A 144,179-nucleotide genomic window follows, 5' to 3' on the forward strand; every position below is an offset into this window, starting at 1 on the left:
CATGCAGAAGGTGGTCGTCAAGTGGTTAAATTAGCTGCTAAAAGTGCTTAAAAAACTGAAGGTTTAATACCACTTTAAGAAGAAGAGCTGTATTTCCTTATCAAATATGAAATGCATGTTTTAAATGATTCATATTAGAATGCAAAAAGATTAAGCTGATAAAATGGTTATTTGGTCACAAAACAAGTATGTGATCCTGCACATGATTCCATGATAAGAATGGAAACATTAATAAGTGATACATTGATTTCCATGTAATGAATTGTCGCCTGTTACATGGCAATGTATAAGTATACATATATTAAAGTGTTCTCTATAAACAAGGAGAGCTCGTCGAAAGAGAGAAAACAGCGCCACCTAGTGGAAACTCGTAAGCTTGTCACAATTCTTGACTTTCACTTCTCAGAGTTTCATGTACAGCAATGTCTCAAGGACAGAGGTCGTTTAATGGTTTTGCTATGTGAAAACATGTGGTATAATTACTAAGATCAGATGGTAGCAGCGGGTTAACCATGCTGAGCCTAAACAAGATGGCAAGCAGTGACTGTATAGGGCACAATGAATGGGCCAGAGTAACAAAAGTGATTGATTTTGCTCTGTCCGCACTTCAGAGCGTAATTTCAAGTTGTATCTGTAAAATCCACAAGTCAGTGACTGGCCCAAATCTTAATTCCTGCTTCAAGTAAGGATTTTTTCGAACAGTAATAAACACACCACATAAGGGAAAAAAAAATTTCTCCTCTGGAATCCTTTACTCCGGGGAGAAAAACACAGTTTAAAAAATGCGCCTGAAGCAGCGTTTTGCATGCACGTTAACGTGCGTTCATGCATGTTTTTCTACGTTTGGCTTTAATGCATTCTATTGGCCAGAATATTAGAATACATTAACACGCAATCGCACTTAAACGTTTGTGTCCGTTTTTTTACGCCCAAAGGTTTAGTAAAAATGAAGATAGCAGATTCAGGTGTCAGTAATGGGGAAACAGTCCTGCTCCCACGTGTAATGTCTCTTTCACCACTTCAGCCTGTAGCGCATTTGGACAGGCCTCTCTCACCGGCCTGGCAGCCAGAATGTCACTCGAACCTTAGGAAAAAGTCTCTGCCATAGACCCTCCTGATAATTGAAACAGCGGAGATAATCCTCCTTAGTAGACTTGACACCTGGATCTCCTTCAGGTAGTTTTAGCAGGTTACCGACTGATAGGTGACCGACGTCCAGCCTCTCAGTACCTGGTTACCTTGATCCCCGGTGGATGGTTGAAACCCTTTTGGATCGCCAGCCTCTCTTGGCACTCCTCAGGCAGACTTCCACCGAACAGCTTCCTCAAACAGGACTAACACTTGGGATCTTGTTGGATTTAGGGTCCCAGTCGATCACCGGGGCCCAAGCACAGCTCAGAAGCTCCGGACCAACGTGGTCCCGGAACCAGGAACACCGCGTGGCACTCGCACCGCGGCCTGGAAGGCCATTTTGCCGGGGCGCCGTGGTATGGTCACTCTGAAGGTAGGTGCCACACATAAAGAAGGACCCAGCCCAGCATGCACAACGAGGCCAAACCCCCCTGATAGGCTGCTGGGTGAGAGCACCCAATCCTTGACGCCACTGCTACCACCTGTTGACCTGGGGCGTGATCAACACCCCAGGAATGACAGAATGAGCCCACAGCACAGCCAAAGCTAAGACAGAGACCCAAATTTGGACAAATCAACACGGTCAGAGTAAACTAGCTCTCTGACCCCCTGTAAATTTAACCTAGCACCGGTTCTGGAAAGTAACCAGACACATATATTGCTAGAACTGCTAATAACCTTAATACAATTCATATGCTCATATGTGAGAGATAAAAGCAGACCTTTTTACTGTGACTTTATATATGGATGTCATGTAACAGTTGTATATTGTGTTCACAGAAGCAAAAAGAAAGAATATGCCTTTTAAGATTTGTTGTGTGACTGTAAGGTAAGCTCAAGACACAGTAGAATTTAAACCAGAAAGCATAGAGTTAAGCTTTTGTTATTCAGCAGGAGTCTTGGCCAATCACAGCCAATCTCACATTGAGCAGGAGTCTTGGCCAATCACAGCCAGCCTTACACTTATTCTGTCTGGAAAATTCCCAGCACACTGCTAGAATTTATTACACCAGAGAGAGAAGATCTGAACAGACACACACCAGTCCGAGTTCTGTTTTATGGAAGCAAGTGGCCAAAATAGGTATTTAATACAGTTATATATTGCTAATAGTGTGACTAGAACTGTATACTAACTAGTTATGTGTTTTCTTGTAGTTCCACCAAACGTGCTATCAAACATCAAACTGCAATAGCAAACGTTCCAGCAAACAGCAGTACATACCTCCCAACTTTCTGAGATGGGAATGAGGGACACCTATCAGCAAAAGTATGTAGGCATAGGACACACCCCTTGCCACACCCCCTTAAAGGAGAATTGTACAAAAAAATAAGATTGGTTAAACCCACAAGTGCTTTTTTTACCACTACTATTTCTTTATATTGGCTTTTGGAATTTACAAATGCAGCAATTATGAAATCAGATGAAAGGTTTAGGACTGGGAAACACTTTTTGATAGATAAAAAGTGCATTTTATATACATCTGTATAAATCAGACCAAAATGAGGGACAAATGAGGAGAATGAGGGACAGAGGGACATTGCTCCAAATCAGGTACAGTCCCTCGAAATCAGGGACAGTTGGGAGGTATGGCAATAGAGAGCGAGTAAAACTATTGATAAGGCCTCAGAGAGATCATAAAGTGTTTAGTATCTGTACTCTCACTACAAGTTATTTAAAGAAATAATTTTTTATACTTTATTCAACACATGTTTGTACATGGACTGCCTGCTGCGAAATTGTCAGTAATATATGAAGAAAAGCTGAAGTTAACCACTTCCCGACGGCCGTACGAATATGTGCGGCCGCAGGGTGGTTCTAAATCTCTGACAGGACGCATATATGCGTCCTCCGCTCTTCCAGGCCACTAGAGGGTGCGCGAGCGCGGCTGGCGGCACGCGCGTGCCCGCCGCATTCCTGAGATAACGATGCGCGCGCCTGGCAGCCGCGATGTCCGCCAGGCACTCGCGATCGGCGGCTACAGGGACAAGACATGGAGCTCTGTGTGTAAACACAGAGATCCATGTCCTGTCAGGGAGAGAGGAGACCGATCTGTGTCCCTTGTACATAGGGACACAGCATCGGTCACCTCCCCCAGTCACCCCCCTTCCCCCACAGTTAGAACACACCCAGGGAATACATTTAACCCCTTCCATGCCCCCCTAGTGTTAACCCCTTCACTGCCAGTCACATTTATACAGTAATCGGTGCATTTTTATAGCACTGATCGCAGTATAAATGTGAATGGCGCCAAAAATGTGTCCGATGTGTCCGCCATAATGTCGCAGTCCCAATAAAAATCGCAGATCGCCGCCATTACTAGTAAAAAAAAATAATAATAAAAATTAATAATAATTCTGTCCCCTATTTTGTAAGCGCTATAACTTTTGCGCAAACCAGTCGCTTATTGCGATTTTTTTTTTTTTACCAAAAATATGTAGAAGAATACGTATCGGCCTAAACTGAGAAAAAAAATGTTTTTTTTTTTTTTTTTTTTTTTTTTAAATGGGCTATTTATTATAGTAACAAGTAAAAAATATTGACTTTTTTTCAAAATTGTCGCTCTTTTTTTGTTTATGGAGCAAAAAATAAAAACCGCAGAGGTGATCAAATACCAGCAAAAGAAAGCTCTATTTGTGGGGAAAAAAGGACGCCAATTTTGTTTGGGAGCCACGTGGCACGACCGTGCAATTGTCAGTTAAAGCGACGCAGTGCCAGAAGCTGAAATTTCACCTGGTCAGGAAGGGGTATACGTGCCCAGTAAGGAAGTGGTTAATAAAGAAGTTAACTCAAGAGTTTGGTGTGCTCCTTAACTACTTGCCGACCTGCTGCCATCATTCTACGGCGGCAGGTTGGCTCTCCTGCGCGAGAGCCCGTAGCTCTACGTTGGCTCTTTCGCAGGCCACTCTCTCGCAGGCCTCCGACTCCCGTGAGCGTGCCCGGCGGGCACGATCGCCGCCGAGCACACGCGATCGCTCGTTACAGAGCAGGGACTGGGAGCTGTGTGTGTAAACACACAGCTCTCGGTCCTGTCAGGGGGGGAAATGCTGATCCTCTGTTCATACAATGTATGAACAGAAGATCAGTGTTTCCCCTAGTGAGGCCACCCCCCCCTACAGTTATAACACACCCAGGGACAAACTTAACCCCTTCCCCGCCCCCTAGTGTTAACCCCTTCACTGCCAGTGGCATTTTTATAGTAATCCAATGAATTTTTATAGCACTGATCGCTATAAAATGCCAATGGTCCCAAAAATGTGTCAATAGTGTCCGAAGTGTCCGCCATAATGTCGCAGTACTGAAAAAAAATCGCTGATCGCCGCCATTACTAGTAAAAAAAAAAATATTAATAAAAATGCCATAAAAATACCCCCTATTTTGTAAACGCTATAACTTTTGCGCAAACCAATCAATAAACGCTTATTACGATTTTTTTTTAATGAAAAATATGTAGAATACGTATCGTCCTAAACTGAGGGAAAAAAAAGTTTTTTATATATATTTTTGGGGGATATTACAGCAAAAAGTTAAAAATATTTTTTTTTTTCAAAATTGTCACTCTATTTTTGTTTATAGCGCAAAAACTAAAAACCGCAGAGGTGATCAAATACCACCAAAAGAAATCTCTATTTGTGGGCAAAAAAGGACGCCAATTTTGTTTGGGAGCCACGTCGCACGAATGCGCAATTGTCAGTTAAAGCGATGCAGTGCCGAATCGCAAAAAGTACTCTGATCTTCGACCAGCAATATGGTCCGGGGGTTAAGTGGTTAAACCTACTGCTTCCATAGAACGGCACTAGAGGAATTATAGAGTAACAGATTGTCTTGTTTGGACTAAAATCAGAGAAATAAAAATTCTTCTAATTCTTCTAAAGGCACTTAATAGTGCTGTGCCTGCCATGGGGGGGGGGGGGGGTTATGCCTACCCTGCCTACTCTGCCTAACACTACTCTGTCTAACTACCGTCGGATCTTAACTGCATTTTTTTTTTGACCGCTAGATGGCGCTTCCGTCGAATACCGCGTCGAGTATGCAAATTAGCTAGATACGCGAATTCCCGAACGTACGCGCGGCTGACGCAGTAAAGTTACGACGTTTACGTTAGGCTTTTCCCGGGCATATAGTTGCCCCTGCTATATGAGGCATAAGTGCGGCTTACCAATGTTAAGTATGCCCGTCGTTCCCGCGTCGAAATTTGAAAAAGTTATGTCGTTTGCGTAAGTCGTCCGTGAATGGGGCTGGACGTCATTTACGTTCACGTCGAAACCAATAACGTCCTTGCGACGTACTTTGGAGCAATGCACACTGGGAAATTCCACGGACGGCGCATGCGCCGTTCCGCAAAAACGTCAATCACGTCGGGTCACAGTAGTTTTACATAAAACACGCCCCCCTGATCCAAATTTGAATTAGGCGGGCTTACGCCGGCCGATTTACACTACGCCGCCGCAACTTACGGAGCAAGTGCTTTGAGAATACAGCACTTGCCCGTCTAAGTTGCGGAGGCGTAACGTAAATCGGATACGTTACGCCGCCGCAGAAATACGCCGCTGACTGAGAATCTGGCCCATAGTATTTATTTTTCATTCCCCACTCTATCCAGAACAAAAATAGAAAACCATTTTGAATTGAGTTGGGCTTTGACCTTCCTGATATTAAAGTGTTATTAAACCCACAACAGTAAAATATGTCTGTATATGCAGTAGGGTTGTCCCGATACTAGTATCGGTATCGGGACCGATACTGAGAATTTGCGCGAGTACTTATACTCGCGGAAATGCTCCCGATGCTTCACCGATACTTTTTTTTTTCAGAGAGCGGGTGAAGAGGGGGCGGAGAGCGGGTGGAGAGCTGCTGCCGCTGCTGCCGTCTAGTCCCCAAAGAGAAAGCCAAGCACTCACCCCCCCCCCCCGCCGGCGCCTAGTTGATCAGCGCAGGGAACATTACAGCTTTCATTTGAATAGCTGTGTGTTCCCTGCCGCACCTCGTCATATATAGCCCCTCCCCCTTGTCCGGGCACTTTGATAGACAGATCACCCATCCCAGGATTGGATGGGTGATCTGTCTATCAAAGTGCCCGGACAAGGGGGAGGGGCTATATATGACGAGGCGCGGCAGGGAACACACAGCTATTCAAATGAAAGCTGTAATGTTCCCCGCGCTGATTAACTAGACGGCGGCGGCGGGGGGTGGGGTGCTTGGCTTTCTCTTTGGGGACATGGCTGCATTTGGGGACATGGCTGCATTTGTGGATAAGGCTGCATTTGGGGACACATGGCTGCATTTGGGGACACATGGACACATTTTATAAAAAGTATCGGTAATCGGTATCGGCGAGTACATGAAAAAAAGTATCGGTACTTGTACTCGGTCCTAAAAAAGTGGTATCGGGACAACCCTAATATGCAGCATAGCATGCTTGTTATACTCACTGTGGAATTTAAGGGGTTAATCCTCTGCATCGTGTAAAACGGCTGTTTTTTCCTGTATGCGCACATCCTCCTCTCCTGTACTGTCTATCTGGGAAAGACCAGCTTACACAGGCAGGGTAGGCGACCTGCACATGCTCAGTTGTGTCTTTCATGCTGGAGAGGACATTAACTTGTTCTCAGAGCTACCTAGGTCACATGATATTGACATCACACATGTGGGCGTGTATACATGCTGTTGTGGAAATCTCCTACTACCTGAACTCTCAGCACTGGAGAAACTGTACAGTTTATTATATAACTGTGGTATACAGATCATCCAAAAAGGTGGCAGTATTTTAATGTAAAAAGTAACACTTTAACCCACTATAAATATGGGTGTAACATGTTTTAAAAGGTGGATGTCATTGCTGGAAATATTATTATTATTATTACTACAGGTTCTTATATAGCACCGTCAAGTTATGCAGAGCTTTGCACATCTATATTGTATGTAGCCATGGTCCCGACCCCTAGAGGCCTAATGGAGCTTACATCCTTCTTTGTAGAGTGGGTTACTAGGCATGGTGGATGTAATGTGAGATGGAAGGATTGGGCACCAGTCACATTTGAATGCGGAAAAAAGAGATTTATAGTGTCTTAACAAGAACTGGAGGAGAGAGGGTAAGGGCCTGAACACCCTTAGGCAGATGCAATAGCAATTGGCAGACTCCGACACAAAATAGGCAGACAGCTATAAAGGTTGAGGGCCTTTAAGCTGGTTGCAGCACTGTATTTGTAGAACTGCTGTCTCCTATGGCAACTGAACTTGTAGGTTGACTCCAACACAGATCTGTACACATACCAGACTTGGGATCCCTGTTGTGTAGGACTCGGCCTCCATCTCACAGCCTCCTGCTGTAGCTTCCGATCTTCTCACCAGACCTTCAGATCCCAGCCGCCCGCTGGATCTCCTGAGCTCTTCCACAGCTAACCCACTGTACACTCCAAGCGTCACCCACGCTAACCCACTAAGTTCCTGGCTTGGCTCTCCGCTAACTCGGTGAATCCTCTTCAAGTGTCACCCATTCTCACCCGCTGGGTCCCTGACTTGAACGCTGAAGCTTTTCCAACTTGTTCACCGTCCAGGATAAAAAAAAGGCTGCTCTTCTCCAGACTTCAGAAACCTGGCCTCTGATAACAGGAGTAGTTGTCCCTTACTGGCGACGGGGACCTCTTTATTTCTGACCTCTGGTTCTCACTTGCCTCTGGTAACAGGAGTGGTCATCCCATGTGGCAACTGCTTCTCCTTCACCCTGGCAACACTTGGCTTACTGTCTGGCTATATCTCTGTAACGATCAAACTCCCCTCGGACTGAGCCTCTACACACATGGCTAGGCCTCTGGCTTAAGCCCAACCTTCAGCTGCTGCCTCACATACAGCCTCAGCCTGGGGCTAAAAGAACACTGATCACCGGAATCATTCCTCTTAAATAGACTATCCCAGCATGCCAAGAAGCTACTCTGATTGGCTGAGAAATTATGCCTATTCACAACCTGAACTCACTGTGGTCTAATGCCAAAGGCAGGAGTGCCACTTATTGACAGAAGAGAGAAATTAACCAGATTCAGGCTTAGGGCAGAAAGTCAGTGGATACAACTACCAATTAGCCAGGCTAGTTACCACCTAGCCTAACTAAATTTGTTAGCAACCCTGCCTAATACCAGGGTGCTACATCTACATTCACATCAGTCCCCATCCTCAAGGAGCTTACAATCTAAGGTCCCTAATTGTCATTAATACATACTGGCCATTATTTACTAAAGGCAAATCCACTTTGCACTACAAGTTTACACAGGCATCTCCCTGTTCTACAGCTCCCTGACACGATCGACACTGGCGGACATCGAGTGGGCACGGTCACTGAGCGTGCGCGCCCACACGGCGGCAAATTTAAAGGGCCATATATATAAGCCCATTTACCTGTCCGTGCCATTCTGGTGACGTAAAAGTGTGTGCGGTGGTCGGCAAGTGGTTAAGTATACAAAAATGAAAATACACATCAAATAAATATATTACAGATCAAAAGCTTGAAAAAGGTGGCTTGACCTGCAAGGCAAAAAGGAGCAGAACTCCGATATACATAAATAGTATGCATCATAACTGTATAGTCAATCTTATGACTAAAGAACTTAACGAATTTCTCTTTAATTTAGATGTTTCATGTAAAAGTACAACAAAATGTATTCTGAATTACAATATCTATATATTTCCCCTCCAATATTTATTTCCCGCTTACACCAGATGTGAATTCTCAGATATGAAAAATTTGGATTATGTGTGATTAACTCATGTTGCACAGGTGAAAGATTGTTCATTAAATCGCAGGATATTTTAGTCTGAATGTCTGTATTTCTAATAAATTTCCCCCGACAGCCCCACATAAGCCTATACTACTCTGCTGATGTGATATATCTTGTGCACAGGTTCTGTGAGGTTTGGTAATCTATTGTCTTGAAAGCAGCATAAAACACGGGTCACCAGTGGGACATTTTGCTTTAGATCACGGAGATACATGTCACTGAAAATACCACCTTCCGCTCTGTGCTGACAGGCAATGAAGATATTGTGCTTTGGTGACAATAAAATTACTTTGATGAACAAAAAGTGCTTAAAAAAAATAAAAAACTTGTAGAAGTTACCTGTAGGATTTTATGGTTCATTTCTCCCCCTGAAGGAAAACTCTGAGCAAAACCAAAGTGAAAGCTGAATTTTAGGTATGGATATTTTTACTTATCCAGCTTGGAACAATGTAATGTAGCACCCTCCACGATGGGTTGCTAGAAAGGTCAGGTACATTTATTTTTTGGGCTCCTCTGTAGTCCTCCTTTTTTGGGCTCCTCTGTGGTCCTCCTTTTTTGGGCTCCTCTCTGGTCCTCCTTTTTTGGGCTCCTCTCTGGTCTTCCTTTTCTGGGCTCCTCTCTGGTCCTCCTTTTCTGGGCTCCTCTCTGGTCCTCCTTGTTTGGGCTCCTCTGTGGTCCTCCTTGTTTGGGCTCCTCTGTGGTCCTCCTTGTTTGGGCTCCTCTGTGGTCCTCCTTGTTTGGGCTCCTCTGTGGTCCTCCTTTTTTGGGCTCCTCTGTGGTCCTCCTTTTTTGGGCTCCTCTGTGGTCCTCTTTGTTTGGGCTCCTCTGTGGTCCTCCTTTTTTGGGCTCCTCTGTGGTCCTCCTTTTTTGGGCTCCTATCTGGTTCTCCTTTTTTGGGCTCCTCTCTGGTCCTCCTTTTTTGGGCTCCTCTGTGGTCCTTTTTTGGGATCCTCTGTGGTCCTCCTTTTTTGGGCTCCTCTGTGGTCCTCCTTTGTTGGGCTCCTCTGTGGTCCTCCTTTTTTGGGCTCCTCTGTGGTCAGTGGAGCAGTGTGTGATTATTTTGGGCTGTTCTACGCTTTACTGACTGCAGGCTCAACTACTCGTTCCTGCCTTCTGGTGGATTCTAGAAGGTAGTGGGCTGGAAGAGGCAAATCCACAGCCTCAATATTTATGTGGTCTCAGACAATCTCAGGTGGAGGGTGCCCAGTAGGTGGCTGGGCAGTATAAACATAGTTTGAAGCTTGGGCAGTCAGAGTTCTTGCCCAAGAGAAGCTGTTGCCCTTCCAGGCAGCCCAGCTGAAATTCTGTATGTCCACATCAAGGTCCAAGAGATGCTAAACTGGGGGGGGCCGTTTGCTAAAAATTTCTGAAACTAAGCAAGGGATTTCACTGGGGTTCTGGTCTGGAGAGTTCACTAGGAAAATGGCTGTCTTATATTGGAAGGAAGCATCCAAGTATCCAGGCACATTGTGAGCATAGACCTGAGTGCAGGATCCTGAGAACTGTTGCCGATGCTATCATTTGTGTGTCAGTATTAGTCTTTCCCAGGCCTGAGATGTCCCTGACAGTGTCCCAGCACAGTCCAATATCTGAGTTATTACAAAAGGGGACTGTCCCAGGGAGTGGCGCCAATGTGAAGAGTGTCCTCTCATTGCTGTCCACAATTAATAGGGTATCCCACAGCTCCTTATGTCCTATCCATACACAGTTCATTGAGCAAGAAAGAGTGACTGTTGCTATGTGCCTGGTTGCTGCTGCACTAATTTGGGAGAGGAACCTGTTGCAAATCAGCCAGCCTTATAGGGGGTGAGCGCTATAGTAAGCGCATATACTCCATACCTGGAATATTCATACTTCTTTTGGTCCAAGCTAGGTATGCAAAAATATCCATACTTGGAATTCAGCTTTGACCACTTGCCGACTGTCTCATGTACTTATATTTCGACAGAATGGCACGGCTGCGCAAAGGGACATACCTGTATGTCCCTTTGAACTTGCTGCCCTGCGGGCGTGCGCGGGCCCCTGTCACCGACGGTGCGCACCCCTGCCGCAAACTCCTTAACCGTGCCCGCGGGACCCGCGGACTCTATGTCCACTGGTGTCCCACGATCGTGTCACGGAGCTGCAGAACAAGGAGGTGCCTATGTAAACAAGGCATTTCTCTGTTCTGCCTTGTGACAGGACACTGATCTACTGCTCCCTGTCATTGGGAGCAGTGATCAATGTCGTGTTACTGGTAGCCCAGCCCCCATACAGTTAGAATCACTCCCTAGGACAAACTTAACCCCGTCCTCGCCCCCTAGCGGCTAACCCCTTCCCTGCCAGTGTCATTTACACAGTAATGGTCCCAAAATAGCATCAAAAGTGTCCGATGTGTCTGCCATAATGTTGCAGTCATGATAAAAATTGCAGATTGCCGCCATTACTAGTAAAAAAAATATTAATAAAAATCCCATAAATATATCTATTTTGTAGACAGTATAACTTTGCGCAAACCAATCAATATACGCTTATTGCGTTTTTGTTTTTTTTTGTTGTTTTTTTTACCAGAAATATGTAGAAGAATACATATCGGCCTAAACTGAGAAAGAAATTAGTTTTTTATACATATTTTTTGGGGATGTTTATTATAACAAAAAGTAAAAAATATTGCTTTTTTTTTCAAAAATGTTGCTCTTTTTCTGTTTAAAGTCAAAAAAATTAAAACCACAGAGGTGATCAAATGTCACCAAAAGAAATCTCTATTTGTGGGGAAAAAAAGGACGTAAATTTTATTTGAGAGCCACGTTGCATGACTGCGCAATTGTCAGTTAAGCGACGCCGTGTCAAATCGCAAAAAATGGCACGGTCATTGGGAAGCCAAATCCTCCGGGACTGAAGTGGTTAAGATATATAGAAACAAGTAGATCTGGTCTGATCAAACCAGGATATAAACAGTATCTGGAAAATGTGCACAACCAGATAAAAACAGAGGATCTCTGATCCCGGGTGAACCTACTTTTTTTTTCTCCAGATGATCTGACAAAAGGGTTCCTTTAGGACTCCATATCGGCTTAATACCTTGCCATCGGAGGCCCCTCATTTATGTAATTGACAAACCACAGAGATCTGTGGCACTGTTCTCACATTACATAATGTGCCAAGTAAGTATAGTGCTTTACAGCTGTTTTTTTTTTATCAGAAAACATATACACATTAAAAAAAAAAAAAAATAGCCGGGTCTATGTATAAAATGTACACTGTATGAATCCGCACAGTCAGAACAAAAAGTTGCTGTATTGTCCCCAGTATGATTAGTTTCCTTATGATCAGCGCCCTCTAGGGACCATATTGCATTTTTTCTTTCAAAGAAATAACCTCAATCAGGAAAAAAATGCATCATGGTGACTAGATGGCAGTGACAATACAGGAACTAATCATATTAGAGAAAACATGGCAAATTTAGATTTTGATCATGCAGATGTTTATCACATTCATACAGCCTGTTCATGTAATACAGAATGGCTAGCACAGAGAAATAAATGCTAAGAAGTCCAATGTAACCCGTAAAGAGATAGTTTTTGAGTAGTTACATTGGATGTGGTTAAAATTTTAGCCATATCTAAAGAGATGCACGCTGGACCAGTTAAAAGCAAGTGAATTCAGTGGGAACAAATGAGATACTGACATTTTGAAAGGTTCTTGTTAGGGTTGTCCCGATACCGATACTAGTATCGGTATTGGGACCGATACCGCGCATTTGTGCGAGTACTTGTACTCGCACAAATGCTCCCGATGCCTGACCTGATACTTGGTCGGCAACGACCAGACTCAGTGGGCGGAGAGGGTGTGCGGCGTCAATTGGCGGAAAGGGCGGCCTCAGTGAGTGGAGCAGGCGATCCGATTTAGTGGGTGGAGAGGGCGGGCGGCTTCAGTATGCGAATCGGGCAGAGTGGGCGGAGCGGTCGCCGTCAGCTTGGACATCCCGACGCCCATCTTGACACACCCTGCACATGGCCACAGTAAGCCAGCAGCTGACATCTTGTTACACCCAGCCCATATAGTTCGGCTGGGTGTAACAAGATCCGAGTACCGAGTGCAGGATGTTCCAAGATGGGCGCTGCAGCACTGCATTTCAAAATACTTTCCTCATGTCATTTGCTGCATTTCAGTGCCTGCCCATAAGTTCCAGCCACCTGTCAGTGCCATCAGTGCCGCCTATCAGTGCCATCTAACAATGCCAGCCGTCAGTGCCATCAGTGCCCATAACTTCTGCTTATCAGTGCCGCCCATCAGTGCCAGCCACCTGTCAGTGCCAGCGCCCATAGGTGCCACCTATCAGTGCCCATCAGTCAGTGCCATCTATCAGAGATATCTATCAGTCCCCATCAGTCAGTGCCACCTATCAGTGCCCATCAGTCAAACTGTCACATGGCATTAAAAAAAAGGATCGGTAATCGGTATCGGCGAGTACATATCGGTACTTGTACTCGGTCCTAAAAAAGTGGTATCGGGACAACCCTAGTTCTTGTAAAACAAAAAATAGATTGGTCATCCAGTTCTATACAATGCCTTGAAAAAGTATTCATACCTCCACGGTGTGGTGTGAGAACGGGGGATTGGGGGGTGCTTTGTGTGTTTTACTGGTGGAAGGGGGGAATTGTGGACCTGCACTCTGAGCATAATGGACTCCATACTGGTCCCCCGCACTTTGTACTTTGCACCCCTGACCTCTGCAATCAGTGTGCCAAATTTTAAAGTATGACATGTTAGGTATTCATTTACTTGGCTTAACATCATCTTTTATAATTTACCAAATTATTGAGTATTATTTTTATAGCACTACCCCGGAAGGAGCTGCTGGATTGTTTTGGGTGGCATGTTACTGCTATTTATCTGCCGTCTAGGGCATAGGCGTGCGCACAGGGTGTGCCAGGTGTGCCTGGGCACACCCTAATCACTCTGCGCTGGGCAGATTACCCCAGATGCTTGGCTACAGAGAAAGGGACTGGGTAATCTCTGTCCCCAGTCTCTTTCTTTGTCTCAAAAGTGAGACATCAGGGACCTGTTTAGACCCCTAATATTTCACCAAAGCCCCCAATGGGGAACCTAAAAATAAAAATGACTGTATAAAAATATTATAAAAAAATAATGCAATTGTAAAAATGTAATAATAAAAAAATAAAAAATAAAATTAACTACTGACACCAACCTCTGCCCTACTGACCTAGTCCACTGCTCTACCGATGCTGTACATTGCCCTACTGCCCCAATATATTTTTACACACACACGCATGTGTGTTTGAGCTTTGGGGTGCACACCCTAATGCAATAGGCTGTGCACACCTATGGTCTAGGGTACTGTATGAGAGCTGTAAGAAAGTCAATGTCCACACTGCAGGAGTTTTTTTTCTGTGCTTTATTACCCAACGGGGTAAAAATGGTAAAAGTAGAAGAATGTGAAGAGATATAAGACATGGTAGGTAGTGGATTCAGGTGTATAACTGGGTTTGGAAACGGTCCTGCTTCCAGCAATAACTTTCTTCGCCACTCTAGCCAGAGTGGGTATAGTGCACCTGGATAGGCCTCTCTCACCAGTCTAGCAGCCAGAATGTCACTCAGAACTTTAGAAAAAGTCTCTGCCACAGACCTTCCCGAAGATTGAGATATTCTCGGTCCAAAATCCTTCTCAACACAGGATTAAGCACCCGGATCTCCCTTGAATAAGCTTTAGTCAATTTAAGACTGATAGGCGACCATCAGGGCTGGGACAAGGCCATTTGGTGCCCAGGGCGAAGATGGCAAACTGCGCCCCCCCCCCTAGTTTTTAAGAAAGAATCAATGTTGCCCGTCGTGATCGCGCCCCGTGATGGGCCTAAGCAATTGCGATCGGGCGCCCGGATTTTGTCGAGCCCTGTCTAAATACATACATTATATATCCAAAGAACGTTAACCACTTCCATACCAGGTACTTACGCAGCTTCCCGCCCAAGCCAATTTTCAGCTTTCAGCACTGTCGCACTTTGAATGGCAATTGCGCGGTCATGCTACACTGTACCCAAACAAAATTGGCGTCCTTTTTTTCCCACAAATAGAGCTTTCTTTTGGTGGTATTTGATCACCTCTGCGATTTTTTTTTTTTTTGCGCAACAACTAAAAAAAGGCTGAAAATTTGGAAAAAAAAATACGTTTTTATTTTTTTCTGTTAATTTTTTTGTAAATAAGTTTTCTCTTTCAATTACGGGCACTGATATGGCAGCACTAATGGGCACCGATGAGATGGCACTGATGGACATCGATGAGGTAGTACTGACGGGCACAGATGAGGTGGCACTGATTGGCGGCGCTGGTATGCGACACTGATGGGCACACATAGGCGGCACTGATGGGCACACATAGGCGGCACTGATGGGCACACAGGCGGCACTGATGGGCACACATAGGCGGCACTGATGGGCACACATAGGCAGCACTGATGGGCACACATAGGCGGCACTGATGGGCACACATAGGCGGCACAGATGGGCACTCATGGGCGGCACTGATGTATACTTATGGGTGGCACAGATGGGCACTGCTAGGTGGGCACTGGGCATGGATGGGCACTGTGGGGTGGCGCTGATGGACACTGGGGTGGCGCTGATGGACACTGGGGTGGCGCTGATGGACACTGGGGTGGCAGCACTGATTGTTGCCAGTCAGTGCCCATTTGTGGGCACTGACTGGCATCTTTTTTCTTTATGCTTTTTTTTTTTTTTTTTTTTTTAACTTTTTTTTTTTTCTTTTTTTTTTTTTTTTTTTTTTGCCCACCCTGGTGGTCCAGGGTGGGCATCCCTGGTGGTCCAGGGTGGCGATCCGAGGGGGGGCTGCGCTGATAACCAATCAGCGCGAACCCCCCCTGTCAGGAGAGCCGCCGATCGGCTATCCTCTACTCGCGTCTGTCAGACGCGAGGAGGAAGAGCCATCGGCGGCTCTTCCTGTTTACATCGTGATCAGCCGTGGTTGGACACGGCTGATCACGTGGTAAAGAGTCTCCGCCGGAGGCTCTTTACCGAGATCGGAGATGCAGGGTGTCAGACTGACACCCCGCATCACCGATCGCCGCGATGCGCGCCCCCACGGGCGCGCGCGGCATGAAATCCTGCAGGACGTTCTGGAACGTCCTGTCAGGATTTCATAACCACTTCCCGGACGTAAATCGGCCATAGGCCGGGCGGGAAGTGGTTAAAGTGGACCTTCACTCTCCCAATCAACACTTAATAGTTTTAATCCTTATGCTGCTAGCATTTGTAAACAGATAAGAAAGTATACCGTATTTACTTGGTTTATACTTTTTATTTACATTTACAAGTAAATGCTATATGAATCATTTGCCCTTACTCAAGATGGCCACGGCCAGAAATGCTAGGGGGTGTTGTTTGATGGCACAGTGGCTGCGTTTAATGGGCACAGCTGAGTGGCTGCGTTTGATGGGCACAGCTGAGTGGCTGCGTTTGATGGGCACAGCTGAGTGGCTGCGTTTGATGGGCACAGCTGAGTGGCTGCGTTTGATAGGCGGTGGCTGTGTTTGATAGGCGGTGGCTGCGTTTGATGGGCGGTGGCTGCGTGTGATGGGCACAGTGGCTGCGTTTGATGGGCAAACTGGTAAATAAAAAAAAAAGTGTTTGTGTTATTTTGAGCCATGCTTGCCTTCTCTGACTAGCAACAAAAAAAAGAGAACATCAATTGCAGCCTCACTATGCCACCAAACCCAGCCACTGTGCCATCACATGCAGCCACGGTGCCAACACACGCAGCCACTGTGCCATCAATTGTCGCCAATGTGCCCATCAAACACAGCCACTGTGCTCATTGGCGACAATTGATGGCACAGTGGCTGCGTGTGTTGGCACAGTGGCTGCATGTGATGGCACAGTGGTTGGGTTTGGTGGCATAGTGAGGCTGCAATTGATGTTCTCTTTTTTTTTTTGCTAGTCAGAGAAGGCAAGCATGGCTCAAAATAACACAAACACTTTTTTTTTTATTTGCCATTTTTTATTAACAAAGTGCTGGTCACCTCAGTCAGCCTCCTCCACCAGCACACTGGTGGCAATTGATCAGACAAACTGGCAGCACGCTTGCGGCAATTGATGGGCACAGTGGGGCAAACTGGCAACAATTGATGGTTACAGTGGCTGCGCTTGATGGTTACAGTGGCTGCGTGTGATTGGCACAGTGGCTGCGTTTGATGGGCACATTGGCGAAAATTGATGGCACAGTGGCTGCGTGTGTTGGCACAGTGGCTGCATGTGATGGCACAGTGGCTGGGTTTGGTGGCATAGTGAGGCTGCAATTGATGTTCTCTTTTTTTTTTTTTTGCTAGTCAGAGAAGGCAAGCATGGCTCAAAATAACACAAACACTTTTTTTTTATTTGCCATTTTTTATTAACAAAGTGCTGGTCACCTCAGTCAGCCTCCTCCACCAGCACACTGGTGGCAATTGATCGGGCAAACTGGCAGCACGCTGGCGACAATTGATGGGCACAGTGGGGAAAACTGGCAACAATTGATGGTTACAGTGGCTGCGTTTGATGGTTACAGTGGCTGCGTGTGATTGGCACAGTGGCTGCGTTTGGGCACAGTGGTGTCAATTGCAGGGCACAGTGGCTGCGTTTGATGGGCACAGTGGCGAAAATTGACGAGTGGCACAGTGGCTGCGTGTGTTGGCACAGTGGCTGCGTGTGTTGGCACAGTGGCGACAATTGATGGCACAGTGGCTGCGTTTGGTGGGCACAGAGTGGCTGCATGTGATGGCACAGTGGCTGCGTTTGGTGGGCACAGAGTGGCTGCATGTGATGGCACAGTGGGCACAGAGTAGCAGCATGTGATGGCACAGTGGCTGCGTTTGGTGGGCACAGAGTGGCTGCATGTGATGGCACAGTGGTTGCATTTGGTGGGCACAGAGTGGCTGCATGTGATGGCACAGTGGCTGCGTTTGGTGGCACAGTAAGGCTGCAATTAATGTTTTTTTTTTGACAGAGAAGGCAAGCTCAAAATAACACAAAAGCATTTTTTTAAACTGCTATTTTATATTAAAAAAAAATTATGGTCATCTCAGTCCAATCCCCTCCCCAATACAGTCATTTCATTATTTTCTTACTTTTTACACAGTCTGTGTGTGTCTGACTTCAGTAGTGTTCTTCTGTTAGGCCAGAGCAGTAGCACTAGGCTAGCAACTGTAGGCAGGCGCAGCACTGCAGCAGGCTCCTCGTGACTTGTTCTTCCTTCAGAACGCGCCGGCACAGCTCCCTGCGCGAGTCCTCCCTCTCTCACCTCGTCTCCGGCGTGCCGCGTGACGTCACACGGCGCACGCTGGTGGAATCAACCAAATGAATCCTCCATTGGGGGGGGGGGGCGAGGAAACGCACAGGAGGAAAGGGAGCCCGAGCCAGGAGCGCACTCGGCAGCCAGTCTGCACACAGTTTGTAAAGTGCCACTGCGCTGTCTATGAAACTCACTAACACACTTTTCCAACTGGTGTGGCGGCCGCGGCTGATTGCGCCCCCCCTCCTGTGCAAAATGGTAGCGCCCAGGGCACTCGACCCTCCCGCCCCTGCCTTGTACCGGCCCTGGCGACCATCATTTAGCCTCTCAGAAATGACGTGTCCCTCGATGAAGTAGTAGGCCTCTCCTGAGATACCAGCCTCGTGCTCGGTATTCCCCCAGACAGGTTCTTCATCGGGCGGCTTCCTCCCTTGGGACAGACAGCACAGGACAACTCTGCAGTTCCAGACTCAGTCTACCCATTGAGCCTACAAGGTAGACTATTGACCCGGACCAACATGGTCCCAGAGCCAGGAACACTTGAACACACACCCCCGGCCAGGAGGGTGGTGGGACAATTGCCCATGCAGATGGCGACGACGAACCCGAACCAATGGTGTCTGCCCCTTAAATACTCCTCCCCAGCATGCACAGCAAGGCAATCAACCCTCACCGATTGCCTACCGAGGAAAAATATCCAATCTGCATTGACCTGACTGCTGCCACCCTCGGTCTGGGGTGGGGACCTGCACCCCAAACAACGATAGTGGTCACTCACAGCACAGCCAAAGCTGGAAGAGAGGCACAAATGTAACCAAATAAACACGTCCAGAAGAAACTAAATTTCTGACCACCCTCTTAATTTAGAGCAGCACTAGCTTTGAAAGTAGCAAGGCGCTACATTTTGTATGTGTGTGCACTAAAATGCATTAAAGTGTATTCTTTCCTGAAAATTTGTATCAAAAGAAAATTGCTGCACAAATATTGTGTGACATAAAAAAATGAAACCACAACCATTTTATTTTTCATGGCATCTGCTTTAAAACAAAAAGATGTATATATGTTTGGGGGGTTCTCAGTTATTCTCTTAACCAGTGGTGACTGCTCATGCAGGGCGCAGGGGTGCCTCCCTCCTAATCCATGCGCCCTGCCCCTAATCTACATGCAGAGCGCTGGACACTTGATCCCAATGTTTTTTTTTTTCATTTGAAGCACATGGCTTCAAAAAAGGTGGGCTCTGCGCCCGGCCCTACCCAGTTGTGTGACATTAGCGAATTAATATTCACTAATGTTTTCCTGTTTCTCCTCCCGAGACCCGATTTTGGCCAGGAGTCCCAGGACCCGATTGGCCACAAGCCCTAACTCCTGATTGGCTAGGAGGAGAAGTGACTGCTGGGACTCGGGAGGAGATGCAGGGGTGGAAGCCTCTAAAGTCACGACCTGGATTGGGTAAGTGGCGGGCTAGAGATGGTGGGGAAGCAGCGATCAATCGAGCGAGCCCAGGGGGGGTGGGATATGTGGTTGGCCAGTTGTTTCTTTAACTAGTGGCAAGATTTATAGAACACTCATTATCAAACTTGGAAATAGCCCAACTGATGACACCATTTATTTATACTGAATGGTATATTAAAACAAATATAAATAATTCTCTAGGCAGACTAAGAATTCAACTGATTCCTAGTAACAACAATTTTTCTCCACCAAGTTCCTGCGAAAATTCTAAGGACCTCCAACATAATGAACCACAATACTATCGACAAATAACTGTTACTATTACTTTATAAAGGATTTTTTTTTAATTTTATTTCCGTCTTCTTTGTTCTTTTTTTTGTCTATATTTCATAGTTGATCTTCTATACAGATTAATTGGTTGTATTATCAGTTAAAAGCAAATTACTCATACATTCTTCCACTATAAAAAATTATTTGGTAATACTAGTAACCTATTGACATATATGTTAGGCCCCTTTCACATTGGGCAGTGGAGGTGCGGTGACGGTATAGCAGCGCTATTTTTAGCGCCGCTATATCTTCGTATTTACCGCGATATTCGGGAGCTAGCGGTGCGGGTTTAACCCCCACTAGCGGCCAAAAAAGGGTTAATACCAGAGGCGCATTGCGGGCGGTATTACCGCGGTTTCCCATTGATTTCAATGGGAAAGCGCGGTATAGGAGCGGTAAACACCCCGCTCCTATACCGCTCCAAAGATGCAGCTAGCAGGACTTTTGGAGCGGTCCTGCTAGCGCACCGCTTCAGTGTGAAAGCCTTCGGGCTTTCACATTGAAGCCTGCAGGGCATGATTTTTTCATGCGGTATAGCAGCGCTATTTTTAGCGCTGTACCGGATGAAAAACGCCTCAATGTGAAAGGGGCCTTAATGTGATTAATACAGCATGATATTATTAGGTACAAAGACATAATAACAATGCAGTAAACATAGTGGGTTAGATACAAGCTTTGCAAATCTACCCTGTTTCTCTTTGTGGCTTGCAAATTGCAAAGTTTCAATAAAAATATTAAAAGAAATGGCAAAACTATTGGCAACTATGCATTAGTCCCAATAAAAAATTGAATCGCCCTAAAACTATTGGTTACAATTCTTACCCCAGCACTTCTAGTTTACAATAAAAAAGATTTCTCAGCGCGGCTTCCTGAACTTCCAGGCCCAGATTCTTGTCCACTGGGCGTATCTCTGCGGCGGCTTAACGTATCCGATTTACGTTACGCCGCCGCAAGTTTTTCAGGCAAGTGCTTCATTCACAAAGCACTTGCCTGTAAAGTTGCAGCGGCGTAGCGTAAATCACCCGGCGGAATTTAAATTCGGCGGGTAGGGGGCGTGTATCATTTAAATGAAGCGCGTCCCCACGCTGAACGAACGGCGCACGCATATCCCAGTGTGCATTGCTCCAAATGACGTCGCAAGGACGTCATTGTTTTCGACGTGAACATAAATGACGTCCAGCCCCATTCACGGACGACTTACGCAAACGGCGTAACTTTTAAAAATTTTGACGTGGGAACGACGGCCATACTTAACATTGGCCTATAGCAGGGGCAACTTTACGCCGGGAAAAGCCTAACATAAACGTCGTAACTTTACTGCGTCGGCCGCGCGTACGTTCGGGAATTTGCGTATCTTGCTAATTTGCATACTCAACGTGGAAATCGACGGAAGCGCCACCTAGCGGGCAAAAAAAAAATTGCAGTTTAGATCCGACGGGGGAAGAGACTTGCGCCTGTCGGATCTAATGGATATCTATGCGTAACTGATTCTAAGAATCAGTCGCATAGATACGATAGGCCAGATTAGGACTTACGACGGCGTACATGTCGCTGCACCGTCGTAAGTCCTTTGAGAATCTGGGCCCCAGTCTTCAAAGGAAAGTGTTAGCAGTGGACAGTCTATGGTCTGTTAGCTTGGAGAAGGGAGGGGGAGAGGCAGGGGAGTGCCTTGCCATCCTAGACTATGGGGCTGTGTGTTTCTTTTGATGCACACGGTGCAGGGAGACTCAATCTAATCTCTGCATATAAGGATGCTGCATGAGAAAGGAATCACCCTGAAATAGGAAGCCTGGGGCAGTGGTAAATGCATTTATTCCATGGAATACATAATGGGTGTCATAGATATTCTTTAGAAATCTGTCTCATGGTAATGTGACAAATGGCGGAAATGTGATTTATGTACGTGTCAAGAAGTTGTATTTGAATATGCCAAGAATTGTTGCAGGCATGACTGGAGTTTTACAGAAAGAGAAGTTATTTGGAGAAGTTTGGAGGGTAATGGAAACATTCAATTGGTTTTTAAGAGGAACTTAAAGTGGCTGTAAAGTCAGCATATTCAATACCTGCCATCCCCTCCATTTTATCAGTGCCGTGTGTCCGTTTTTTTTTTTTTATTCTAATCCTAAATACCCTTTTCTCACAGCACCTCTGTGTGATTATGTGTCCTCCTCCTCTCTACCTCCCCAATCTAAGGAATGCAGAGGAAGGGGCTGAGATACCCCTCTGATGTCAGCCGGCCAGCAGAGGAAGGTCACATGACCTCACATCAGTGTTGTAAGAAAAGGTATTTAGGATCAGAATTTTAAAAAAATGGACACACAGCACTTTATATTTTGATATATATTTCTTTATGAAACAGAGCAGATGGCAGGTATTTATAAATGGTATTGTCAAGCCACAGGGAGAAGCAGCAGGCAGGGAGGAGAGGAGATTGGCTTTCACACACAGGCTTCGGAACTGACAAGGAGGGGGAGAGGGGGAAAGAGACCCATAGCAGAGGGCAGGATGATGGAGGCACAAACTGACCACAAAACCATGCATCAGCAGCCATGATTACCGTGGTCAGCACACACCTGGGGACACAGGAACAGGCAGGATCAACCAGGTTCTTTTCAACATAGAAAGGGACAAATTACATGGCACAAGCACTGTGCGATAGATTGTGCCTTAAATAAACAAAAGCTTTTTTATTATTATTATTTTAGGGTTACAACTGATTTAAAGACACATTGTGTTGCAGAATGTGGCACAACAATTACACGTGCAACCCAATCAACAATTTTCTCCAACATAGAAATGGTCCTATTTACCTTTACTTCCGTCATCACCGATATGGTAGTTTTGCTTTATGAATTTGTTGCAATATTAGCGATGAACATTAAAATTTTCCCAAACAAAAACAACTTGAATTTGTCGCATCGTCAGTCGCTCGGTTTTCTTAAAGTTGGTGTAAGGCTCCCAATTACATCCATATCCCCATAAACGTGTCGTAAATGCCTTACTGAATTGCCCCCATTGTCTTTGTACAAAGCTCATCATGCAGACTCAGGCAAAGTCTGGGGACCAGTGAAATCCTTGAAGAGGGAACTGTGGCTAAATCTTCCTAGCGGTAGTTTGATTTACTAAAACTGGAGTGCGCAAAATCTGGCACAGCTCTGCATAGAAACCAATCAGCTTCCAGTTTGTTTTTGTTTTTTTGGGTCAAAGCTTAATTGAACAAGATAGAAAATTGGAAGCCGATTGGCTACCATGCACAGGCGCACCAGATTTTGCGCCCATGGAATCATGTTAATGTCACCATTTTGGGCAATTAGCTTCCCCTCTATTAGCCCCATTTGCCTGTTAGTCGAGAAGGTAAGAGAAGACTTGCCTTAGAGGTTACCACAATACACTAGAACAGGGGTCTCCAAACTATGGCCCTCCAGTTGTTCAGGAACTACAATTCCTACCATCCCTAGTCATGTCTGTGAATGTCAGAGTTTTGCAATGCCTCTTGGGACATGTAGTTCTGCAACAGCTGGAGGGTCATAGTTTGAAGATCCCCGCACTAGAACTTTAGATTGGCTCAAGGCAGCTAAAGACTCCCAATTGGTGTCTGCTTATTATGTTGTATTCAGTGCAGATTTCGAATTTGTTTCATTTCTGATAATATTCATCAATTGTGAAATGGCACCAATGTTACACAAATCATAATACTAAAGTAGTACACTGCTCAATAACATTAAAGCAGTGCTTCTCAATTATTTTCTGTCATGCCCCCCCCTAGGAAGAAGAAAACATTTCACGCGACTGTAAATAGTATCATTTGTCTATAAAATTGTTATAAGTACACCTCTGCATAACACTGTATCCACATATCCCCCCACACAGTATTGCCCTTATTCACATATCCCCCCCACACACAGTATTGCCCTTCTTCACATATACCCCCCACACACAGTATTGCCCTTCTTCACATATCCCCCCACACACAGTATTGCCCTTCTTCACATATCCCCCCCACACACAGTAATTGCCCTTCTTCACATATCCCCCCACACACAGTATTGCCCTTCTTCACATATCCCCCCCACACAGTATTGCCCCATCACATATCCCCCCACACAGTATTGCCCCATCACATATCCCCCCACACAGTATTGCCCCCTTTACATGACCCCATCACATACCCCCTCCCACAAATTATTGCCCCCTTTACATGACCCCCATAACATATCCTGCACACAGTTTCCCCCATCACATAACCCCCCTTTTCCCCCCACAGCACAGCCCCCACTCCTCGTCCTTAACATTTCCATATATTTTTCCTCCCTTCCTCCCTCTCCACTCCTACCTGTAACTTTTCAGCACGGAGAGCAGGAGGCGGGTTATTCGTCAAGTGAAGCCGCAGCAGCACTGGGCGGGGCGGGGAGACTTTTGGGCGAACTGGTGATTGGCTGCTAGGACCGCCTCCTAGCAGCCAATCACCTGCCGTCCAACATGACAGGCTGCTACCTCTCTGGTCCCGTCCCCCAGTTCAAAAATGTCCTGCCTCCCGCCGTCCGCTCCTCTAACTAGCGGAGGAGGCTGGGGACAGAAGCGGATACTAAATGGCGCGATCGCCGCGGTCCGGAACGAGACCCCCTTTATGGAGCCTCGGGCCCCCCCTGGGGGGCGCGCCCCACTATTTGAGAAGCACTGCATTAAAGGAACACTTTTTAATCAGAGAATAGCATCAAGTCAATTAAACTCCTGGCATATTGATCTGGTCAGTTGAGTAGCAGAGGGATTATTAATCGGTTTTAGCTGCTTTGGTGTTAATGAAATTAAAACAACAGGTGTTCTAGATGGGCAACAATGAGACAACCTCCAAAACAGGAATAGTTTTACAGGTGGAGGTCACTGACTTTTTTCCCTACTCCTCTTTCCTGACTGTTTTTCACTAGTTTGCATTTGGCTAGGGTCAGTGTCACTACTGGTAGAATGAGGTGATCCTCTGGAGATTGCACAGGCAGTCCTAAACCTCCAGGATAGCACATCAATACGTGCCATGATCAGAACGTTTGCTGTGTCTCCCAGCAGTGGCGTACCTACGAGAGGGCGGGGGGGGAAGTCCGCCCCAGGTGCCACACACTGGGAGGGGTGTTGGGCCAGTGACCTTCCCGTAAGTAAATCAGTGACAGCGTGGCGGGTCTCAGGCAGTGCAGCTGCAATGGATGTGAGCAGCGAGCGCAGGCCAGGGAGAGGCGAGCTGTGATAGAATGTGGGGGTGCCAGGGTTGGGTGCGGACTGTACCGCTACCCGGGTGACACGCCACCAGATTGATACAGCGGAGCAGGAGATATAGAAAACACTGTCTCTCTCTCTCCTGTACAGCAGGAAGAGAGAGACAGTGGGGCCAGTGCCGAATAGAAGACGGAAATTGGCAAGTTGACTAGCAGGTGATAGATTGCTAGGTGGTCCTAGCAACCAATCATTAGCATTGTTAATATGAAAAATTAACTCTAGCAGTTCCCGCCCTATGTTTAGTGCTGGTGTGTCCCCCCCCCTCTGTGTGAGTAAGGTAGGAAGGACAGCTGTGAAACATGCAGGGATCCGCAGCTGGGAGGGGAAGGGGGTGACTGTGTAGCATGCAAAGGATCCAAAGCTGGGGGGGGGGGGGGGGTGGCTGTGGAACATGCAGGGGTCCAATGCTGAGGGGGTTGTGTAATGTGCAGAGGTCCAGAGCTGCGGAGTGAGGGGCTGGTTGTGTAATGTAAAGGGGTCCAGATGTGCAGGGTGCTGTGTAATGTAAAGGCGTCCAGAGGAGCAGTGTGCTGTGTAATATAAAGGGGTCTAGAGGGGCAGGGTGCTGTGTAATGTAAAGGGGTCCAGAGGTGCAGGGTGCTGTGTAATGTAAAGGGGTCCAGAGGGGCAGGGTGCTGTGTAATGTACAGAGGTCCAGAGGTGCAGGGTGCTGTGTAATGTAAAGGTATCCAGAAGTGCAGGGGGTTGTGCAATGTAAAGGGGTTCAGAGGTGCAGAGGGGGCTGTATAATGTAAAGGGGTCCAGTTGTGGAGAGGGGGTACAAAGTAGTGATAAAGAGATATTGGGGGGAATGCAGAGGGCACAGTGGGGTGTTTTATGTTTTAAAGTTGGTGGGGGTGCCAGATATAGTGTCCGCCCCGGGTGCCAAATGCTCTAGGTATGCCCCCGTCTCCCAGCACAGTCTCAGGGGCATGATAACCCATCAGCAGGACCGATATCTGCTCCTTTGTGCAAGGAGGAACAGGATGAGCACTGCCAGAGCCCTACAAAATTAAAAGAATGCAGACCCATTTCATGCAGTGTGCGGTGTATGGTCTGAGCACTGACAGGCTCACCCCCCCCCCCCCCCACCCCTTCAACCTCTGCCGCAATTCTGGCAGCACTCGTACATCTATTTCCCAAAGGCAACCTCTGGATACCTCTGGATAGGATGCTGAGCACGTGCACTCAACTTCTTTGGTTGACCACGGCGAGGCCTGTTCTGAGTGGAACCTGTCCTGTTAAACCGTTGTATGGTCTTGACCACCATGCTGAAGCTCAGTTTCAGGGTCTTGGCAATCTTCTTATAGCCTAGACCAGGGGTGTCAAACTGGCGGCCCTCCAGCTGTTCCGAAACTACAAGTCCCATCATGCCTCTGCCTGTGGGAGTCATGCTTGTAACTGTTAGCCTTGCAATGCCTCATGGGACTTGTAGTTTTGCAACAGCTGGAGGGCCGCCAGTTTGACACCCCTGGCCTAGACCATATTTTTGTAGAGCAACAATTCTTTTTTTTCAGATCCTCAGAGAGTTCTTTGCCATGAGGTGCCATGTTGAACTTCCAGTGACCAGTATGAGAGAGTGAGAGCGATAACACCAAATTTAACACACCTGCTCCCCATTCACACCCGAGACCTTGTAACACGAATGAGTCACATAACACTGGGGACAATAATAGGCTAATTGGGCTCAATTTGGACATTTTCACTTAGGGGTGTACTCACTTTTGTTGCCAGTGGTTTAGACATTATTGGCTGTGTGTTGAGTTATTTTGAGGGGAGAGCCGACGTATAGCTATGTGCTCTCGCGCAGGGGAGCCGACCTGCTGCCGTAAACCGACGGCGGCTGGTCGGCAAGTAGTTAATGGCTGTGTGTTGAGAGGACAGAAAATGTACACTGTTATACAAGCTGTACACTCACTACTTTACATTGTAGAAAAGTGTAATTTCTTCAGTGTTGTCACATGAAAAGGTATAATAAAATATTTACATAAATGTGAGGGGTGTACTCACTTTTGTGAGATACTGTTGGACTAAATTTTTCCAAATGTGACAATTCTTCAGACACAAAGAAAAAAAAATAGTCAGTAAACCTTTAGAAAGTAAACGCGATAATATTAAAATGTACATAAATAAATTTTAATAATTTGTATCTACAATAACAAAAAAATATATATACCATCAAAAATTTCTGTATTACAAAAATACATTTGGTTGGGGAACATATTTTGATTTAGCTATTCACATGCATAAATTCTATACATATTAACAAGTCTATTTTAGACGGCAGAACCAGATTTCTTTCACTGATCTTCCTTCATTATACTAAAACCTGATTGGTTGCTATGCAATAAAGCCAAACTCCAGGCAGATCAAAAAAAAAAAACAAACACAAATTAATGCAGGTAACTATTTAAAAATGATTTTAATGCATTGCATTGTAAATACATCTGAAGCCAACCACAGACATCAAATCTCAGCTGGTTCAGCAGGGACAGGCCGAGGTTCAAAACACGTATGAGTGGGTAGAATGTACTCAAGCTGATCGATCGATCAATGTGGGTACAACCAGCCTGTCAGATTTTACATGCAAATGTTGCTAGCGGCTACTATAGATGCTAGCAGTAATTACTGTTTTCACTACCCCTAGATACTTACTGTATGTTAACCACTTCAGAATTCAGAAGATTTGGCCCCTTAGCAACCAGGCCATTTTGTGCAATATGCCACTGCGTCGTTTTAACTGACAATTGCGCGGTCATGCAAAGTTGTACAAAAATGTACGTTTTTTTCCCACAAATAATTTATTTATTTTTTTTGTGGTTTTTGATTACCTCTTCGATTTAATTTTTTTGTGCTATAAACAAAAAAAAGAGCGAAAGTTTTGAAAGAAAAAAATAACAAACAATATTTTTAGCTTTTTGCAATAATAAACTATCCCCTAAATAAAAGATAAAAATAAAAAATAAACATTCTTCCTCAGTTTAGGCCGATATGTATTCTTCTACATATTTTTGGTAAAAAAAATAAAATAATAGGGAATAGATAAATTGCATTTTTGTTATTTTTTTTTTACTAGTAATGGCGGCGATCTGAGATTTTGATCAGGACTGTGACATTGCGGTGGACAGATCGGAACACTTTTGACACCATTTTGGGACCATTGACAATTATACAGTGATCAGAGCTAAAAATAGCCACTGATTACTGTATAAATGTCACTGACAGGGAAGGGGTTAACACTAGGGAGCAATCAAGGGATTAACTGTGTTCCCGAGACTTGTTCTAACTGTGGGGGGGGGGTGTAGCTGAGCCGTATCATTGTTCCTACTTAGTGGGAGCACACAATCTTTCTCCTCTCCCCTGACAGAACCGGGATTTGTGTGTTTACACAAACACACAGATTCCAGTTCTCGCTTTGTCACGAGCGTTCACGGGTGCCCCGCGGTCATTGCGCCCACCGTGCACGTGCAACGGCTCCGGCGACACGCTGCGGGCATGTGCACGTACCTGCTAGAGCATCTTAAAGAGCTGACGTACAGCTACGACGGCTCGCCTAGGGGAGTCACCCTGCCGCAGTATAACTGGTTAAGCCAGCCACAGACTGAGTGTTTTTCTTTCCTGCAATTAACGATTCCCCCATCAGTTCCCCTATCAGTTTTGATAGGGGGAATCCCTCCTGCGGAGCCATTGTGTTCTCCCTCACTCTGTCTCTGTCTGGCTTAACATACAGTGGCCCAGATTCTCATAGGACTTATGACGGCGCAGCGCCATGTACGACGTTGTAAGTCCTAATCTGAGCCGTCGTATCTATGCGACTGATTCTTAGAATCAGTTACGCATAGATATCCATTAGATCCGACAGGCGTAAGTCTCTTACGCCGTCGGATCTAAACTGCAATTTTTTTTTGTCCGCTAGGTGGCGCTTCCGTCCGATTCCCCGTTGAGTATGCAAATTAGCTAGATACGCGAATTCCCGAACGTACACGCGGCCGACGCAGTAAAGTTACAACGTTTACGTTAGGCTTTTCCCGGCGTATAGTTGCCCCTGCTATATGAGACGCAGCCAATGTTAAGTATGGCCGTCGTTCCCGCGTCAAAATTTTAAAAAGTTACGTCGTTTGCGTAAGTCGTCCGTGAATGGGGCTGGACGTCATTTATGTTCACATCGAAACTAGCGACGTCATTTGGAGCAATGCACACTGGGATTTTTTTTGGACGGCGCATGTGCAGTTCGTTCGGCGCAGGGACGCACTTCATTTAAATGATACACGCCCCCTACCCACCGAATTTGAATTCCGCCGCGTGATTTACGCTACGCCGCCGCAACTTTACAGGCAAGTGCTTTGTGAATAAAGCACTTGCCTGAAAAACTTGCGTCAGCGTAACGTAAATCGGATATGTTACGCCGCCGCATAGATACGCAATTCTACGAGAATCTGGCCCAGTATGTATCTAGGGGTAGGAAGGCGACCATGATGTATTGATTAATTGCAGTTGACAAAACTTCAAAAATCCATTTGCACATAAAACAGGTTCTGTATATGGATGCATTCCAGCCCTATATTTATTGTATTGCCTGGAGTTTTAGCTTTAAAGGACACAATCCTCTGCCCTCCTAAAGTACAAATGGCCATGCTGGCCGGACTTCAATAGTTTAAGTCACCGTCCGGGTACAAAACACAAAGAAAAATATTTATTTTCCCTCGAAAGAAAAAAAATTCTAATGCTGCATATACACGGTCGGAATTTCCGACAACAAATGTTCGATGTGAGCTTGTTGTCGGAAAATCCGACTGTGTGTAGGCTCCATCGGACATTTGCTGTTGGAATTTCCGACAACAAATGTTTGGTTCTCATTTTTTCCCAACAAAAAAAGTTCTTGTCGGAAATTCCGATCGTCCGTAACCACAAAAATCCTACGCATGCTTGGAATCAAGTCGACGCATGCTCGGAATCATTGAACTTCATTTTCTCGGCTCGTCGTAGTGTTGTATGCAAGACAAGTTTGTGCCAAGATTCCATCTGAAAAAAATCCACGGTTTTGTTGTCGGAATGTCCGATCGTGTGTATTAAACCCAAAACAAAAAATGTAGTATATTGCAGCTTGACAATCCTTAGAAGTGGTGGCTGCATTTGTTTTTCTTTTGGACAATTTGATGCTTCCAACTTTGTGGAACAGTTTGGGGGTGGCCCCGTATGTCCGTAAGCTCAGCGGGGATCGCTCTGTTGCTCCCCACTCAGTTGGCGGATGACAGGGCGGTCTCCGCACACTGTGCAGGACCGCCCTGTCTTTTCTCCGCTCTCAACCATGGGGGGAGCGGATGAACACGGACCGTATGTCAGTGTTCATCCGATCCGCTGCAGACGGAAGAAAAATAGGATCTTCTTCCGTCTGCAGAATCGGATGTTTGTGGAGGCGGACGATTACGGGTGTTAGCGGATGTTTATCCGCTGACACCCGCAAACACATAGGGACCAATGTATGTCCCTTTTTCATCCGCAAACGGATGGATGAAAAAGCGGACATACTGTCCGCACGTGTGAAAGGGGCCTTAGATATACAGTACATAACGATAATCACAGCTCATAGGAGGTAGAACATTTTACTTCTAAGGCCTCGTACACACAACCGTTTTCCTCGACAGAATCCATCAAGAAACTTGGTGGCAGAGCTTTTTTGCCGAGGAAAACGGTCGTGTGTATGCTTTTCATCGAGAAAACTGTTGTGGATCTCGACGAGCAAAAAAGAGAACAAGTTCTCTTTTTCCTCGTCGGAAGTCTCAATTTCCTCGTCGTGTTTCTCGTCGGGCTGGTTTACGACGAGAAACACGTTTGTGTGTATGCTTAGAAACCCGCACATGCACAGAATAAAGTATGAGACGGGAGCGCACCTTCGGTAAAAGTAGCGTTTGTAATTGAGATAGCACATTCGTCACGCTGTAACAGACTGAAAAGTGCAAATCGTCTCCTACCAAACTTTTACTTAACACGCAGTAACATGAGATTAGCAAAAGCGGCCCCAAGGGTGGCGCCAGTGGAATCAAACTTCCCCTTTATAGTGCCGTCGTATGTGTTGTACGTCACCGCGTTTGAGAACGACAAGATTTTGTCTTGACAGTGTGTACGCAAAGCAAGCTTGACAAGACTCTCGACAAGCCTAACAAGGAACTCGTCGAGGAAAACGATGTTTCATTTACGACGAGTTCCTCGGTCCTGTGTATGCGGCCTCAGGCTTCATCCACGCGGCCATAAAAAATGGATGGATATTACAACACGTGTTTTCTAGGAGAAAAGTTCCAATAATCAGTGAAATACACGCATTTATATGCATAAAGATGCGAATGTGTACATCATTTGTTTGAACTGTATAATATATAGTTTTTGTTGTTTAAACTTAATTTATGAGCATACAAACGTGTATACATGAGCGTAAAGCGCATGTTCTCAGACACAGATCTTTAGAGTCTGTGTTACGGATCTGAAAGCAGCTCCTGTTTATACACCTGTGTGAAGGGATCCATTGAAAGCAATGCAGCTTTGTTCATTTGTATATGCATTTTTTTTTTTTTTTTTACGGCCATGTAAACGAAGCCTAAAACAGACTCTGTATTGAAAGAAAGTACTTCAAGCCAAGTTCCATTCAAAAGTGGAACTTCTGCTTATCCGCACCCCCCTCCGATGCCACATTTGGCACTTTTCAGGGGGGGTGGGTACCTGTTTTTGACAAGTACCATTCCCCACTTCTGGGAAACCGGGCCTTGCCCCCCCCCGGAGGTTTGGCCCCCTCCTTCTTCCTCCACAGCCAGGCCAATTAGAAAGCGCAGTGCCCTTCACACATGCGCAGTAGGGAACCAGCTGTGAAGCTGAAAGGCTTCACTGCCGGGATCCTTTCCCAGGAATGGCGGCGGCTCCATCTGACATCCGATCCGAAAATTGTCCGGGCACCGACATCACAGGCTCCCTGGACAGGTAAGTGTCCCAATATTAAAAGTCAGCAGCTGCAGTATTTGTAGCTGCGAACTTAATTTTTAGTAGGGGGGGCTGAACCTCCTCTTTAAAGTGTAACTAAGGGCAAAACTTTTTTTTTTGTTAGCTTTGGATAGAGGAGAGAGATTAGAACCCCTGGATTTTATTGCTGTCTGTGTCCCGGTTAGGAAGATTCACCCTCTAGTTGTCATGGAAAATTATTGTTGCAATGTGGGATTTTTTAGGTGCCATACACAGAAAATATGAGAGAAGATATAAAATGTAACAATTTATTGATATACACAATTAAATATGTTAAAAAGATACAAAAATATTGGTACAGCTCGGTTACAGTGTCATAGTATAATATATATATATATATATATAGCGGTGTCATGTTCCCAACATGTTTCACCTGTCAAGGCTTCTTCAGGGAATGTTGATGACCACTGTTCATACACAAATATATATTATATACACACACTCTCTATCTATCTATCTATATCTATATCTATATCTATATCTATATATATATATATATTACATATACACACACACACACACACACACATATATATACACACACCTTGTAAACTAACTGTGGACTTCAACATCTCCTGAAGAATCATTGACAGGCGAAACATGTTGGGAACACGAACCATGATACTGCTAATATATATATATATTTTTTTTATATATTTGTTTGTGTGTGTGTATATATATATATATATATATATATATATTTTATGACACTCTAATCGCGATGTACCCATGTTTTCGTATCTTTGACTCATTTTAATTGTGTATATCAATACATTTTTAATATTTATATCTTCTGTGTATGGTACCTAAACAATTCCACATTGCTACAATATTTTTCCATTCAACTACCTAGGGATGTGGTGCATTTATAGTTCATCACTTACCCACATTTCTCTCTAGTTACCATTATCGTGCTCTGCCAGCCGGGAAGGCTCCACCGCCAGGAGAACACAATGATTATTGCTAGCGACTATACTGTAGCTGTCGGCAGTAATCACATGTAAAAAACCTGACAGGCTGGCTGTACCCAAGTTGATTGACAGATAGACTTGGGTACAATAAGCCTGCCCATAGATGGAGCAAATCTTGGCCGGTCTCTACTAAACGGGTTGAGGTTTGATCCATGTATGGCTGGCTTTAGCCCTTCAAAACAAGTGCGGTTCACAGTGAAACAAACCTATCCATTACGGTACAGTGCAAAGTGCGTCAGCCCACGGCAACCAATCAAAATTCATCTTTGAGGGATAGGACTCTGGCATTTGATGGTTTGCTATGGGTATCTCTTTTTATCTTCAGCTTGCTGGTTGAACATTCAGTTATGTGAATATAACGGCTGAGCTACCACCGAGCGTCTCTTCATCTTGAACATTGCTGTGAGTCTTCACTGCAACACGAGGAAAAGAAGTTGGAGTTTTCACAAGGAACTGGCAAAAAATCCACCTCCGTGTTTTCTTGTAAGATAAAGTCGTATCGGCAGAATGACGTTCTGAAAAACAGAACACACAAAAGATATTACTGGTTTTCTGTTGAAGAACATTTGAGCACTTACATTACCCAAACATCGCCGCAAGCATGAAATCCCTCATTTCATTCATAATCTCGCTTAGAGCCAAGGGGATCAAAGAAAACTTGTTGGTTTGCCTCGAATGAGAAAAGATCAGGTTTGCTGTAAAGAGGAACTAAAAACTGCATCTGAGCACCACAAACTGAAAACACTATTTAATCCATTTTTAATGTACAAAGCAGACTGCCCGATCCATCCATGTCTCCATGCTTTATTTTGTTGAGAAATCACATTGAACATTGAGTAAGGCATGGATCATGTAGCATTTACTTCCTGGAATCCACCTGCCCTTAGCTCAGGCATTCAGGCAGGAGAGTGTGCTTAGTGAAGAATGTCCCTCCTCCAGTTAAAAGAAAAAAAATGTTCATAAAGACTTATGAGATGTATGATGTAATTTTGGTCTGAGCCAGAAACAAGGAAGCAAATGAGGAAATAAAAAAAAAAAAAAAAAGAAATAAAAGAGCCCTTAAAACAGATCTATACTCCCTCAATCAATATGAACCATTTTAAATCCTTGTGCTGCTAGTATTAGTAACTAGATGGTAAATGTAATACATTACATTACTAATGCTAGCAGCACAAGGATTTAAAATAGTTCATGTTGGTTGAGAGAGTATAGATCTTCTTTATGGGCTCTTCTACACTTGTGGAAGATAGACATTTTTTTTTTTGGGGGGGGGCGTCAAACAACCCCCATGTTTGCCAGTTGGTCCGGTACTAGTGGTCCTCCCATCTACACACCCGGACTAACAGCCAGACTCCGGGAACTGCTGAGGGAGCTGAGACCAGCCAATATATGACACCCGCCAGTGGTGTATTTAGTTTTTTTGCTGCCCTAGGCCTGACTAAACTCGTGCACCCCTAATTTAAATATGGCCCACCCCTTCCTGTCAAGGCCACACCCCTTGCTGAAAATTCTGAGTGGGGACACTAGTTCTGAGGGCCTGGGGGGCCTTAATTTGCATAGATTTTCTCTCACTTCCTGTTTGGCTATGGGGTAGGAAGTGAAGGGAAATCTCTGCAATGGGACAGGGATGGTAAAAAATAAATTGACCGGGGCTATAAGTCAAAATTATTTAAAAAAAATAGCTTGACTTGCAAAACGCTCTCAGATCAAGTTACTCTCATTTCAAGGTATTACTGTACTGCTATTGGATAGGACACTCAGCAAATTCAAGTGTAGCACCCTGGTATTAGGTAGGGCTGCTAACAAATTTAGTTATGCTAGGTGGTAATTAGCCTGGCTAATAGTTGTATCCACTGATTTTTTTGCCCTAAACCTGAATCTAGTGCATTTCTCTCTTCTGTCAATAGGTGGCATTGCTGCCTTTGGCATTAGAATGACAAGACCACAGTGAGTTCAGGTTGTTAATAGACAATTTCTCAGCCAATCATATTAGTGGCTAAGCATGCTGGGGAGAGTCCATTTAAGGGGAATGAGTCAGAGATCAGTGTTTTTTTAGCCCTTGGCTGAGGCCTGGGTGCTGTATGTGAAGCAGCAGCTGAATGTTAGGCCTAGGCCTAAGTCTGAGTAGAGGCTCAGCACTAGGGAAGCCTGATCGCTGAAGTGGTTCAGCCGGACAGTGAACCAAGTGTTGCCAGAGGTAAAGGAGAAGCAGTTGCCACATGGGACGACCACTCCTTTTACCAGAGGCAAGTGAGAACCAAAAGGTCAGAGATAAAAGGGGACAGTAAGGGACAACTGCTCCTGTTATCAGAGGCTAGGTTTGTGAAGTCTGAAGAAGTACCAGAGAAGCATTTCGCACTAGCTGGGGACAGTGAACAAGTTAGGAAAGCTTCAGCGTTCAAGTCAGGGACCCAGCAGGTGAGCATGGGTGACACTTGAGGATTCAGTGGGTTAGCAGAGAGCCAAGCCAGGGACCCAGCAGGTAGTGTGGGTGACGCTTGGAGTATACAGCGGGTTAGCTGTGAAAGTGGTCAGGTGATCCAGCGGGAAGCTGGGATCTGAAAGTCTGGTGAGAAAACTAGGAGTTCAGTGAGAAAAGCTACAGCAGGAGACTGAGATGGAGGCCGGGTCCCACACAATGGGGATACCAAGTCTGGTATGTGTACAGATCTGTGTTGAAGTCAACCTACAAGTTCAGTTGCCCTAGGAGACAGCAGTTCTACAAATACAGTGCTGCAACCAGCTTAAAGGCCCTCAACCTGTATAGCTCTATCTGCCTATTTTTTCTCAGAGTCTGCCAATTGCTATTGCATGATCTGCCTAAGGGTGTTCAGGTCCTAACCTTCTCTCCTCCAGTTCTTGTTAAGAGACCATAAATCTCCTTTGTTCGCATTCAAAAAGTGGCTGGCGCCCAATCATTCTATCTTGCATTACACTCATAAGCCTAGTGACCAGTGTTGTAAGTAACAGCGTTAAAATAAACGCCGTTACCCAATGATGCCCCTTTTGAGGGTAACGAGTAATCTACCAGATTACTCTTCCCCTCGCGGTAACGCCGTTCCCATTACTTGGGCGGCGTTACCGCAATTACACCTACCTGTGTCAGCCGGACTCAGCTGTCGGCCATCCATTATTAAAAAAAGCGCGCCTCCTCCTCAGACTGTTCTGTGATAGGCGGAACACAAATTTTCCCAGCAGAGCCTCTGTTTAGTGTTCAGCCTATCACGGATGCCTTCTCATCCTCAGCCTCGGACGAGAGGACATCCGTGATAGGCGGAACACTGAACAGAGGCTCTGCTGGGAAAATTACTGTTCCGCCTATCACGGAACAGTCTGAGGAGGAGGCGCGGCTTTTGAATAATGGGGGAATCAGTCTGTGCTGAGGGAGTCTGTAATTTGGGGGTCAGTCTGTGCTGGGGATGTCGGTCTGCGTTGCTGAGATTGGTCTGTGCAGGGGGTACTGTACTCTGTACTGAGTGGTCTTTGTTGGGGAGTGCCTCCACACTGAGCGGTTTAGGCTGGGGGGTTGGTCTATGCTGAGGAGTCTCTGTTGGTGGGGTTAGTCTGTACTGGTCAAAGAGTCTGTACTGAGTGGGTAGACGAGGAGGGGGAATTTAGGGATACAAGGGGAGATTTATACTGTGGGAGATATGGACTATAGGGGGTGATTTGTACTGGGAAGAAGGTCATTTTGGTTGTACTCTGTGAAAGTGGCCTGTGCGTTACGCACTGCTGACCCCTAACTATCGATGCACAGGGTTTATTGAGACAGGCACTGAAACCTATCCCGTGCTTTGCCACTTTTTGCTGCATTTTTACTACCCCCTAACCGCTCCCCTTTGGCTGCAGAGTCAGCGGGCAGAAGTGTACACATACAGCAGCAGGAATTATGACCCTTGTTGCTTTCAGCCGCGGATGGCTGCCGTCTGACATCTCTGCAAACAGGAGAAGGTAGGGAGATCGTCGAGGCATGTTTACAGATGGCACAGTGAGGCATGGTTACAGATGGCACAGTGAGGCATGTTGTAGAATATAAAAAAAAAGTCACAGTTACTTTGCACTAATTACTAATTACTTTTTCAATGTAGTAACTGAGTCACTAACGCAATTACTGTGTTTATTGGCGTATAACACTCTCTTTTTTACCCTGAAAATAGAGGGTAAACTGTGCCTGCGTGTTATACGCAGGGGGCTGTGGAAAGTTTTTTTCCTGAAACTTTCCTCTTAGGCCCCATACACACGAGAGGATTTATCCGCGATGAAAAACTCTGGCGATGACGTGTCGCGCCGTCGCCGTGATTATGACGCGGCGACGTGCGCGACACTGTCATATAAGGAATTCCACACATGCGTCGAATCATTACGACGCATGCGGGGGATCCCTTCGGACGGATGGATCCGGTGAGTCTATACAGACCAGCGGATCCATCCGTTGGGATGGATTCCAGCGGATAGATTTGATAGCATGTCATCAAATATTTATCTGCTGGAAATCCATCCCAGGGGATAAATATCCGCGGAAACAGATCCGCTGGAGTGTACACACCATAGGATCTATCCGCTGAGACCCATTCGCTGGGATTTTTCAGCGGATGGATTCTATCGTGTGTATGGGGCCTTAAAGTTAGGGTGCGTGTTATACGCCGATAAATACGGTACTTTTTCGGAGAAGTAATTTGTAACTGTAACCAGAGCTTTTTTTCTCAGAAAATAGGTGCAGGAACTCAACCATGACCCCGTTCAGATTTCACAAACAGTAGAAGGGTCTTAAAGGGGCATTAAATACCAGGACTGCATTACATACAGAGTGTAGAGTTCAGAGGGTTACACACAGAGTGCAGAGCTGTCACTTGTAAACACAGAAACCAGACTTCTGTGTTTACAAGTGATTGTGGTGAGCAGGCACCAAAGGGTCTGAGCCAGAGGTGGTGGAACTGAGTTCCCCCAAGTTCCCCCTGAAAAAAAGCCCTGACTGTAACTAATTACTTTTTTAAAGTAAGATGAGCAACACTGCTAGTAACCCACTCTACAAAGAAGAATGTTGGCTCTCCCTGACTCTGGAGGTCACCATTAGGCCTCTAGGGGTCGGGGCCCTTGCTCCACAAGAACTGAAAAAGTACCACCAGTCTCTTGTGCCCATTTGTAATGAATTTATGACATAATGGTCCAACAAATGAATGTATTTGTACAAATGCTTCACCTGTATGGATCTGCTGTGGATCGGAGCCTCATTTTTAGAACTTGCAGCTTGTACTTTGGTCCTACCACAGATCCCGTGGTAAATGTCACAAAGATTCTTGAAATCTGATCGAAATCCTGATCAAATTTGGCTAGCAGGGTAACCTCCTGATTTTTCTCAAACACGGCAGCATCCCTGGAAAACAGCAATATGTGCAGATAGTAAACATATTAAATTGAACTGATCACAAAACCTTAACCTGGCGCTGGTCTGCATATTAGTTCCAGACCAATGGGGATGATCCTATTCAGCTTCACTGCCACTTTCACAGACATCTCCACAGAGCGAAATTCCTGCACAATTTATAAATCAAAGCAGCCAGGCGGAAACTTGTCAGCTTGTTGCCAGTATCCATACAGATGCAGGCACTTTTCAGGTATGTTGACAGCTGATGGCATCGGTTTTCAGACATAAAATTGCTGCAGTAGGAGATTCGTCCATCCATGCAGTTTCAGTGGGTGCAATAATATGTTAGTTTTTTCCCTACACTTGTACTTGGTTCCATGTTCCTGTGTGCTTAGTAAAGCCGGCCATAGACCGTTCGGTTCTCGGGCAGTTCAGCAAGGACTAAATAAGATTTGAACCATGTATGGACAGACTAAATGTACCAAAGTTGATCAATCCCCTTGTTCCCCTGCTGAGAGAACACAATGGCTCCGCGGGAGTGATTCCCCCCCCCCATCAACAATGACTGTTGATGGGGGAATCAAGTGATATACCGTATTTATCGGCGTATACCGCGCACTTTTTTGCCCTGAAAATCAGGGCAAAATCGTGGGTGCGCGGTATACGCCGATACCCGCTTTCCCGCGCCGAGTTTGAATACTGCGCCGACATATACCGAGCGCAGTACATTCGTATATTGTCAGGCAGTCTCGGCTCCTCCCGCGCTGACGTCCTGGACGTACAGGACGTCAGCGCGAGTGTAGCCGAGCATTGCCGACAATACACGAGTGTACTGCGCTCTGTATATGTCGGCGCAGTATTCAAACTCGGCGCGGGAAACGAGCGGGGAGGACGCGAGGACGCCGCAGAAGGACGCCGGACCCGACGAAGAGGACACCCGAAGCCGCAGACGGACGCCGGACCCGACGAGGCCGCCGCGCAAGACACCAAAACTGGAAGTACAAAAAAACTTTTTTCCACAGGATTCGGGGCAACTTTAGGGGTACGCGGTATATGCGGGAGCGCGCTATACCGCGATAAATACGGTACTTGTTCCAGCCTGTTGCTCCATCTATGGCCAGCTTTAGCCTATAGGTTCAGTAATGCTACCCCCCTCCTCCCCCTACTGTAGGGTGACCAGACATCCCCATTTTCCGGGAACAGTCCCCGGATTCAGGACACTGTCCCCAGACCAAGTCTGTCCCATGTTTTGTCCCTGGATTGGATTTGAACAGGGGCTGGTGCAAATTAAAAAGACAGACAGTGCAGAATAAAAAAAAAATCTGAATTACAACCCCCCGCTGTAGCTTAGGGGGGAGGGTGTGTATTTTTTTCATTATCTGTGCCCCTTTCTGATGATCATGTGCTGGTCGGAGCGGAGGGAAGATTTCTTCAGTTTCAGGTGCATGGCCATTCAGCTCCGCTCGCATGTTCGTCTGCCTTGGCTCAAGTCCCGACCAGCCGCCTGCCTATCTGGAGCCTTATCTGGCAGAGTGAGCTTCCTCTACTCCCCACCCAGTATTACCCGGGGACCGGAGAGTAATGCCGCGTACACACGATCGTTTTTCGGGTTGTAAAAAATTAAGTTTTTTTTTAATGTCATTAAAAACGATCGTGTGTGGGCTTCAGGGCATTTTTCGGGTTCTGAAAAACGGGCAAAAAAAAAATTGAACATGCTCTATTTTTTCACAAAGTTTTTAACCCTGACGTTTTTAGGGTTGTAAAAAATGGTCGTGTGTGGGCTTTAACGACGTGAAAAATCAGCGCATGCTCAGAAGAAAGTTATGAGACGGGAGCGCTCGTTCTGGTAAAACTAGCGTTCGTAATGGAGTAAGCACATTCATTACGCTGTAACAGACAGAAAAGCGCAAATCGTCTTTTACTAACACAAAATCAGCTAAAGCAGCCCAAAGGGTGGCTCCATCCAAATGGAACTTCCCCTTTAAAGTGCCGTCGTTTGTGTTGTACGTCACCGCGCTTTGCTAGAGCATTTTTTCCCCACAATCGTGTGTGGGCAAGGCCGTTTAATGATCAAGTTGAAAAAAAACGTAGTTTTTTACAACCCGAAAAATGATCGTGTGTACGCGGCATCAGAATTAACAGGCTGTGAGGCAGGCAGCAGCGGCGATGGGCAAGAGTCGCAGATTGCCGCCCTTACTAGTAAAAAAAAAGTATGTCCCCAGATTTAATTTTTTAAATCTGGTCAAGTTACCCTACAGCCTTCCAACAATGTAGCTAGCAATGAGAGGACTGCTTGATAACTGGTGCTTGTCCTGGCTCCAAGCACTTGCCCAAGACAAGAAGCAGCAAGTGGAATGCAGAGGGAGGATGAGCATGGCAGCTTGTCTCTTGCCACTGCTTGTCTCAGCCAAGTGATGGCAACAGAGACAGCCCATCTCCTGCTAGCTGTCTCTCGGGAGGGACATTACACTGAAAAAAAAATTGAAAGTTCTTAAAATGTGTCAAAAGTAACAAAGTATACACAATGAACTGAAAAACTTACTGGTCCAACTTTGATTCAGTTATGTTTCCGGATGTAGATTCGACTTTGATGGTAATATAACCCCTCCTTGTATTAGTGTTTGATGTAATAAAATCCAAGTAATAATGAAACACTAAAAAAGGGAAGACACCAAAAAGTGTTAATTACAATCAGATTAGTTTCCAGTTCTTGCCCTATCAGCAAGCATCAGGAGCCTACTGCTACAAAATGAAGGCACATCTTGTAACCAGGTTTAGGGAAACATTAAAGGATAAGTTCACCTTTGTAAAAAATAAATAAAAAAAATGCACACTTTTTTTAGTTCACAATCAGCAGATCACTGGCGCAATGCAGGGCTCTTGCAAACCATCTGTGTAAGCACAGTGTAACAGCACACTGGTAGTTCATTAGGAACTACAAGCCGACAGCTGCAAAGGCTATGTTGGCATACCTTCCAACTGTCCCGGATTTGGAGGGACTGTCCCTGATTTGGAACAAAGGGCCAGATTCACAAAAGAGATACGACGGCGTATCTCCTCATACGCCGTCGTATCTCTGTGTTAGGGCCGTCCTAACTATGCGACTGATTCATAGAATCAGGTACGCATAGCTAGCCCTAAAATCCGATTGAATTACACTGTCGGATCTTAAGGATGCAATTCTAGGCCGGCCGCTAGGTGGCGAGGCCATTGCGGTCGGCGTAGAATATGCAAATGAATAGTTACGGCGATTCCCGAACGTCCGCGCTGCCCGTCGATCTAACTTTACATCGTTTCCGTCGAGTAAAATTAGGGCTGAGCCCTAGTTGTCCTAAGCCATGTTAAGTATGACCGTCGTTCCCGCGTCTAAATTTAAAAAACAACGTTGTTTGCGTAAGTCGTCCGTGAATGGCGCTGGACGCCATTTACGTTAACGTCTAAACAAATGACGTCCGTGCGACGTCATTTAGCGCAATGCACGTCGGGTAATTTACCCGACGGAGCATGCGCAGTACGTTCGGTGCGGGAACGCGCCTAATTTAAATGGTGCCCGCCCCATTTGAATTGGGCGGGCTTGCGCTGAGCGCATTTACGTTATACCGCCGCAAGTTTACAGGTAAGAGTTCTGAGAATCAGGCACTTACGCTGTAAACCTGCGGCGGTGTAACGTAAATCACATACGTTACGCTGCCCAGGAGCAACGTAATTATATGTGAATCTGGGCCTATGTTGGCATACCTTCCAACTTTCCCGGATTTCGAGGGACTGTCCCTGATTTGTAACAAAGTCCCTCTGTCCCTCTTCCCTTCTCATTTGCCCCTCATCTTGATCTGATCTATATAGTTGTATATAAAATGCACTATGTATCTATCAAAAGTGTTTCCCAGTGCTAAACCTTTTATATAATTTCCAAAATGTTAGATTTTAAACTTCAAAAGCCAATATAAAAGGAGTAGTAGTGGTTAAAAAAAAAAAAAGCACTTGTGGGTTTAGCTAATCTTTTTTTTTTGTAGAATTCCCTGTTAAGAATTATAGGAGACATGGCAGTTGGTGTGTCCTATGCCTACATACAGTTGCCAATAGATGTCCCTGGTCCCCATCTCAAAAAGGTTGGAAGGTATGGTACTTTTAGCCCTCACATTCACAGAACTCCGAATGAATGACATGGCTGGGTGAGCGGAGCCCCGCACAGACGCATTTTTTTTTTTTATTGTGACAGCGGGTGCAGGGAGAAGATCCCCCACTGTCACAACGGGGGATCATGGGCTCCTGCCTCTGTAAAATGTTGTTACATCCTGAATATGGGTGTAACATGTTTCAAAAGGTGAACTTATCCTTTAACATCTGTAAAATGTTTGGCTCATTAGGGAGATTTCCCCTTACTTTCCTTCTCCAGACACAACAGGAAATTAGAGGAGAGTTCTCCAATGGAAGGTAAATGCTCTCGTAGAAAATCGCCACTTTCCTATTCCAGTGACAGCTCAAAATGTAGAGTTTTCTTTTAGTTTAATAATGAATAATTGGTACCAGCCCAAATACTGTGTGTGAATTTATGCAGTGGCGAGCAATAAAACCTGATGGCGGTTGTAAGGCTACATTCAAGCTGGCAATTAGGGCCTGTGCGAATAGAAGCGCCAGGAATCAGTAGTTAGGTGTGGCCGCCAGCTCAGTTATGATAAGTTGCCAGCACAGCAGCCACAGCTATTCACAGCTCTCTGCGCAGCCAGTGATTGTGTGTGCGTCCAGCAGCGATCACCGCAGGTAAAGTGCACTTATTTTTCCCAGAGCTTAGTGAAATCTACTGATCCGATTTCCGTCATTCATTCATTTGTAAGCAAAAATTCATTTTTTTTTCCTTGCACCTGATTGGGTATTTCTTACAAAGAGAAGCTTGACCACATTTACTGATCTTTGGGGAAAAGGAGTGCAACCAGTGCTGGGATAAGGTCATCTAGAGCATGCCAAACTGCACCCCCCCCCCCCTAAGATGTATGAGCATTATGTGTCAGCAAAATACCCCCCTCCCACACACACACACACACACACACACACACACACACAAAAACACTGAGCACTGATCTGCATGCTTACCCCTAAGCATAAATTCCTGCTCCCCCAGTACAAATCCACCCCCTGCTGAAATCCCCCCTCTCAGCATAAACATTTGCCTCCCCATTCCCCAAATCCCCCCAACTCAAATGCACCCCTTCCAAAAAAAGAAAAAATGCCCTTACTAGCACAAAGCGTCTACCCTCCTAGTCCCATCTTCTCCCCCCACTTCAAATCCTTCCCTCCCAGCATAAAATTACCCCCAAATCTCCCCTCCTAGCACAAATCCCCTCCCCAACGCAAACCCCCATAGAACACTTTTAGCTCCCCCCTCCTAGAACAATACTTACCCCCTGCCGCCCCCAAATTCCCTCTTCAAACACAAATCCCCTCCCCCTAATCTACTTGTGGTTCCCCCCCCCCCCACGTCACATAGTACCACAGTGCCCAGGGCAGCTGCCCACCTCTTGTCCCAGCCCTGAGTGCAACTACACTTTCAAAGTGCATAGTCTATTTGCCTAATAAATCAACCTCACTATATTAAATTTCATTTATTTTCTTATTTTTTTTATATATTCTGCTTATACATCTCCGATCAGTAGGAGGTGATTGTCTGGCATGGCTTGAAAGCAAATATTTTATTATCTATGCATGAGCTGATAAATCCCTGTATTTTTCTGTTTAACGTCTTCACCAGGATCCCGTCTTCTCTGCTGTAATTATATTTGTATGTTTACCGCATCTTTACTGCGTTTTCCACAAAATCAAGGTCAAGTTGTGCACTTGTTCTCTTTGTTGTAAGAGAGACGAGGGCTTAGTCAATCCCTCGAGTGGCGGGGATAATTCTGTTTTGTACGCCCCTGCAGCACAGAAAAGATTAAAGATCACTGCGCAGCCGAGAGAACAAAGCAGCTGCGGGCCGCGACCACACAACAATATTTAAATAGGTCCCAGTGTGAAAAGAAGCCTGGGTGGATCGGCCCTAATTTCGGCTACAACAAAGAAGTAGGCCAAAGGAAGACAACCCTCCCCCATCTCCCCCTACACTGTACAGTCCTCTCCTCATCCTTATAATTCACAGTTCACATTATTCCGTCTGAAGCAATTAGCGTTCCAAGCAAATGTCGCCAACTTCCCCAAGCTACTATTATCTCCCTCTGACAGCTTTTTATTTTATGCAAATTCAATTTCACTCACTGCAAAACGGTTTCACCGACGCCGTATCAAAATAAGCCTTCGTCACTGGAGGATTCTTCGCCACCAGATAATCTCTCCACTTGTCAGCGTAAAAACCTGTAACGCACACGCGGTGTCATTAGTGCCCAACCGCCACACAGGCTCATAATTTATAATCAGTGCATTTTAGGCCTCAGCAATTATATAAAGTAATTAGGAGGGTCCTGGAGTGGGTTACACAATGACAATGAATTTTAGCCATCGCCAGCACACAAAAAAAAATGAAGAGCAATCTAGCATGAAATGATATTTATTGTGTTATATATTTTAAATGGAAATGTTGCACTCTATTGGGTGGGTGCAGGTGGTTTTGGATATACGTGCGTTTCATTCGCTTTTGCAGTAATGAAGACATTTACTGAACACGGCAAATGGTAATACAGACCGATAATCAACATTTCAGCCTAGCGTGATGCGCGAGTGTTCACAACAAATCTATGAGATGTAGGGATGCATCAATACAATAATTAAGAATAAGTAGGAGTACTGTACCTATACTTTTACTCAAGTACTCGCCCATACCAAATATCAATACCTATTTTCATTTACAATTGTTCTTATTGGGAAGATCATGAACAAAAAGGTACAGAAAAAGCATAGATAGATAGATAGATAGATAGATAGATAGATAGATATAGATATAGATATATAGAGAGAGAGAGAATCATTTTGGTGAGAAGGTGTAACTTACCTGGTCCACGCCGAGGGAGATGTTATCTTTCCTCGGCGTGTCTTCCGGGTATCGCCGCTCCAGCGCTGTGATTGGCTGGAGCGGCGATGACGTCACATGCGCGCAGGAGACTTCTGTCCGGCAAGGTCCAGGGGCCGCCGGGCCTTTAGCCGAAGATCCCCGCTGTGCATGCGCCGCTGCAGTCAGCGGCACATTGCGAGGGGAATATCTCCTAAACCGTACAGGTTTAGGAGATATATTTTATACTTACAGGTAAGCCTTATTATAGGCCTACGTGTAAGTGAAAGTGGTAATACAGAGTATACTACCACTTTGTATTGCTATATAATATTAGGGGGGAATAAAGAGGGGGGGTAGAACCCGGTCTTCCAGAGTAAAAAAACGAAAGGTTGAACAGATAATGTATTCCAATACCAATTTTGCCCTTGGATGTTCACACTGATATGGTGGGGGACTCGCAGCAATTCCTGTGCGTTTCCCACACTGCATCAGAATCGCAAGCAGGTGTCAATGCCAAGTTAATGACACCCCAAAAACATTTCGCAGAGCACAGTGAGATTAGCTGAATTGGGTCACATTGGTGTTCACATCCGATTCCAGTGTGAAAAAAAAAGTGCCTGTACCTTTCCTGTGGCTTCAGTGCGATTTGAGCCTTAAAAATGAATGGTTCAAATTCCACCAGGGCGGCCCATCCTTTAAGGGCGCACGGGTGCCATCCCCCCTCCATGCATCTGGCCCCCATGCAGGACAACAGATGTACTGTATAGATTCCAGGGGGGGTTTGAAGCACGTGATTAGAGCCAGAGGTTCTAATAGGGCTCAAAAAAGGGTGGGCTTGGGGCACAGAGCACTACGGACCGAGCCCACGTAGCTGTGTGACAAAAGCAAATGAATATTCGCTAATCTCTGTCTAATACATAAGTGTATTCAAGGCAACGCCCCCCAATATCTATGCGAAAAAATAAAAGCCCATAACCCCAATCACATTCTGCGATCCACCAATCAAAACCTCCTCCAGATACCCAAGGCCAGATACAAGTCCAAAGGAGATCGAAGATTTGCAGTCCAGGGACCTCGCCTGTGGAATGCACTACCAACCACCATCCGACTGGAGTCGGACCACTTGGCCTTCAGGAGAAAGATTAAAACCCATCTCTTCTGAGGTCAAGGGGTTCCTTACCCATGAAATGGATACAACGCCCAGAGGCGATTCAGTTCGCATGTGTTGCGCTTTACAAGTCTCTCTCTCTCTCTCTCTCTCTAATCTGATACTGATTCTCCTCCTGGTCAATCAGGAAGCGGGTCTGAACGATTGTCCAAAAGGAGAAGCGTTCTGATTGGCCACTGAGGAGGAGGGAGGAGACGGAAGCCGCCATGATGCCCGCAGAAGAGAGAAGGGGAAGCCGCCCGTGATGCCCGCTGCCTGTCACCCGGGTGAATCGCTGCCCACCATAGATGGGGTGAGTGTTCCAGACCTAACCAACTGGGAGAGGGATGCTATGGGTGCACCGTTTTCCGCCTCCCCCCAAAAAAATTACCACCTGCCAACACTGAACCCCACAGCAAGGAATGGCATGTGTTGCCATTCCTGTTGAAATCACATGCATTTTCCTGCACTGCAATAGTGTGAACCGGGACTCAAGGTATCAGTTTTAGCATCGGCGCATTTGCAGGAGTACAAGTACTTGTGCAAATGCTTAGTATTGGAACCGGTATCCGTATCAGTGCACTGCTACTGAGATGTATGACATGTTTGGGACAATTACACTCTCCGCACAAAGTGTATTCTAATGATGCCATTTGGATTGCCATATGATATATACATATTGAATGTAGGGGATGGTAAAAACAGGCGGTTGATCTGCCCCGCCAGCTACAAGCCGGCATGAAGCCACTCGGATGAGTAGACATTGTCGCAGAAGCAGCACCACCTGTCAAACTCTCCCATGTAAGCAGCAGCGAGACCAACACTTGGCTCACAGTTGCAGCACAGTCCCGCAATTCAAAATTGATGGCATCTATAACAGAATTTTTGTTTAATGTAGCATTCTGGTCAACTTGGGTTTGTGTTTATTATGTATTTTTACTCTGTATGTATTTATTTTAACATGTGACCAGTAGCAGAGGACTAGAAGCTCCTCCTGCTTATGTTTCCCTGCAGACAGGCTGGGAAAGATCTGGGTCATGTGACAGCTGTATAATAATGAGGGCCCTTTCACATGGGTGGATCCGTTTTTAGACATCCGTTTGCTCAGCGGGGATCACTCAGTTGATCCCCGCTGAGCTGGTGAGGACTAGTCCGTCTTTGCACACTATGTAGAAACGGACCTGTCAGATCTCCGCTTTCCTCTATGGGGGACCGTCTGTCCGTTTTCATCCAATCCGACAGACGGGTGAAAAGTAGGATTTCCATCCGTCTGGATTTAGCGGAGCGAGATGGATCGGATAACAGCGGACATCTGTCGCTCCATAGAGATGTATGGAACGTCCGTTCAGGTCCGCCTGAAAAACTGAACCGTTCGCCCATGTGAAAGGACCCTTAGGAAAAATGTACTTAGATTTTTTTTTTAATAAAATAATAAGTGCCATTATCCACATACAGAAATAGAACAGAAATGGAACAATGTAAATTAAACAGTCTGGCCCAGATTCACATACATTGGCGTATCTTTTATACGCTACGCCGACGCAGCGCAGAGAGGCAAGCACTGGATTCACAAAGCCAGTGCTGCCAAATCTGCGCTGGGTTTCCAAGGCGTAAGCCGGCGTATGTGGAAGTAGGCGTGACCCCATGCAAATGATGGGCTGAGTCTCAGACAGATACGTATAATGAACGGCGCATGCACTGTCCCGTGGACGCATCCCAGTGCGCATGCTCAGAATCACGTCGGAACAACTGCCTAAGATACGACGGATCACTGCCTATGGCGTTAACGTAACCTACGCCCAGCCATATTCACGTCCAACGTAAACGACGTAAAATACGACGGCTTGCATTCCCTGGTCCATACCTTTGCATGGGTTGCGCCTCATATATGGGGAATAACTTTACGCCGGACGTACGACTTACGCAAACCGCGTATATTATGCGCCGGGCGCAAGTACGTTCGTGAATCGGCGTATCTCCCTCATTTGCATATGTGCCTAGAAAATCAATGGGAACGGCAAATGCGCCCAGCGTAAATATGCGCCCACGATACGCCGGCGTAGGCAAGTTACGTCGTTCGGATGAAGCTATTTTTAGGCTTATCTTAGTTTGTGGGTCGGCGCATAGATGCGCAAATGCTTTGTGAATCCGGGCCTCAGTGTTTAGTATCACTTGAAGATCTCCACGTGTTATAATCTTATTGTACAATCTCGTTACACATTATACAGTTTTGGTGAATCCAAAGTTGATTGTATGAAAGTTGTACAAATCAGACTAGCATGTGTATGGTAACCCTTATATAGAACAAAGTAATCTGCGAGTGTATGATAACTCCCTACTTTACCTAATTCCGGACAGCCGAGGGATCCATATACCCTGCAATCCACACATTTCCCAATACGGTAATCTTTGTAAGTTTCACAAGGAAATGTAACAACACTGCAAGACTCATTTAAAGATGCGATATACAGAAAAACTGAGCGCTGGTGATCACACTTGAAATATTCAGAGCCTGCAGGAAAAAACAAATGAAAAAATGACAAGCAAGTAATCAAAATATACATGGAACTTTTTCCTCATTTAATTGAAACCCAGTTTCTGATAGATACAATTAATGAACCCTCTGGAGGCAAACTTGAGAAAAGTTGCGCTTTTATGGCTTTTTCAAAACTGTCAAAACCCATCACCCCATGTTCCCAGCTTTACAGCAATAACCTTAAAACACCAGCCCACTTTAAAGGGGTTGTAAGTGTTTTTTCACCTTAATGCATCCTATTCATTAAGGTGAAAAAACACCTTGCAGTCACCGGCCCCCCCAAGCCCCCGTTTTACTTTCCCCGAGACCCGAATCTTCTTGTGCACGATCCCACATTGCTTTCGCCGGCTCTTCATTAGACAATTGATAGCAGCACAGCCATTGGCTCCCACTGCTGTCAATCAAATCAATAATGCACCAGGGGGGCGGGGCCGAGTGATAGAATCGGCAGGTATTGGTGCCGACTGTATCACACGGAACGCGCCACGCAAGCTAACCCCCTTGGGAGAGAGCTTCCCAGAGGAGGGTTAGCTCTCTCGGGGAGGAGCCGAGACAGCTGCCGAGGGACCACAGAAGACGTGGATCGGGCCAGTCTGTGCAAAACTAACTGCACAGTGGAGGCAAGTATAACATGTTTGTTATTAAAAAAAAACTACAACCACTTTAACTGATAGATTCAAGAGAGCTGGAAACCACCAACTGTTTTATTAGATCTACAGTGCTACCCCCACAGGGGACAAGCTGATTCTTCCCCAATAGTACAGAGGGGGCTTCCCACTACCACAAGCGCTGATTAATACACTCAAGCTTTAATAACCCAAGTCTAGTGGATGTCTTTTTGATTTTTATTGCTTGCAGAATTTGAAATAAAGAGGGGTTAGCAGGGATAAGCAATTAGCGGACCTCCAGCTGTTGCCAAACTACAAGTCCCATCATGCCTCTGCCTCTGGGTGTCATGCTTGATGCTGTCAGAGTCTCGCTATGCCTCATGGGACGTGTAGTTTGGCAACAGCTGGAGGTCCGCTAATTGCATATCCCTGGGTTAGGGCATACTCCAAAACACTGCACATTAAGAAGAGGGCACTCTTCTCTAGGCTCCCACTCCAGGATTCTACTGAGAACAGGGGAAAGTCCAGTATGCTGAGACCCCACAAAAGCTGTCTCAGCCCACGGCTACCTCTTGCACTTACATCCCATAAGAACACAATCACCAGGGATCACAAGTCAGGGTCAGTACACACAAGTCCCCAGGACAGCTACATACCTTCCTCCAGACACGGTCCAGTGAAGGAGCTAGTCCTTCTCGAGACCCAAACCCTTGTGGTGAAGTCCTACAGCCAGCACTTTAGAATGATCAATCCAGGCCCTCAGCTTTGCCACAGCCGAGACCTACAAGAACAGCTATACACTCCATTGGCTGCATCAGGGCAGGGCTTTAGAACATTCCCTGTCGAGGAAAGACTACTATCTCCAGAGCTTCAGACCATTTATCACCTCCCCAGCCATCGTTTGGACTCTCCCCTCGAAGGATTAGCCAGGCCATGATAAATGCAGGAGGAAGAAAATCAAACCCTGAACAGACCAGAATGAACAAACAATCACTGCTCGCTTGACCCCTATAGATGGAACTCTCAGGTCTGCACATCTGCTGCTCCAATTATAAGGGGGGGGGGTCATTCATTACCTTTTTTGGTGAATGCAACAGGACCCTCAAAATTCCAAGGCAAGGGGGCACAAAACATTTACAAAACTCCAAGTGGGCGGAAACAGGAAACTATTCTCTCCGTGACCACACAATTAGAATTCTTACACGTCCATTTAGTGTAAAGAGCAGTTCTGTGTCTCTGCTTAAACTGTAGTGTACAAAATGCTTTTAGACTATTCAGATCTACCGTTTCCTCAGAAAAAAATACACATGGCAAATTTACCTGATAATATCGTTTTTGGACATCCTGGTTGGTCTGTTCCTCCATTTGGGTAGAAATCGATATTTCCTAAGCTCTCCTTATAGCCAAGACCTATTGACAAATTCGTAAAACACACAAATGAGCTAAATATGTAATGTTTGGTTTCAGCAGACCACAAGATCACGAGCAATAAGGCCACAGGCATTTCCAGGCTATGCACAGGTAAATTTATATGTATGTCACCAGTGGGGTCACTAGGGTTGGTGTCACCCGGTGCGGTAAAACATGGTGTCACCCCCCCTCTGTCTAGGCTGCCCAGCACCAAGCAGGCAGCCCACAGGCACGGGGCGTAACCCAAACCAGCCCCTGTAAATGATAGTATAGGGCAGTTTAGTGGCAGGTTAGGGTAGTATAGAGTGGTATAGTGGCAGGTTGGTGTAGTGGGGTGGTATAGGACAGGTTAAGGTGGTAAAGGGCATGTTGGGGTGATATAGGGTAGTTTGGGGTGGTATAGGGCAAGTTAGGGTTGCATAGGGCAGGTTGGGGTGGTATAGGGCAAGTTAGGGTGGTACAGGGCAGGTTGGGGTGGTATAGTGCAAGTTAGGGTGGCATAGGGCAAGTTGGGATTGCATGAGAAAGGTTGGGGTGGTACAGGGAAAGTTAGGGTGGCATTGGGCAGGTTGGGGTGGTATAGGGCAAGTTATGGTGGCATAGGGCATATTGGGGTGGTACAGGGCAAGTTAGGGTGGCATGGGAAAGTTTGGGGTGGCATGGGAAAGTTTGGGGTGGTACAGGGCAGGCTGGGGTGGTACAGGGCAGGCTGGGATTGCACAGGGCAGGCTGGGATTGCACAGGGCAGGCTGGGCATGTCAGCTTAAAAAAAAAAAAAAACAGGATGGTGTCACCCCTCTAGTGGGTGTCACCCGGTGCGGACCGCACCCCCTAGCAACGCCTCTGTATGTCACACATGCACACAGACAATAATAATAATAATATATATATAGCCTATACATATTTTGCAACGCTTTACAGAGTGTAGACCAGTCAGATCAGTCCCTTCCCTAGCACAGCTTGGCATAATATCCCTGCCATAGTCATAATCAACATATTGTAGACACAGGCACTGGAGGACAAAGTAGGAATCCATAAAAACAGGTAGAACATACAAAAGCATAACAGAAAAAAAACATGTCCCTACTCAACTGACACTTAAGACCCGAGTGTTGTTTATTACGGAAACATCCTTCTAAAAAGGCCATTAAATTACTTAACCAATTTTGTAAATTCTACTGCTGAATGAATGCATGTCCTAAGGCAGTGTTCCAAAACTCTTGCACAAATTCCACCAATTGTCCATGTGCTGTAGATTCAAAAATATTCCAATTGCACACCTTCCAGAAAAATGGCCAATAAGTAAAAGGGTGCTGAAACGATTACCGGCTGGGAACCGGAAAGCAAATCATATACACATATTCGCCAGCACACCAAGGATCAATTTAAAAAACGTCCAAAAATGTAATGCATATTCAGCGATCCAAAAAGCAACGTTTCGAGGTCGTGCAGGACCTCTTCGTCAGGCAAAAGACGCCTGACGAAGAGGTCCTGCACGACCTCGAAACGTTGCTTTTTGGATCGCTGAATATGCATTAAATTTTTTGACGTTTTTTAAATTGATCCTTGGTGTGCTGGCGAATATGTGTACATCATGTGCTGTAGATGTCCACACAGCTAGTTTTATAGCATGGCTAAGCATGGCTAAGACAAACTATTCTACCTGATCTAAAATCTCTCAAAAAGTCAACATGACTTGATGATAGTTATCTGAATCAAAGCCTGTACTAAACCTAACTATTCCTACTAACTATATATAGTAGCAAGGTCCCAGGGGCCCAGAGGCCTAATGGCGACTTCAAGGTTAGGGAGAGCGGACATCCTTCCTTGCAGAGTGGGTTACCAGGCATGGTGGATGTGATGCAAGAAGGAATGATGGGCGCCAGTCGATTTGTGAATGCGAAGAGATTAATTGTCTCTTAACAGAACTGTAGGAGTGAGGGTTAGGGCCAGAACACCCTTGAGTAGATGCAATGGTAATTGGCATACCTCCAAGACTTCTATAGATAGACAGTTATACAGTAAAAGGCCTCCAGTCGGATAACACTTCTGTATAGGTAGGACCACTGTCTCCTATGGCAACTAATCTTGCAACCAGTGTTTGCTGGTGCTTAAAATGTTTGGGGGGCGCAAACAGACTGAAAAAAAAAAAAAAAACATCAATTGCCACCACTGTGCCCATCAAATGCAGCTACTGTGCCCATCAATTGCCGCCAGTGTGCCCATCAACTGTCGCTACTGTGACCATCAACTGCTGCCAGTGTGCCCATCAAATGCTGCCACTGTGCATCCCCCACTCTGGCACTTACCTGTCTAGTTGGGGCCCCGGTCCTCCACGCTGCTCGCTCCTCTAATCTTCCGTCCTCTCTTCCTGTCTCTGCTATGATTGGACGCCTCATCGGTGGCGTCCAATCACAGCGCCTGTCATTTCAGCCAATCAGGTTACCGGTAACACACCCGTCAACCTGATTGGCTAAGAGGTGGGTCAGTGTTAGTGAAGCTTCCCTAATACACCACTAAGTAAGCAGCGAACGCACAGCGTTGCGCCCACTGCTTACCCTTTTGGAAGCCTGTTAGAGCCCAAGTCTCTAATCAGGAATCCTATTAGAGCTGACAGCTCTAATCAGGCGCTTCCATACAAAAGCCGCCGCTGTAATTTATATGCCCGGCACCCGACAAGAGGCCAGGCACATGAATAGGGGGCGGCAGTGGCAACCACAGATAGATTCATGCATTGCATGAATCTATCTATGGTGAGTGACAGGAGAGGGGGGGCGAGCAGGAGAGGGGGCGGCACTCCTGCACCCTTTATGGACGCACCGCCACTGTTTGCAACAGTCACTAACGGTAGTTGTACATAACTCTTGGTAACGCAGAACAGTCCTTTACTTATCCCACAGTATCTCACTGAGCTCCCTTTCTCACTAGTCGTCACTGGATCCCCTGAGCTCTTCCACAGCTATCCCACTGTTTACTACTCAAGCATCATCCCCACTATCCTGTTGGGTCCCTGGCTTGGCACTGGCTGATGTTTTCCCACTTCTTCACCCGTCCCTGGCTGGTGAGAATGCTCAGGTACTTGCTTCAGCTCACTCACAGTAGTCTTCAGTAACAAGGTGGATGGTCCCTTAGTAGCGACAGCTTTCCCTCTACCTCCAACCACAACTGGTTCCCCGTCCAGCTGAAGCTTCACAACTCGGTTGGACTCAAGTCCTGCAGTCCCAACCCTACATTGCTTCTCCTGCTCCTGAGTAGGGCTCAGGCAGCCTAGCAGCCAGGTGTCCTCGGGATAGTCCTCAGGCTCCCCGGCCTAGCAGCCAGGGGCAACATAACACACGTCCACCCAGATAGCCGTCCAGGTGGCACAGAACCCCCGACTCCACCCAAATAAATAGGCTCTCCCAGCAGGCCAAGGGAATTAAAAGAAACCCTGGCCTATTGGCTGAAACACCCCATCTATTCATGATCTGTCCTTGCAATGCCATTGTCTATCTAATGTCACCAGCTACACACACTACTACCACACAGTAATGTTTTGCCTTTCATTTCCATTTTAATTAATTGGTTGTTTTACATGGTGAGGGTTTACATACTAAATAGTCAAAATAATAACTGACATATAGCACAGCAAAAGTATGAATTCACGCATAGTCGCAGCTCCTATATGTGGTTTTAACCACTTAAGGACCGCCTCCTGCACATATACGTTGGCAGAATGACACGGCTGGGCACATGTACGTCCTGTACTAGTACCCAGCCGTGAGTCGCGGGACCCGCGGACCCGATAGCCGCTGGAGTCCCGCGATCGGTCCCCTGAGCTGAAGAACGGGGAGAGCCGTGTGTAAACACGGCTCCCCGTTCTTCACTGTGCATCGATCGTGTCATCCCTTTTATAGGGGGACACAATCAATGGCATCACACCTACAGCCACACCCCTCTACAGTTGTAAACACACTTCAGGGAACACATACAGCGCCCCCTGTGGTTAACTCCCAAACTGCAATTGTCATTTTCACAATAAACAATGCATTTTAAAATGCATTTTTTGCTGTGAAAATGACAATGGTCCCAAAAATGTGTCAAAATTGTCCGAAGTGTCCGCCATAATGTCACAGTCACAAAAAAATAAATAAACGCTGATCGCCGCCATTAGTAGTAAAAAAAAAAATTATAAAATGCAATAAAACTATCCCCTATTTTGTAAACGCTATAAATTTTGCGCAAACCAACCGATAAATGCATATTGCTTTTTTTTAACCAAAAATAGGTAGAAGAATACGTATCGGCCTAAACTGAGGAAAACAAATGTTTTATATATTTTTGGGGGATATTTATTATAGCAAAAATTCAAAAATATTGCATTTTTTTCAAAATTGTCGCTCTATTTTTGTTTATAGCGCAAAAAATAAAAACCGCAGAGGTGATCAAATACCACCAAAAGAAAGCTCTATTTGTGGGAAAAAAAGGATGCCAATTTTGTTTGGGAGCCACGTCGCACGACCGCGCAATTGTCAGTTAAAGCAACGCAGTGCCGAATCGCAAAAAGGGGCAAGGTCCTTTAGCTGCATTTTGGTCCAGGTCTTAAGTGGTTAAACAATAACAAGGATAATAAAAAATAAGAAATAGTTGCAGTTTCAACATTTTGGGTCTACAGAACCAGGTCTCACCCCTATTCTATACATAAGGATCTCATGTGAGGAATTGCAGGTAGCCCGTCTTTGTTATCTTACACTGACTACAAGACTTTCTTTCATTCTATTGTCTCACATTAGATTTGGAAAAATAATTTATCTGAACAGACATTATTGTGGCTCTTTTCCTGCCTTTTAGACGCGATTCTTTCCATTGTTTTAAACATTTACAGAAATTTAAAAGAAGGATAAAAACCACTTATAAATAAGCAGTATATTCTATAAAATATTTAAACATGAAGATCAAGGCTATGGATGAGCAAGGCAGGAGCAGATACGGCTCTGAATAGCATAAAACATTTTATGTGAACATCATCAATAAATTAAATTACAGCTGTCTCGTCGATTTCCATTCTCTGAAATTGTTAAAAGACTTTTCTCTCTTATCTTTCCTTTAGGAAATCACGGCTAATATATCTTTGCCTTCAGATAATCGTGCCGGAGAACAGAAAATAAAATCCTGATATACTGCCTGCAAAGCCATAACTAATTTTTCAATTACGGAGTCTGAAGCTTCAGAAACAGTCCAAAGATGCAAAGCAACTTTTCAAAGATCATTCTATGAGGCTGCATTGTCTTCCTTCTCTGCTAACTAAATCGAGAAATAAATTGTCCATTTATTTGTAATACATTTCACTGAGCAGATCAGCACCAAGCACAAACAAAATCTAATACAAAATTGCAAGTTAGTTCATGGAATATACATTTTGGCAACAAAAAAATAAAAAATAAATAGTGAAAATACTTAAGCTTTGGTAAAAAAAATAATAATAATTAAATAATATTTTTTGTAAAACCTGTTTTAAACAATCAGTCCACCCAAAATAAAGTTGAGTTGAGTTATGCCGCATACACACGATCAGTCCATCCGATGAGAACGGACCGATGGACGGTTTTCATCGGTTAACCGATGAAGCTGACTGATGGTCCGTCGCGCCTTCACACCATCGGTTAAAAAAACGATCGTATCAGAATGCGGTGACGTAAAACACAACGACCTGCTGAAAAAGCATGCGTCGACTTGATTCTGAGCATGCATGGATTTTTAACCGATGGTCGTGCCTACCAACGATCGGTTTTGTTCTATCGGTTAGGAATCCATCGGTTAATTTTAAAACAAGTTGGCTTTTTTTAACCGATGGTTAACTAACCGATGGCGCCCACACACGATCAGTTTTGACCGATGAAAACGGTCCATCAGACCATTCTCATCGGTTTAACCGATCGTGTGTACGCGGCATTAGCCTCTGGCCCCTTACGTGTCTTGGATTCTTCAATGAGCTCTTTACAGTAATTCCAGATGTTTTTTGTTTTCCTGCCCACCTTGTCATGTCTCAAGTCCTTCTGTTAGAACAAAATGAAAACTTAGGCCGCGTACACACGGTCGATCCAAACCGATGAGAACGGTCCGACGGACCGTTTTCATCGGTTCACCGTTGAAGTGGCCTGATGGTCTGATGTGCGTACACACCATCAGTTCAAAAACCGATCGGGTCAGAACGCGGTGACGTAAAACACGACATGCTGAAAAAAATGAAGTTCAATGCTTCCAAGCATGCGTTGACTTGATTCTGAGCATGCGCGGGTTTTGAACCGATGCTTTTGTGTACTAACCATCGGTTTGGACCTATCGGGCAGCGGTCCATCGGTTCGATTTTAAAGCAAGTTCTAACATTTTTGACCGAAGGACAACGGTCCGATGGGGCGTACACACGGTCGGTTTGGACCGATGAAACTGGACTTCGGGCCGTTTTCATCGGTTTGGACCGACCGTGTGTACGCGGCCTTACTGTGTGAAATCGAAGCACAAATATCTCAACCATAGAGATCCCAAGAGAAATAAGAAACTGTTGTTCATTTCTCCGGCATCTACTGCAAACCCTTTAAATGTTCTTGATATTTAATTATCTGTAAACAGCAATGCTTAAAACACATACCATCAGTATCTGAGTGAACAACATCCACAAATCGTGCATCGGTATGGTGTAATCTGTCCTGGGGGGGCTTCCCATTGAATAATGGACCAGCTGGATCCAGGCCTAGAAAATGATGCAAGAAAAAAACAAATACCGACATAAGGACTCTTCACACCTAATTCTGATCCATATGAAGCAAGATTCTCTACAGATCACTCCAATATTTTACAAATACACTATATTACCAAAAGTATTGGGACACATGCCTTTACATGCATATGAACTTTAATGGCATCTCAGTCTTAGTCAGTAGGGTCCAATATTGAGTTGGTCCACCCTTCTGGAAACGTGGTCAAACATTCCCATAGACACTCCTAAAGCTTGTGAACAGCCTTCCCAGAAGAGTTGAAGCTGTTATAGCTGCAAAGGATGGGTCAACTCAAACTTGAACCCTACGGGCTAAGATTGGAATACCATTAAAGTTAATGTGCGTGTAACAGCAGGCGTCACAATACTTTTGGTAATATAGTGTATATTAAACAGAAATCGATTTCTTTATTTTTTCTTATATCAAGCCATCAATTTACACCGTGCTATACATATATTGGGGCAGATCCACAGAGCGAGTACGCCGGCGTATCTACTGATACGCCGGCGTAGTTTCAAATTACCCGCGTCGTATCTTTAGTTTGAATCCTCAAACCAAGATACGACGGCATCTGGGTTAGATCCGACAGGCGTACGGCTTTGTACGTCTTTGGCGTCCTTTTTTTCCCACAAATAGAGCTTTCTTTTGGTGGTATTTGATCACCTCTGCGGTTTTTTTGTTTTTGCGCTATAAACAAAAATAGAGCGACAATTTTGAAAAAAATTAATATTTTTTACATTTTGCTATAATAAATATCCCCCAAAAATATATAAAAAAAAAAAAATGTTTTCCTCAGTTTAGGCCGATACGTATTCTTCTACATATTTTTCGTAAAAAAAAAAAATCGCAATAAGCGTTTATTGATTGGTTTGCGCAAAAGTTATAGCGTTTACAAAATAGGGGGTATTTTTATGTCATTTTTATTATATGTTTTTTACTAGTAATGGCGGCGATCAGCGATTTTTTTTTCGGTACTGCGACATTATGGCGGACACTTCGGACACTTTTGACACATTTTTGGGACCATTGGCATTTTTATAGCGATCAGTGCTATAAAAATGCTTTGGATTACTATAAAAATGCCACTGGCAGTGAAGGGGTTAACACTAGGGGGCGGGGAAGGGGTTAAGTATGCCTGGGTGTGTTCTTACTGTGGGGGGGGGGGTGGCCTCACTAGGGGAAACACTGATCTTCTGTTCATACATTGTATGAACCGAAGATCAGCATTTCCCCTGCTGACAGGATCGGGAGCTGTGTGTTTACACACACAGCTCCCGGTCCCCGCTCTGTACCGAGCGATCGCGTGTGCCCGGCAGCGATCGCGCCCGCCGGGCACACGCACGGCCCCTAGTGGCGGCTGGGAGAGAGGACGTCATATTACGTGCTCTCGCCCAGCCGAGCCAACTTGTCGACGTATAACGGCGGTGGCCGGTCGTCAAGTGGTTAAACACTTATAGCGATTTTTTTTACCAAGAAAATGTACAAGAATACATATCGGGCTAAACTGAGAAAAAAAATGTTGTTTTATATCTTTTTTGGGGGTATTTATTATAGCAAAAAATATTGTTTTTTTTTTTTAAATTGTCGCTCTATTTTTGTTTATAGCGCAAAAAATTAAAACCGCAGAGGTGATCAAATACCACCAAAAGAAAGCTCTATTTGTGGGGAAAAAAAGGACGCCAATTTTGTTTGGGAGCCACATCACACGACAGTTGTCAGTTAAAGCGAGGCAGTGCCAAATCTCAAAAACTGGCCAGGTCCTTTACCTGCGTAATGGTCTGGGTCTTAAGTGGTCAAGGTTCCTAACTCATGTTCATACAATCACGCACTAGGCCAATTTAGACAAGAGACAATTAACCTACCAGCATATACAGTGATGAAAATAAGTATTTGAACCCTGCTATTTTGCAAGTTCTCCCACTTGGAAATCATGGAGGGGTCTGAAATTGTTATCGTAGGTGCATGTCCACTGTGAGAGACATAATAAAAAAAAAAAAATCCAGAAATCACAATGTATGATTGTTTTAACTATTTATTTGTATGATACAGCTGCAAATAAGTATTTGAACACCTGAAAAAAATCAATGTTAATATTTGGTACAGTAGCCTTTGTTTGCAATTACAGAGGTCAAACGTTTCTTGTAGTTTTTCACCAGGTTTGCACACACTGGAGGAGGGATTTTGGCCCACTCCTCCACACAGATCTTCTCTAGATCAGTCAGGTTTCTGGGCTGTCGCTGAGAAACACGGAGTTTGAGCTCCCTCCAAAGATTCTCTATTGGGTTTAGGTCTGGAGACTGGCTAGGCCACGCCAGAACCTTGATATGCTTCTTACAGAGCCACTCCTTGGTTATCCTGGCTGTGTGCTTCGGGTCATTGTCATGTTGGAAGACCCAGCCTCGACCCATCTTCAAAGCTCTAACTGAGGGAAGGAGGTTGTTGCCCAAAATCTCGCAATACATGGCCCCGGTCATCCTCTCCTTAATACAGTGCAGTCGCCCTGTCCCATGTGCAGAAAAACACCCCCAAAGCATGATGCTACCACCCCCATGCTTCACAGTAGGGATGGTGTTCTTGGGATGGTACTCATCATTCTTCTTCCTCCAAACACGGTTAGTGGAATTATGACCAAAAAGTTCTATTTTGGTCTCATCTGACCACATGACTTTCTCCCATGACTCCTCTGGATCATCCAAATGGTCATTGGCAAACTTAAGACGGGCCTTGACATGTGCTGGTTTAAGCAGGGGAACCTTCCGTGCCATGTATGATTTCAAACCATGACGTCTTAGTGTATTACCAACAGTAACCTTGGAAACGGTGGTCCCAGCTCTTTTCAGGTCATTGACCAGCTCCTCCCGTGTAGTCCTGGGCTGATTTCTCACCTTTCTTAGGATCATTGAGACCCCACGAGGTGAGATTTTGCATGGAGCCCCAGTCCAAGGGAGATTGACCGTCATGTTTAGCTTCTTCCATTTTCTAATGATTGCTCCAACAGTGGACCTTTTTTCACCAAGCTGCTTGGCAATTTCCCCGTAGCCCTTTCCAGCCTTGTGGAGGTGTACAATGTTGTCTCTAGTGTCTTTGGACAGCTCTTTGGTCTTGGCCATGTTAGTAGTTTCTTACTGATTGTATGGGGTGGACAGGTGTCTTTATGCAGCTAATGACCTCAAACAGGTGCATCTAATTTAGGATAATAAATGGAGTGGAGGTGGACATTTTAAAGGCAGACTAACAGGTCTTTGAGGGTCAGAATTCTAGCTGATAGACAGGTGTTCAAATACTTATTTGCAGCTGTATCATACAAATAAATAGTTAAAAAATCATAAATTGTGATTTCTGGAATTTTTTTTTTTTGATTATGTCTCACAGTGGACATGCACCTACGATGACAATTTCAGACCCCTCCATGATTTCCAAGTGGGAGAACTTGCAAAATAGCAGAGTGTTCAAATACTTATTTTCCTCACTGTATTTGTGCAAGAGCAAACCAAGGTACTCGGGAGGAAAGCCACACGGGCACAGGGAAAACATGCAAACTCCACGCAGTGCTGTGGTTGGGATTTAAACCTGCAACCCTAGTGCTGCTTGGCAGAAGTGCTAACCACTTAGCCACTGAGCTGCCCTATTAAGGGCTCTTAAAAGGATTTTGGAAGATTATACCACAGGCTAGGGAACTGGAGGTTGAACAGCATTAGTTCTGATGTCCAGCTATATGCATCTGTAACAACTATGAAGAAAAACATCCCGTATTTTCTATTCATTTTGTGTTAGGTCTTCAAATTGCTTCCCAAGCATAACATTCAAAGGTTTAGTCAAGGAAACTGGATAATTAAACAGTGTGTAACCCCAAAGTACCAACAGGATCCTAAATTCTACATGAATTTGTAGAACACTATTACATTTATCACTTCAGGGAAGTTGAAGAGTGCATTAAAACAAATAAATAAATGATTACCAGTGATGCGGTTGATGGAACCATTGTACATTTTGCCAACATATCCAGAAATGTGTGCGCCGAGACTGACACCTATCATATATATGAGGTCTAAAGAGCCTCCTTGGTCCTGGAAAAAAAATATATATATATTAACAACTAATTGCATTCAGTAAAAACACTACTGCTTAACCAAGTTTTTTTTTCTGAATGTATAAATTAGATTCCCTTACAAAGTGCAGATTGGTGGATAACATTTTACATACATACATACATACATATAGGACATGAAGGGGGACATTTATTAACACAGTTGTGTTCTATTTACAAATGTCACGCAAATGTGATGAAATCAATCACAGTTCATAGTCCACATTTTGCAACTGAACGCTTGTGTTTTTCTGTCGCGACACTTCCTGTTTAGCAAATGCCTGAAACCAATCTAATGTCTGCATGTCATCACACTTTTGTTGCAAGTGTTATGGACTAGAATGTGGCAGAATCAACACAATCGGTCACATAATTAAAGCATTATTAAACCCAAAAGCAAACATTTTGCAGATTAACAATTCTAAAGCCGCATACACACGATCGGAATTTCCAATGGGATAAAATCCGATGGAATTCCAATGAAGCTGACTTCCATCAGTCTTGCATACACACTGTCAGACCAAATTCCGACCATCCAAAACGCAGTGACGTAAAACACTACGATGAGACCCGAGAAAAATTAATTCCAATGCTTCTGAGCATGCGTCGACTTGATTCTGAGCATGTGTGGGTTTTTTCTCCGTCGGAGTTGCACACAGACGATAGGAATTTCCTATCCTATCCATTTCTAAACACAGACGAAAAAAAGTCAAATGGGGCCTACACAGCATCAGAATTTCCGATTGTGTGTGCGCGGCATTAGATGTGATGGCCGAATTTGTTTTCTTTTAAGGCTTTCTTTCTTCTATTTTCATATGGTGATCCAGCCAGTAAGTCTGTTTGTCAAAAGAACAAGCTCTCTTCCTGATGTATAAGTTTACAGGGATAGGACAAATCATTTAAAACTGACAGGGGTAGTTAGAATGATCAGCTTCTATTCCATATGCCCCTCCTCTCCAAGGTGACCCATATGGACTGTTAAAGCGGGGGTTCACCCTATAAAAAAAACAAAAAAAAAACTTTTTTTTTCTTCTAGCATAAAATTCGGCATAGTAGCGCGAGCTACAGTATGCCTGTCTTAATTTTTTTATCCCCGTACTCACTGTTATATTGTACATAGAAGATTCCGACTGCCCACGGGGAATGGGCGTTCCAATCCAGACGGAAGGTGATTGACGGCCGGCTCTGGCGCGTCACGCTTCTCCGGAAATAGCCGAAATAGGCTTGGCTCTTCACGGCACCTGCGCATAGTCTGTGCGCAGGCGCCGTGAAGAGCCGAGACCTACTCCGGCTGTCTTCGGGGAGCGTGACGTGCCAGAGCCGGCCGTCAATCACCCTCCCTCTTGAAAGGAACGCCCATTCCCCGCGGGCAGTCGGAATCTTCTATGTACGATAGAACAGTGAGTACGGGGATAAAAAAAAAATTAAGACAGGCATACTGTAGCTCGCGCCACTATGCCGAATTTTATGCTAAAAAGTTGTTCTGCAGGGTGAAACACCGCTTTAAGTGTGTGTCATGCATGTTGAAATTTACTTTGGGCTCATCTATATATCATGAAGAACAATGGGTGGCCTTAATTGGGTCATGCTAACTGTGAAGTTTGAATTCTGAACCTTGAAGTTCCATCACAGCTAGCTCCACAGGCTTTGTATGTCTATTAGGTGGTCTACACGGGCATGCGAGGAAAGTACCAAGAGCACTTTATTTGCCCAATATTTCTCAATGAAAGGTGATGGACTACCACTATTGAGAAAAATTGTTACTCATGTACACTATATCCTCCTCTGGACCACGGTGCCTTACATACATCTATTAAGCACCACCAATGTTCTGTTTGGAGCTCCAAAAGTTGGAACTATACTATTGTGGAACCTTAATACATCATTTACACTTCCTGGAGTTTTAAACACATCAATTGAAAGACTATGTGCACAATTGTTGTCCAATTTATGGGGATCACCTTAACTTTGGAAATCATAAATACAATATGTGCTATAGTAACATTATTAAAGTATATCTAAGTTTACAGGGAGAGAGAGAGAGAGAGCATTATTGTATTAATGCGTTTATGGTTTTCATTTAGTTTTTGTCTCTCTTGTTTGGTTGTGGGGATTTGTTATTTTGGTATTCATAAAGTAATTTTTTTTTACATTAGATTGATATATAAAAGGTTACATATTAATGGAGGTTGAGTCTAAACCAAGGTTTTTTTTTTTTTGCAGTAGTATTTAAAGAGTATCATACCAGTGACTCCTCATTTCTTCCCAAGATTCATAAATAGACATTAATTAGTATTAAACAGGGTTCATTTCTTGGAGTTTTGACCTTAAGACCCCTTTCACACTGGATCGGTTTGCAGGCGCTATTGCTCTAAAAATAGCGCCTGCAAACCGACCCTAAACAGCCACTGCTGTGTCTCCAGCGTGAAAGCCCCGAGGGCTTTCACACTGGTGCAGTGCCCTAGTAGGACGGTAAAAAAAAGTCCTGGTAGCCGCATCTTTGGAGCGGTGTGTATACCGCTCCTCCACCGCTCCCACCCTTTGAAATCAATGGGACACCGTGGCTATACAGCCGGCAATGCGTCTCTGTAGAGGTGCTTTGCAACGGTTTTTAACCCTTTCTCGGGGTGCCTTACATACATCTATTAAGCACCACCAATGTTAAATATACTATTGTGGAACCTTAATACATCATTTACAATTCCTGGAGTTTTAAACACATCAATTGAAAGACTAGGTGGCAAAGGCTGTGAATACTTATGTACATGAGATTTTTTTCTCTGAAATCTTTGCAAATGTATTAGAAAAAAAAAAAAACTACTTTTCCGTTGTCATTATAGTGTATTTTTTGTGGAATTTTGAAGAAAATAATTACTTTAATCAATTTTGGAATAAGGCTGTAACATAACAAAATGTGGAAAAGGTGAAGCGCTGTGAATACTTTCCAGATGCACTGCACTAACATTGTTTACTGATCAAAATAGCTCAAGCCAATATTTACACACATGCCTAAATAAATAGGATAATAGCTTTTAATCAGAGAGAGTCTGAAAGAAAACAGCTCCTGCTCCCTTTATAAATGCCAAAACATTCGGAGAATCCTGCATCATGGGTGAACACTGCATATTATATTTGTAAAATTGGGATATTATATAAATAAACAGAGCAAGTAAGCCATTATTTTTTTTTATTTTTTTTTTAATGACAGAATATTATGATGCTTTACTTTAAAATTTTCTCTAGTAACAGAATTCTGTTATCTAAAACTACCTGACGGGTTGGCAATATTGGCCCTGACGCAGCACCTTTTCATGTGAACCTTTAGAAGGTGGCGTCTGGTATATTATATGGCTGCCCTATGACTCAATATTTATCAAAGCAGTTTGGGAAAGGTCCTATTGTAAGGAAAGGTCCTTTTGTAGAGTCACCAGGCAATATATAGTTTATTCCAAGATATATATTTTTTGTGGTTGTTTTTTTATCTTTACTAAACAGAACACGCTGAGATTTCTAATTCCTGTGCGCTCTGGCTGTGAGGAATTTAGATTTAGTTCCGGAGTGCAGTAAATGGTTGATGTTACTCTCTGTGGCCTTTTGAAGTATAAGCTGACACATGCCTTTTCTATCCACGGTGCTATATATAATAATGCCAAACTGAGATAACTTGTTTGTGACTCAGAACACATTCCTTCTTCGTCGGTACCAAGAAAATGACTCACATCTACAAATACTCATTTTAAATCGAAAGTGGAGACATTTCCGAGGTTATGAAACAAACAACGCATAAATATATGATGCTTTGTTTACCACACCCTATAAGTATAACTTCCAACCTTCTGAAATGACAAAGTGTGAGGCTTCGTACACACGACCAGTTTCCTCGGGCAGAATCCATCAAGAAACTTGGTGGGAGAGCTTTTTTGCCGAGGAAACCGGTCGTGTGTACGTTTTTCGTCGAGGAACTCGACGAGCAAAAAAAGGAGAGCAAGTTCTCTTTTTCCTCGACGGGAGTCTGAATTTGCTGGTCGAGTTCCTGGTCGGGCTGGTTTCCGACGAGAAACTCGAGCGGGTGAATCAGGGCTCAAGTCCTGCGGGAACGCGTGGGAACGGAGTTCCTGCACTTTTTCACAGCAGGAACGCAGTTCCCTTTGCAGGACTAGAGCAGCTGAGAGCTGCCGAGCCGCCCGAGCCAATCCTTCACTAAACGATGATGCCCAGCTCGAGTCACGGTCAGGGGCAGGCTAACCTTAGTAATCCTTTAGGTTACTGCCCGCTTCCTGTATATGCATTCATCGGGTAGTGTGCGGGTATTCCGTCACTTCCTCAATGCCGCAATGTCTCCTGGGAGATTTTGTCATTGTTCTCCAGGAGACATTGCCGAGGTCTGCCGCGAGTTATCGCAGGATTTAGAAAGAACTTGCTTAAAGTTCATTCTAAATCCCGTGATAACTCAGGGCAGACCTTCGCAATGTCTCTTGGGAACAATGACAAAAGCTCCCAGGAGACATTGCGGCTTTGAGGAAGTGACGGAATACCCACACACTACCCGATGAATCCATATACAGGAAGTGGGCAGTAACATAAAGGATTACTAAGGTACAGTGGATCTAAAAAAAAAAAAAAATGCGGTTTAGTAATTATGCATATGAGCGTATCATTTTTTTTTTTTTTGGTGGGGGAGTGGATCTTGGGTAGGAGTTCCCACACTTTTTTCCCCAGGACTTGACCCCTGGTGTGAATGCTAAGAAACCCGCGCTTGCTCAGAATAAAGTATGAGACGGGAGTAAAAGTAGCATTTGTACTGGAAATAACAAATTTTTCAAGCTGTAACAGACTGTAAAGTGCAAATCGTTTCTTACCAAACTTTTAATTAACACGCAAACACATGAGATTAGCAAAAGCAGCCCCCAGGGTTGTGCCAGTGGAATCGAACTTCCCCTGCCGTTGTATGTGTTGTATGTCACCGCGTTTGAGAACAAGGAGATTTTGTCTTGACAGTGTGTACGCAAAGCAAGCTTGTCGAGTTCCTCAACAAGCCTAACAAGGAACTCGACGAGGAAAACGATGTGTTTCGCCCGACGAGTTCCTCGGTCGTGTGTACGAGGCCTGAGACCTTTTAACACACATGAAGGGAAAAAGGACACGTCCCTGCCATGACCTTGGTTACACTGGCCACAAAGAATCTAAAAATGTGGAAAATAAATTTAAGTGCTTCTTCTACCTTTTTTTTCATATCTCTTATAAAAACTACTTTCTTGCCTTCCATCAAACTGATGGTCTACAAGATTAACACGCTCACACTTGAAGTCCCACCACTGAGCCAGAAAAAATAAATGAAAATAAAGAAAGCTGCCACCGTTAGCCCGGGTTCACATTGGTATGATGTCAAAGCGCATGTCAAATTGGCGGCAATCGAACCGTTCTAATAGGTGCAAAGCTGCATTTGCGGCGCCGCACCGATTTCAAAAAGTAGTTTCTGTACTACTCTTTGCGATTTTGGGCAGGGATTTACATTGTCATCTGTGAAGAAACCTGCAGAGATGTCTCTAAAACCACGGGCAAAATTGGGACCGACATGTGGGAGTTTAGCTGAACTCGCACGGCTTCATTCCCGCAGCTCAGTGTGAACCTAAGCCAAATAAAACAAATATAAAAATGTATTTACCTTATACCTTAAAGTAAATAGTGGCACTAGTGCCTGAATACGGCACAATGAACACCCAGTGACAAGTGTTAGTCACTATAACAATAGTCACTGCAATAATAGTCTGATTAAACCGTCCATAAATAGGCCAAAATGGCTCCAAATGAAGTTAAGAATTGTGGTCCTCCAAATCTTCCACCACACCCATGGGCGTCCGCTCCATAGGGCAAGGGAGGGCGTTTCCCCCCCCCCTAGAAACCAGTGCCATGATTCTCAGATTTGCGGAAGGAAAACAGCGGGCAGGAAGCAAGCGTTCCAGCAGAAAAAGAAAAGGCCAAACATGTCTAAATGCGCATAAAAAACACATCTAAGCGCTCCTAAGCACTAGATGCATTTATTGCTTGAGCGTTCATTAATTTCAATGGCCAGGATAAATTATTCTGGGGGCGGGAATGGGTTAAGTGTGTCCTAGGGAGTGATTCTATTGTGGCACGTCACTGATCGCTGCTCCCGAGAGGGAGCAGATGATCAGTGACATGCCACCAGGCAGAATAGGGAGATGCCTTGTTTACAAAGGCATCCCCCCGTTCTGCCATTCCGTGACCCGATTGCGAGACACCGGTGGACATCAAGTCCGTGGGTCCCGCGGGCATGGAGACTGCAGCGGCGTGCGCGCGCCCGCTAGCAGGCAGGTATAAAACAATGTATATATATATATATATATATATATATACACACACACGTTGCTTTGCCTGCCTGTGCCATTCTGTCTATGTATATCTATGTGAGCCAGTCAGCAAGTCAGTTAAAATGCCTATTGATATTTGGTTTGTTGAGGCCGCGTACACATCATCAGTCCATCCGATGAGAATGGTCCGTCGGACCGTTTTCATCGGTTCACCGCTGATGTGCGTACACACCATTGTTTTAAAAAAAACGAAGTTCAATGCTTCCAAGCATGCGTCGACTCGATTCTGAGCATGCGCGGGTTTTGAACCGATGCTTTTGCGTACTAACCATCGGTTTTGACCTATCGGTCAGGCGTCCATCGGTTCGATTTTAAAGCAAGTTCTCTTTTTTTGGACCGAAGGACAACAGACCGATGGGGCGTACACACGGGCGGTTTGGACCGATGAAACTGAACTTCAGTCCATTTTCATCGGTTTGGACTGAGGGTGTGTACGCGGCCTAAGGGGTGCATCTACAAAAAAAACGTGGATAGAAAAAAACATCAAATGTTATTAGGTTAGTTGCTGTGCTGATCTAAATGTTTAATTTAGAAAAGAAAATACAGCACTTGGCCACTCGACTCGACTGCGTGGCACCATCTAGTGACCAAATGTTGTAATTTTGGTCTTAAATCAATGAAATATATTCAACCAGCACAGGTTTTTTTCCCCCCCAATTTGTATGCACGTTCACTGGGTAAATTTCTATGCAAATGATTTGTAAGTAACTTTTTTTTTTAATATAAACACACATTTTTTATCCTTGTTCTGTCTCAGTGCTGCTGTTCTCCAACAGAATATGTGAAGTTACTTCCTGTCTACATGCAATGCACTTAAACTGCGCATATTTCTCAGAGTGTTTAATCGGGACAACAGGGAACAATGCCTGTGCAATGCACGTTGGCATAGCCACTTGTAGTCTCTTTAAGGCAAGTGTAGGACTGGGTGACCACACAGGGGATCAACTGGGAGAAAGACAAAGGGGTTGATTTACTAAAATTGTAGCGTGCAAAATCTGGTGCACCGGTGCATAGCAGCCAATCAACTTCTAACTTCAGCTTGTTAAATTAAGCTTTGACAAAAAAAAAAAAAAAACTGGAAGCGGACTGGTCTCTATGCACCAGAATTTGCTCTCTCCCGTTTTAGTAAACCAACCGTAAAAGTCTTGCCATCTTGTACAAAGAACTGTAGGTGCATAACCTTCATAACAGGATCACTAGGAACTGAAGTGTAGATTTCAAAATATTAAAAAAACACTTCAAGCATTTGTTACCCCAACATTTCATATTCTTGATATGTGTCTGCTGTACCATGTACTTGTATGTAAAAGTATCCTGATCTCTTTATATTGCTTCCTTTGTGTGAAACCCCTGGCGTTCCTGCCAGTCCCTCTGCTTTCCTATCAAAAACTGACCACACGAAGCAGGAGAGCACAGCGTGGTCAACTCTCTAGCTATGCTGGGAACTCAGCCTGCTCTCCTCCAATGATCACACTTGTCCTGACACGCTTTCCCTGCACAGCCATTCACTGGGAAGCTCAGTGTACTGTTTTAATATCTATGCACGAATGTTTTGTCTTTCATTTCTATTTTTAACTGAGCGGATTGTTTAACAAGATGATCGTTTACAATCACTTTAACATGTTACAACATAGATGTGATTTGATTAGGTGAATGGGATCACATATACTATAGCGGAAATTATACTTCTCCCCTATGCCAAATAAAGGTATCCATACGGGCATTCAGTTCTGATACAATCAGATGTACTTTTTTTTACCATGTATGAAAATATAAATGACTGCATGATGATAGAGGTCTTCTGTTCTTTACTAATCAAGCAGATATAAGGTGTCCTGTTCATATTCACTGATTAGTTCGAGGGTCAGAAAATTCTAAGGCCCCATACACACGGGAGGATTTATCCGCGGATACGGTCCAGCGGACCGTTTCCACGGATAAATCCTCTCGAGGATTTCCGTGGATTTCCATCCGATGGAGTGTACTCACCATCGAATCGAAATCTGCGCGGAAATCCTCTGGCGATGACGTGTCGCGCCGTCGCCGCGATTACGACGCGGCGACGTGCGCGACGCTGTCATATAAGGAATTCCACGCATGCGTCGAATCATTACGACGCATGCGGGGGATCCCTTCGGACGGATGGATCCGGTGAGTCTGTACAGACCAGCGGATCCATCCGTTGGGATGGATTCCAGCGGATAGATTTGATAGCATGTCATCAAATATTTATCCGCTGGAAATCCATCCCAGGGGATAAATATCTGCGGAAACAGATCCACTGGAGTGTACACACCATAGGATCTATCCGCTGAAACCCATTTGCTGGGATTTTTCAGCGGATGGATTCTATCGTGTGTATGGGGCCTAAGACTAATTAGTATTCTTCTAATACAAGTACCTTGAATGACACCGCATCATAATAACCCATTTCAGAGAACCCGAAAGTTGCCTAAACTGCATAGATATTCATGAATCCTGTAGTACTTCTAAAAGCTACTGCTACCTTGTTAGATCAAAAGCTACTTTTGCTCATGGTCATCATAAGCAGACTCCCCCCACCATGTTACGTCCCTCGACAGTTGTGCCATCTTAGTTCTTACCAGAGCTTTTTTTCTCAGACAATAGGTGCAGGAACTCCCCCTTTCTGAGTCACCCCTCTTCCTCCCTACCCACCTCCGAGCACCGTCCCTTGGTTCCATCCCATACCTACCTCCCAGTACCACGCCTTTTAGACAATACAGAACCAAGTATCATTTTGTGGTGCTAAGAAATTTGTATGAAATTTGGTAATGATATCAAGAAAATCAGTAAAATAGATCACCTGTAGCCAGAAACAATAGATCCCCCTAACAATGGACCACCCACAAAAAAATCCAACCCCAACAATAGACTCAGTACAACCAGCCTTAATAGACTCTCCTGGAGCCATCAACAATAGACCCCTCCCCCAACAGTAGATCTCTTTCAGCAACAACTGACCCCCCAGCAACATAAGACCCACCACCAGCAACAATAGGTCCCCCGCCAGCAACAATAGACCCCCCTGCAAAAATAGATCCCCTCCAGCTAGAATAGATCCCCCAGCAGTGAGCATCAATACCCTGCAGATTCACACCACAGCACCCCTTGCCATTACATACAGTCAGTCCAGGAGGTGCCGGAACTGCGTTCCCCCCGCGTTCCCGCTGAAAAAAAGCCCTGGTTCTTACCAACATCTTGTCAATGAAGTTTTTCAATATGTCAGCTACTTTCCTGCTTTTTGCAGCAGCATTGTGATAGATCACAGTCGTAGCTCCTCGGTTCCAGTCCACTAAGATGACATTAAAGTCATCGATGGCAAGCAATTTCTGGACAATTTCATCCAGCCACACAGGAGGAGATCCGGTAGGCCGATAGCCATGGGTGATAAATATTGTTTTTCTTGATATGTTCAGATACTGAAAAGCAGATGTATTCTCCAGGTTCAGATCCCCGGCACAGTTTGGATTTTCCCTGGTGTAAATTAACAACTGGATCTTCAGTGTTGTTCCAACAACAGCGTCATGTAACCCGAGATCGGTGAATTCATAGCATGTTTCGTTTGTATCTGAAAAGAAAAAGAATTCATAATGCTTTAGTATGCGTACATTATACTGACAATTTTGCAGACAGGTACCGTATTTATCGGCGTATACCGCGCACTTTTTTGCCCTGAAAATCAGGGCAAAATCATGGGTGCGCGATATACGCCGATACCCGCGCCGAGTTTGAACCACTGCGCCGGCATATACCGAGCGCAGTACACTCGGGTATAGTCGGGCAGGCTCGGCTCCTCTCGCGGTCACGTCCTGGACGTACAGGACGTTAGCGCGAGAGGGCCGAGCCTGCCCGACTATACCCGAGTGTACTGCGATGGGTATATGCCGGCGCAGTGGTTCAAACCCAGCACGGGATGGACACCGCCGAAGGACGCCGGACCCGACGAGGCCGCCGATGGACGCCGCGCAAGACACCAGAACTGTAAGTACTAAAATGTTTTTTTTTTTTTTACAGGAATGCGGGTCCACTTTAGGGGTGTGCGCTATACGCTGGAGCACACAATACCCCGATAAATACTGTATTTTTTTTCCTTCACTGATGTGCACTAATGAGGCTCCACTGATAGGCACTGATGAGGCGGTGTTCCATCGATATGTGCCCTCCGTCAAAAAGTGCCCGTGCATGCGCAGAACGGAAGAGTACTCCAGCTGAGTTGCCGATCAGCTGGAGTGACGTCACATAGCACATGACAGGCATGACAGAACTTTACTTGACCCGGGTGATCCATCTCATCTCCTGTCCCACCAAACAAACAGTGTCATATGAATAGGACAATAACAGATAGACTGGAAAATTTGCTGTCAATAAGATTTTGAGCCATTCAGCTTGGCTTCAACCTTATTTCCATTGATAGTGCAGGGTTCTCTCTCTGGCAGCCTGAATTGAAAGGTCAGGGCCGGCGATACCACTAGGCAAACCAGGCAGCCGCCTATGGCACAGCCACGGCCACTGGTTTCCCTACTATATAAATGTGAAGCGCCTCAAGCATAATGTAAAACACAAAAAGGCTCATCAGCAGGGCTTTTTTTCAGGGGGAACTTGGTGGAACTCCATTCCACCACCTCTATCTCAGACCCCTTTGGGGGGGCTCACTACAATCACTTGTAAACACAGAAGTCCGCTTTCTGTGTTTACAAGTGACAGCTCTGCACTCTGTATGTAATCCCCCTGAACTCTGCACTCTGTATGTAATCCCCCTGAACTCTGCACTCTGTATGTATTGCAAGACCCTCCTACTGTTTGTGAAATTTGACTGACCACAGCCACTATTTGTTGTGATTTGGAGGGTGTGTGTGGGGGAGGGGTTTTGGGGGGTCGTTGAGTTCCAGCACCTATTGTTTGAGAAAAAAAGCCCTGCTCATCAGTGATAAAACCCCATAGAACGGTCGTCACTGCATGGCGGGGGACACTGGAGGAGTGCTGATTTACAGTCTATGCAAGTCTATGGAGCCAAAAACGCTTGTAATCTGCCAAAAAGAAGCTCATGTACTTTTTTGAGCTTCAGGCGTTTTCTGTCAGGCGACAGAACCCTAAGATGTGAACAGGGAACATTAAAATGAATGGGTTTTTGGTTTGTTAAGCATTTTAGAGCTACAAGCTTTAAGCAGAAAAACGCTCAGGTGTGAACGGGGCCTGAAAGTTAAAAGTTTTAGGGCTCAGTCACACCAGATGCATTGGGATTACACTGGCTGCCATTTTCAGCACAGCTCCAATGTATAAACAAGGCACAATGCCTGTTGTCACAGGAGTTTTATATTACCTTTTGTCACTGGATTTTTGTATCGCGAATCCATACACTCCTTTCCATAAGTTGGCTCGACTTTTCATACTAGAGGCCATCATTACCAGATAATGTTGGTCACGGCTGTATATATATATATATATATATATATATATATATATATATATATATATATATATATATATATACACACATACACACACACACACACACACACACTAATATATATATATATATATATATATATATATATATATATATATATATATATATATATATATATATATATATATATATATATATATAATATATATGCACACACACACATATAGGTAGATTCACGTAGATTGGCCTAACTTTAGGGCGGCCTAGCCTAGCTTTTTTAGGCTACACCGCCGTAAATTAGTTAGGCTAGTAGTGATTGACAAACTACTTACCTGCTAATCTATTGCGGTGTAGCCTAAAACGAGCGGGCATAAGGGCGCCTAATTCAAATGACTTGGAGGGGGGCGTGTTGTATGGAAATGAGGCTTGACCTCACATTTGACGTTTTTTAAACACTGCGCATACGCCGGGTGCCTACATTTCCCAGTGTGCATTGCGGTTACGTACGCCGCACGGGCCTATTGATTTCGACGTGGACGTAAACAACGTAAATCCCGATTCGCGGACGACTTACGCAAACAACGTTAAAAATTCGAACCTCGCGGCGGGAACGGCGGCCATACTTTAACATTGTTATTCCACCTAATAGGTGGAATAACTTTAGGCCTCCTAAACGGAAACGGCGTAAATCGACTGCGGCGGCCGGGCGTACGTTCGTGAATCGGCATACAATCTCATTTACATATTATACGCCTACCGCAATGGAAGCGCCATCTAGCGGCCATCCAAAATATTGCAATCTAAGATAGGACGGCGCAAGCCGTCGTATCTTAGATATGTTTAAGCGTATCTCTGTTTGAGCATACACTTAAACATACGCCGGCGTAGATCTACTGATAAGCCGGCCTAACTCTACCTGAATCTACCTATGAGTGTTTACTCTCCCTTATTGGGATTGCAAACCTACTTTTGTGCTGCAATGTTCTAACATTGTCTTATTTTAACTTTGGGTGTAGGGGTGCAATTTTTATACATACAGTTTTTGTATTTTTATCATTTGAAGCCACGTGTGTTCTTATAAGTAGCATCTGTTCTGGGACCAAGACTTTCTATGGTCCTTATGCGTTTTTTCTAATGGGGAAAAGAACTGGAGTTCCATTTGTGACATTTCAATAAAGTTCTGTGAAATAAAAGTAAACAACGTAATGCATGCAGTGGCGGCCCGGGTGCCGCCCCCTCTCTCCAATTATCCCCCCCCCCCGCACCGGGTGCATGAATTACAGCGGCAGTTTTTTTTTTTTAAGCATCTGATTATAGCCAGAGGCTCCAATGGGCTTCAAAATCGGGTGGTCTCGAGACACAGAGGATGCGCTCCGATCCTACCCAGTTGTGTTACAACAGTGAATTAATATTCGCTGTTGAAACACTGATCCTCAATCCGGCCAATCAGAAAGAGGCCACAGGAGAAAGGGAGGCTGCTGAGCAGGGGAAGTCGCCAGTGATGGGGTAAGTGCTACCGACTGACTGACCCGGGCATGCGGTTTGCCGTCACTGGCATTGAGATTGGCACATTGACACGGACTCTCAGAACACACCAACTGGGTATCGAGTCTGGCTTGCTGCTGTGAATGAGTCAATGACAAGATGTTAAGAAAAAAAAAAAGCGTTTGTTATGCCTGAAGACTTTTTTTTTTTTTTTTTTTAACAAAAAGTAATTTGTTTCAGCCCAACTTCATTTTTCGCATGTCGATATTTCCAAGCCTCTTGAAGAAACTGGCTTGGCAGCACAACTGTTGAAAAAATTCCTGGCAAGCTGCCATACATTGACATACCAGAACGAATGTTGCTTTTACAATGTTACTCACACATTGCAAAGGACACATAAAATAAATGTACATTTATACAAACAGAAAGTCATTCAAAGTATGTCTCTTTATTTGTAACATATTTGTGCAAATTTTTATAAAGACCTGTGTATACAGGTCTGTTAATTGTATGTCACAAGACTATACTGACCATAGATCTCCTTGGCATAGGACAGACACGCTCACGGAAATGTCACCTGAATGTCTGTTTTAGAAGCTCAAAGAGGGTACTGCAAAACAGCTATATTTTTAACCTTTGAACGGATGGTGCCCAGGCCCAGTACAGGAGGACCTACTGCGCATGCGTGAGGCCCGCTCCTCTCTCCTATTAGCCCAGCAGCCAGGGGAGCAGGAGAATCGAGCCCTGCGGTGACGTCACGGCCGAACATCCCCGGGAAGTGGGAAAGGATATCCTGTCCCCCCTCCCCCCGAAAGGTGCCAATTGTAGCACCGGCGACTCGCGCATTCACAGTGAGTGCCCGGCCGTAAAGCCGAAAGCTGTCACGGCCAGGTGCCCACACTATGAATGGGGGTGCCGGCCTGAGAGGGGGGGGGGAGGAGCTCCAACCGGCTGCGTCGCTGGACTGTGGAGCAGGCAAGTGTCTGTTTATTAAAAGTCAGCAGCTTCACTTTTTGTAGCTGCTGACTTTTAACACCAAAAGGCTGGAACTCCCCTTTAAGGTGAACAGATTTTTAAAATTAAATAAGGGGGACATTTTTTTTAACTAGTAATGGCGGCAATCAGCAACTCTCTGCCCCTCGCCAAGTCTCACTCTCCGCTCCGACCAGCACATGATCATCAGAAAGGGGCACAGATAATGGAAAAAAAAATATAGACCCCCCCTAAGCTAGTAGGAGCGGCGGAGCGGGGGGTGTGCAATTTAGATTTTTTTTATCAATTCTGCACTGACTGTCTTTGAAATTGCCCCAGCCCCTGTTCAAATCCAATCCAGGGGCAAAACCGGGGACAGACTTGGTCCAGGGACAGTGTCCTTAATCTGGGGACTGTCCCCGGAAACTGGGGGATGTCTGGTCACCCTACTGCTACTTCCATATGCTGAACTGCTGCTTTTCACTTTAAGCCTGTCTGATGACTGTTTTTTTATTATTAAAAAGAATTGACTAATTTTAAAATGGTAGCTATGGCAATAGTGGGGACAAATATACGGTGGTACTGTACCCCCTACTTTGCTGTATGAGTATACAGGGATGTGATGTGTACAGAGAGCAGCTTTACCCATGTCAGTAACCTAGCAGAAAAATAAAAATAAGTGTTCGAGAAAGAAAAAAAAAGGAAAAAAACACAAGAAAAAAACAGACAAAACAACTAAACAAAACAACAACAAAAAAACACACCAAAACTGCAAGGAGATGGTTAGGGGGTTGCAGCAGCTAAGATTTAGTCAAGCAAATTTATATATAAATTCACTGAAACTGCAAAACTGAAAACCCTGCAGATGTGCCACAAACCTATTTTGTGGGAAAACTAGTCTCCATTCCTACTAGAAATCCAGTATCCTTGTAATTTTCTGTGGACTATAGAACACACTGAATGACTCTAGTGCTATATATTATAATTCTGCTACCCACTGGCCCAATTCCCTACTGCTAAAAGTCTGGCTATGCTTCTTGCCTGTGTGGTAGTTTGGAAATTCAGGGACACAGATTTACAGGTGAAACTCGAAAAATTTGAACATCGTGCAAAAGTTCATTTATTTCACTAATGCAACTTAAAAGGTGAAACTAATATATGAGATAGTTCAAGCCGTGATTTGTCATAATTGTGATGAATATTGACTTACAGCTCATGAAAAACCCAAATCCACAATCTCTGAAAATTTGAATATTACATGCAATCAATAAAACAAGGATTGTACATAGAACAATATCGCACCTCTGAAAAGTTTAAGCATGCACATGTACTCAGTACTTGGGTTTGGGCCCCTTTTGCAGCAATTACTGCCTCAATGCGGGTTTAGGTCAGGTGAGTTTGCTGGCCAATCAAGCACAGTAATCCCACGGTCATGGAACCAGGTTTTGGTGCTTTTGGCAGTGTGGGGGAGGTGCCAAGTCCTGCTGGAAAATGAAGTCAGCATCCCCATAGATCTCGTCTGTGGAAGGAAGCATGAAGTGCTCCAAAATCTCCTGGTAGACGGCTGCAGTGACCCCTGGACTTAATGAAGCACAGTGGACCAACACCAGCAGATGACATGGCTCCCCAAATCCACACAGACTGTGGAAACTTCACACTGGACTTCAAACATCTTGTAGTGTGTGCCTCCCCATTCTTCCTCCATACTCTGGGTCTTTGGTTTCCAAATGAGATGCAACATTTGCTCTCATCGGAAAATAGGACTTTGGACCACTGAGCAACAGACCAGGTCTGTTTTTCTTTAGCCCAGGTAAGACGCTTCTGACGTTGTTTGTTGTTCAGGAGTGGCTTGACAAGAGGAATACGACATTTGAAGCCCATGTCCAGGATCCGTCCGTGTTTGGTGACGTCTCTTGATGCACTGACTCCAGCCTCAGTCCACTCCTTGTGAAAGTCCCCAACCCTTTTGAATGGCCTTTTCCTGACAATCCTCTCCAGGCTGTGGTCATCCCTGCTGCTTGTGCAACTTTTTCTTCCCCACTTTTCACTTCCACAAATGTTCTATTAATTTGCTTTGATACAGCACTTTGGGAACATCCAACTTCTTTTGCAATTACCTTTTGAGGCTTTCCCGCCTTATGGAGGGTGTTAATGATGGTTTTCTGCACTACTGTGAGGTCAGCAGTCTTTCCCATGATTGTGATTCCTACTGAACCAGACTAAGAGACCATTTAAAGGCTCAGGAACCCTTTGCAGGTCTTATGGCTTAATCATCTGATTAGAGTGGGACACGTTGAGCCTAGAATATTGCACCTTATCACAATATTCAATTTTTCTGAGATTGTGGATTTGGGGTTTTCATGAGCTGTAAGCAATAATCATCACAATTATGACAAATCACGGCTTGAACTATCTTGCTTTGCATGTAATGAGTCTATCTCATATATTAGTTTCAACTTTTAAGTTGCATTAGTGAAATAAATGAACTTTTGCACAATATTCGAATTTCACCTGTATATATATATATATATATATATATATATATATATATATATATATATATATATATATCTTATATACATTTTTTTTTACTGTTCCCATAAATGCATTTCAACTGAAATATGGCTCAACTTAAAATCCTGATGCTAGGAATCAGAGCTACATTTATGAATTCTATAGAATTCAGTACACATACGGCTCAGCAAATTACACACCCATCGCCCAGTACAGTAAACATTGGGAACATGAGTCTACTGTAATGAATTTCACTAGTGAAACAACTGTGCAAACACAAAGCCGCTTATGTCATCTAACATGGTTTCTCCAAGTGTCAGAGGTCAACTGTTCTGTTTTTCACATGGCACAATGCCATATGTGTCAAAAAGAAAAAAAGGGTCTGATACAGACACACACCAAGTTACAACTGTTCTTCTCCAAGACAAGCTAGAGAGCAGGAAACTGAGAAAAATGGCCATGATCCAACCCAAGCAGCAGCCATATATGACATATGAGGTACAGGAGGACTGTGCACACATAACACCCATCAACCTTAATTAACCCTCTGAAAACTGTTAAATAGAGATGGCTTGAACATCCCCCGATTCAGTTTGTGCCAGAACTCTCAAACATCGCAAACGTTTGGAACAAACTCCATTAAAGTCTATGGGACCCATTCTTGAAAAATCAAAGATCCCCATTTTGAAGGCTTATATACAAGTTATTGAACATAGGAAGGGTATGGGGGGGGGGGGGGGCAGCTACTTCCCTGGGGAACATGTACCAATGCAAAAAAAAAATCTTTAACAAAGCTAGTTTTTAAAGCAACAGTCATTTTAATGATGCTTAAAGTGAAACAATAAAAATGAAAAATGTATTTACATATATATTGCCTGGGGGTTCCCTTAGTCTGTCTGTAAAGTGGTGCATTGTACCATGTATAGAACCTGCTGCACAAAACTGACATTTATAAAGAAAAAAAAAACCTAAGAAATTTAAATCGATTTTCCCTGCAAGCTTTGTTTTGTAAAACAAAACAACGGTTTGGAAAGCCAGTCTGTATGATGAAGCCACAATTTAGTGCACTCGGAACAAGATTCGAGATTTTTTTGGATAAAGTCTGGTGTCTCTTTCGCAAACTTTATATAGAAGCAACAGGTGTGGAAAATTGGGTTGTGGTGCCTTCACCCCATAATCTTCTAGAGGTACTCTTGATGACAGGAAGAATTGGCCTAGCTGTCAAAAAAATTTAATTTGACGACCCCGGTCACACAGTTGTGGAAAAATTGATTCTTGGGTGTTAATTGTGCCCATGAAACCTATAACAAAAAAAATGTACTTCAAGATACAATCAACACCCACAAAGCTATTTTATTAGTGTTCTCCCCTCTCTGAAGGCACATGTTACTCCCTTCCTCTACCTCAGAACTGACATCAGAATCAAGTAATGTCTGTGCATCCTCAAGAAGCAAGTGGCTGATGATGTGTTCGAATAATTCAGATGACCCCTCCATGCATGATTTTGGGGCTATAGCAGGAGTAGCCGTGGACAAAGACAGAATAAAGTGCTCTGGCAGCTGTGGTGGACGGTGCACTAGTGTCAGCTTGGGTCATAGAGGATGAGGATGGTTTAGCAAGGCAATCCACCACCTCCTATGCATGCTGTGGCTGGATAGCATGGGCAACATCACTAAACAGAGACAGATGTGCCCTACCCGAGGACAGACCACGTCCACCTTTGCCTGTAAACACATACGCTTCTGGCCCCCTCATAGTGGCATAGGAACGTCTGCCTCTCCTTGTTGGCCTCCCACACATGATTGGGGGGGTGGCTTATTACCCAAATGTAATAGAAACTGTGAGATACGTGATTGGATGCACTTTTTTGAATGAAAAGTGGTGTTTAGTGCACTTTAAATTGAGGACTGACCCTGACAGAAAATGTAAAAACTAGAAAGAAAGAAAGAAAGAAAGAAAGAAAGAAAGAAAGAAAGAAAGAAAGAAAGAAAGAAAGAAAGAAAGAAAGAAAGAAAGAAAGAAAGAAAGAAAGAAAGAAAGAAAGAAAGAAAGCAGAAGGGGGAACACTTATGTAAAGTACTACACCAACGCTCTACACTCAGAGTCACAATGAGTGAACATACTAACTCGCTAGTATCAAACTGAGCCCTGCTCCATCTCTACCCCAGCACACTGCAAAAGCTTTCTATAGAAAGTTACCTTTTTATTGTTTGGGGTGGGACTATAAGCACTGAGCCGTGATTGGAGAAAGACAATCGGCAATCAGGGCTCTGACCCTGCTAATTGGTGATCAGCGGTCAGGTGCGAGGCTTCAGCCAATTAGGGTCCTAGAATGTACAGTGAAGTGCGCAGTACATTGTGGGGTGCTTGCCAAACGGGCCAACAGGCAATATTCGGTCTGAACTTTTGCTCACCTCGAACTCTTTGGCCAACACTACTGTTGAACACTTCATGTTTAAAGACAGATATGGCATAAAAACAGAGACTTGCAGTTTGTATATTTTGTGCAATACATGTTCCAGCTGACCATCTTTATTAAAGTGATCCCATCTTTGCAAGTAACTACTGTACCAGCAAAAAGGCCAAATACCTGCATGTACAGTATATACTGTGCTGTGCAGGGGTAAAGGACTCAGAGCTTGAATTGAAGGCAGGCCCGGACTGGCCATAGGGCAGACCAGGCACCTGCCCGGTGGGCCGGGCCCGGTCAGGGCCGCCCACGCTGTAGCCTGTTGCTGTTCAGGCCGCACAGCGCGAGGTAAGTGCTGACTGCGGCCTGAGCATAGTTAACACAAGCTGTGGCTGCCGTTTACCGCTATGCGGCTGTGCCTGTGTCTCCAGTGGAACTATCGGCTGCATCGGCTGAGCTGTGTGTCTCTCTCACACACAGCTCAGTCTCAGAGCCGATACAAACAGTTCGGCTCTCTGCCCCCAGGGACTGCTCCTCCTCCAGCCAAGGTGTCTGCATGGTGAGGCAAGGTGGAGAGCTGCAGGCAGGACGTTTCCCCCCACTCACCCCCCCTCCCTTTCTCTTGTCGGGACTCGGCAGCACATGTGAGGAGATGTCCCCACAACAGCAGCCAATCGGAAGAAATAAAGGGGCATCATGGGAAATGTAGTCCCATAGATAGGTGGCCCAATTGTTTTCAGCAGGGAGCCGATTACACTCCCCAGCATGCACTCTGCTGGGGGGAGGGGGGGGGAGAGAAAACCAAAAACATGCTGAGAAGTGCTTATAGCTGCTATTGTAGGAGACATGAAAAAAGAAAGAGGACTGTGCTGGGGGAACGAATAGCCCCACCACCACCAGAGAGAGCCACGCTGTACCGCACCACCAGAGAGCGCCACGCTGTACCACACCACCAGAGAGAGCCACGCTGTACCACACCACCAGAGAGCCACGCTGTACCACACCACCAGAAAGAGAGCCACACTGTTCCTGCACCACCAGAGAGAGAGCCACACTGTACCACACCACCAAAAAGAGAGCAGGTCAGTGTCACTGGGCAGTGTGGGCACAATAGGAGACAGACAGTACTAGCATTGTATAAAAAGAAAATGACCCAATGGAACCCTCCGGTATAAAGACCTACAGCGGGGGACCAACCCATTGCCTGAGCCAAGCAGGATGGAGAAAGTCCAAGTAACACAGACCGGCGTCCATGGACGCCTGGTGTGCGGCAAAGTCACCCCACTTCTGATGACTGGCTTTAAACGCCAAGAAACGCGTCGAGTCCATGCTCAGGGATGCCAAGTCAAGTTTTGTCCAACAGTGAATTTTTATCAACTCAATCATGTATTTATATATCTTCAATAGGCTAATCATGTTCACTTTATCTGTATGTCTATTTATTGATTGTCTGCTTCATCAATTATGTATATTTAAAATGAAAATTAAATATGTTAATGTTATTATTACGATTTGAATTATGCCTTTGTCTGCATGATCCTTGTACCATTTGATATGATACACACCATAATTTATTTCATATCCATTATTGAGATTTCATTTATTGCATTGAGTAATCTAGCAGTCTCGCATGGCAACAGAGATTTTCCTATCTTGGACTGTGACATGTAGCCAATTTCTGATTTACCAGACCCTTTTATACACACATCCTCGCCTCATTTAAAGTCCCATGACCCTCGCTCTTATTTTTTCCTAATTTAGGGATGGAGGCTTGGTTGGTGTTATCGGAGGGTTCCATTGGGTCATTTTCTTTTTATCAATTTAACCAGGGTGGAAGACACCCAAAGTCACATTTTGACCCTTTTGGACCCTACCTCTTTAGATGATCATCTCTTCTCAGTCTATTGATCTCTGAGGTAATTTAAATGTTGGCATCCCTTTTCCCAATATCCATTGATATATTTTTATTTGTCTATAATTCGCCATTTTTCCGACAAACGGGTCACTACCCATATTTTGTCTCTTGTATATATTTTGTCTACTATCTATAAGCCATTTAGTTTTATCTTTTCCATCTGACCGTGGCTTGCCCAGCCCATCTGATGACAGGTCCAGTTGCTTTCTCTTCCTCGGGGGAAGCGATGCGCCCAGATCCTCCCCCTTTCCCCATCTGTTTCTCTGATGGGGGCGGGGCCAAGACCTCGGCGCATCTACGTCATGCCTAGCATGCCGCACACCCGGCGTCCATGGACGCCGGTCTGTGTTGCTTGGACTTTCTCCATCCCGCTTGGCTCAGGCAATGGGTTGGTCCCCTGCTGTAGGTCTTTATACCACAGGTGGGTGTTCTATTCACCCCCTTCCATGGCCAAAGCGATGACGCATGACGTTGGCGGTGGACACGCCCTGGGCTATGGTTACTTCAGCCGGGATATCACCCATGTTCATTCCCTTGCTTTCAGACCTGGGAGAGGCTCCCTGGAATTCCATCCACACTTCAGGTACTGGGGGATTCCTTATTTACACTCATATCCTCTTATCCACATTTATTTTAGTTCATATTCTTCCTTTTGCTCACACTCTCTTAGGCCTTGTACACATGACCGAACATGTCTGCTGAAACTGGTCCGCGGACCAGTTTCAGCAGACATGTTCGGTCGTGTGTACGGCCGAGCGGACAGGTTTCCAGCGGACATTTGTCCAGCCGTTTTGCAGCGGACAAATGTTTCTTAGCATGCTAAGAAACATGTCCGCTGGAAGCCTGTCCGTCGGACATGTTCGGTCATCTGTACAGACTCACCGTACATGTCCGATCGGCCGCCATCCCTCGCATGCGTCGAAGTCATTCGACGCATGCGTGAAATCTTTGAACTTCCAGGGCCGCGCACGTCGCCGCGGCCACCTCCCCGCGTATCGTGTACGTGGGGATTTCTGTCTGATGGTGTGTACAACCATCAGACAGAAATCTCCGGGCGGACATGTCTGTCCGTCTGTACGAGCCCTTACACACACACACATTAACACCTCTCTTTCTATCTCATATGCATCAGTGTTGTGGCATATAATAGTCTTTTTAACATATTTTTTTCATAACACATATTCTTCACTATTCACCAAAGCGCCACCTTTGGGTTAATTTTGTTACACACTGTTTGCAGTCACTCCTGATCCTCATTTTTTTCCTGTTCTTTTCTTTTGTTCTGCATTTTTTCACTTGTTTGTGTCGTCCCATATCATGGATTCTTTGCCTTTCAACTCTTCTAACCGTAACAGCGCTTTTGAGTGCAATATACATTTTATTTAATTTTTTTTACAAAAAAAATAATAATAATTTACTATAATATATGGTCTTTCTCCCTCCCCGCATTTCACAGTGCTTGGGTTCCCAGCCTAGTAAGTTAACCATTTATCTAGATCACATCCACACTTCCGGGTTTTTTCCATTATTGTTACAATCTGTTACATGGCATTTATACTTTGGAGAGCAAACCGTAAATAGTTCTAAAGCCAAATGTCAGATGAAGGCATGATATCCTATTTTAACACTTTACAGTAATTTTACATCTCTTACGGCACACATGCAGGTTTTTGCTAAACACACTCCTCTTTTAGGCTCGGTTCACATATGAGCCGCACCCGTCGCGCAACAGGGGTCCGTTGCATGCTAGTTCACTGTTTCAGGTCTGATTTCAGCCCAAATTTTTGAGCTGAATTCAGACCTGAAGCAGACCAAAAAAGCACAATTTTTTCCTGCAAAATGCACCAGACCTGCTGCGGAGATATGTGAACCGGCTCCATAAAGAGGCAGTCACATTCTCCTGATATGAAAATTGGATTCAGGGAAACGCGCATTCAATTCGCATAGGTGGGAACCCAGCCTAAATTAGGAGGAATTCTGGGAACTCTGTGTAAGTGGGCCTCTGCCTTTGGTGACCAGAGACCTCCTTACATAACAGTTCCCCCATTAACATCACAGCCCTCAGTGTTCCCCTTTGCACTGTAAGGGGGAACCCTGAAGACCAAGATGTAATTGTAATGGGGAATGGTACAGACAATAATGTAAGGGGGAACTCGGGGACTCTTGTAAAGAGGAAGTCTCTCTGGGGCAACGTGGAGCAGTCTCTCTCTCTCTCTCTCTCTGGGGGCAGCGTGGACCAGTCTCTCTCCCTCTCTCTCTTTCTCTGGGGGCAGCGTGAAGCAGTCTCTCTCTCTGGGGGCAGCGTGGAGCAGGCTCGTGCTCTCTCTCTCTCTGGGGGCAGCGTGGAGCTGGCTCTCTCTCTCGTTCTCTGGGGGCAATGTGGAGGAGCAGGCTCTCTCTCTGAGGACAACATGGAGCAGGCTCTCTCTCTGGGGGCAACATGGAGCAGGCTCTCTCTCTGGGGGCAACATGGAGCAGGCTCTCTCTCTGTGGGGGCAACATGGAGCAGGCTCTCTCTCTCTGGGGGCAACATGGAGCAGGCCCTCTCTCTCTGGGGGCAACATGGAGCAGGCCCTCTCTCTCTGGGGGCAACATGGAGCAGGCCCTCTCTCTCTCTCTCTCTCTCTGGGGGCAACGTGGAGCAGTCTCTCTCTGGCAATGTAGAGCAGGCTATCTCTCTGTCTCTGGGGGGCAGCATGGAGCTGGCTCTCTCGTTCTCTGGGGGCAACGTGGAGGAGCAGGCTCTCTCTCTGGGGGCAACATGGAGCAGGCTCTCTCTCTGGGGGCAACATGGAGCAGGCTCTCTCTCTGGGGGCAACATGGAGCAGGCTCTCTCACTCTCTCTCTGGGGGCAACGTGGAGCAGTCTCTCTCTGGCAATGTAGAGCAGGCTATCTCTCTCTGTCTCTGGGGGCAACATGGAGCAGTCTCTCTCTCTCTGGGGGCAACATGGCGCAGTCTCTGTTTCGCGATATGTTCTTTTCTTTGGCTCCATCCCATGTGGCTGACAGAAGGTAGCATTCAGATTTTGATAGGCAAAGATAGTGGCCTCCTGGGAAAGGTTACCGACGATATGACATGGGTGAGTGCAGGAAATTCAAAAGTGTCCATACCAAGCAGTAATTATCCAGTATATTTAACATACAGTAAAACCTTGGTTTGCGAGCATAATTTGTTCCAGAAACATGCTTGTAATCCAAAGCACTTGTATATCAAAGCAAATTTTTACAGGGTATAAAAGAGAAGAGAGGCGCCTCAAAGTGTAGCAATAAGTTGCTAAATGCTGTACCTTCATTAAATGTAACCACATTGCTACACTTAGAGGCTCCTCTCTTCCTTTTTATACTCAGTTGTGACATGACGCTACTCTTATATCAAGTCATCACTTGTATATCAAGATAAAAATGTATTAAAACATTTTGCTTGTCTTGCAAAACGCTCTCAAACCAAGGTTATACTGTACTATAAACCAGGAAATAACCACTGTATAGTATGGGGATATACCACTACATACCTTCTACAGCAGGATTATATGATTTTATAACACAATTTTTTTTTCGTTTTTATTCTATTATTGCCATAAAAATGACCCACCGAAAATTCTCAGCACTAGAACCATGCTCTTAATCTAGCCCTGCCCATACCCTTTAAAGCTGATGTCAATGCAAACAATATATACACAGATGAAATTCATGCCAGTTTTTACTGCCTGCTGTAGAGACTGGAAGTAATACAGGTTTGTTACCATAGCAGACTGAAAGTAAAATGAGAGGTCATACTATGTGGATTAATCATTTACTATCGGTGATGAATACTGCTCAGGTCTGACATCTGTCTGCGTCACTCCCTTTTTCTGGTATGTGAGCAAGGAAATCACCTGTAAAGAAGTCCGATGGCCGACATTGTATTCACTTGCAGTCTTCTATTTTAACTGCCATTTTGGGCTTACAAGCAGCCGCTGATGGTTTTCTAATGGAGGACTGAGTGCCAATTTCTTGGCTTTTACTAAACTCCCAGAAGGTTCGTAGTGTAATGAACATATCATTTAGAGTTTGAGAAAATGATAAACTTGTAAATGGCACAATACAGATCTCCAAACAATTCATCACAGCCCTCATGCGGCTTTTAGTGTTTTTGCACTCCTGCTTGCTTCCTAGGGGTGCTTAGGGAGAATAACCCACCATCCCACCATCCCAGTTGTCAGCAGCACTTTGCTTGTGTTAGCCTAAAAACAGCTCAGCTTCCTCACCTGGCCAGTGCTTTGTGCACACTGAAAATGAGCAGGCGCAGCTTTGCTACTCTAAAAGCCTGGTACACACGATCGGATTTTCTGCAGACATAGCGTAGGACTTTTGTCCGAAGGGCGTTGGCCCATGAACTAGCTTTGCATACAAAACGGCAAACAATTGTCGGCCAACAAACACAAATCTATGTGTTTTTTCAGCTCTTTAGCGCCACCTTTTGGGCAACTTCTGCTAATGTTGTGTTATGGTGAGCATTGCTTCCAAGCATGCGTGTTTGTACTTTGGAGTTTTGTTCGAAGGACTTGTGCACACACGATCGGATAATCTGACAACACATTTGTTGTCAGAAAATGTTAAAGCATGCTATCCAACATTTGTTGGCAGAAAATCCAACAATTGGCCGATGGAGCATACAAACGGTCAGATTTTCCAACAACAGCCTGTCATCACACAATTCCAGTTGGAAAATCCGATCGCGTGTACGGGCCTTAAGGCAGCCCATGCACTGATCATTCAAGTTTCAAGCTGTGGTATTGTTTTCTGACAGCAGGGAGATTTCCCCCGCTGTTAGAATACACTGATCAGTGTTGCTGCCTATAGCCAGGGGCACTGATTAGTCTGGAAAAACACAACAGATCAACTTGTGTATGACCATCGTGCCCATACTGTACATGGTTGCTGAACCAGACGAATTTTGATCGGTGTACGGTTGGATTTAGTTCCAAATCCTTTATCCAATAGGCTTCCTCTTTGCATTGTGAACATGCCCTTGAGGCATTCATGATCTCTGTTAACACTGGGCAACAATGCCCAAGAGCAACACAAGTTTTCAAGTTTCAGTTTGGCACGTAGGCCAAATAATACCAACACTTTTAGTGCAATTCCCACTAAAAACTGGTGTAGAAAATGTTCACAAGGATTAGGACCCATGGCAGGTCATAATGGTTTCCAGTTCTCACTCTGAACAGAAAATGAAAGTCTCCTCTATATGTCCACAATGGGCAAGAAAACCCTGACCCAAGCCCACTCCAAAATTAGGAAAAAAAATGTTTTTGCTAGGAGGGGGGTGGAACAGATTTCCACCCCCCAGATCATCTAAAGCTCTGTGCATGGTTGGTAACCTCGGCAATATGAAATCAGCACTTTAGATTTTTTGTAACGCTATCCCTGATGGAGCCACTTGGTAATTTGCGCTCTCGCCTCAACTCCAAGAACAAACTTGTCCTCTCTGACACACCTGATTGAAGGAAAATTCCTGCCAGAACACACAAGACCACCAGTATGGATACCTTAACTCAACTAGGAGTCAGTATCAGGAAAGACACAAGACCGTTTAGTGGCAAATTATCCCATATCAATACATTGAGTTTGAGTAAATGGTGGTTTGAGCATACGGAAGGTAGGTTTAGACACAGTCTGATAGACAGTATAATCACAATGACAAGTAACTTAGAATAGAGTTCTGTACCACTAGACTGGAATTGATAAATCAGAAAAGTCAGTAATAAATAGTGCATTTACTGCAATATGAATGATACTATAACTAGTCTAAAGTGTATTCTAGAAGAATGGCTAGGATATTGTGCAATGGAGGTACCTCTTAGCATAAGCAATAGGCAAAGGTCTCTGTGCAGCAGCTGTAAATCAGACAGTATGTAGTCTTCAGCCGGCTAGAGGTGGGCCCAATTGTACCACTGGTGCATATGAGGCTAGTCCCAGTCAAGCCTGCAGGCAGCAATAAGGCTACTAGATGGCTGTATGGTCAGTTCCTAAAGAGCTCAGTCTCTCTAGCAGCAAATATAAATCCTCACAGCAGCAGCTCACCAACACCAGCGATATTGCAGCTCATCCTCTGGTCACACACAGATTGGTGCACTCTGCTCTACACCTAGGTGACTTGGACTGTCAGCACCCACAAACTCAGCACCCCAGATCCCTCACAAGCTGCTGATATGCAGCAGTGATTGTGTACACTGGACAGCAATGCATACTCTCTGGTTTCCCTCATGGCAAGAGGAAGCTATGTCCCGCGCAGCATGGGAAAATGCAGCTCTTTTCCCACCATCCAGCAATCTAGTCTCTGTTCTAAACAGCTCAAAAGCTCTTGGTTACACAGTAGAGCTGCTTCTTTTGGACTACAGTTCCCACAGTATATTGCTGCCTGACTCAGTCTATTAAACATTTCATGCTCAGCAGCTCCCTCCTCTTACTGATATAGCGGATAACCAGTTCAGCACCACAGGGCAGCAGCTACAAAGAGCAGCTGCAGCCAATGTTTCTCTCACCGTCATTCTTAGCCAAGCACCTACATTTTTTTTTTTTTTTAAAAACACTTTAGGTCTGGCCCTGCCCACCCACTGCTATTCTTGCTTAAACGAGCATGATGTGCCCCTGCTGCCTCAGCTTCCTGGGATTTCATGCCACATATACCAAGAGTACCGCAGGAGTAGGAAAAAATGCAGTTTATTGGAAGGGGTTGTAATTTCCTCCCACTGAACAACATTTGAAGGGAAATTTTCTTGCACTCACCTATGAAAGGAAATAGCTTTTCCTCCCAAAGATATCTTTTCCTTCCACTTACACCAATGTAAAAGGGCATAACTTTCTCCCACTGACCACCATTGGAAGAAGGAATCTTCACCTTCATGGAAAGGAGCATATTTTCCTCACACCTACCATAAATGAAGGGGAACGTCTTTTCCTTCCACTGACCACCAATAGTAGGGAGAATCTTTTCCTCCTAATGGCCACCAATGTAAAGTAAAATCACTACCTCTCACTTACTCCAATGCAAAGAGATATCTTTAACTCCCACTGACCACCAATGGAAGGGGGCATTATTTTCCTCCCACAGAGCATCAATGGATGGAAGACTCTTTTCCTTCCCATGACCACTATTGGAAGTGGGCATCTTTTCTTCCCAACATAAAATGAAAAGGTGCATCTCATACATCTAATAATGTATAGCCAGCTTTAGCAAAGAGAAGAACAGTAAATTAAGCAGAGTATACAGGGTACCCAACCATTTGTAGAGAAAGAAAACTCAAAGATCCCCGCATCCACACAAGCTATGGTAATGAAACAGTCTCCCTGCTGTTCTCCCCTTCCCATCAAAGAATACAGATCGATCAGCTCTTGCAGCCAATGGCTGCAGCTCTGAATGCTGGTTTTCCAGCGTGGCTGTTCAACAAACATTAGTACACACGTACTGCAATTCATTTGGTACCTGCTGAACCAGACGATTTCCTATACATCTAAACCCAGCCCAAGGTTATCATGTGCTTACTCTGTATCCATAATCATGTGCTAATAAAAAAAATACAAAAAAAAAAAAAGTTTTTTTTAGTTTACTTCACAAACAAATGGGTATTCATTCTGAATACAGGTTTACTTTATTATCCTCTTCCTGCTTATCCCCAGCATCTCTTTAATGTGGTCTTAGGGAAGGACCAGCTAGTCACGTGACCACCATGATTGGCTGTCACAGTGACCAGGAGCCAGTCCTGTTGGCTTTAGTAGAGAGGGAGAGCTGTCATTGATGGCTCGGTCATTGGGCTGGGAGTGCACACTGAGCATGCTAACAGCACAGAAAGCTCTGCAGCCCAAATATGTGTAGTGCCTTGCTCCCATTGAGTTTGCGCTATGTGTTAAATTTTAGTTGCCTGAGCTGTATTTCAGCTCAGGAGGATTATGCTAAATTGTTGGTTCTGTTTCCGTTCAGCTGGGTTGCACAATCAATCAATTTTCCCCTTGACAGTAGGTGTCGCTGTTACCACTGGTCAAGATTGAAAGGGCAGAGGGTTGAATGCATTGGGTATCTCTTCCCCAGAAGCGGCTCAGGGGGCGTGGTCAACACACTGTGCATTCTGGGGAGGGGTACTTAAGGGACAGACGCCGTTTTGACGGGGTCGTCTTCCGATCCTGACCCGATGGCCCTCCTGGTCTCAGGGATGTGTGAGCTGTTTTGTAGCCTCGGGGCCGGCTGGTCCGAGGCCTCGCAACAGAGTAGGCCCAGGAGTTTCTGGGGCCTAATAATCCAGGGATGGTCCTTCGCTACCTTACCTACGGGAGGAAGCTGAACCAGTGGGATTCAATTGAAGGACATATCATGGCAAATTTACCTCACTGTGCTGCCAGCCTGGCTGAAAGATTCTTGGCACTGTGAGTTGTGTACTTTATTGGAACTGTACGAAATGTGCGAATGGTTACACGATCTTGTGGCAGAAGATCGTGGGACGGCCTGACAACACTAATCAAGTCTGTGGCAGAGACTTTGACGAGCTTCGCACCAGCTGCTAGGCCAGTGAGAGTAGGCCTCTCTTGTGGGTGCTGACATCCAGTGTGGAACTGAATTAATCCTCTGGATCTAAGTTGTACCCGTGGTCCGCAAAGCAAAGGTACCCGAGTCTCTCTCCATCCCTCTACCCCTCTGTTGGAGAACTTTGTTCAATAAAAACCTTGAAAGAGACTTAGTGTTTGGTGCAGACATTTCTGTGGACAACTTTTCAAGAAGAACCCATGAAACGAGTTTATGGAACAGTAAGGTAACAGCAGGCCCAAATCTAAACCAGCAGCTCCTTCGGGGGTAGTGCTACATATGTGTAGCATTACCCCTGGAGGAGCTGCTGGTTGTTTTGGGAGGCATATTACCTTATGGCTCCTCCGAATTCCTAAGGGTGAATGATGCGTATTGCATTTAGTAGAAGTAAAGGAATGTCCACAACAGGTGCTCTTTGCTGTGCTCTTTATTACCCAGCCGGGTAAAAATAATAACTTGTAGTGAGGAAAGTAAAGTTGAAGAAGGAAAAGAACAGCAGAATCTGGCGTGATGATAGGGAAAGAGTCCTGCTCCCAAGCGTAACACTTTCTCTGCGCCACTCCTGCCGGAGTGGGTTTAGCGTACCCGGACAGGCCTCTCTCACTGACCTGGCAGCCGGATTATCACTCGAACGCTTGTAGGATAAAGTCTCTGCCACAGACCCTCCTTGGTGAACTTCAGAGAGACACCCCTGCCACAGGCCCTCTCTGATTTGGTAGTTACAGAGATAATCCTCCTTAGATGAGTTACGCCTGGATCTCCTTCAACTTGTCGCCCAGGTACCGACTGACAGGTGATCAATCCTTCAGTGTCCGGCTACCTTGATCCCCAATGGTTTGTCGAGGCCCTTTTGGACCGCCAGCCTCTCAATGGCTCTCCTCCGACGGACTCTCCACCGAACAGCAAATACAGCTTGGGATCCGCAAAGGTGGGAACCCAGTTGCTCACTGGGTCCCCGTCGCTGTTCAGATGCTCTGGGCCAACATGGTCCCGGAACCAGGAACACTGTGTGGCACGCACACGGCCCAGCCTGATAGGCCATAACGCCGGGGCACTGTGATGTGGTCATCCTAAAGGTGGGCGCCATACTCGAAGAAGAAGACCCAGAACCAATGGCGTCTGCCTCATAACTACCCCTCCCCAGCATGCACAGCAAGGTCAAACCCTCCCGATTGGCTGCTGGAAAAGAGCACCCAAACCTTGACTCCACTGCTGCCACCTGCAGCACAGGGGTTGGAAGAACACCCCAGGGTAACAGAATAGCCTACAGCACAGCCAAGCTGAGACAGAGACCCTGTTTTGCACTTGACAATTTGGATCAGAGTTTAACTACACTCTGATCTCCCTTTAAATTTAACAAGCACCGGTACTATAAAGTACACAGGCGCTACATATGCATTTGTGCAGCCATTAAAACCTAGTCTCTGTTTCCACACACGTGTTACATGATCAGCAAGGGATTAACATTTGCTTTGCTAGTTTAACAGCCTCTGTGCCATTAACGGTGTACCAATCTCCTCTTGCAAACTCGTTTGTGTACATAGCAGGAGAGTTTACATATCGCATAGGAACAGAGATCAGTGAAGGAAATTCTACATAAAATATATCCCTAATGGACCGTACACACGATCAGAAAATCTTAAGAAAAATACTGCATTCAAAGCAATTGTACGATAATCTGATCGTTAGTACACAGCTTTTGAGAGTACATCACGAACGTTCATCCGATATTATCCGATGGGACAAGCACGAAAAGAAAATTTGTACAACTCCATACGATTTTCGTTTAACCACTTAACACCCGCCCGCCATCAAATGACGGCGGCAGAATGCTCTATTGTTCTGACAGGACGTCCTATGACGTCCTGTCATTTAAAGCCTCTAGGGCGCGCGCGCGCACCCGTTGCGTCACTGGGAACACAGTGCGCGTGCCCGGCGGCCACGATGGACGCCGGGCACCCGCGATTGTCCAGTAACTGAGCAGGGACGTGGAGCTCTGTGTGTAAACACAGAGCTCCACGTCCTGTCAGGGAGAGAGGAGACCGATCTGTGTCTCTGTACATAGGGACACATATCGGTCACCTCCCCCAGTCACCCCCCTCCCCCTACAGTTAGAACACACCCAGGATACACATTTAACCCCTTCCCCGCCCCCTAGTGGTTAACCCCTTCCCTGCCAGTCACATTTATACAGTAATCAATGCATATTTATAGCACTGTTCACTGTATAAATGTAAATGGTCCCAAAAAAGTGTCAAAAGTGTCCGAAGTGTCCGCTATAATGTCGCAGTCCTGAAAAAAACGCAGATCGCCGCCATTCCTAGTAAAAAAATAAAATAAAAATCATTATGTCCCCTATTTTGTAGGCAATATAACTTTTGCGCAAACCAGGTTATTGCGATTTTTTTTTTTTTTACCAAAAATATGTAGAATAATACGTATCGGCCTAAACTGAGAAAAAAAAATATATATATTTTTTTAAAAAAATTGGATATTTATTATAGCAAAAAGTAAAAAATATTGTGTTTTTTTTTTTTTCAAAATTGACGCTCTTTTTTTGTTTATAGCCCAAAAAATAAAAAATGCACAGGCGATCAAATACCACCAAAAGAAAGCTCTATTTGTGGGGAAAAAAAAGGACGTCAATTTTCTTTGGGAGCCACGTCGCACGACCGCGCAATTGTCAGTTAAAGCGACGCAGTGCCGGAAGCTAAAATCTCGTCTGGGCAGGAGGGGGGTGTATGTGCCCAGTAAGCAAGTGGTTAACAGCCTCTGTGCTATTAACGGTGTACCGATCTCCTCTTATAAACTCTTTTGTGTACATAGCAGGAGAGTTTACATATCGCATAGGAACAGAGATCAGTGAAGGGAATTAAACACAAAATATATCCCTAATGGACCGTACACACGATCAGAAAATCTTATGAAAAATACTGCATTCGAAGCAATCGTACGATAATCTGATTGTTAGTACACAGCTTTTGAGAGTAGATCACGAACGTTCATCCGATATTATCCGATGGGACAAGCACGAAAAGAAAATTTGTACAATACCAGATCATACGATTTTCGTTTAATCAGTACACTTTTCGTCCGAAGATACAGTACAAACAACAATGACTTGTATTCCGTCGTTTGAGAATTTTCGTAATTTCTTTATTTTCGATATATAAATAGCATGCAAAAATAAAAAGGATGGATGATCATTCATCTGATAATCCCATTGTGTGTACCAGGCTTAAGGATGATGGATTTGGCTGCCTGCTGCTACCCACTGTGTAATGATTGCCAGCTAGTCCAGGCAGGACGATGATCACCCAATGTTTTTAATGTCCCGTAGCAGATCTATATGAAATAATAAGCCAATCTCAGCAAAAGTTGGAAAAGTCACACAACAGTTAACACTCACCACCAGCCCTGACGGAGGAGATCAAACAGAAGGGAAGGACGTAGAATCCCAGGCACAGTGTCAGCAGCATCGGGACAGATTGCTGTCCTCCCAGTGGATATGGAAGACTGGTACTCAGTGGAGGAGATTCTATGCACAGAGCTTGTTGGCCGCAGTGACAACCAGGAAGTGTTCAGGAATGACACCTTCGTCTCTGCAGGCCACCTGGACTCCTCCCTGTTAGGGATAGGCAGTTTTTACAGCTGATTTCCATTCCTTCTATAATTAACCACAAACTTGCTGAAATCAGAGTAACCAGCATTTCCACCTTGCAGTAGGAGGTTTTCATATGGAAATCAGTCACAGATGACACACGGTTTACTGGAAGGAATGACAAGTCTTCTACTCATCTTCACAGATAAACTTTGAATACAAAGATTCAATTCACGAAGGCACAGAACGCACTTTTTTTTTCAGCCATGCGACTGTCATTTTCAAATCTTTTTGGACTCGGATAAAAAGAACTCCCCCAGGGTTCTGTCCTGGGACCAATCCTATTTAATTTATTTATAACTGACCTGGAGGATTGGAGTGAACAGATCAGTCTCTGTATTTGCGGACGATACTAAGCTAAGCAGGGCAATAACTTCTCCGCAGGATGTGGAAACCTTGCAAGAAGTTCTGAACAAATTAATGGGGTGGCAACTACATGGCAAAAGAGGTTTATTGTAGAAAAATTTAAAATACAGTAAAACCTCAGTTTGCGAGCATAATTCGTTCCAGAAACATGCTTGTAATCCAAAGCACTTGTATATCAAAGCATTTTTTTTTTACAGGGCATAAAAGAGAAGAGAGGCACCTCTGAGGCCCCGTACACACGACCGAGCAACTCGACGTGCCATACACATCGAGTTCCGCGTCGAGTTCAGTGTGGAAGCCGCTGAGGAGCTCGGCGGGCCGACTTTCCTCATTGAACAACGAGGAAATAGAGAACATGTTCTCTTTTCGGCCCGACGAGTTCCTCGACGGGTTCCTCGCTGAAAAGTGTTCACACGACCGAGTTTCTCGCCAGAATCCAGCTCCGACCGAGTTTCTGGCTGAATTCTGCCGAGAAACTCGGTCGTGTGTACGGGGCCTAAGTGTAGCAATATGTTGCTAAATGTTGTACCTTCATTAAAGCGGAGGTTCACCCTAAAAACATGTAAATAACAATACATTCTGCATACTTCCAACATTTAGGCTGCATTCACACCTTGGCGTACAAAATCGCGGCGTTTTGTCCCGCCAATTGCGGCGACAAATTGCGGCGTTTTGTACCGTGATTTGCGGCGACAAAACGCCGCGATTGTGAATGCAGCTTTACCCCCTCTATGGAGATGGTTCACATCTCCTATGCCAAACGCCGAAAGCCGCCTGAAAAAAAGGTCCGGGACTTGTTTTCAGGCCGCAGGCGTACGGCGTTCGGCGTGGAGATGTGAACCATCTCCATAGAGGGCAATGTGAAATCATCCCTCCAGCGTCTCGGGGGCTGCTGCGGCGTCGCGCTACAGGCGTATATACGCCTAGGTGTGAATGGACACTTGCAGTATGCTGTTTGTTTGTTTTTTTATTGCTGTACATACCGTATTATTGCTATTTTCCACCCGGCTTCCGGGTACACACTCCCGCGGGAGTAGGCGTTCCTATGCAGAGGCGCAGTGTCATGTGGGACTTCGCCCAGATGATTGACGTCTTGAGAAAAACGTCCCCCCCCCCGCGAATAAGGCGCGTCACGAGTTTCCGAAAGTAGCCGAACTGCGAGTCGGCTCTATACGGCGCCTGCGCACCGACTAGGAGCTGTGTAGAGCTGACTGTGCAGGTGCCGCCGCATAGAGCCGACTCGCAGTTCGGCTACTTTCGGAAACTCGTGACGCGCCTTATCCGCCGGGGGGAAGTTTTTCTCAAGACGTCAATCATCTGGGCGAAGTCCCACATGACACTGCGCCTCTGAACACCCGGAAGCCGGGTGGAAAATATCAATAATACGGTATGTACAACAAAAATCAAACAGCATACTGTAAATGTTGGAAGTATGCAGAATGTAATGTTATATACATGTTTTTAGGGTGAACCTCCGCTTTAAATGTAACCATATTGCTACACTTAGAGTCTCCTGTCTTCTTTTTTATACTCAGGTTGTGACATGACGCTACTCTTATATCAAGACATTGCTTGTATATCAAGGCAAAATGTATTAAAACATTTTGCTTGTCTTGCAAAACGCTCTCAAACCAAGTTACTCTCAAACCAAGGTTTTACTGTAATGCATTTGGGTGGCAAAAATATGAATGCAATCTATACACTGGGGGGGGGGGGGGGCAGAGGGGGGGACCTCTGGGGGAATCTAGGATGTAAAAGGACCTGGGGGTCCTAGTAGATGCTGCTGCTAACAAAGCAAACAGAATATTGGCATGCATTAAAGCGGAGCTCCACCCTAAAGTGGAACGCCCGCTGATCGGAACCCTCCCCCCCTCCGGTGTCACATTTGACACCTTTCAGGGGGGAGGGGGGTGGAGATACCTGTCTAAAGACAAGTATTTGCACCACTTCCGGCCACACAGTCTCGGGCAGACTGAGGGCCCAAACGTTGTCCCCCCCCCCCCCCCGTTGTGTTCTGGGAACACTCGGCTCCCAGTACACAGCAGGAGCCAATCGGCAGGCGTAGCGCGACTCGCGCATGCGCCGTAGAGAACCGGGCAGTGAAGCCGGAGCGCTTCACTTCATGGTTCCCTCACCGAGGATGGTGGGGGGGGGGGGCAGCAGAGTAACGAGAGATCGACTGTTCTCTGCTGCGGACGGCGCTGGACTTCAGGACAGGTAAGTGTCCTAATATTAAAAGTCAGCAGCTGCAGTATTTGTAGCTGCTGGCTTTTAATTTTTTTTTTTCAGCGGAGCTCCGCTTTAAAGGAAAATAATTTTTTGCCTAAAATTAATGTCTGCAAGGTAGACAGAATAGTGTAATGATTCTGTTAACCGCTTGGGATCCGCGCTATGGACGAAAGACGTCCACAGCACGGCTCTCAAGTGCCGAGTGGACGTCTTTAGACGTCCTATTGTTGTCATTCACTGTGCGCGCCGCTGGGGGCGCGCAGCGGCGAAACAACGTGCCCGGCACATCGCTCGGGAGCCGATGCGAGTGCCTGGCGGCCGTAATGTCCGCCAGACACCCGCGATCGTCGGTGACAGCAGGGACGTGGAGCTCTGTGTGTAAACACAGAGCTCCACGTGCTGTCAGGGAGAGAGGAGACCGATATGTGTCCCTTTACATAGGGACACAGCATCGGTCACCTCCCCCAGTCACCCCCCTCTCCCCACACAGTAAGAACACAATGAGGGAATACATTTAACCCCTTCCTCACCCCCTAGTGTTAACCCCTTCACTGCCAGTCACATTTATACAGTAATTAGTGCATTTTTCTAGCACTGATCGCTGTATAAATGTGAATGGTCCCAAAATTGTGTCAAAAGTTTCCGATACCTCCGCCGCAATATCGCAGGCCTGACAAAAAAAATCGCAAATCGCAGCCATTACTAGTAAAAAAAAAAATCATAAATCTATCCCCTATTTTGTAGGCGCTATAACTTTTGCGCAAACCAATCAATATACAGTACGCTTATTGCGATTTTTTTTTTACAAAAATATGTAGAAGAATACGTATCGGCTAAACCGAGGGAAATTTTAATTTTTTTTAAAAAAAATTGGGATATTATTATAACAAAAAGTAAAAAATATTGGGTTTTATTTCAAAATTTTCTTTTTTTTTTATGTTTATAGTGCAAAAAATAAAAATCGCAGAGGTGATCAAATACCACCAAAAGAAAGCTCTATTTGTGGGGAAAAAATGATAAAAAACGAACAATGAGCAAAAACGAACAATGGGGAAGTGAAAAGAGGAATGTCTGCAGGTAAAGGATGCTTATTATGAAAAAAAAATATTTCCTTTACAACCCCTTTAAAACGGGCGTAAATGTGAAAAAGCAATTCAACAATTCAGGGCCCTCTGATTCCTCCCGGATTAAATTGTATTGTAACTGTACTGTTTGCCCTAATGTTGTAAAGCGCTGCTTTTTAAATCCTGTATATTAATAATAATAATGCATGACACTCTTTCTAGGCCAGAAACAAGGAAGTAACTGAAGAAGTAAAAAAAATATTGGGCTAGATCCAGATACGCCGCCGTAATTTCAAATCTGCGCCGTCGTATCTTTACGCCGATTCTCAAAGGCAGATACATTCAAAAAATAGGCTTCCTCCGCCGACGTAACTTGAATACGGCGGTGTATAATTGTGTGCAATTTTACGCTGGCCGCTAGGGGCGCTTCCGTTGTTTTCGGCGTAGAATATGCAAATTACCTAGATACGCCGATTCACAAACGTACGTACGCCCGGCGCAATTTAGTTACGTCGTTTACGTTAGGCTTTTTCAGCATAAGGTTACTCCTGCTATTAGGAGGCGCAGCCAATGTTAAGTATGGACGTCGTTCCCGCTTCGAATTTTGAATTTTTTACGTTGTTTGCGCAAGTCGTTTGCGAATAGGGCTGGACGTAATTTACATTCACGTCGAAACCAATGCGTCGTTGCGGCGTACTTGGGAGCAATGCACACTGGGATATGTACACGGACGGCGCATTGACCTGACGTCAATCACGTCAGGTCATCATACATTAACATAAAACACACCCCCTCATCCACATTTGAATAACGCGCACTTACGCCGGCCCCATTTACGCTACGCCGCCATTAAATTAGAAGGCAAGTGCTTTGTGAATAGAGCACTTGCCTCTCTAACTTATGGCGGCGTAGCGTAAATACGATACGCTGCGCCGCCGTAACTATGCGCGCCCCTACCTGAATCTAGCCCATTAAAAGTTTAAAACAAGCAAATATAATATATTTCCTATCTATTTGCTAATGCTAGCAACATAAGTATTAAAAATAGTCAATGTTGATTGAGAGAGTGAAACTCTTCTTGTAAGCAGGTGCAGCTAGCCAATCTGCCACTAGGTGACTTATTTCCAGATGTCATGGGTGAGTCGGTGCCCATATATAAGCCACGTTAAAGGGAGCCCTAGTACAGTTGGCAAATGGGAGCCAGAGACCCCACACAACAACTTGATAAATAGCCCCAGCAGTGGCGGCCGGTGGAAAATCTTTTTGGGCGGGGCGGCAAACAGTATGCCAACCCCCCCCATCTGTCTGTCAGTAGATAGGTAGCACTTACCCCATCACCGGCGGCTTCCCCTGCTCAGTGGCAGCCTCCCATTCTCATCATGGCAGCAGCGGCTTTCTGTTTCCTCCCTCCTCTGCGGCCAATCAAGAGTCTTCTCTTTCCAGCCAATTGGGGGTCTCACACCTGCTTCTGATTGGCTGGATTGAGTATCAGTGTTTCAACAGCAAATATTTATTCGCTGTTGCAACACACCTGGGTGGGCTCTGGACGCATCCTCTGCGACCTGAGCCCACCCTATTTTGAAACCTTTTAGAGCCTCTGGCTCTAATGAGGTGCCTAAAATATACCCTGTCCGCTGTAATTCATGCACCCGGTACCCTGAAAGGGGCCAGACGCATGAATTGGGGCCATGGAAAGATTCATGCTATGCATGAATCTATCCATTATGCTTATAGGGGGTGGCAAGGAGAGAGGGGGGGGGCGGTACCTGGGTGCCCCTAATGGACGGGCCACCACCGAACCCCAGTAAGAGCTAAATTGCCCAACTAACAGTCATGAGATGCCTTGAGATGGCTATATATTTATACATGAGCAGGAAAGAAGAGATCTTCAGGTCAGTGCGAAGCAATACACAGCATAATAGTATAGGGCTGCTTTCACACCGATGTGCTGCGATTTCCCCACACCGTGGGTGCAGTGTTGTGTACCTGCAGGTTTGCTTCACTTAGCCATAGACTTCTATTATATCCTGCTGTTTTACCACCCCCAACTTTACCTGTAAACGAGCCCGAAGGGTGCCGCTGCTAGATGCAACTAAGTGCAGCACAGGAGCTGCTCCCCTGAAAAGCGATCTGAGTGTGGGCCAGGTTCACGTAGCCCGGGCGCAGCGTAACGTAACTGATTTAGGTTACACCGCCGCAAATTTTCTGTCTAAGTGCCCGATCCACAAAGCACTTACCTGGAAATTTGCGGCGGTGTATCCTAAATCCGTCCGGCGCAAGGCGGGCCAATTCAAATGGGGCGGGTACCATTTAAATTAGGCGCCGCGCTCCCGCGCCGGACGTACTGCGCATGCTCCTGACGCAAATTTCCCAACGTGCTTTGCGTGAAATAACGACGCGATGACGTTTTGTGAATCGCGACGTGAAAAAAAGACTTGCGCCGGGAAAAAAAAAAATTCAAAAGCGACGCGGGAAAGACGGGTATACTTTTACATGGTGTAGTAAGTTTACACTTTGTAAAAGGTGCCCTATCTTTGCGACGGCAAACTAACACTTGCGGCGACGTAACGACGGGAAAACGTTTTGTGGATCGCCGTAACTGCTAATATGCAAACGCTGGTTTACGACGCAAACTCCCCCCAGCGGCGGCCGCGGTACTGCATCCTAAGATCCGACAGTGTAAAACTATTACACCTGCCGGATCTTAGGGATATCTATGCCTAACTGATTCTATGAATCAGTCGCATAGATAGAAACAGGGATACGACGGCGTATCAGGAGAAACGCCGTCGTATCCCTTTTGTGAATCTGGCCCTGTGTGTTGATAGGTGGTGAGGAGGTGATATGTTGCCTTCTCACCACCTGATTTAAACCCATGATTGCCATGCAATGCACGTGTTTGCGATATGGTAGTGCAGCAAGTAGAGGTTTAATTCAGGTGTAAAGAGGCAACGCTGTGCCCAGTGACCTTTGACTTCTCCTGTGTTGTTCAGGTAGATCTCCACTTCTTTAAAGTTGCCTACACCTGCTATAGAGTAACCCTTATAGATTAGGAAGGGTGATGTAAGCAATTAGGTCTCCATCCACTCCTACAGGCAGAAAGAAGCTGGTAGATATGGCAGAGGATGCAGAGCTAAGCCAGAAATGTAAATGGACTGCATTCTTGCCATACTAGCTGTAATAACTTTGCCCAGGGGCTATTAACTGTTAAGGCATCGAATGGATGTTAGTTGGGCAATTTCGAGCTTACTGGAGCTATTCGCCAAGTTAATTGACTAGTCATTTCTGTTTAAGCAGATGCCTCGGGGGGCTCATCCTTGGACACTACTGTCCTGTTTTTACAGTTATTGGTTTTGTCTGTATTCCCCTCTGGGATTAGATAGAATGGTCCTTTGGCTTTATACCATCAGAAAGCACTTCCTGTATAGCCCCTGGATAGGTGTGTCCAGGGGCGGACTGACCATTGAGTCACTCGGGCACTGCCCGAGGGCCCCATGCCACTAGGGGGCCCCATTAGGGTTGCCAGGCTCAGTAAAACCAGGGACAGTATGTAAAAATCAATGTTTTTTTTACTTCTGTCCCTGATATGTCCGAAACCGACATGCTTTTGATGTGAAAATCCAGAGATTTTAGCTTTTGCACTGCCTCCTGGCGTGGTAGCCATCTGTAAGCCCAGGGGCCCCATAATCTTCTATTGCCCGAGGGCCCCATGAGTTGTCAGTCCGCCCCTGGGTGTGTCTGTGAGCAACTGCTATCCAGTGTACATATGACAAGTTATGTTTTAATGGTAGAGGGTGGCGGTAGCTGTGTTTTTGTAATTTTTACCTTTGTTATAGTATCTTTACAGAATAAATTGTATTTCGTAAAACCACCTGGTCCTCTTGTGGTAAGCTTTTCTGTGTGGGACTTCTTTCAGTCCAGGTTGCCGTGTATGGCTTTGGTTACAAGGAGTCGGACCGCACCTATTTATGATGAGTCGGTGGACCTTTGACTAGTGGGAATTATTTCAACTCCTCTACCTTGATGGTGCCCATTTTATAATTATTAGGGAGCCATAGATCCCACCATCTGGCAGATGTAGCCAACAAGTGGATGCCCTGGACATGGCTGTAGCCTGGGGAGAGGTAATCCTACAAGAGCCAGCTGTAGACTTCCTGACCATTATGGAGATGGGGCTAGGGCAGGGCTGGGCTGGGACAAAAATTTGGCCCTGGACTTCATCCAGACTGGCCCACTTTGACAGGTCTCTCCCATGGCGGCCAAACTACTACCGCACCCCCCCCCCCCCGGCCACCCAAGCGCCCCTCCCCCTTCACTAGCCGTTCTACTTTATTAGAGTAGAACGGCTGGTACTGGTACTCTTATAGGCAGTACCAGTGGGGAAGCTAGACATTATTTCACCCGGGGCAAAGAATCAGTTTGGTGCCCCCCTTATGGGATAAGATTAGGCAGAAGTGAGAAACTCCCAGGCCATAGCTGTTGAGTCAGCTGTCTGTCCTCTCCCCTGTGCTCCTCTGTCGTCCCCCCTGCTCCTCTGGTCCTCCCCCTGCTTCTTTGTTCCCCCCAGGTGAGCGCTGCAGGGAGGGAGAGGAGGTGAGCACTGCGGGGAGGGAGAGACAGAGGGGCAGAGGGGGGCGGCGGTCCGCTGTCACTGAAGCCGGCCCACTGAGCCATCGGCCCACCGGGAAACTCCCTGTAGTCCCAATGGCCAGTCCAACCCTAAGCTAGGGTGGGTTGTAAAAAGGCCTTTTTAGGCCAGGCCTGGAGTGTCCTGGGAGAGGTGTACCCATGGAGGTGACTGCAGAGATCCAATCTCAACGAGTACTAATAACCCCAGGTGGACAGAGACTGTTTAAGGGAAGATGGCAGGCCGAAAGTGCTGCATGATGCTTTCACATATCTACAATAAACTGTGATTAAACTATTTGTGTTGTCTTCAAAAGTTCCATAGGTAAAGTTCAACAACCCTGTCTGTGTGGACATTCCTTCTTTTGGGGGTTGTAAAGGTTAATGGCCTGGAATGTCAGGAGAAGGCCTCTGGCATGGAGTGAACACAAGATGGAGGAGGATTAAAGCCTCTAGCAGGAGGGTCACTGCTCAAGCAGATAAGGCGGCAGGGACTTGTGCTTTTGGCACCAATTCTAGCCATTTGCAAGTCCCCCCTTACTGTACATGCTTTGAGGAAAAGTAGCGATGACAAAAGCACTTCTGAGTTAATCAGTCATTAGTTGTGCATTAATTCATTCTTCATGGGTCATGTTACTGGGCGGATAAGAGGAACCTGTCCTTTGTCTATTTGTGCTAAAAGGTGTCCATCGTTCTCCCTGAAGATTGGAATGTATACAACAGGCATTTCCAATTGATTTCCACACTGATTTCATTTATTTAGTTACTCATAAAAAGGAAGGGATTAAACTGTGGTAGTAAATTGCCTTGATTGAAAGCTGAGGGATTGCCCCACGTGTATGATCAGCAATATTCTCAGGGCCAGATTCTCATAGATGGGCGTAAAAATGGGCGGGCGTAACGTATCTGATTTACTTTACGCCGCCGCAAGTTTTTCAGGCAAGTGCTTTATTCTCAAAGCACTTGCCTGTAAAGTTGCGGCGGCGTAGCGTAAATCACCCGGCGGAATTCAAATTCGGCAGGTAGGGGGCGTGTTTCATTTAAATGAAGCGCGTCCCCGCGCCGAACGAACTGCGCATGCGCCGTCCCTAAAATTTCCCGGTGTGCATTGCTCTAAATGACGTCGCAAGGACGTCATTGGTTTTGACGTGGACGTAAATTACGTCCAGCACCATTCACGGACGACTTACGCAAACAATGTAATTTTATAAATGTTCGACGCGGGAACGACAACCATACTTAACATTGGCTGCGCCTCATAGACCCAGGGGCAACTTTACGCCGGGAAAAGCCTAACGTAAATGTCGTAACTTTACTGCGTTGGCCGCGCGTACGTTCGGGAATTCGCGTATCTAGCTAATTTGCATGCTCAACGGGGAAATCGACGGAAGCGCCACCTAGCGGGGAAAAAAAATTGCAGGTACGAACTGACGGTGTCAGAGACTTACACCTGTCGGATCGAATGGATATCTATGCGTAACTGATTCTAAGAATCAGTCGCATAGATACGATGGTCCAGATTAGGACTTACGACGGCGTACATGGCGCTGCGCCGTCGTAAGTCCTTTGAGAATCTGGGCCTTAGTGCTCATGTTTGGATCCAAATCCTGTCAGCCTTTCCTCCACTGCTCTTCCTTTTTCTAGGTCTGATAAATAAATCGATATTAGATAGAGCAGCACACATTACAATAAAAGGTATTTAAACTGATCTTAAAGCTAAAACTGTGCCCATTGTGCAAGGGGTAACTGCTAGTTTAGATCTAGAGGGCATTGAAAATTAGATTTACTTACCTGATCCTCTGCATTGCTAGACCGGTCCCTGCAGCGTTTTCTCCCCCATGCTGCAGCAGTATAAGGTCCTGACAACATTGATGCAGCATACCTAGGCCCTGCAGTGGACATGAGGATGCCAAGGGACAGTCCACCATCTGCCAGGGGAGTGGAGGAGTGAGTAACCAAAAGTGCTTTTACAAGTTTCTTCAAGTATAACTGAAGGCAATTTTTTTTATATTTTGTTAAGTATTGGGTAAAGTGGATAGGAGTCAGGTTTTTATTGTTGTTTGTGCCGCTGTTAGGAAAAAAATCACCCTCTATTTGTCATGTTTACAGTTATCACATAAAAATGTGAAAGCAAATTTTAAGTTTTGAGTCACCAGAACAGGAATAGAGGAAAACCTTCCAATAGGGAAACTTCACTTTAGAGGGATTTTCTCTCACTTCCTGTTTTGGCTATGGAACAGGAAGTGAAGGGAAATCTTCCCAGTGGGACACAGAGGTCAAAAATCCCAAGAAGGGTTATAACCCACCCTTACTCCATCCAAAATGAAAAACAAAAGTTTTGCCTTGCGTTCTACTGTAATGTTCAAATCAAGTGGCTCCCAACTGGCAGCTCTGTATCTTATTGTCCAGTAGACCACAAAACCTACAATGAAGTAAATATAATGCATTGTACGGTTCAGTGCTGTACACGCACCAGTGGTCTCCAAACCGCAGCCCGGGGGCCAGAATTGGCCCTCTGCCTGCTTTTATCTGGCCCTTGGGGAACTATTTTCATCCACTGATGCCAACAATGGGGAATAATCCCCAACAGTTGTCCATTATCACTGGTCAAAGCCAAAGTCGTATTCTAGGTGCTAAAATTGATAAACAGATGGTGCAATCAGCGCAAAAAATATAAATCAAAAAACTGTCACACCGTTAGGTGTAAGTGAAAAACATTAGATTATTATAAATATTATTCGATATCAGAAATACGACCTACAGGCCGTATTATTAGGAATGCTAGCTGAACACAAAAAAGGATATCCACAAAAATCCCAAAGTGATACAAAAAATAGAAGCGCAAACCAATGTAAAATAAAGCAATTGTGTATAAATATATATATAAATTGGTTAATAAAGTCCAGGAAAAAGGAGAAGAATATCAAATCCTATGATCCAGTTTCCTAGAAATCTTCACCACGTGTAATAGAGCACACCACAAAAAACGTGATCCCTCCACCGTTTAGGATGGCTACTCTCACCTTAGCGTAAGACCACTGTGTTACCAGATGGTCAAATGAGCATGTTTTTCATCAACGAAAAAACAGGTAGCACAGTGATGGTAAATCTTCCAATAAGACAGCCAAACAACCAGGAGGCAAAATTGATGTTTCAGATCCTCAATGAGACAGCCACAAGCACGGACCGAAAACATGCAGGGAAAAGGAACAGAATCTAAGAGCTTCCGCTGGCTTTGATTGACTTTTATTCCAGTGTAAAACAATAACAGGCTACTCACATTTTAGCCGATTCAAAATAGCATGGGAAAAGGGTCACAGACATCACAGCTCATTAAAATGAATGGGATGAGACACGAGCGACGTGTAGAGACTCCAGACCCCCGGACGCGTTGCGTTATTCACTTCCTCAGCAGGTTGTGTTGTCAAAGTTGCACTCCACATCGGTGCACCTTTGGAGTCGTACAAGTGAATTGACCCTTATATCTAACCCAAACCCAGAACTCTAATGAACTAAGGGCCAGATTCACGTAGAATCGCGGGGGAGTAACGTATCGTAGATACGTTACACCGCCGCAAGTTTTCATCGCAAGTGCCTGATTCACAAAGCACTTGCGAGAAAACTTACGCCGGCGGCCTCCGGCGTAAGCCCGCTTAATTCAAAGGGGCGTGTGCCATTTAAATTAGGCGCGCTCGCGACCTACTGTGCATGCTCCGTTTTGAAATTCCCGCCGTGCTTTACGCGAAGTGAAGTCATTTTTTCGAACGGCGACGTGCGTAGCGTACTTTCGTATTCCCGGACGTCTTACGCAAGAACAAACAAAAATTTTAATTTCGACGCGGGAACGACGGCCATACGTTATACAGCACATACGTGTGCTGTGTAAAGTTAGGGCACCTAAAACGACCACTAACTTTGCGACGGGAAACTAGACTAGCAGCGACGTAGCGAACACGAAAAACCGTCGTGGATCGCCGTAACTACTAATTTGCATACCCGACGCTGGTTTACGACGCAAACTCCCCCCAGCGGCGGCCGAGGTATTGCATCCTAAGATCCGACAGTGTAATTCAATTACACCTGTCGGATCTTAGGGCTAACTATGCGTAACTGGTTCTATGAATCAGACGCATAGTTAGGAAGACCCTAAAACAGAGATACGACGGCGTATCAGGAGATACGCCATCGTATCTCTTTTGTGAATCTGGGCCTAAGAGCCTGGTCGATCTCAAACCCGCGGCTCATGTGAGTTACAGGGTAGGCGACACCCAAGCTCATCTTAACTTGGCACCTATGCATTTTAACACACATCAGCCCATGTACAAGTTATCCATTGTTTAAAAAAGGTACTAGTTCACAATTATGCGATCACACTGAAGTATAGTCTTTGATGCAATACTTATTGTGCACCATGCACAGCAGTGCAAGACATTCACTTCAATAAATAAAATGAAAAAAGTAGGCGATATGTCACAATGGTGTTTGAAAACAAATGCTGTGCTTTCTGAAATACGTAATATTCCATTCATCTGTACACACAAAAATGTCATACTTATAGATAGATTACTATTTGTATTTGACCAATTCAGGGTTTATTTACACAACACAGCATCTGTTATTGTGTGCATAACGCATGTAATGCTGGTATGTGGTGTGGACGCACACTACGGTATGTTGCAATGCATTGTCAAAACATGTTACAATGCTTCCTTTTTCATTTTACAAATGCACTGAAGTGTGTTGTGATGCATTACCGTCCGTCATAAGCACTGCACATAAATGCATAGGACATGACGCAAGTTGTCCTGCTCTTGTGTTGGGCACAGTCACAAGTGTGTACAAGCCCTAAAAGCTGAAAAGGAGTCATTTCCAAGAATTTTAAGTTTTGTGCCTGAAAGACGCTAAAACCTTCCAGAAAAACTATTGGTAGAATCATTCACAGACAACGCAATTTAACATAAAAGTGACTCTAAAGAGAAACTGTGGGTCTCCCAGTCAGTAGTGTATTCATGAATTCTTCATAGACTGAGGAGCTGGGGGCATGGGAGGAGCATGTCCTTCATCCACAAATGTGAGATCCTCATTCTCATGTAAATGTGTCAGTTTTATGTCTGAAAGACACTAAAAACATTCATGACAACTCATTAGTATAATCAATCACAATCCAGTTTAAAAGTGGAACTTCACTTGTTTATATATTACTCCCCCTTCAAAAAAAAAATTTGGGAGGGGGGGGGGGGGGCTGAAGAAATACCTTTTCAAGCTGAGTGCATGTATGCCTTTCTCAAGAATGACATCTGTCATAATAAAATAAATAAGTATTGCTCCCGTCCCAGCAAGCAGAAGCAAACGCATACGTACGTCGCGCCCACATATGTAAACGGCATTCAAACCACATGTTAGGTATCGCCGCAAACATTAGAGCGAGAGCAACAATTCTAGCCAAAGACCTCCTCTGCAACTCTAAACATGTAACCTGTAAAAAATAAAATAAAAATTCAAGCGTCTCCTATGGAGAATTTTAAGTACCGAAGTTTGGCACCAGTCCACAAGTGTACGCAATTTTAAAGGGTGACATGTTCGGTATCCATTTACTCGGCATAACATCTTTCACACACTATATTTTATATATATTTTTTTAGAATATTATTATTAATAATAATTAGGGTTGTCCCGATACCACTTTTTTAGGACCGAGTACAAGTACCGATACTTTTTTTCAAGTATTCGCCGATACCGAATACCGATACTTTTTTTCAAGTACTCGCCGATACCGAATACTGATACTTTTTTTAATCTCATGTGACAGTATGTTTTTTGTATTTTTTATCTTTAACAATTTGTTTTTAATTTTTTACATTTTTTTTTTTACAATTTTTTTTATTTATAATGCTTTCTTTTTTTTATGGGGGGGGGGGGGGCTGGACCGTGTCAATGTGTTTTTTCTTTAATTTTTTTATTTTCTACAATCATTTCTTTTATTCTTTTGTTTTTTTATTCTTTATTTTTTTATTTATTTTTTTAGCCCTGTTTGGGGGGGGGGGGGGGGGGCTTTGGTGAGATATCAGGGGTCTTAACAGACCTCTGACATCTTCCCTTTGAGACAGGGAACGGGACTAGGGACACATATTCCCCTGTCCCTTTCTCAGCAGCATCAGCTGCGCTGAAAATGAATGGAGTGAAGACAGCGTCTTCTCTTTATTCATAAACTAAAACATTTGTCCATTCGGAGCAGTAAGGAGCCGGATTTACCGGCTTCTACCCCGCTCTCCATCCTGAAATTTCCAGGGGGTGGAGGAGGAGCACGGAAGGGGGAGAGAAATACGGGATACACGGCGGCATACACGGCAGCATACACGGGATACACGGCGGCTTTCAGCTGCTTTAAAATCAGAGGTGATTGGTGCTTGTAACTTCCCCACGCACTGATCACCGCCGACAGTATAAGTATCGGGTGAAGCATCGGGAGCATTTGCCCGAGTACAAGTACTCGGGCAAATGCTTGGTATCGGTACCGATACCGATACTAGTATCGGGACAACCCTAATAATAATAAAAATAATAAATCGGGCTAAGTTTAGTGTTTTGTCCTGCTGTAGCTAAAAAGGAAGCCCACCCCTAATAACAAAAACAAGGAAGGACAGGACTGGATGGCAGCCCAGGAGAGCTGTGATTGGGGGAGAGAGAGGAGGACACAGGAGGAGAGACAGACTGGCATTGTGTCAGCCAGAGAAAAAAAAAAAGTGTCCCATGTGCTTGCCTTCTGAGCACTTCCAGAGCCTGTGTTGCTGTCTGTGACTCTTCTAAAAGGAGGTGCACACTTGAGAGGGGAGTTTGCAGTGCGTTATTCTGCCTGATTACTGAAGATGTACTAACAGTGCAGTGGAATCTAGAGACGAATTTCAGTACTGCAGCAATCATCATCCTGTTTGGAGGATTCTGTGGCATGTGTTGCTCCCATCGCCATCCAGTTTGACTGAGACAGCAATCAATCCACCAATTGCTGGAAGGAAAATATATCAAGTGCATCTAAGGCTGCGTACACACGGTCGATCCATCCGATGAGAATGGTCCGACGGACCGGTTTTATCGGTTCACCGCTGAAGCAGACCGATGGTCTGATGTGCGTACACACCATCCGTTCAAAAACCGACCAGGTCAGAACGCGGTGACGTAAAACACACAACATGCTGAAAAAAAACGAAGTTCAATGCTTCCAAGCATGCGTCGACTTGATTCTGAGCATGCGCGGGTTTTGAACCGATGCTTTTGTGTACTAACCATCGGTTTTGACCGAAGGTCAGCCGTCCATCGGTTTGATTTTAAAGCAAATTCTCTAATTTTTGTCAAGGACAACAGACCGATGGGGCATACACGCGGTCGGTTTGGACCAATGAAACTGGACTTCAGGCCGTTTTCATCGGTTTGGACCGACCGTGTGTACGCGGCCTAATGGTGAGAGATCTTCTGCCATCCTTGTGTAAGTGGATCTTGCTTAATCCTGCTAGGTCCTATTTACTGCTAATGCAGTTCTATCTGAAGGTGGATCACCACATCTGTTAATCTTTGTTACCCAGTGACACTTTGCGAAGATACCCCTTTCCATTCTGTGGATTACAAATATTACTTCACAAAAGTCTGAGTACTCAAACACAGGATTTAAAGGGCCCCAGCGCTGGCAGACTATGTATGAGTTTGTGTGAATAGAATTTCCACTGACCAGTGGGAAGCTAGAACCTACAAGACCTAGATAGGATCTTATAGACAGTAACATCACTTTTGGGAAATTGTTGAACATTATTATTGTATTGTATAGTTTCGTTCACCACTCGTTCAGTGCATTTCAGGCAAGGCCTCCCACTAGCGGTTAAAGTGAACGAACACCAATCCTGTTTTCATTTACTGAGCAGTTGTATTATATCATTGCATTTAATATTGGTATTCTGTTTATCAGTTTATCTTCTTTCAGGGCTTATTGCTAGTTCTGAAAAAGGCCAGCTAAAAGTTTAAGGGGTAGATTCAGAGAGAATCGCCTATCTTTAGGCGGGCGTAGCGTATCTCAGATACACTACGCCGCCGTAAGTTTGAGCAGCAAGTTGTGTATTCACATAGAACTTGCGCTGAAACTTACGGTGGCGCAGTGTAACTGGGCCGGCGTAAGCCCGCCTAATTCAAAATAGGCTAGTTGGGGGCGTGTACTATGTAAAATAGTATTGACCCCACGTTTTTGACGTTTTTAATGAACGGCGCATGCGCTGGCCGTGGACGTATCCCAGTGCGCATGCTCTTAATGATGTCGGCAAATCGTCATTGATTTCGACGTGAACGTAAACGTAAATTACGTCCAGCCCTATTTGCGAACGACTTACGCAAACGACGTAAAAAATAAAAAATTCAACGTGGGAACGACGTCCATACTTAACATTGCGTACGCCTCATAGAAGCAGGAGTAACGTTACGCCGGAAAAGCCTTACACAAACAATGTAAAAAATTCCGCCGGGCGCACATACGTTTGTGAATCGGCGTATCTAGGTCATTTTCATATTCTACACCGAAAACAACGGAAGCGCCACCTAACGGCCAGCGAAAAATATGCACCCGAAGATACGACGGCGTAAGAGACTTACGCCAGTCGGATCTTAGCCAAATTTCGGCGTATCTTGCTTTCTGAATACAGAAAGAAGATACGCCGGCGCAGCTTTGAATTTACACGGCGTATCTGTAGATACGCCGGCATAAATTTGTGCTGAATCCGGCCCTAAGTGTTTTGGTGTTACTTGGATCCAGGTGAGGGTGAGCCATCACTGGTGTGGGACAGAAGACCTGTATATTACAGCAGCTCTTGCAGGGGTAGCGCTACAAACATATATAATTTTTACGTGTACATGTAGGCGAGGAGTGCCAGAATTGGCTTGGACTGGAAATGGTTAAAAAAAAATGTTTTAAAATAAAAACACTGACACGGTCCACTGCTCCGCTGATATACATGCATGTGTGTTTGTGCTGTGGGGTGTACACCCTAATGCAATAGGCTGTGACACCAATGACTAGAGGGCGTGCGTTTTAAATTCTTTAAACCAGCTTTTACTTCAAACATCCAGTTCAGCAAGTTCCATTCCCCTTAATCCAGCTTTATCTCTTAATGGTTTACAGCTCCACGTCATGCACTGCAGTAAGTAATATCATTGATTATGTGAGAAATACAAACAGGGGCACTGCAAACTTTCTTCCGAAAATGCTAGTTTCCTGGCTGTTATTCTGAACCTCTGGTTTCAATCTTTGTGCCTTTGACCCAGAAAAAGTATACAGCCCTGTAAAGTCAAAACTACAGATCCCTATACTTTTTCTTGGTTAGCGACCCAAAGAAACCAACAAGCTTACTATTACAGCCAACTAGCTGTTTCAGAATTGCACCAATGTTTTCTTAGTGTCATGTTTACTTTAAGATTTTGATCTGAAAAGGAATAGGTGACCCTTGTGCCTCCCCGCTGTTGTGGAATTGCAAGATTCTGCATGCCAGAAACAGGGCGATCCACCAACAATGGAGACACGCAGGCTAAGAAATTCCGCTTTGTTGCGTGTCTAAACAAAGATTAGTAGTAGATAGTTCAGAGGTGTTCATACAGAGGGTATGCCCCGGGGGCCCTGGAAAAGAGAAACCTAATTAGACGTTTTGTATACACAATCCACAAAGCAGTGCTACATGATGGGTAATACCAGCAGGCAGGCACACCTCAGTAATGTATTATATGATGAATGACATCAATCCCAGGGAGGGCGCTCTCAGGGGTCATGGAAGTGAACATTATTTTCATAAAGTTGATATGTATTGAAAACGCACTTTAAAGGCCCATGGGCTAGCACAAAGGTATATCATAACAAACACACAAACACACCAATATAATACAACAACTTTATTAAGTTTGGATTAAATTTTGGCCACGGTGTCATCCACCAGGATGGGGGGTTACAATTATAATAAATTAATAAATAAATAAATAAGCCCTTTTTTGGCTGAACTCTTATGACATAAATGCTGTCCATCCAGCCGAAGCTGGACGACTACTCCCCACTTCGGATGACCTCGTGACGGGGAAAAAAGGGGGTAAAACAAAAAAAGGGGGGGCGGGTGGGCGTTGCTGCGTGTCGGAAGAAGCAGCCTGAGCGGTCACCTCACGCAGGGGTATATATAAATTTTTCAGCGCGGGCTCCCGCCGCACGCCACGACCAATAGGGTGCCGCCTTCTTCCGACCAATCACGGGAGGGGGCGGTCCCGCCCCGGAGAACTCCGATCCTGTGTCGAGACAAGCAGGGGAAAGGGAGAAACAACATCTCCCCTTTGAGCCATCCCATGCCGGTCCAGCATAGCGCTGTGACCCCTCATGGGCTAGCACAAAGGTATATCATAACAAACACACAAACACACCAATATAATACAACAACTTTATTAAGTTTGGATTAAATTTTGGCAACGGTGTCATCCACCAGGATGGGGGGTTACAATTATAATAAATTAATAAATAAATAAATAAGCCCTTTTTTGGCTGAACTCTTATGACATAAATGCTGTCCATCCAGCCGAAGCTGGACGACTACTCCCCACCGGCCCCAGCAAAGCTGCCGGCTGTGGCCCCCCCACCACTGTGGCCGATTCAATTAAACTTTGGAGACCCATATTAAAAATATCCAAACCTATCATGGATAAATGCACCTTATCTTTCCTGAATAATCCTGGCAAAAACCCCTCCAATTCAGTGTGGCGAAAGGAAACCCCCCCAATGGAGGAAATGAAACTATGTACCGTCCTATTCAGGCGCCTACGGATCCTATCCACATAAAAAAGGCTGCCCTGAGGGGACCATAGGAGCCTGGGGATCATCTCTGAATAAGCCAGCACCACCCCCGGGTACATTAGGGTTATAGAGTGTAAGTCTCTTTTCATCTCACACAGTAAATCCCAAGTTCTATATTTTCCCAGGTCATTCGCCCCAGTGTGTAAGACTAATACCTGAGGGGCGGGCCATATGCCAGATAAGTAGGACAGATGCTCTAGCAAGCCCCGCCATCTCATGCCCCTGACTCCAGACCAAAAAATCATAAATAAATCTGTGTCCAGACCTAAAGCAGTCGAGTAAGATCTAGCTCCAGCCTGCCTGGCGGCCCAAAAGATGTAGGAGTGGCCTACGATCCACACGACTGTCCTGGGATGATCTGAAAAAGAAATTCAAGGGGTTAAGAGACCCGGGCGGACATAGATCTTGTATCTGTCACTGCCCCAACGCCCTATACTCTTTACCTTGTTAACAGGCAGGCCCAGAGAGTCAGCAGTAGTAGCCGCCCCGATTCTGAACGAATGCGATGAAAAGCGTAGACCGGATAAGTTCAGATACTTCAGACAGGCGGCCAAAACAGCCGAGAACTGAAACCTGGTCAGTGAAGATAAGTCCTTATGTATAAAAAATGACCCGCCGGCCGCGGGCCTAGCAGAAACATAATTTGATGTGTGAAGAACCGGACAGATGGCCCTATTTGGGGAACTAGACAAACGAAACCAACGACCCTGACCTGCTTGGGATGTCTTGGATCTACACATAAAAAAGTGGAGGGAGCCTCCCTCTATACGGACATGCGAAAAAAGCAAAAAAGACCATGACTTCTTATTAGGTGCTGTGAATTCACCTAGCCTAAAGGCACCAAAGAAAGCTACCGCAAATGCGGCTCTGAAAAGAAGAACCTCGAATTCGGAAACACATACCTCCCGCAGGACTGACAGAAGGTCCCCCAGCATATCGATGGATATCGGGCGTCTGACGTCCACCACAGGGTTAGATCTCCTAAGACCCTTAATGACCTGGGTGACTTGAAAAAATGAAGTCAAAGCGGGGAGACCCGCAAATTTTAAAAAGAAAGAAACACCCGCGAGAATCCTGCTAATAGAGGACTGGCTAAGTTGGGATTGAATCAAATGGGACAAAAAGGATAATGCAACATATGAAGTGACAAAAAGAGAATCCAAACCCGCCTTGCGACAGAACAAACACCACTTGCTCCAAGAGTGCCTGTAGTCCATCCATGTTTTCTCTGATACCGAGGCCTTGAGGTTGGTGAAGATTAATCCCAGATTAAGCCCCAGAGGAAGTCTGGGCAGGGGGTGCCATGCGGATCCGCTGACGGGGCCAACTCCCGGAACCTCCTGAGCTGCGAACGAGATAAAGCGTCAGCTATATTATTCACTTTTCCCGCTATGTGTTCAGCCTTCAACCAAATATTAAACCGCATGCAATGGAGTACTAAAAACCGTAGCAATTTAATGACTGGTTCAGATTTTGAAGATAACGTGTTAATTGCAAAAAGGACGCCTTTGTTGTCCGTGTGGACCAAAATCCTTCGGTTCACAAAGGCGTCCTTCCAAATCACAACAGCAACGATGACCGGAAATAACTCCAGAAGGACCAGGTTCTGCAATATTTCCTTCTGTTGCCAATCCAAGTGCCACCCGCTAGAACATCAATGACCCTGCAAAAAGGCCCCGAAACCGAAGGACCCTGACGCGTCCGTGAAGAATTCCAATTGCGTGCTATCCGTGAAATCTACTTGCCAGGCTGATGCACCGTTGAAATTACTTAAAAAGGAATCCCATATTTTCAAATCCTCTTTAATACTCTTGGAGATTCGCACATGGGCATACGGGCTCTTGTAACCCCGCAGGGCTAAGGAGAATCTCCGAGAAAACACCCTAGCCATTGGGATGATCCTGGCCGCAAAAGCAAACAGCCCTAGCAGGGACTGGGCTTCTTTCAGCGAAACCTTCTTCCTGGCTAGAAAACCCGTAATCAGCAAGGACATCCTATGCACCTTTTGCTCCGGTAACCTAAACTCCATCTTTTGAGCGTCGATGGTAATACCCAGGAATTCTATGGAAGTTGTGGGTAGAACCGTCTTCTCATGCGCCAGAGGAACCCCGAACTCCTTACAGACATCGGAAAACACCTGGAGCGATTCCATGCATAATGACGACCCCGCCGGACCAATAAATAAAAAATCATCCAGATAGTGCAGGATGAAACTCTGGGGTATCGCCTCTGACGCTACCCAATGTAAAAAAGAAGAAAAAGCTTCAAAATAATAACATGAAAGAGAAAACCCCATGGGCATGCATTTGTCGAAATAAAATTGCCCCATGCAGTGGAAACCCAGGGAGTTAAATCCCTGGGGGTGAACTGGGAGGAGGCGGAAAGCCGCCTTAATATCAGCCTTGGCTAAAAGTGACCCTTGGCCTGACTGCCTTAGCAGGACTAGCGCTTCATCGAAGGAAGCGTAGCACACCGGTGCATTGACATTAGCGACTTCATCGTTCAAAGAAAATTTGGGGGGGTAGGAAAGATGGTGGATCAATCTAAAACTGCCGACCTCCTTCTTTGGCACAATGCCTAGGGGGGACACCCGAAAATCTGAAAACGGAGGGTCAGAAAAGGGGGCGGCAATTCTGCCATCCAAGAGCTCCTTGTAAATCTTATCCCGGACGATGTCCAAATGCATAACCGCCGATTGTAAGTTCCGTACCACTGTACACCCTGGACCTCTGAAAGTGGGTACCAGGAAACCATCTGCAAACCCATCAGATAGCAGGGCTGCCATCTTGCGGTCGGGATAATGATCTAGCCACGGGCGCATTTTTGCCAAGCTCACTGGCGTCGGGGCCCTTCCCCAAGCTGCTGGAACCTGACTGGAAAGAGCTCGCGGCAGCTTTGCGGAAACATCTTGTCGCCGCATGAGTACCGCTGCAGTATGAGCATTCATGCTTAAACCTGCAGTTTGAGAGGAATTTACATTGTCCCTCATTGAATGCGAAGCAAAACCCCTTCCGAAATGTGCTCTGAGCGGCCGTCTGGGGTCGGGGGGTAAACTGCGGCTTCGGTAGCATCAACTTGAGCCATAGGCCCACATCTTTGGACCCCCAGTGCAACGAGGGATGGACCGCTAATTTTTGACGAAAATTCTCGTCATAAGTGAACCATGCCGAGCCGCCAAAATGGCGGAAAGCCTCAGCGATTATATCCAGATGCTGGAATAATCCGGAGCACTTACCAGGATAGCGCTCCCCCATGACTGCGGCATATATACAGAAAGCCTGCAGCCAATTCTGAAACGTCTTGGGGATTGCCCTCCTCCTATCCTCCTCCGCTCTATCCCCTGCCTGCTTGTCCGACTTGGACAGAAACTCCTTAGAGGCAGGCAGTAGTGACAAAATATCAAGATATTCCCCCCTCCATATTTTTTCTTTCACAGCTTTTGATAAATGAAAGCCCAGTGGAGATAAAGCGCATGGGAGGGGCTCTTTAAAAGAGGACTCGCCGACCGTCATGGCAGAAGGTCTAATCGGCAACATAGGGTTAACCGACATTGGTTGGTATCCACTGGCATGTGACAAATAAGTATCATTGACCTGCATTGCGGGGTCACCTAAATCTTGCCATACTGCACTGATATCATCATGCATGTTAACACCATTCAACTCATTACCAGACATATGCTGCATTCTTTGAGCACCAGCAAACTGTGTGCATGAAACATCACTATCACTTCTTAATACATTACCTCTGGCACCGGACCCCCGTGCACCCTGTGTGACACCACTCATATCCGCACCACTATCGTGTGCCCCTTTAAAATGTTTCAACACTTCAGAAAAAGAATCCATCAAATTTGACAATTTAGCAAAATGATTAACATAAATATTCTCACCACCAGGAACGTGCCCACTCGTGGCCCCCGCTGGGGGGGGAGTAGCGCTGCCCCCTTGTTGGCAAGGGGCACCCTGTGCCACAGCTCCCTCCTGGTTAGCAGGCTGCAGAGGAGCGTTCGTTTTCTGCTTTTTGTTTCTCCTGGCAGGCTGCTTCCTTGTACCGCCCCCGACCGCTTTCACCTCTGGGATAGGTGGTGTGAAGCAAGAGCCGCCCTCCTCACCCAAGCACCGCCTCAGCCATTCCTCCCCCCCTCCGCTCTCCGCCCTCTCTAGCAACTTGCAGAGAAGCTCTTCACGGGCTCTGGAGGGATCCATAGCTGCGCGGTGAGGCGAGGTGACGCTCGTTGCTGCGTGTCGGAAGAAGCAGCCTGAGCGGTCACCTCACGCAGGGGTATATATAAACTTTTCAGCGCGGGCTCCCGCCGCACGCCACGACCAATAGGGTGCCGCCTTCTTCCGACCAATCACGGGAGGTGGCGGTCCCGCCCCGGAGAACTCCGATCCTGTGTCGAGACAAGCAGGGGAAAGGGAGAAACAACATCTCCCCTTTGAGCCATCCCATGCCGGTCCAGCATAGCGCTGTGACCCCTCATTCACATGGCGTGTTAAGGCAATACTAGATCATTGCAATGTCATTATAAATAGGTGAGCCTGGCAATTGAACGTAGTCCATTTCTTTAATCGCAGTGCGGGCGTGATGCTGGTTACTGAAAGTGTTGGCGCACCGTTAAAATAAATGGCAATACAGCGGCGATCATGCATTTTGTTAACGCACGGTAAAACACATTTTACCATGTGTATTTGTAATATGAATGGGCCCTAAAGCCCAAATAAGGGAGCAGAAAAAACACAACTTTTGTGTTTTATTTGACTGTAAGGCTTCATTTCCACTGGCGTTTTTACAGCCACTTTTCTTTGAGCATTTTTTACAGCTTAAAAACGCCTGTCCATGTTATTCTATGGCATCATGCCCACATACAGTGTAGGCGTTTTTGAGCTGCAAATAGCATAGGCGTTTTTGAGCTGTAAAAAAAACGCGGGCCCCGGGCATTCTGTGGCTCCAGCAATAGAGCTGTAAAAATGCCAAACATTAAAAAACGCTCAAAAACGCTACCGCTGCGTTTTTGAGCTCCAGCTCACAAAAAAAAAAAAAAAAAATGTTTTTTTTACAAAATAAACATGGACAGGCGTTTTTAAGCTGTAAAAAAGGCTAAACAAAGTGGCTGTAAAAACGCCAGTGGAAATGAAGCCTTACTGTTGGACATTTTTCCTCACTTCCTATCTGGTTAAACTGTTGTGCCTAAAACATGTTTTACCTTTACTAATCCCACAACACTGAAATCAGTCTGTATATGCAGTAAAAGCATGCTTGTTATACTCACTGTGGAACCTAAGGGGTTAATCCTCCACATTGTGTAAACAGGCTGTTTGATCCTGTCTTCTCTTATCCTCCTTTTACTGTCCCCAATCCATCTCCTGACAGTACAGAGCAGTGGCGCTCAAAATTTTTGGGGGGGGCGCAAACTAAAAAAAAATAAAACATCATCTAGTGTAGCCACTGTGCCCATCAAAGCAGCTACTGTACCCATCATTTGCCGACACTGTACCCATCAATTACTAACATTGTGCCAATCAAACGCAGCTACTGTACATATCAATTGCTGACACTGTGCCATCAAACGCAGCTACTGTGCCAATCAATTGCTGAAACTGTGCCATCAAACGCAGCTACTGTGCCCATCATTTGTTGACTCTGTACCCATCAATTACTAACATTGTGCCCATCAAACGCAGCTACTGTACCCATCAATTGCTGACACTGTGCCATCAAACGCAGCTACTGTGCCCATCATTTGCCCACACTGTACCCATCAATTACTAACATTGTGCCAATCAAACGCAGCTACTGTACATATCAATTGCTGACACTGTGCCATCAAACGCAGCTACTGTGCCAATCAATTGCTGAAACTGTGCCATCAAACGCAGCTACTGTGCCCATCATTTGTTGACACTGTACCCATCAATTACTAACATTGTGCCCATCAAACGCAGCTACTGTACATATCAATTGCTGACACTGTGCCATCAAACGCAGCTACTGTGCCAATCAATTGCTGAAATTATGCCATCAAATGCAGCTACTGTGCCCATCATTTGTTGACACTGTACCCATCAATTACTAACATTGTGCCCATCAAACGCAGCTACTGTACATATCAATTGCTGACACTGTGCCATCAAGCGCAGCTACTGTGCCAATCAATTGCTGACACTGTGACATCAACGCAGCTACTGTGCCTATCAATTGTTGACACTGTGCCCATCAACTGCCGCCAGTGTGCCCATCAAATGCTGCCAGTGTGCATCACCGCCATGTCCTCCATGCTCCTCAATGTCTTCTCCCGTCCTCTGCTATGATTAAACGCCTGATAGGCAGTGTCCAATCACAGCACCTGTCGTTTCAGCCAGGTGACAGGTAACAGACCCAAGCACTCGATTGGCTGAGAGGCGGCTGAGTGTTAGGAAAGCAAATGAATATTTGCTTTCCTAACACAACACTGAGTGAACTGCGAGCGCCCAGCATAGCACCCGCTGTTCACCTTTTTGGACGCCTATTAGAGGCTATGGCTCTACTCAGGTGCTTCCAAAAAATACCCCGCCGCTGTAATTCAGGTGCCCGAAAAGGCATCTGAATAGGGGGTGGCAGTGGCGACCATAGATTCATGCATGGCATGAATCTATCTATAGTGATAGAGAGGTGGCAGAAGAGAGGGGGCAGCGCCCATGTGCCCCTCTTGAATGCCCCGCCATTGGTACAGAGCCTTGGAGGCACTCTGCACATGCTCAGTTTGGTGTGCATTGCTAGAGAGTTTTTTTTTCCTTGGGAGTATGCGTGTGATGAGCACAGGACCAATCGGCACTGTCCAGAGTCAGGGGTTCTGCAGTCTCATAGGACAATCAGAGTATAATGAAAACTCCTCCTACAAGCTTTAACCAGACACTGATAGAAGTCACAAGACTGCTATATACTGCGGATGAGAAAAGGTATTTAGCACTTTACTAAAATGATTATTTTCCCATGTTCTGTGGGAGACCAGATATAGTGAATGCAGGGTCCTGGGTTTAGTAACACTTTAATGCATTCCTTGCATTAATTAAGGTAAACAAAACGTCTACACATCAGCAGCCCCTTTACTCACCCTCTCCCCTTTACTTTCAATCCAGTGCTCTGCACATCTGCCGCTCTTCTCTCCCCTCACTTCTGGGTCTCTGATTTTGCTGGGGCACCAGGAGCCATTGGCTCCCAGTGCTGTCAATCAATGACCAGTGACCAGGGAGCAGGCAGAGTCCCGCTGTCTGTGTCAATAGATGTAGCCGCAGGGCTCGAAAGCAAGCACGCATGAGTGCCCCCATGGGAAGCTGCTTCCCATAGGGACACTGGACAGAGAGGAGGGGCTAAGAGCATGAGCGGGGAACCTGGAAGGAGGAGGTCCATGGCCGCAGGTAAGAATAGACATGTTAAAAAAAGAAATAAATAATAATATATGTAACCTTTAAAAATCGCTTTAATTAAAGGAAAATCTCAGAGCTCTGGATAACCATTAAATCATGACTGGGGTTCTAATTGTTTCCCACTCTAAAACTGATAAATCGCAAAAGGGGATTACGATTATTTTCTATATGGACTCATTCACACCTATGCATGTAGAGGGGATTTGTTTGATTTGTTTGATTTGACAATGCATGCTTTTGGCCCCATAGACTTTAATGGGAGTGCATGAAAAAACACAAGAAAAGTGAATGTAAATGCAGATGCACAATGGTAAACCTAGCCTTAACCACTTCCCTACGGCCGTACGACTATTGACGGCCGCAGGGTGGTTCTAAATCTCTGAGCCGCCGTCAATTGACGGCAGCTCATTTCCGCGTTCCCCGCGCGCGGGGAACTTCTGTACTGGCCGTGTCTCTTGGACACAGCCAGTAACAGATCGCCGTGAACGGCCAATCGGAGCGGCCGTTTCCTAGGCGATCTGTGCGACCAATGAGAGATGATCTCATATGTTTACATATGAGATCATCTCTCATTCCCGGCTCTCGCAGACAGCGGTGCTGTCAGGGAGAGAGAAGACGGATCTGTGTCTCTTTTACATAGAGACACAGATCGGTCACCCCCCCAGTCACCCCCCTTCCCCCACAGTTAGAACACTATATAGGGAACACACATTTAACCCCTTCCTCACCCCCTAGTGTTAACCCCTTCCCTGCCAGTCACATTTATACAGTAATTAGTGCATATTTATAGCACTGATTGCAGTATAAATGTGAATGGCGCCAAAAATGTGTCCGATGTGTCCGCCATAATGTCGCAGTCGCAATAAAAATCGCAGATCGCCGCCATTACTAGTAAAAAAAATAATAATAAAAAAATAATAATTCTGTCCCTTATTTTGTAGGCACTATAACTTTTGCGCAAACCAGTCGCTTATTGCGATTTTTTTATTTTTTTTTACTAAAAATATGTAGAATACGTATCGGCCTAGACTGAGGATAAAAAATGTTTTTTTTAAAAAAAATTGAGCCATTTATTACAGCAACAATTAAAAAAAAATTATTTTTTTTTCAAAATTGTCGCTCTATTTTTGTTTATAGCGCAAAAAATAAAAACCGCAGAGGTGATCAAATACCACCAAAAGAAAGCTCTATTTGTGGGGAAAAAAAGGACGTCAATTTTGTTTGGGAGCCACGTCGCACGACCGCGCAATTGTCAGTTAAAGCGACGCAGTGCCGAATCGCAAAAAGTCCTCTGGGCAGGAAGGGGGTTTAAGTGCCCAGTAAGGAAGTGGTTAAAGCTGATTGGACCCTAGGCAAATAAATTATTGGGTCCCCCTCCATGCAGTTTCACTCACCACCTGCTTTGAGACATACAATAAATAGCTAGTCTCAAAATGTATTTTACCGAATCAGATCAGGCAGCGATTGTGATTGGTTGCCAGAGGTTACAGTGTATCATTACCACTTACTCACTGGTTGATGGAGGTTATAGCACACATTACGGCTCACTCATTAGTTGCTAGAGGTTACAGCACATTTATGCTTGTTGATTTGTTGCTAGAAATTACTGTACATCAATACTGCTCACTGATTGATTGCTAGAGGTTACAGCACATCATTACTACTTACTGATGGGTTGCTAGAGGTTACAGCACATCATTACTGCTTACTGATGGGTTGCTAGGGGTTACAGCACAACATCTCAGTGCCTGCACAAAATGGGACTGAGTAGGTGAGGGGACCCATTAATAGACAAAAAACTTTTAGGGATCCTAGGACTCCTGGGTAGGGTGCCCACATGTCCCGGATTGCCCGGGACTATGCCTTAATGGACATCTTTGTCCCTGGTCTCAGGCACCTTCATTCCAGGACAATATAGTGTCCCAGAATGAAACTGACACTGGGAACATTCAGCAATTCAGAAGACAGGGGCGGACCAAGCCACCATAGCGCTGGCTCTGGCTCCACCTCCACATCCACCTGACTGTACTCCTCCTGATGAACTGGTTTCTATAGCCACCTGGCAACCAGTGACGTTACACGGCCGTGACTCCACCCCTGCCCAGCGTTCAAAGCGGAAGAGGATTTCACTTCCTCCTCCTCCGTACTAGTGCTCCTGGTGCCCAAAACAGCTGCCCTTTTAGCTGAGCCCTGCCACAACCCCCTTGTCATACAATGAGCCTGGAGAGTGAAAGTCCCGCTGGTCTAGTAGCAGCAAGGTGGCAGGGCAGGGGAAGCGGAGCCGGTGCCAAAAGGCAGCATCTGGAAACAGCAAGCGGCGGCTCCGGTGAGCAGCACAAGGCTGGCTAGAACCAACAACCCAGGAGGGAGTGGAAGAAGACCTCACCGCCGGCCACCCTGACCTGAGCAGCAGTGGGTGTAGCATCCGCAGAAAACTCCCAGGGCCTGCACACCTTCTCCAGTCTCCTCTCCTAGCGGTCATCAACAAGAAGGAAGACAGGCTGACCGAGGGCCAGGAGGATAAGGATGGGCGCGAGGTAGGTGCATCTCACACACACACCAACCCACAGACAGGGGGGCACAAGAGGGACTGCAGGCAGGGGTCACTTTCACCCACCTCCCTCTCTTTCCCATCCCCCTCCCTCACCCACTCACTCTCCCTCCTAGACTGCAATGCCAAGTTATATTAATGTGAAAGGAGAAAGAGTTTGCTTGACAGGAGAAAGTCCCCCCCCCTTTAATTACTACAGCCTATGCTCTGCCTCTGCCCACCCCCCCCTCCTGCTAGGGAATTCAGACTGGGATGGCTCCCTGGCCCCAGCAGCGAGACCCCAGGACCAGCCGCTGTGTGATCAGGCTGTATTTCATGGGCACTGCTATAGCTGCATTTTATTGGGGGGGGGGAGGTCAGCGCGAAGGCCAATATACGTTCAACATATTTTTTGTTAAAAAAAAAAACGCAATAAGAGCATATTGATTGGTTTGCTAAAAAGTTAGTGTCTACAAAATAGGGGATAGAATTATAGCATTTTTTTTAACTAGTAATGGCGATGTGCGATTTTGTAAAATCGGGACTGTGACATTATAGTGGACACATGACATTTTTGGCACCATTGGCATTTTTATAGTGATCAGTGCTATAAAAATGCACTGATTACTGGCAGGGAAGGGGTCTAAAGTCTCGTACACACGACCGGTTTTCCCGGCAGGAAAATGGCCAGGAATCTCGGCCACGTGTATGCTCCCTAGCAGTTTTCAGACAGGAAAACTGCCGGAAAAAAATAGAGAACCCGCTCTCCATTTTCCCGTTGGGATTCCTGCCGTGAAAACCGGTCTGTATGCTTACCTGAAGAGGGAAATAAACTCATGCTCGATAACAATTCGACGCATGCGCGGTAGCATAGAACATAATTTAGCCGGCTCGTCGTAGTCTTTGACATCACCGCGTTTTTGCCATTCAAAAGAACGGCGGGTCTTGTGTGGCCGTGTGTATACATGGCTTTTCAAGGCAAGCTTGGCAGGAATCCCATCGGGAAAACCAACAGTTTTCAAACAGACGGGATTCCCGGTCGTGTGTACAGGGCTTATCTGTAGGGGGATAGGACTGACCTAGAGGAAATGACAGACCGTGGTTCCTAGCTATTAGGAGAATCAGCATCCCCGCGATGCAGCGGTCGCACGCCTGCTATCCCACTTAAAAAGGGACCGACCTACAGCTACGGTGCCGCAGTATAAATGACGGAGGCTGGCCAGCAAGTGCTTAATATAAAACAGGTGTTGATAGGTATATCTAGGACCACATTCCTCTAGTAAATAGACAAAAAAAAAATGAAGAGCAGAATTTTTTTTTAGGACTTTTAAGGTGCTTTGGCTACCAGGAATAAATGTAAAAAAGACAACTCAATATGCATAAAATCACAACATTTTATTATTATATGTTTTTACTAAAACAAATTGTGTACTAAAAGCGTACCATTCACAAGTGCATATAGCTACTTGAAACAATTACATTTTGCACACCCTGTGTAGAGCACTTCACTCTATATTTTTTATATATATATATATATATATATATATATATATATATATATATATATATATATATATATATATATCATGGGCAAAATAACCAACACATCACATTATTTTTCTCACAATATATTCTTAATTTTGTGGATGGACATTATATGGATACTTATGAATTTTTCTATGTGATGGGACTTAGTTTTCTTTTTTCACTTCTTTTCCCTTTGGTATATTTGTATTTTATATTTTCAATATTACTTTTTATATCAATAGTCATTTAGTGCTGCATCCACCTTTGCATATATATGCCACATCTCCATGCCGTATCTGCAGAATAAGGTTCATGTCACTCAATGAATAGGGGCACATTATTGTATACAAAATTGTATAACTATACCTACAATGATACATGTGCAACTACAGTATATGCCAAGCATAGGGTTAGAACCAAATACACACACACACAAACCCACCACCACACTGCAGACAATAAATGCCAACTCCGCACATAATCGCTCCAACAAGCGTTTTAAATGAAGGGGGTTGTAAAGGTTGGTTTTTTTATTTTCTAAATGGGTTCCTTTAAGCTAGTGCATTGTTGGTTCACTTACCTTTTCCTTCAATTTCCCTTCTAAATTTTTTTTTTCCTCCTTTGTCTGAATTTTTGACTTCCTGTTTCTCCTCAGTAAGATATCCATCATCATCTGAGCGGTGGTTAGTCAGCTTACTGAGGAAGTGAGAAATTCAGACAAAGAAAAAAAAACATTTAGAAGGGAAATCGAAGGAAAAGGTAAGTGAACCAACAATGCACTAGCTTAAAGGAACCGATTTAGAAAATGAATAACAAACCTTTACAACCCCTTTAATACAAAAGTATCAAATCATACCAAAAAGCCAATATCAGGTAAACTTTGTTGCCAAGCATTCAGTTTTTGTCACAGTTCAGATATTGTTAAATTCTAGACTTGCATAATGTGAACAAATCAACTTGATGATTGTAACTCAACAGTTTAAAATGTTTTTTTTTTAGTGACTTCCAAATTTGAAAATCCATTCTGGTCGCCAAAACGCAAGAGCCATGTGTCATTGTCACCCCAATGGGGATTTTGACATGTTCTATTGTATAGAACTTTATAACCAAAGAATCAAACCTGTGATATAGGCCAATGTGTCTGTTGACAGATGTGGTTATCTTGCTATTTTGAAAAAGATCAATGTGGTTTTGTATACTTTTCCAGAAGGGCCTCTTAGCATTGCCTACATAAAAAGCATTACAGGAACAAAACATAAAAAACATAACCAATTGTCTGACAATTGGGGTTATGCAACATGGAGTCCGACGCTCCCCATTAGGCATAGGAAATGTGATACAATGCCCTTCAAAAATCGAAATCACAAAAATTTCAGGTACCACATCTAAATGTACCTCTCCTAAGGTTTTGATGGAATAATTGTGTAGATCGTGACAAGATGACTGTCAGATGATCACACAAAGATTTTCCTCATCTAAAAGTGGTTTTAGGTTTGCTTCCTAAGTATTTTGCCACTATAGGGTCCTCAGTCAGCAAATACCAATGTCCATTTGGAATATTATAAATTACTGGTAATTTCCAAGTGTTGTTGCAAAAATCGAGAACATGATTCTTGTATTCGTTGTGGCTAGTTGAAGTTTCTGTTCATGACTCCGATTATTTGGTTCTACTTTTAGCTTTTTGAGAGACCTTTTGAGGCATATAACAGTTACACATGAGTGATTCCACAAATCCCTTGATTGGGTTAAAAAAAAAAAAAATGCTCCTTTTTTGCAATTTCTTTTCAACCTTAAGTACTGCCCATACAGAATACTGTTGAGAGACCTGGGATGTGTGCTCGATGCATGTAAAATTGTATTGACCGAGGTTTTCTTTACAAGTCTGAGACCAAGTGGCCATCATCCTGCACCATAACTTGGATATCAAAGAACACGACGTTGCTCTGGTCACAATCTTTGGTAAATCTTACGTTGAAATCCATTCCATATATCCATTGAGTTCTAATCGAGAGCCCATCCGGATCACAAACACATCGTCAATGTACTGGTGTCACAATTTGTGGAACAGGTACATAGTCATATCCTGATCAAAAAAAATAACTGCCTCTCCCACCCACAGATACAAGATCATGATGGAGCACAACGTTTCCCCATCGCTAATCCCTGCATCTGCAGGAAGTGGGAGCCACTGAAAATGCACACATTCCTGGATAGGATTACAGGGTCATGCAGATTTTTAATTCTTTCAAAAACTCCTCAATCACAACGATCCTGCAGAGATGCGGGAATTGGGCTATACAAGGCCTCTATATCAATAGTGATCAGTCAAGCCCTATATGCAATCTGTAGGTCCTCAATGATTCTCAACAGGTCACTAGTGTCCTGCACATAGCTTGGCAATGATGTAATAAAGAGTCAGTAATCAGTAAACTTGCTTGCATTTTTTCCGCAATCCATTCTATGCCTGAGATAACAGGGCAACCCGGAAGATCTGTCACATTTTTGTGAACTTTTGATAGAGCATAGAATGTTGGTGTACTTGGATATTTAACATTTAGAATTTCTATAGTGTCTTATTCAATAAAGCCATCATTGAATGCTCCGTTGATAATATTTTTGATTAGAAAGTTTTAGGTCTACTTTCAGGGGTGGGTTTGTAGCAAATCAAAATATATATATATATATATATTTTTTTTTTTTTGACACATACGAAACATGGTTTTGACAATTGAAATAACCACATTGATCAGATGGCTTTATAGTATGAGAAATTCTTGCTATAATTCAGGTTCATAAGTTATCCAGACCGGAGTTTAAATTGTTGATATCATGCATATCTTTTTGTACAAAAGCCTAGATATGAATATGAAGCTGTAAAGGTTTGGGATTTTTATAACGAACATTACATGTGGTTGATATTGAGTCAGCTTGACCAGGTTCGCTGATGGAATCTCTTACTTCTATGTTATTTTCCTCCCAAAAGGAGCATTAGGTCCTGTAAAGCATGGAAATTATTTATTGTGAATCCCTTCTACATTTTCATGTCTGCTGGATAGGATTTGGGGGATGTATGATCTTTGTCATGGATAACATGCAAGGTTAGCTTTCTAGCCAACAAAAAAAATTCCTTGGCTTTCTCAAATTGGTCTAGTTCCTTATACAGACAAAACCTCAATCACAAACGTAATTTTTTTTTTCTTCATCTGGAGTCAATCCATACGAGGATAAATTAATAATCTGCAGTTTTATCCTTTAGGTTTTCTTGATTCGATCAGACTCCAGATTCACCATTTTCTTCCCTACAGGGGCAGGCCCAATAAAGAGGGGGGGGGGTGTATGGCCCCAAGCCAAAGTAGCCAAGTCTGTCTTACCTGCAGCCAAGTTTTCCCTGGGTTAATCTCCCACCACACCACCATCTCCACCTCGAGAGTCAGTGATCCCACCACCAAGGGCCATTCCTGAATTAACATTAACAACTGTGTGACCGAGAAAGGACAGTAAGTATTCTCTTACGTGGCCAATTAAGTTTTTTTGATGAGTATTTTTGTGTTTGTGTGCGTATTGTGGTTAGCATGTCCTCCATATTTGGATTTCTTACTGTGTGTTCCATTGTGGGTAGAAGTAGTGCATTCTTGTGCTGTGAAGAGAAATATGACATGGATGAAGAGAATAATGACATGGATGAAGAAAGATCATCGAACGCAGCCTGGGCGAGTTCCATATCTGAAAAGTTTTTAAGAAAAGGCAAGGTTTGTTCCCATAGTTTGTGTCCATTACTGGTGCCATCGCCGATTGCAGATGCAGGAAACAGACTTCTGTTTTCAAAGTAGAAACGGATTAGAAAGTTCCTTTTTACTTGTTGGTAGGGTTTAGGCTGAGGAATGTTTGTAGAACCTTGGGCATGAACATGGTCTTGCTGAGACTTGTTACTGGTCCTTGCTAGGCTCGAGATAGCAGTGCAAAGAATTCAACAGGGATGGGAAACACAATAGTGGAATTCCGCTCTGTCGCAATCTGTGACAAGGTCTGAAGGTATCGGAGCTGGAGGGCGGCTGGAGATTCTGACATGATCACTGCTGCTTCTTTGAGAGCCCGAGAAGCATTCATCTCTCCTTCTGCTGCAACAACCTGCATTAAACACAGCAAGCAGGATAAATAGGGGTCCTTTTTTCTAAAGGATTTTTACTTTCTACATATTTTACTTTGAACTTGGGTTAGAACCATTCTAATATATGTGTTTAGTCTGCTACATAGGGAGTACATACTTTCAAACTAAAACAAAAATATTTTTGAACATTGCCCTGTAAACTGGCCATACTCTAATAGAATTTCAAGCAAAATTTCTATTTTAGAGAGCATTCGTTTTAATTTTCTAATTGTTGGTGTGGTAAAATTGATGTTCACATTTGATCACAGTGGTGAAGAGATTCAGCACTTCCATCGGCTCATTCCCCACAGTTACAACCTTTTGTACCACCTGCTCCACCCTATTAGAGTATAAGCTCTTCTGAGCAGGGCCCTCCTAATCCTCTTGTATTCTATAGTATTATAACTGTATTGTCTCACTTTTATATTGTAAAGCCCTGCGTAAACCGTTTGCTCAATATAAATCCGGTATAATATGATTTATTATTTTTAGCAGCATGAAAAAATTTTCTCAAATAGAAATTCATTTAACGGTGTACATGGTTTGCTTGCAGAACAAGTCTATTCATTCCAGAATTGCATGTTAAATACAATTTTGAAATACTTTTGAACCGCATTCACAGAGTCATTAAATGTACTTAGATTTTTTTCAGACAAAATGTTCATACAAAGATTTGCTGGAAAATATACTGTTGTATGGCCAGTTTAAGAATAAATTACCACTAATGATGTGTATCCTGTGTGTGACTGCTGCCGAGTTTGCTATAACTACAGTAAGCATCCAAACATCTGGCATCCAATAGTACAAGGTGTTCTATGATTGGTAGAGGGGAGATCAGGACTCAGGTCCTGCGGGAACGTAGTTCCTGCACTTTTTTTCACAGAAGGAACTCGGTTCCCTTTGCAGGACTAGAGCAGCCGAGCAGCCCGAGCCGATCCTTCACTAAGCGGCGAGTCACTGTCATGGGCAGGCGAACTTCAGTAATCCTTTATGTTACTGGCCGCTTCCTGTATATGGATTCATCAGGTAGTGTGCGGGTATTCTGTCACTTCCTCGATGTCGCAATGTCTCCTGGGAGCTTTTGTCACTGTTCCCAGGAGACATTGCGGAGGTCTGCCGCGAGTTATCACGGGATTTAGAAAGAACTTGCTTAAAGTTCCCGCGGCAGACTTCCGCAATGTCTCCTGGGAACAATGACAAAAGCTCCCAGGAGACATTGCGGCATTGAGGAAGTGATGGAATACCCACACACTACCTGATGAATCCATATACAGGAAGCGGCCAGTAACAAAGGCTTATTAAGTTACAGTGGATCGAAAAAAACAAAAAAAACATGCGGTTTAGTAATTATGCCTATGAGCGTATCATTTTTTTTTTTTTTTGGTGGGGGAGTGGATCTTGGGTGGGAGTTCCCACACTTTTTTCCCCAGGACCTGACCCCTGGGGGAGATCATGACATTCATTCACCCCCCTCCAATCACAAAGGCGCCTTCTTCAGAGTGAAAAACATTTTTTCCTGAAGTTTAGCTTTAGGTGACTTTTGGAAAAAATAAATTATATATATATATATATATATATATATATATATATATATATATATATATATATTTTATTCATTTATTTATTATATATATATATTTTTTTTTTATAACATTTTTGTCCTTACCCTGGATATGAGCGATGAGAGCAGCAGTGAGAGCCATCTTTTAGCCCTGTCTTTAAGCGTGGCAGGCTCACTGAAAGCTGCTCCGGTGTCCTCTCCTGGAGCAGGTTCCGCGGCACATCTCCTCTCTGCTCCTCCCGATGCTAGGCATTCAAAAGAATCGCCTGATGTTTTCTCCAAATCAGGAAAGTGTTTCCTACGCGCTTGCCGATTGGCCGGGAGGAGGATCAGTGTTACAAACACACCTGGGTGGGATCCGGTCGCATGCTCAGCGACCCGAGCCCAACCTTATTTTGAAGCCTATTAGAGCCTCTGGCTCTAAATCGGGTGCTCAAAAAAAAAAAAAACACAACCCTGGCCACTGCAATTCATGCGCCCGGTGCCCTGAAAGTAGTCGGACACATGAATAGGGGGCGCCCGCAGATAGATTCATGCTATGCCTGAATCTATCCACTGCATATAGGGGGGTGGGCGAGGAGAGAGGGTGCATGATGAGGGAGAAAATAAAAGAAAAAGACTAACAATAATTCTCTCACCTGCCTTACCATCCTACAGCCGTGACAAAAAGTTTTGAGAATGACACAAATATTATTTTCACAAAGTCTGCTGCTTCAGTGTATTTCGATCTTTTTGTCAGAGGTTACTTGGTGTACTGAAGTATAATTACAAGCGTTTTATAAGCGTCAATGGCTTTTTCTGACAATTACATTATGTTTATGCAAAGAGTTAATATTTTCAGTGTTGATCTCTTTTTCAGGACCTCTGCAATTCGCACTGGCATGCTGGAAATCAACTTCTAGGCCACATCCTGACTGATGGCAGCCCATTCTTGCATAATTCTTGGAGTTTTTCAAAATGTGTGGGTTTTTTTGTTCACCTGCCTCTTGAGGATTGAGCACAAGTTCTCAATGAGATCAAGGTCTGGGGAGTTTCCTTGCCAGACCCAACATTTTGATGTTTTATTCCACAAGTCACTTAGTTATCTCTTTTGCCTTATGGCAAGGTGCTCCATCATTCTGATAAAGACATTGTTCCTCAATCTGTTTCTTGTGTGGTTGGGAGAAGTTGCTTTTGGAGGATGTTGTACCATTCTTTATTCATGGCTGTGATCTTAGGCAAAATGAGTGACCCCACTCCTTTTACTGAAAAACAACCACACACATGAATGGTCTCAGGATGCTTTACTGTTGGCATGACACAGGACTGATGGCAACATGCAGAAAGGGGGTATGTGGCGCATGATCCAATAGAGCAGGGGTCTCCAAACTTTTCAAACAAAGGGCCACTTTATTGTCCTTCAGACTTTAGGAGGGCCGGATTGTGGCCAGCGGCAGGGGGCAGAAAATGTCCTGAACCCAGCACCAGTGAGAATAAATGTGGCCTCAGGGTTGGTGGTCAAGAGGAGGAGGAGGAGGAGTAGGGCCCCTATCAGTAGAAGAAATAGCATCCCATCATTGATATTAGTAGAAGAAATAGCATCCCATCATTGATATTAGTAGAAGGAATAGTGCCCCATATCAGTGGGAGGAATAGTGCCCCAAGGGCCGCATAAAGGCTAGCAAAGGGCCACATCTGGCCCTCGGGCCGCAGTTTGGAGACCCCTGCAATAGAGCATACAACACTACAATGAGGTATATAAAATAGTCCAGTAATCAATCAAGTCCATGTATAGAAAATAATGTCCATGAAAGTCCTGGATAATAGTGGTATGGATGGCTGTAGGGGACACTTGGCGGCAGCACCTGAAGCAGAAGCAAACGTTGGATCTGAAGAAACAGCTGACGCTGTGAAACGCGTAATCCCATTGGTTGGCCTGGACTCCCACGTCACTTCTGGTGCGACGGCGGGACGCTGCGCTCCACGGTGGAGCGCACGCCGATTCTCCGTGTCCTTCCTGGATTTCCTACCCTCGGACATTAACATCACCAGCTTGCTGCTGTCCGGGACTTGGAACCTGAAAGTTGATGTCACCGAGTGACCCCAGGCACGCACCCGACTACCGATCACCTGCATCCCACCATTTCGGTTTTGTGTCTGTTTTCTACTTTCGTTTGTGAGTAGGCACTTTACATGTATATCTATTTTATTTATATTTCTCATTAAAATCTAGGTTTACTGCACTAATGCCGCATACACACCATCACTTTATGTGATGAAAAAAAACTACACTTTCTGTGAAGTAAAAAATGACGTTTTTGAAACTTCAATTTTCAAAGACGAAATTGCCTACACACCATCGTTTTTCTCACAATGTTCTTGCAAAGTGAGGTTACGTTCCACCACGTTTTACCATTGAAGCTAGCTTCTGGGCATGCGTGGATGAAAAAACGTCTTAGAAAACGACGTTTTTTGCTACACACGGTCAATTTCAGTGAAGTAAAAAGTGCACTTTTGAAAAACGACACATAAAATTGAATCATGCTTCAATTTTTTTTGGTCGTTTTTTACAAGACATAAAACGACGTTTTCCCCCACACACAGTCAATTAAAGTGACGTTTTTAAAAACGTCATTTTTTTTCATCACATAAAGTGATGGTGTGTACGGGGCATAAGATTGGCGCATCTTGTCCCCTTTTTTCTTTGACTGATGGCAACGCTTACCTTTTCTCTGGACAAAGCTTTTTCTGGATGCCTAAAACAATCGGATTCCTCCAAGAAAATTTCTTTACCCCTGTCCAATCACTGTACCTTTTGCAGAATATCAGTCGGTCCCTGAAGTTTTTCCTGAAGAGAATTGACTTCTTTGCTGCCCTTGACACCAGGCCATCCTCCATATCTTCGTCTCACTGTGTGTGCAGATGTACTCACACCTGCCTACTGCCATTCCCAAGCAAGCTCTGCACTGGTGGTGTCCTGATCCCCGCAGCTGAATCGGCTGTAGGAGATTGTCCTGGCACTTGTTTGACTTTCTTGGCATCTAAATGCTTCTTTTCAAATGCAGTGGAAAGGTTTATGGGATCAAGTTCATTTTCATTTCAAAGAGGGACTTTGCAATTAATTGAAATTCATATCATTACTCTTCATAACATTCTGGAGTATATGCAAAATGCCATCATAAAAATGGAGGCAGCAGACTTTGTGAAAGTTAATATTTGTGTCATTCTCAAAACTTTTGGCCACGGTTGTACTGTAAAAAGGTTAGTTGGGCCAACATACATCTAGACACAAAGGCATGGTGAGCAATTGGCGTGGTTAGATCATAACCCAAGGGGATTAAGAGAGGTTTTCAAGAGAAATTCGGTCTCGTTTTATATTTGTTACCCTGTTAGGGAGATTGTCTTCATTTTCTGTCCCTGTGACTCCCTACCAGAAAATTAGGGGTCTCGTTGACACTGGCACAGAAAGACAGACATCCATAAAAACACTGTCCAGAGTTGTAACCCTTCCCAACTATACTAAAATAAGTTTTCATTGTCTTGGTTCCCATTGGACAGATTTCCCATCACTTCCTATCTTGGTGGGACAGCACAGTCAGGGCCGCCAATAAGGAGGTACAACTGACCCTCCTGTACAGGGCCCTGGCCCCATTAGTTCAACAGGGGTACCTGGGTTCATGCCGAACAGGATCAGCTATACTGCCATATTAGTGGAACTGATCCACCTGTGGCTTCCCCTGTGCCCTCCTCTTCCTTTGATCAGCTGTGCTGCAGGGGGGCCACAGGAGGATCAGTTCCAGTATCTGCACCCCCCTTCTGTCCAGGCCACTCCCCATGCACCCCTCCCAAAAGGGCTGCCAGCTTCTCCTCTTCCTCCACCCAGCAGCTGCTGTGGTATACAGGAGAATTGTTCAGGATGGAGAGCAGGGGGCCTCTAAATAGGTCATATTTACCAGCCGCTTTTCTGAATGAACACAGCAAATCGGTACCGATTAGTTCCGTTATGAATGAACACAGGAGCATAGTAAACTGTATTTACTATGCTTAAGTTTGTGAATGAACATGAAGCCTCAGAGTGCTTCCTAATTATTTATGTACAGTGCAGCTGAGGCTGCAGAGAGAGAATAATGTCCCATATCCCTTTCTTGGTATTGAACTAAGACATCGGAGATCTGTTTAGACCCCTGTGATTTCAACAGAGCCCAGTTGGACTTTAACGCTTTATTACTAAAGTAAAAGCTCAATTTTCTTAAGTACAGTATATATTTTATTCCACAATTTTTGGCCAGGCTTTTGTTTTCTTAAGCACCAATTCCAAAATTTAGGACACAAACTATGTGTGTCTTGTCTCATAAAAAAATAGACAATATTTGCTTAGCTGTCTGAAAGACATATTTTACCATGACATTACAAAATGAGAACAATAGGCTTTTGTCAGTGTCAAAGCAGCGAGCGGTATATTTATACTGAGGATCTTGACAGTTCCTGGCAGCGGTCCTAAGCAAGCATTTTCCTTATTTACACAAAGTAATTCATCTGGATTTAGAATGCAGAGAGCCAGGGTACTGTATGACTGTCCTCTGAGTAAAACCTGACCTCACTAAAGTCTTAGGGGAAAGAACCAATACAGAAATTTGAAACTGCAAAAAGTAAATCTGTGTGCTACTTTGCTCTAATATATTTAGTTGAGAGAATGTGCTAGTCTATGTAGATTTTTTACAATAAAAGGGAATTTGAGATTCAATGCAAGTGAATTAAAGCTGAAGTTCATTCTGCGTAGGTTTTACCTTTCCCCAATGATTAAAAAAGCACCACACCCCTTTTCATTGCATAACCTTATACAGCCAGGTCCTTGTTCAAGAATGGAGAGTGTTCCTGTCCGGTTTGCTGTATCCTGCTGCCTTGTACCTGCTCCCCTTTGTTCCTGATCCCAGTTTTGTTTTCCCCTTCCCATCTTTCACCTGCACCTCCAAATTTTCCCCCTGCTTTTTGGTGTTCCCCATTTTGTATTTTCATGTGTGCTGGTGTTTGGAAGGATTTTGTTTCACTGTAAAAAAAAAAAAAATCGGACTTAAAGGGTCACTAAAGGAAAAAAACGGTTTACCGGGTATAGAGACATAAAAGTTAACTGATTCCTTTTAAATATGATTAAAAATAGATTAAATTTAATCATATAATGTGACTCTAGTTCCACTTTAGTTTTTAAACTGGTTTCATGTTTCTGTGTAAGTAAAGAGACCCACAGAACAAAAACAAACAAATCCAGGGCAGTATTTTGTTTTTAAAATGAATCTGATACCAATGGTACAACTGGGTACCAACGCTAGTCTGCTGAAAAGTTTGGATGCATTGCTGCCATTTTATAGATGCTATATGGAAGTATTCACCTATTGGTTATGCTAAGGAAGTTGCTCTCAGGAAATATTGCACCATATCATAGCCATCCTCCTACAGTGCACTGTAAACTAGTTATAGTGTTAGTCACATTGCAGTTAATGCTTGTAAGCATTGTTTATTGCTATCTTTGCCGATTCAGGAGTCAATTTCAGTCTAGATATACAGAACTTTCCAGTCTAATTATACAGAACTCTACTCCAAGTTATCCTGGCATAGTGATTATACAGTTACATAGTTAGTCAGGTTGAAAAAAGACACAAGTCCATCCAGTTCAACCACAAATAAAATAAACAAACAAACAAAATAAAACACAGTACAATCCCATACACCCAACTCCATACCCACAGTTGATCCAGAGGAAGGCAAAAAACCCCAGCAGAGCATGATCCAATTTGCTACAGCAGGGGAAAAAAATCCTTCCTGATCCCCCGAGAGGCAATCGGATTTACCCTGAATCAACTTTACCTACAAATCTTAGTACTCAGTTATATTCTGTACATTTAGGAAAGAATCCAGGCCCTTCCTAAAGCAATCTACTGAGCTGGCCAGGACCACGTCTGGAGGGAGTCTGTTCCACATTTTCACAGCTCTTACTGTGAAAAAACCTTTCCGTATTTGGAGGTGAAATCTCTTTTCCTCTAGACGTAAAGGGCCAAATTCTCAAAAAATCTGCCTAACTTAACTTTCAGCAGTTAAGTTACACAGGCGTTAAATTTCTACCTAAGTGCCCGATCTTCAAAGCACTTACCTAGAAATTACACACCGTGTAACTTAAGTGCCTCCGTCGCAAGGCGGTCCTCCTCTCCGGGGGGCGTTTACAATTTAAATGAGGCGCGCTCCCGCGCCGGCCGTACTGCGCATGCGTGTGATGTAATTTTCCCGACGTGCAGCGCGCGAACGTAATTTACGCCGGGCTTTGTGGATTGCGACGGGACAATAAAGTTGCGACGGGTGAAAATAAAACTACGCGCCGGGAAAAAAAAGAAAAAAATGACAGCGTCGCTCGGCATGCATTCCTGAGAGGGAAAACTCCATGCCAATTTTCAAATAAAAAACCGGCATGGGTTCCCCCCCCAGGGGCATACCAGGCCCTTAGGTCTGGTATGGGTTGTAAGGAGACCCCCCCCCTACAATCCATACCAGACCCGTATCCAAAGCACGCTACCAGGCCGGCCAGGAATGGGAGTGGGGACGAGCGAGCGCCCCCCCTCCTCCTGAGCCGTGCCAGGCCGCATGCCCTCAACATGGGGGGGTTGGGTGCTCTGGGGCAGGGGGGCGCACTGCGGGCCCCCCCACCCCAGAGCACCCTGTCCCCATGTTGATGAGGACAGGACCTCTTCCCGACAACCCTGGCCGTTGGTTGTCGGGGTCTGCGGGGGCGGGGGCTTATCGGAATCTGGGAGTCCCCTCAAATAAGGGGGCCCCCAGATACCGGCCCCCCACCCTAAGTGAATGGATATGGGGTACATCGTACCCCTACCCATTCACCTGGAGGCAAAGTGATAGTTATTAAACACACAACACAAGGGTTTTTAAAATCATTTATTAGTCTGCTCCGGAGGCCCCCCCTGTCTTCTTTAGCTCTAATACCAGGGGGGCTTCTTCTTCCACTCTCCGGGGGGGGGTCTTCTCCGCTCTCCGGGGGTCTTCTCCGCTCTCCGGGGGTCTTCTTCTATCTTCGCCGCTCTCCGCTGTTGACTCGGCGCACCCCGGTTCTTCTCCAGTTGTCCGGTGCCTTCTCCTTCAGCGCTGGCTGCCTGCTATCTTCGTGTGTTAGCTCTATTACTAGCAGGCAGCCAGCGCTGTCTTCTGTGACGTCATGTTCTTCTCTTCTCTTCTCCCTTTTTCCGATGTTGACTCGACGCCTCTTCTCACTGCAATGATGGAAGCGCGCCTTGCATCCCATTTATATAGGCATCACCGTCCCATCATGCTCCGGTAGGTACCCACGTGGTGGGTGCACGTGGGTAGGCACCCACCACGTGGGTACCTACCGGAGCATGATGGGACGGTGATGCCTATATAAATGGGATGCAAGGCACGCTTCCATCATTGCAGTGAGAAGAGGCGTCGAGTCAACATCGGAAGAAGGGAGAAGAGAAGAGAAGAACATGACGTCACAGAGGACCGCGCTGGCTGCCTGCTAGTAATTGAGCTAACACACGAAGATAGCAGGCAGCCAGCGCTGAAGGAGAAGGCACCGGACAGCTGGAGAAGAACCGGGGTGCGCCGAGTCAACAGCGGAGAGCGGCGAAGATAGAAGAAGACCCCCGGAGAGCGGAGAAGACCCCCGGAGAGCGGAGAAGACCCCCCCCCGGAGAGTGGAAGAAGAAGCCCCCCCGGAGAGTGGAAGAAGAAGCCCCCCCGGAGAGTGGAAGAAGAAGCCCCCCCTGGTATTAGAGCTAAAGAAGACAGGGGGGGCCTCCGGAGCAGACTAATAAATGATTTTAAAAACCATTGTGTTGTGTGTTTAATAACTATAAAAAAAAAAACATTGCACGCAAATATTGTGTGACATAAGAAAATTGCAACAACCTGCCATTTTCTAGGGTCTCTGCTAAAAAAAGTATTCACACACACGGGTTCTGAGTAATTTTCTAGCAAAAAAAAAAAAAATACAGATTTTTTACTTTTAAACAAAAAGTGCTAGAAAGGGATTGTACCTTACAGCTTGGGTAATAAAAAATTATTTCCCAGAACCTATTAAAAAGCAGCTTTGGCTGCATTACTTACCCTATCTACAGACCTCTGCAGAGGCGCATTGCAGGCGGTATTGCCGCTGTTTCTCATTGTTTTAAATGGGAAGGAGCGGTATACATACCTCTTCAAAGATGCTGCTGACAGGAGATTTTTTTCTCTCCTGCCAGCGCATAGCCTCAGTGTGAAAGCCCTCCGGCTTTCACTTTGGGGTTGCTGGGCAGGAGTTTTTCAGGCAGTATAGCAGCGCTATTTTTAGCGCTGTACCGCCTGAAAAACTCCTCAGTGTGAAAGGGGTCTTACTCCTGTGTGGCAACTATCTGGCAGAGGTCCCAAAAATTCCTGTCTATTAAAATTTGTATTAGGTAAATAAAAGGATACCTTTGCCCTTGCTTCTCTGGCAGCTTCTGCTTCTGTAGCCATAGCTCTCTGCAGCGATGACGGTAATTTCACATCCCTTATCTCTACACGTTCTACCTTAATCCCCCATTCCTTTGTAGCTTCATACAAGACTCTCTGAAAAAAGAAAGACAATTTTAAACAAATATACTTTTTTTTATATCAATCTAGGATTCTAAAAATAGAAAGTTTTTAAACTGATGTTTTATTTACATGAAATATTTTAGAAATAAGCCTTTCATATAGTGTGTACCTGCGAGACAGATTTTGCAGAGAATTATAGCCATTCCAAAGCAAATGCACATCTGTATATAAAAAATGTCCACCTTGTGATGGAGCCAGCCAGTGGCGGTGCATTCATAAGGGCGAACGGGCGCTGCCCCCTCTCTCCAGCCACCCCCTCCATGACCAATTCAGACGCAAAGCGCCTATAATACAGCAGCGGGGGGTGTTTTTGAAGCACCCCATTAGAGCCATAGGCTCCAATAGGCATCAAAAAAGGTGACCCAGCTGTGTTAGGAGAGCAAATATTAATTCGCTGAGAAAATATTTGCTGTTCTAACATTGAACCGCCTCTCCGCTAATCAGGTTCTCTGGTCTGTTACCCCTCACCTGATTGGTTGAAACAGGTGCTGTGATTGGAGGAGAGGACTGGAGGAGATGCACAGTGGCGGCATTCGATGGGCACAGTGGCTGTATTTGATGGGTTTTCAGAATTGTTCAGTTTGTTTGCGCAACCCCCAAAAATTTTGAGCATCAATTTTGAGCAGCAAAAGGTGTCTAGTACATTCTTTCACCATTATTTCAACAGTACAAACAAATGGCCACTCTCCTCGCCCAGTGGCGGCTAGTGAAGTTTTAGGATGGGAGGGGTGCCAAACCCCACGCTTAATTTTTGACCCCTCTCCATCATCATAATCTTAAAATACACCTGGCGTCATCGCTATCCGGAACATTGACCATTGACATTTGCCCTGGCCTGGGCCCAGTCTGCACTCACTGATTGCGGAGACCCCATCAAGCAGAGAAGCGCAGGGAACTGACTGAGGGAAGTGTGTGCGGAGCAAAGGGGTGGCTCGCGGCTTCAGACAGCTTACTCAGCTAGGACTCCGAGTAGAGGGAGACTTAGCCCAGGGCCCGCAATGCCATTAGCTTTACCTACTGTAACCGCGCAGCCCAGGCCTTCCACCACGCGTTGGTCGCACAGTCAGTCTTGGAGTCCACTCGCCAGCCGGGAAACCAGAAGTGACGCTGCAGTGCTGCAAAGAGCACCGTCCAGTCGTCCTCCAGTCCCCAACAATAAAAAATATGAATAATGACAGGAGCCATAGAAAAATGATTGATCAGTGGAGTGTTTGCAGGTGCGTCGCTTGCGCCTGAACACCCCCTAAACATGGGCAAATTAGCTTCCCAGTTACATTTAGTTGATTGCAAGCTTGGAAAGCTTCCCATAGACTGCGGTGTGTCCGGCACCTGGACACAAAGTGACCACTTTTTTTTGTGTGAAAAGCTTGGGGGGCGGTGCCCGTCCACCCACTATTGATGGGCCGCCACTGCCCTCACCTATAACTAGAAGGAGGGTGCACCGATCTAGTGCATTACTACATAAAAAGGTTTTATTAAAATATAATAAAAGCAATAGTCCTACTAACAAAAAGGAGCTTGAATAAACACTTTTCTAACAGTCGGGCTAATCTCTTGACACTTGCCAGCAGGACCTGATGACAAGGGGGATCAGACGATATCCCAACGGCTGAATGGCTGGCGCGTTTCTGGGGCGCACCCCTTTTTTCCAGAGCCTAGGTGGTCCACAACGGAACACCTAGGCTCTGAAAACCTTTTTATGTGGTAATACACTAGGTCAGTGTGAACTATGTAAACAAGGCATTTCCCTGTTCTGCCTAGTGACTGGACAGAGATCTACGGCTCCCTGTCGTGTCACTTGTAGCCCATCCCCCCACAGTTAGAATCACTCCCTAGGACACACTTAACCCCTTCATCGCAGCCTAGTGTTAAACCCCTTCCCTGCCAGTGTCATTTACACAGTAAACAGTGCATTGTTAAAGCACTGATCGCTGTATAAATGACAATGGTCCCAAAATAGCATCAAACGTGTCCGCCATAATGTCGCAGTCACGATAAATAAAATAAAATCACAGTTTGCCGCCATTACTAGTAAAAAAATAAAAGCCATAATTCTATCCCCTATTTTGTAGACACTATAACTTTTGCGCAAACCAATCAATATACGCTTGTTGCAATTTCTTTTACCAAAAATATGTAGAAGAAGAATACATATCGGACCAAACCGAGGAAAAAAAGTAAAAAAAAAAATATTGCTTTTCCCCCCCCAAATTTTCGCTTTTGTTTATAGCGCAAAAAAAATAAGACCTCAGGAGGTGATCAAATACCACCAAAAAAAAAAAGCACTTCCATTTTTTTTGGGTGCAACGTCGCACGACCGTGCAATTGTCAGTTAAAACGACGCAGTGCCGAATAGCAAGAAATGGCCCAGTCATTGGGCAGCCAATTCTTTCGGGGCTGAAGTGGTTAAAAACCCCCAGTGCGAAAAAATCTTAAATAACCCATTCTGAGAAGTTGTATTACTGTTCACATAGAGGTCACCATTCGTGGCTCTATTCTGGAATGACATTTGAACATTCCATTTGCTTTAGAGATCTCTATCATACTCTGTCACTTGGCTTCCGATTTCTGCAGTTCACAAAGAGGATAGGAACATAGGGCCAGATTCAGAGACAATTACGTTGCTCCCGAGCGGCATAACGTATCCCATTTACGTTACACCGCCGCAGGTTTACAGCGTAAGTGCCTGATTCACAAAGCTCTTACCTGTAAACTTTCAGCGGTGTAACGTAAATGCGCTCGGCGCAAGCCCGCCTATTTCAAATGGGGCGGGCACCATTTAAATTAGGCGCGTTCCCGCGACGAACGTTCTGCGCATGCTCTGTGTTCAAATTTCCCGACGTGCATTGCGCGAAATTACGGCGCCCTGACGTTTTTTTTAAATGCGACGTGCGTTACGGCGTTTCGTATTCCCGGACGTCTTACGCAAAAAAAAAAAAAAAATCGAAATTTGACGCGGGAACGACGGCCATACTTTAACATGGCTGATCTAAAGATAAGCCATGTTAAAGCAGGTGTAACTTTGCGACGGGTAAAAACGACTAGCGACGACGTACGGGATTGCGACGAACGTGCGGATCTTCGTGGATAGCCGTAACTAGTCATTTGCATATTCTACACCGACCGCAATGGAATCGCCACCTAGCGGCCGGCCTAGAATTGCATTCCTAAGATCCGACAGTGTAAGTCAATTACACCTGTCGGATCTTATGGCTATCTATGCGTAACTGATTCTATGAATCAGTCGCATAGTTAGGACGGCCGGATCACAGAGATACGACGGCGTATCAGGAGATACGCCGTCGTATCTTTTCTGTGAATCAGGCCCATAGAGACTCAATTTATCTTTGAGTCAGCAAGAAACATTTTGGACCTCTGCAGAGACTATTGCTTCCACACAGTGGGGGTTATTTACAAAAGGCAAAGCCACTTTGCACTACAAGTGCACTTGGAAGTGCAGGCGCTGTAGATTCGAGGGGGACATGCAAGGAAAATAAAAAACAGCATTTTAGCTTGCACATGATTGGATAATAAAATCAGCAGAGCTTCCCCTCATTTCAGATCTTCCCCTCAGATTTGCAGCGACTGCACTTCCAAGTGCACTTGTAGTGCAAAGTGGATTTGGCTTTCGTAAATAACACACAGTGAGCAGCAGTTATTCTCTGCAGTATGCTGGCAGGGGACTGGCTTCTCTGCGGTGGCTCCCTTCTTAAGAAAATGAACTGTAAAACTTTGCACATTTCTGCTTTGATCCACCTGGAAATCATTTGGCCGATTTAAACTGAAAATATAGTTGAGCTTCATTTTCAAGAGCTTTA

At 45.0% G+C, this 144,179-nt stretch overlaps 2 protein-coding genes across 3 annotated transcripts in view; both read right to left on the reverse strand.

Annotated features, from left to right (window-relative positions):
* Positions 1-32,950: 32,950 nt before the first annotated feature.
* Positions 32,951-95,372, reverse strand: LIPI (lipase I). Of its 2 annotated transcripts, XM_040338793.1 has the most exons (10): positions 95,180-95,369; positions 71,698-72,074; positions 61,965-62,073; positions 57,880-57,981; positions 51,162-51,251; positions 49,042-49,209; positions 44,821-44,916; positions 41,117-41,228; positions 38,410-38,583; positions 32,951-33,724 (listed from the first exon to the last, which is right to left on the reverse strand). In XM_040338793.1, the coding sequence occupies exons 1-10, from the start codon at positions 95,247-95,249 to the stop codon at positions 33,595-33,597; spliced, it is 1,428 nt and encodes a 475-aa protein (XP_040194727.1). In that variant the 5' UTR covers positions 95,250-95,369; the 3' UTR covers positions 32,951-33,594. The 2 variants fall into 2 exon arrangements, with proteins under 2 accessions (XP_040194727.1, XP_040194728.1); XM_040338794.1 differs by lacking the exon at positions 44,821-44,916 and having other exon boundaries at positions 95,180-95,372.
* Positions 95,373-126,843: 31,471 nt separating this feature from the next.
* LOC120927841 (stomatin-like) overlaps positions 126,844-144,179 on the reverse strand; it is a 35,813-nt gene continuing 18,477 nt past the window's right edge. Inside the window, exons 6-7 of the mRNA XM_040338795.1 lie at positions 140,200-140,334; positions 126,844-130,165 (exon numbers count right to left, since the gene is read on the reverse strand). Coding sequence (XP_040194729.1) covers positions 129,977-130,165; positions 140,200-140,334 — 324 coding nt within the window. The 3' untranslated portion in view covers positions 126,844-129,976. The remainder of the gene's footprint in view (positions 130,166-140,199; positions 140,335-144,179) is intronic.

Source organism: Rana temporaria, chromosome 2 (assembly GCF_905171775.1).
Source record: "Rana temporaria chromosome 2, aRanTem1.1, whole genome shotgun sequence".
Taxonomy (NCBI): domain Eukaryota; kingdom Metazoa; phylum Chordata; class Amphibia; order Anura; family Ranidae; genus Rana; species Rana temporaria.

What these genes read in the sequence shown, in the direction of transcription:
- LIPI (XM_040338793.1), bottom strand. Translation starts at nt 95,249, where the DNA reads ATGCTGCTGACACTGTGCCTGGGATTCTACGTCCTTCCCTTCTGTTTG. An exon ending in ACTGAATCAAAGTTGGACCA is followed by an intron (nt 38,584 to 41,116) that starts GTAAGTTTTTCA and finishes GCTGTTTTCCAG; the next exon opens with GGATGCTGCCGTGTTTGAGA. An exon ending in TCCACAGCAGATCCATACAG is followed by an intron (nt 33,725 to 38,409) that starts GTGAAGCATTTG and finishes TCTGTTTTTCAG; the next exon opens with AACGTCATTCTGCCGATACG.